At 36.4% G+C, this 144,179-nt stretch overlaps 1 pseudogene across 1 annotated transcript; it reads right to left on the bottom strand.

Moving 5' to 3' along the window:
• Window positions 1–71,268: 71,268 nt before the first annotated feature.
• Window positions 71,269–71,857, bottom strand: LOC308554528 (vesicle-associated membrane protein-associated protein A pseudogene; annotated as a pseudogene). The gene has a single exon. The product of its transcript is annotated as a vesicle-associated membrane protein-associated protein A pseudogene (transcript).
• Between the last annotated feature and the right edge of the window lie 72,322 nt (window positions 71,858–144,179).

The raw sequence follows: 144,179 nt of genomic DNA, 5'->3' as shown, positions 1-144,179 counted from the left end.
TGTTTCTACAAAATGAAAAATGGTAGCCAGGCTGGCGTGGCTCAGCTGTTGAGCATCGACCTAGGATCCAGGAGATTGCGGTTCGATTCCAGTCAGGGCACATGCCTGGATTGCGGGCCCGATCCCAGTAGGGGGCGAGCAGGAGGCAGCCGAGCAATGATGACTCTCTCATCATTGATGTTTCTCTCTCCCCCTCTCCCTCTCCCTCTCCATTCCTCTCTCTGAGATCAATAAAGATATATTTTTTAAAAAATGTAAAATGGTAATACTGTTTATGACAACATCCATTCTTAATGAAAGGCAGAACATATACTTTTTAAAATGTAGTATTCATTAATTAAATTGGAATGGGAAATATTTTGTCTTGTTAATTTAAACAAAGATTGTCCCACTTTTGTGATGAGAGATTGTTGTATTCCTCTTGATGAAAAGCAAAAAGAAAATAAAAATTGACCAAAGTTGTCCTTAATCTCCCAGTAGTTATAGCAGTTTAAAAAAGGAAATAAAACTGACATTTTTAGATCATGCTTAAGTTAAATATAAAATATCTGCTCAAAAATACAGACAAAAAGAAAAATTTCCCCTTTTTCTCATTTGATATTATTATATTCATACCTCCCCTCATTAGTTTAATAATATTCTAGAAAAAAATGGGCCTGCTATTAACTGAAGTGGTTTCATTAACATAAAAAACTTGTGTTTGAATTATGCCTGCATCTAATTATTTAATGGATAAAGGAATAAGGCACTGTATTACATGGCTTTGTGTGTGTTTTTGAGAGATCAGTAGTTGAATTGCTTTTAGCATAACCAAGAGCGGCAGCTACACACAGTCTGAAACTATGCAAGACCTTTTATCTACAGGCTCTAATTATAGCTCTTTTTGGATCCTCCGTGAAGAAAAGCCTGAGTAGCTCCACATGTAATTGCAGCAGGAATGGTGTAATCAAGTCATGAATCACTGCTTTGACCAGATTGTTTTCCAGGGGATATATGCAAAAAATGCAATGTCAAATCTTGTAATTGTCCTGTTTCAGTTTCTTTCACCTGACTCTGTTATTAGTACATCTTGCTATAATATGCTCTCAAATTTGTAGCAAAAGGTTGCATCATAATATACTTTAGTACATATTGCTGATTTCTAAGTGAGGGGGTGATTAATGAGCAACAAAATTCATATCACATAATTAGGTAACGTGCACAGGCTCTGACCATTAATAGGCACAATCAGAAAATCATGATGTTTTCTGGGTCAATTTGACACTGTATTTGAATTTTAGACTAAATATTTTGGAGTTTTAGAATCGTTCAAGTTAACATGATGCTGAAAGAATGACAGATGTGATGCCACCGCGAGGGCATACAGCAGTGTTGAACATAAAACCGCAGTTAGCCGTGTCTTGGTGGAACTGCAATTATGTAGGCTGTCATTTCGTTGGGAGCTCTTGGATTTATCATTCTGGTCTTTTGGGGAAAAGCTAGAATGGAACATAAAGAAGATTTGAAAGTAAACCTCGCTTTAAAATGTAGGCAAATCAACAAAGGGTATAGAATTGGTTGAAGGCCAAGGTAAAATAAGGAGGACATATTGCTTATAATTTATACCTTCTAGAGTGATCAAAGATAGGTAAGCTAATATTAACTGCTTTATAAAGCTTTACATACCTTAGAGATTCTCGAAGTCTCATATGAATATATAAAATAATTATTATCCTTATTTACAAGTGAAGAAATCTAGGAGCTCAGTTTCAGTATTTTACTAAAATCAACTCTTCAGTAAGTGACTTGGTTGGTATTTTAGTGGCAGCCTGACTTCCCATAATTTCCCCCCCACAACATCACCATTTAATTGTGTTCTTCCCAGCCCTGAACTTCACAAATTTTTCCTTTATTCTTAGCAGTTATTTTGACGCTTGAAAGGGGTTACCTAATGTTGTTTTGACATTCTTAATATGTTTGATCTTTGCAGAATATGAAAGTGATCTCAGGCAATTTAGCTACCGCCTAAAATGAATGAGCTGCTTAATGTAAGCCTCTTTTTTCTCGTGTATTGTATTGTCAGCGGCTTCACCTTTCAGTTTTTTCCCTCTAAGTTCAAAGGCTGTTGATTATTTTGGTTTCTTTCCCTAAGAAGTTCTGATTTCATAGTATTAATGCTATTTGACCCTGAATATGTCACTTCCATTACTGGTATTTCATTTTTGAATTTTATCTATTTAACATTGACCCCTAGAGCTAACAGAAAAGCAATAGATCCACTCTGTGGAACCACTAAAAAAACAGTGCATTAGAGCTGTCTCTAATAAAATAATTTCCATCCTTTTGTTATTAGACTATAGACATGATTTTCCATGATTTGATCACGTAGTTGTCAATTCTCCTAATCATCAAAGGGGATTTTGGCCCAGCTAAAAAAAAAAACACGTGTGCCCTTGAGTGGGCTAAGGTTGATGTTGACAAGACACGATATCTAACCCTTCTCAAGGGCTTATTTTATGCCAAACACTCTTCTACATATTTGCATGTATTATTTTTTTCTCATGACATTATTTCCCCTCATAAGAACCCAGTGTCTTAAACGGTATTATTACTTACATTTTGCAAATCAGGAAACTATGGCACCTGAGACCTGCTGCCCAAGGTCGTAGCGACAGGAAGTGGTCAAGCCAGAATAGGAAGGCAGGCAGGAAGCCTCCACCGCCCACGTTCCTCACAGCCTTTCAGAAGTGCCTCAAGCTCGGCCCCTGCATTGTGTACGGGTCATCTTGGAGCTGGAAGTCATTTCACTGAAACTTGCCTGAAGAAGTTGTTGGAAGATATAAGAGAAAAATAAGTGTATTTCTGCTTAAGTCAAGATAGACTAGTCCATGCTGAGGTAGCAAAGAGCCCCAGTAACTGACGTATCCAAGTTACACTTTGCTGCCTCAACGTTCGTGCTGAGTCCAGGAGACTCCAGGCCAGCAGTCTCTCAGGCAGTCATTCAGCAATACAGGCTGCATTGGTTGTGTGGAACCGCCATCTGGTCAAGAGTCCCCTTCCAGCACCACCAGAACAGAGGAAGGGACGACTAGAGATTCTTACCTGTGTTTTTGCCTCAGGCCCTATATGTGTCATTGGCCAAAACTAGTCATGTGGCCCTGCCTAGAGTTCCCATATGCCCAGAAAGTAAGAGATCCACAATTGGGTGAGCTCCAGTCACGCCACCACTGCTTCCAAAGGAGTAATTCTGTGGTGCGTGTATAACATGAATCTATTAAAGACATCATGTTCTTCCTTTTTGTGTTTCCTGATGCTCATTTGATCTCACCATAAATTAGGATGCCATTTTATTTTAAACAAAGATGGAGAGAAAAGAAGCAAATTTGACAGCAGCTCTGCTAATAATGTCCTAGAGGGAATTGACAGCATTTACTAAGAAGATGGATGAGTTTTATGACAGCCTTTACCTAACCTATTTTCATTCTGTCCAAAGATACTCACCAACTATATCAACATTTTAGAATTGCATGCTAAATTTTCATTAGTCAAATTTCTGAATACAGATGTTTTTCAGGAAATTATCACCATAATGATAGATCTAATTTGAAGACACACACTTATTTATCCAGGATAGTCAAATAAATATGAAAATTTACTATAGAAATTTAGGTCATTGATGGTGTAAATTATGTGTAGTTATAATATTAATTTAGAGGGAAGTATATTAAAATAAAAGCATAAATTTAAAACCAGAGGCCTGGATTTGTGTCTCAACTTTCCCAACTTCTAAGTCTCCCTGCTCAAATTGCTTAATGAGGTCTGAGGCTTGCTTTAAAATAAAGATAATGGTGCCACTCTTTCCTAGCTAAAGGACTCTTGAGTCATTAATTATTCTCCTCCCCTTGTATATTCTGAGCTCACCCAATCCTCCTTTACATGTAAGAGGCAAGGAGAGTAATATCAACAGAAGGATACCATAATAGCACAATTCCCAAATGTACGTCTAAGCCACCAGGACTATAAGCTTCAGCTCTTTTCTAGGCAGCAATGCTGAAAGGTAAGGTGGGTGAGGAACATGAATAGGCAACTCCGCAGTCTTCAGAGCTGTGAATAAGCAGAATCACCAAATTATACCACCTCATTCTTTGATGTGTCAGAAACACCTCCCAAACTCTTCTTTATAGCATCCTCTTGGTCGAAGTTAAGTAACTATGTATGGCAGCATAGCTAATTGCTACTTACTCTATGTTTTGTTTTAAATTCTATTATGTTATTTCTTTGGGATGAAAGTTCTTCTGCTGACACAGAGTGGATTGTGCACACTCAGTCATATCTTCTGCTTTGTTTAGTTGCTCAAACTTCAGCTCCTTTTCTGCACATGTCTCTCTGTAGTCACAAAAATAGGAATAATGTACATTTCCTTTGCTCTATTTTGTCTATTCCTTCACAAGTCTTGGCCTTGTACCTGGTCCCCAAATTGCCTGGTTTTACATATTTGTACTGTAGTTAAATTGATACACTTAACCACTCTCCACAACAACTCAATTCCCTAACACTGTGTTTGTCCTCTAGAGGGTACCACCTTCCAACATATTGCTATAAAGTTCTAATGATGTAATGAATGTGTAAATACTTTAAAAACTGTAAAACCTCAAACAAATGCAAATCATTGCTGTCAGTTTGTAATACTGCTTGCCAAATTACCCATACTCCTGTTAATCTGGTGGGTTGATTTTAATTTGCCAAGGTTAATGCTAATGATATTTTATTCATCTCATTTATAAAGTAATTAGTTTACTTAAATGTTTTTATGGTTACTATTATCAAGTATGCCTAATGATTTTTTTTACAGCTTTGCCAGTTGATATATAGAACTCTCATTATTGATTTATTAAATTTTGATTTATTTTAGCAAGTCAGAAAATAAACGTGATAAAAATCTGAGGTGACTACAACAGCAATTATAGTTTATTAAACTGTTTTGACAATGTAGCTTAGTTTTAATTATTTATGATAATATTTAATAGCATATGAGTGTATATGAGACTAAATTCTAATGCTAGTAGGCTTTTATAAATATTCTAAAAATTTCAAATAAGAGATGAAATCATCAAGATTTTGTTCAAAGAAAGAGAATATGTTTGTGGTGATAAACCTCATTAATTGATCAGATGAATTTGATTAACATCTCAAAGCATTTTACCCCAAAGCAACAGAATATACATTCTTTTCACATGCACATGGAACATTTTCTAGGGTAGACAACATGTTAGGACACAAAACAATTCTCAGTAAATTTAAGAAGACTGAAATCATATTAAGCTTCTTCTCTGACCATAATGATAGGAAACTACAAATCAATCACAAGAAAAAAACCCTGAAAAACACACAAAGACATGGAGACTAAATAAAATGTTACTAAACAATGAATGAGTTAACAATGAGATTAAGGAAGAAATTAAAAGATACTTTGAAACAAATGAAAATGAGAATTTAACAACCCAAAATCTATAGGATACAGCAAAAGCAGTGCTGAGAGGGAAATTCATACCATTACAGACCTACCTTAAGGAACAAGAAAAATCTCAAATAAAAATCTAACTTTACACTTAAAGATACTAGAAAAAGAACAACAAACAAAGCCCAAGGTGAGTAGAAGGAAGGAAGTAGAGTAGATAAACAAAATAAAGTCTTAAAAAAGCAACAACAAAAGATTAATGAAACCAAGAGCTGGTTCTTTGAATAGATAAATAAGATTGACACACTTTTAACCAGACTCATCAAGGAAAAAATAAAAAAAAGAGGACCCAAATAAATAAAATCAGAAATGAAAGAGAAGTAACAATGGACTCCACAGAAATACAAAGGATTGTAAGAAAATATAACAAACAATTATATATGCCAAAAAATTGGACAATCTGGATGGAATGAATAACTATTGAGAAACATACAGTCTTCATAAACTGAATCAGGAAGAATCAGAAAATCTGAATAGACAGATTACAAGTGAAATTAAAGCAGTGATTTAAAAACTCCCGATAAAAAAAGTCCTGGAACAGATGGCTTCACAGGAAAATTTTACCAAACATTCAAAGAAGAACTAACAACCTTCTCAAACTATTCCAAAAATTTCAGGAAAATGGAAGACTCCCAAGCTCATTTTTACAAGGCCAGCATTATCCTAATTCCAAAACCAGATAAAGACACTACAAAGAAGAAAATTACAGGCCAATATCCCTGATGAACATAGATGCTGAAATCCTCAACAAAATAGGAGCAAACTGGATCCAGCAAAAAGATAAAAAGATCACACAGCATGATCAAGTTGGCTTTACTCTGGGAATACAAGGTTGTTACAATATCTGCAAATCAGTAAATGTGATATACCATATAAAACAAAGGATAAAATACACATAATCATATCAATAGATGTAGAAAAAGCATTTGATAAAATCCAGCACCCATTTGTGATAACTCCAAGCAAAGTGGGAATAAAGGGAACATAGCTCAATGTAATAAAGGCCATACAAACCCACAGGCAACATAATACTTAATGCACAAAAACTAAATGTTTCCCTTACAATTGGTAACAAGACGGGTGCTTGTTTTCACCATTCTTATTAAATATAGCAGTGGAAATTCTAGCAACAGCAATCAGACAAGAAGGAATAAAAGGCATCATCTGAATTGGAAAGGAAGAAGAAAAATTGTTATTTGCAGGTGACATGACACTATATAGAGAGAATCCTAAAGATTCCACCAAAAAAACTACTAGGACAGATAAATGAATGCAGTAAAGTAGCAGGATACAAAAAAAAAAACACACAAAAAAAACCCCACACAGAAATCAGTTGCATTTTTATTCACCAATTATGAACTATCAGAAAAGGAAACTAAGAAAACAATCCTATTCACAATGGTTTCAAAAGAAATAAAAATCCTAGGAATAATTTAACCAAGGATATAAAGACCTGCACTAGGAAAATTATAAGACACTAAAGAAAGGAACTGAAGAAGATATAAAGAAGTAGAAAAATATACAGTGTTCATGGATAGGAAAAAACATCATTAAAATGTTCATACTACCCAAAGCAATCTACAGATTTAACACAATTCCTATCAAGATACTAATGGCGTATTTCATAGACTACAACAAATATTTCAGAAATGTGTATGCCACCTTAAGAGACCCCAAATAGCTACAGTAATCTTGATAAAGAGGAACAAATTTGGAGAAATCATGCTATCTGATATCAAACTGTACTGCAAGGCCAGATTAATCAAAAAAGCATGGTACTGGCATAAAAACACACATCTATATCGATGGAACAAAATAGCCCAGAAACACACCCACACCTTTATGGTCAATTAATATTTGACAAAGGAGGCAAAATCATAGAATAAGGTAAAGATAGTCTATTCAATAAATGGTGTGGGGGAAATTGGACAGATATGTGCAAAAAAATGAAACTGGACCAACTTCTTATATCACACACAAGAATAAACTAAAAATGGAATAAAGACTTAAATGTTAGATTCCAAACTATAAAACATCTAGAAGAAAATATTGATAATAAAATCCTGTACATTTCTCACAGCAATATTTTTTTTGATCTAGCTCCTCAGGCATGGGAGTCAAATGAAAAAAAAATAAACAAATGGGGCTGCATCAAACTAAAAAGGTTTTGCACAGCAAATGAAACCACCAACAAAATGAAAAGACAGCCCACTGAATGGGAGAACATATTTGCCAATGATACATCTGATAAAGGGTTAATATCCAAAATTTATAAAGAAATACAACTCAACAACAACAAAAAAACCAATTGAAAAATGGTCGAAGGACCTTAATAGACACTTTTCCAAAGAGGACATACAGATGGCCAATAGACATACAAAAAGATGCTTGACATCACTAATCAGAGAAATGTAAATTAAAACCACAGTGAGATATCATCTCACACCTGTCAGAATGTCTATCATCAATAAATCAACAAACAACAAGCATTGATGAGGGTGTGGAGAAAAGGGAACCACGTGCACTGTTAATGAGAATGCAGACTGGTGCAGCCACTGTGGAAAACAGTATAGAGTTACCTCAAAAAATTAAAAATGGAGCTGCCTTATGACCCAGTGATTCTAGTTCTGGGAATATGTCTGAAGAAACCCAAAATACTGATTCCAAAGAATATATGTACCTCTATTTGCAGCCTTATTTACAATAGCCAAGATTTGGAAGCAGCCCAAGAGTTCATCAGTAGATGAGTGGATAAAAAAGATGTGATACATTTACACTAGCTGGTCATAAAAAAGTAGGAAATCTGCCGGACTGGTGTGGCTCACTGGTTGAGCATCCACCCATGCACCAGGAGGAGGTTACAGTTCCATTCCAGGTCAGGGCACGGGTCAGGGCTGGGGGCTCAGTCCCCAGTAGGGGGCGTGCAGGAGGCGGCTGACTGACTACTCTCTCTCATCATTGATGTTTCTCTCTCCCCCTCTCTTTTCCTCTCTCTGAAATCAATAAAAAAGTGTAATTTTTTTAAATTGATGTGAATACAATAGAATAAAATGAAAGTTATGCACTTAATATATGAAGGCTTAGTTGTACTTTCTACCGCAGACTAAGATTATATAACATGCAACTCTTTTATTTTACATGTTTTTGTTATTTGTTTCAATTTAAAGATACACCCTATTTTATCAGTATGGGGAAACTCACTTTTTCCTTCTGTAGATAAGGACATAGCTGATAAGAGGGATTTCTGAGAGAGAGGCCTGCCTATAAATGTTCCCTTGAGGATGAGACTCTTAGTTAGGCTTATATTTTCTCTTTTGATTGCATGCATTTAAGATCCATCTCACCTAAGCTCTCTCCAAATCACTAGCATGATGTAGATGGGTCAAGAATGAGTACTTCCTAGCTGGCAAGGGCCTCATTGCCAAATTCAAAGATAAAATAAAAAGAGGTAAATATCATTTTCAACTGGAATCATAGAGGTCGCATTCTTCTGAAACCACCCTAAACCTGTACCCACTTACTGAAACAAATATTCAGATTTATGTGAGTTTTCTTCCCACTGAAAAATCTAATTATTTTTCCATAGTTATGTTCAGCATTTATATCAAATTTCTTTCCTATGCCTAGTGAACTGGAGTCTCATATTGTTTTATTTCCGGTAGAGTGCCTATCATGTGAACTATGTAGAGGACAATCTTTCTATTGTGTTTGATAAAATCGCTTTGGTAGAGATACAACAGCATCTCAATACGTATTTATCGACCGAATTCACAGAATGAACAACCAGGTGTACAATGTTTATTGATAACCATTTCCTATTTTCATAGCTTTTTCTGTTGCTCTCACTTAATGTAGTGTTCCTTGTATGTTTGGGGAGATTGGAGTGAGAATTGGAAAGACTATGTTTATATCTTTGGTTCAGTGTGTGAGCTTCCTCACTGATAGTTTAAAAGTGTGACATTTACAGCGGTCCCTCGGTTTTCGAACATCTCCGCTGACGAACATTTCGGTTTAGGAACGCCATAAACCCAGAAGGAAATGCTTGGAGCATTAAAATCCTGTTTGCGTTAATGCAGCATTAAAAAAAAGTAATTCCAGAGCTAGAGATCCATTTAAGCTAAGTTTAAAGTAGGGAATCTCTGTCTTCTATGTATGTACAGTTTCTGTGATTCACTGGGTCACAGAAGTTTCTATGATTCACTGGGCCACTGTCTATGTCAAAAGTAAAAAGTAAAATATGATATTAAATTGTGACAAAGACTAAATGATGAACTGTATGTATTTTAAGAATATTGTTTATCAGTAATGTACTTAGGTATCCATAATTCTAAACCAATTGTGAATATAGAATGTTATTCTAATTTTTGACAATAATTCATTATTAGTCAGCAGTTGTCTACATTTGCTGATGGTGCATTTCAGCTAAAGTATCAAATATAATACTCTGACATTGTCAGAAATCTTATGTTCTTCGTGGCCTCCCTCAAATTCTACTTTCTGCAAGTCATGTTAATTAATTATAATAAATTCATATATCCCTTGGTAGTTTCCACATATGCTTTAAACAAACTTTAAGTGTCTATCTTATTTTTATGAAAGGGAAATAGAAGTCAATTTTTATTGTTTAGAAAAATTATATTCTTCATAACCTCTCTAAGATTATAATTTCTATTAATTATGTTTATTTTTATAATTGGCCTATATATGCACACTAGCTTAAATAAACTTCAAATTTTTGTTTATTCTTTCATTTTTATGCTCTTTGCTAAGGAAATAAAAGTCATTTTTGACATTCAGGACATAAGCTAACAATAAGAACAAATACTCATTAAAAGTATTCAAATTCTATGTTAAATATTAAAGATAGCAATAAATGTAAATAATTTACAGTGCTCTTTTCTGATTTTTGGTTATTACACTTAGAAACAAATATTGCCAGTTACAAAGCTGATACTGGAGCCTGTCGTAAAATGATGTGGATAGAAGAAAGTTGTAAAATATCTCAATCTAAAAAAATTATCAAGTATTCCCATGGAGAAGATCTTTATATGCCATTGATTGCTTATTGCATAATAGGAAGGGCTTCTTTGAAAAAGCACTTTTATTATCACTTTTATTCAAAAATTCACATTGTGTCTTTTATCGTTCCCCTTTAGTAGTTTTGTAGCAAAGTTCAGAGAAATGTAATCTAATTAAAATGGATATAAAAACGGTTCCAAATAGTCTTAGGAGTAATCTCGCTGAAGAATAAAGAGAAAAGAGACCATTTTCATATTCATGAAAGTCAAGCTGAGAGTGACTTGTATTTTATTATTTTCTTATTCAGATAGTGACTTGGAAAAATAAATTTTTTGTTTTAACTCTGGAGCACATTTAGACTAAAATGGAATTTGAGATTTTACATTTGACGTTGCTTTGAACATATCATCTCTATGCCTCCTGATGTTTGACAGCTGATAATTCTCGCCTTTGATTTTTATCACTTCCCAAAGAGGAAACTTGCAGTTTGACTTCGGGAACATACTGTTTCCCTCTCCGCTGGGACTCTGGTGTGGATGCCACTGGGTTTGGGCTGGGACCTTCCGAGCCCCCGGCCGGGGCGCAGCTGTCAAAGCCCCGTCGCTGTTATTGGCCCTGATGTGCAGGCCATCCCGGCAGCTCAGCTGATGCTGAAAATAGAACTTGCTGCTACATTCCTTGAGTCTGTCCTAAAAAATAAAACACACAAACAACAAAAATACCCACGAAGGATTTTTTTGTTTAAAGTTGTTTAACTGCCATGTCATAACTACTATACCTAATCCTTAAAAAGAGGCATTTGGGATTTTCAGGGAACTCTATTCAGAGAATGGTGTGCTTTGAAAGAGGGAGATGGCGAGAAAGTTTTACTAAACAACTATTAACATTTAAAATACTATATGCAATGTTGGATATTTTACATATGCTATTTCATTTCATCCTTACAACAACCCTTGTCAAAGAAAAATAGCACCAGATGGGTTACACAGGTAAGTATGACTTTATTCAAGAATGTTACAATAGCGGTAAAGACTTGCAATAGGAGAAACAAACCGAACAAAAGGCAGCAGAGTCTTAGGGGTGGAAAGCACCTGCAGCTGGGGAGCTGGCGGCTTGGGTTTGCTGCTTGGTGCTTGTGGCAATGAGGCTCCTGCCCTCCCGCAGAGGTTGGGAGGAGGGGCAGAGGTGCCACCTTTCCTGATGATTACGATTATGTTTCAAAAGGATGGCTCCAGGTTGAGACAGGCACTCCTCAGTTATAAAAGTGGAGACAGCGGAGAGATTTATATCTCAAAGGTCAGAGAAAAATTTTATAATTGAGAATTTCTTGAAGTAAATTTCTTAGAAAAGGGAAATCAGAGGCCTGTAGTCAGGAAGAATTCCGTCTCAGGTTCAGTCCAGCTTGAGGGGAAGGTTAAGGCTCACTGGATCACCTTTAAGGTAAATGGTATGCCCTTGTTACAAGAGACCGAGGCTTGGAGAGGATAAGTTTACCTGCCCTGGGTCTCCCAGCTGTTAAGTGACAAAGTTGTGACTTGACTGTAAGTAACTCTGGACTGCTTCAAAACCTGTGACCTTCCCAGTAAGCTTCAGCCTTGTGAAACTCCCAGGCAAGAAGAGAACCTTGGCCACTTAGAAGAAGATTCAGAGTGAGCCTTCATTATTTTCCTAAAGCTTTTGTTACAGAACAGAAGGAGTTTGTCCACCGGGGGATAGCAGAGCCAAACACTAGACATGGAGAATTGAAGTGGAGAAATACTGGCTATTTAATTATAAATGGTGCCATCCAAGAGAATGGGAAACTAATGTTCAAAACACTAATTCCCTAGGGGCATGTAGGTTACAGGGCAAAATCACAAGACATCATGAGTTAGGGCTTAGGAGAAGCGCTGGGAACTGGTTGGTCGGAGGTGAGGTAAGGGCGATGAATCATTTCTTTAGATCTTGAGGACAGCTCTGAGGTCTCTTCCAGTTTCCCTCTGTCTGGTCTCCTGGGGAAGTAGCCAGGGGGTCCGTCCACCTTAGAGCTCAGGAACTGAAACATAACTTAGGTCAAGATGTGATCTGCAGCCTGCCAGAGGTCCAGACCCGTAACCATGAGTCAGGTCTGGGCTACCTTCTTCTGCAGCCTTGGGGTTGCTGATTATGGGGAGGGTGGAAGGCTACGTCTCTGAGCAGAGGGGAGGTGTGGAGAGGGAGAGAGAAAGGCTTCTAAAGCTAGAGCTGGGATTTAAAACTAAATTTAACCAAACTCATAAGGATTCCAGCTCCTTTAGGGAAAGGATTATCTCTAAAAAGGTTTTTTTCATATAAAACTATTGTATGCTACACATTCTATAGTTTTTGACAATCTTAATATTTCATAGCAGATGCAACTTTTGTGCACGAGCCACCTAATCTGCCTGCCTGTTAATGTTTCTTATTTCTAATAAAGGCTTCTTACAAGCTGGAAATGATTCTCTTAGGATTTGTGAAACAGCTTTAGGAACTTTTTATGTTTCCTTCTTAAATGAAAAGCATTTGTTTGTAGTACTTATGAGTTAAGGCACCACTGTTGATAAGGGGAAGAAGAAAAGAAAGTTAAAGAAAATAACTATTAATAAATAAAGGGTGTTTCATTAAAATCTTAAGAGAAACAAGGTATGGAAAAGCTGTCAGGGGCTCTGAAGGATAAGGGACCCTTCTGTTGCATACTGGAATTAAGCTCGGCAACTGAAAAAGTATCACAAGGCTCAGGTTCCTGTGGTAGGTTTAACTCATGGCCCAGGGTTATCACCAGTTGGTTACTGATCAGTGTTTAGTTTCTAAGAATGGAAGAAAATATGTTTCTCTGTACAGAATCAGCATTCATGAAAATACTTAACATTTTTCACTTTAATATTGGTCTTGATTTTTCATGTATCAAACGACAGCCATCTGTGTTTTCAGGGTTCCTTGATGACAGCACAAGACATCTCTTACCCCCCCAGTGAAATCTCTTTTTGAATTTTGTAACTGCCTTTCCCTCTTCCAGTCATGCTTTTACTATAAGAAAAATAGTCAATGTTGTTCATTATTTCTTGCTTTCAATCTTAAGATATATGAAGTCAAAAGACTCTTTAAAAAATTTTTTTTGGATAATGAATGCATCAGAAGCTCAGAAAATTCCAGCTGAGTGCACTAGTCATGTCTGTCACTTATTCATCTCAGCTTTTAATAGAATGGTGATCACTAGCTTTTCTTCTATCAAAAGGGTCATTCTCTTCCACAATAATGCTAATCAGCTCCTGGTTGGATTTTAATTCTCAGGAAATGTTTTTTTAGGATACCTTACATGAAATTATTTTAAACACCTTTACTTGAATATGCCATTGTTCTGGTAAACTTCAGACAGGAAAAGCTAGAGATGCTATTATTATTATTGGGAAAATAAAATGGAAAGTTTATTTCCATTTTATGAGGTACAAGAAGGCACTGCCAAGGGCTGTAAACACTAAGAGAAAGCTTATTTTGTGTTGTATTAAGCATATCTATTTCATAAGGCGACCAGAATTAAACTATACATACATACACAGTTTCAATTTTTAAGTGTGGTAAAATAGAAAGAGGAATTAAAGAAGGTTCATGAGTATTATCAAACATATTTAGTTTAAATTTTTTTAACATGTTTTTATTGATTTCAGAGAGAGGAAGGGAGAGGGAGAGAGAGAGAGAAACACCAATGATGAGAGTCATTGATCGGCTGCCTCCTGCACCGCCCCACTGGGGATCGAGCCCAAAACCCGGGTATGTGCCCTGACTGGGAATTGAACCGTGACCCCCTGGTTCATAGGTCAACACTCAACCACTGAGCGACACTGCCGGGCAAACACATTTAGTTTAAGTTAGCACTAAGTTATAATGGTGTCCTCAGACCATTCTTAAGTAATCATCTTCATATGATGTCAGCACTTGCAGTCAATTTTGGAGGAAAGAATTTTATCATTGTTCAAAATATATTTTGCATTTATTTTTAGTATTTGGTATTTCTTTTTAAAAGTTCTTATATATACATTTTTAAATTTATCTTTATTGTTGAAAATATTACAGGTGTCCCCTTTTCCCCCATTGACCCCTTATACTGTGCGCCCACTCCCCGCCCCAGGCCTTCTCTGCACTATTGTCTGTGTCCATGGGTTATGCGTATATGCATATAAACTCTTTGATTAATCTCTCCCCACTCACCCACCCCACCTTCCCTCTGAGATTCGTCAGTCTGTTCCATGCTTCTGTGTCACTGAATCTATTTTGTTCATCAGTTTATTATGTTCTTTAGATTCCACATATAAGTGAGACCATGTGATATTTGTCTTTCTCTTATAATAATATCCAATTTGTATATAATAATTTCTTTCGGGGAAAATTTATACTGAAAAGCAGCAGTTTTTATTATTTTGTTCATGGATCATACCTTAGCATTTTTCAGAGATTGGTCCTATCACTCATTATTACATCTTTCTCCCTAGAGATCCCATGAATCATGTGATACTTTTGTCCTTTCGCCTGGTTGACTCCTTGTCATTCCTCAGACCTTAGTTTAACCATCACAGTGTCCCTCCTTCAAGGGGCCTTTTCCAGACATCTCTCTTCCTCTGCCATCTCTTACGCTTATAATAGATGGGCTGTCCTGGTGTAACATCTGAGTGTATAATTAAATATCTGTGTAATTTATGCTAAATATATATCAAGAACCTACCACTCACCAGGCACTGCTCTAAGCCTTGAGGAAATAGCAACAGAGTAATAAATGCCTTCCAGCCCCAGTGGAACCTGCAATCTGATGTGGGGAGGAAGGAAAATCAACAAACATATAAGTATCAATAAATACTTTTAAAAAATTAAAAACTGACAGAGGAACAGAACACCTTTTTCCCTTGAAAAAGATTATTAGGGCAGACCACTGAGAAGATATTGGATCAGGGAACAGAATAAGAAAAGGGAACAAGGCTGGCGCTGCCTGGGGAAGAGTATTTCAGGCAGAAGGAGCAATGTTTAAAGCGCTGGAGCAGGAGCCTGCGTGGGCTGTTAGGTCAAAAATGAGGCCAGACGGTGAAGCGAGTGCGGACCAGGAGCGCAGGAGTTGCGGCCCAGATGAGATCACGGCTGCTTGATTGATCTCACCCTTGTCTTCAAGGCTGTGATCTCCTCGGGGGTTGCGCATTTGAGCAATGGGTTTTTATTTCCAAGACAGGGCAGAACCTGGCACATACCAGTTCTTCAGTAAATATTTGTTGAATTTTTTTAATTTATTTTTTTTAAAGAAAGCATGACTGAGATGCAGGGGTTAATTCCATTCAGATGGTTGGTCAATCAAAGCAGAATGAACAAAATGGACCAGAATGTTCAGGGACCGCCAGCAGTTTGATGTGGCTGAAAGGGAGGTTAGGGCAGGAGGTATGGCAAGAAACAAGAGAGAGAAGTGTGTTGGTGCCGGACGATGGAGAGCTCTTGGCACCAGCAGGAAGAGCTAGGATTTTATTCTGTAGACAAGTGCAAAGTTATTGGCAGGATGTAAGGGGATCAGGCTTTAGTTTGGGGGATTAGTCTGCTGGTAATGTGAAAGATGAGATAAAGGATACATGTGGAAGGAGGGGTCATATAGAAAAGATACATTAACATGGTAGAATTTACAGGATTTCAAATATGTTTGGGGTTAAGAAAAGTAGTCTTCATGGCACCCAGTTTTCTGCTTAGGGACCTGATGACAGTGAGACCATCAGAGCAGGGAGATCATTTTCTGTGAATGGGAGCAATATTATCATTTACTGTTTGAATTGTTACTTGTATGTCCGCTTGACCAGATTTAAACAAGTAGGGAAAGGACTGTGCATTATATCACTCTGTCATCGATTTCTTTTGGTGTGATGACTTGCACATAGAGTTTTTCATGAAGTATTTGTTTAGGATTTTACATATCAACACATTTTATTAGATGCACATTGGAGAAAGAAAAAGGACTGTGATCGAAGTGGTATATAATTTCCTCTCAGTTTCCCTTGGCAGTAAACAGATGATAATATTGAAGAGTGTAGGCACACAAAAATGAAAGGAGTTAACTGTTATCTTTGCCATTTAGTCTCTGAAACAAGATGATATAAATATTCCCCAAGTTCATTTAAGGCAGATCTTGGGGGGGAAAAAAAATTTAGCCATGTTGTATTATCATAAAAAATCGAAATCCTGATGTAGTGCTCTCAATTGTTGATGGTATGTACAAAGGACCAAATATTTTTATTTTCCTAAAGAGGGTGATTTTCATCAGCAGCCTCTATTAAGACATCACTTGATTCCCTAAGCTAGCCTAATATCATAATGAGCATTTAGTTGCAATTATTCTGTCTGTTTTTTTTTTAAATAAATCCCTTCTACTCGTGCCTAATATCTCCCTTCTGTGGAATTTGTCTTGATGTCTAGGTCATTTCTCCAAAATTATAATGTTACTGTGTTTTATTTCACATAGCTATGAAATGAAAACAAGGAGTTGTGAAATTTAAATCTCCAATATTATGCTTTCTTTAATATCATCATGTAACTAATGAGTGGATATAACATTTCCTGTACCTAAAAGCACTGTATTATTTTGTCTTTCATCTCACCATTAAGGGGACTATACAATACCCTGAAAATGCATTAAATATACACAATACTGGACATTTAGTTGCCTGAAGCTTCCACTGGTTCCAGCAACCTCACAGCTTTTCAACACACATTAATCCAATAAATTTAAAGCCTGACCTATAGGGTATCAGACATTGGAGAAACAAAACCAAATTATGACATGGTTTCTGCCCTTCAGAGGTTATGTATAAAATATCTTGTTTTAATATTTAACACTCATGTTCTTACATTTCAAAACTGTCTGTGTGTTTTTAAAATTAGGCATAAATACAGCCACTTAAGAATTTCTATCAGTTGAAAGCTAATCTTCTGTTAGAGGATTTAAAAAAAAGCCACACAACACCTTACATTTGTAACATTTTATTAATATTTTTATTATCAGTTTATTTTATATCATCATTGATTTTCTACATATAAATATAGGTTTCAGTACAGTATTTCTCCTCATCAGTTTGTACAGGATATTAATTAATGCCTTTTATAGCTTTGAGGGGAAATGTTCCTTTTTAAATCTTTCCCCTTTGACCAGACGCGTTTTGATGGCAGAAAGTTAAATATAATAACTTTATAACAAAAATATCTCCCGTCAAGCCTGCTGGGCGCCCCCTCCCTGCCCTGCGGCCCTCGCCGGGTAGCCAGCACCGCCCATCTGGCTGTGGAGTCCTCAGGCCCAGTGACCACCTCCTCCCACTGCACCGCCAGCTCCTTCCCTGCAGGAATGAGTTTGACTCTTTTGAGTGCTCAAGGTCCTAAGAAAAATATGAGCAAAATTGGTGTTCAATTATTTTTTTCTTGAATAAAGGAGTGAATGAACACTACAGCGAGAAGGCCGAGGAACACCCATCATCTACGGGAGGGAGGGAGCAAGCTCTGTTGGCAGCATGTCCTTCGCTCAGGCTCAGACTCAGACAGGAGAGCTGTGGGTGAGATCAAATAACACCAACATGCTGGGGTGTTTGGGCACAGAGAGGAGGGTTATTATGCTAAACCCATGTCTTTGTACTTGGCCCTAAATTGGTTCATTTTATGTAATTAAAAGCATGTTTAGCAGGTCAGTATTGAATATAGTGAATAAGAGAGTGCCTGTGATCTTGGTAGTTCTGATAATGCTTTGACTATAAAAATAAGGGAAGGTCAGCCGTGAACAGTTCTTTTTTTTTTTTTTGCTAAGCAAAAGAAAATCAGAACAAGAAGTTGCCTCCTTCAGATTCAAAGAGTCCTCATCTGTGGGTGTCAGGAAGTCACAATTGTGCTTTTCCTCTGTAAGCCCCTGTGGCAGCGCGGCTGGAGGTGAGGAGGGCTGAGCTGTCTAAAGGTCATCCGATAGGGTGGGGGGTCAGTAATGTCTGCACAACTTTCTTCAATATTCTACAATGTGTTGATTTTTTTAAAGTTATGTAAGAATGATATAAGTAAACAAATTTCAAGCTACTCAAAACCAGAATCCTGCCATTCTCTCCTGGGTCTTGGCAAACACAAATGCCATTCCAGTGGGCTAAGGCAGCTGTCTTTGTCATATCTTACTATTTTGATTCTTATATATCTTAATAGTTCCTGTTTTAATATTTTTAATAGTTAATAGTTTAATATGTTTTAATAGTTAATGGCTTGGGCAGGGTAGAAAATAAAGGAGTGCTTGCTCTTGGTTTTAGTCATTTAGGATGTGGGCTAATGGAGACATCATACCTGTTGCCCTTCCTGACTGACTTGTCCACTCTTTATGGGGAGGAAGCATCCTGTGCCAATTTCCTATACAACAGGGATGAATCCAGGGCTGTTCATCCTCAGTGGGCCCCTTTCAGAGTCTTCATGGCAACCTGCCTGGCCCTTCTACCCACCTGTGCGGGAGCTTTGTTACCATAGTTCGTAGGAGGGCAGCCAAATGCCTGTGCATTTTCCACGTTGGGCCCCTAAACGATCCCTCCTAGTAAGTAGGACAGCTGCTCATCCAACCACGAAAATCCTTCCTTAGCCCCAGAACATCAATCCCTGAAAGTTCTCAAACTAAATCACAAAGTGTCTTTATTGCTGAATAATCAATGTCCTGTCCTTGAAATTACTCACTTTGATTTCTAAGACTTCACCCATAATTCCTTCAGTTGTTTTTCTTCTTTCGTCCCTGAGTTTCCTTTTTTCTTGCCAAATGTATCAGCACTTGCAAGATTCAGTATCTGCTCCCTTTGCTCCCCATGCTGCACACTTTACCAGAATAATCCCTTTCAGGTCCATGGCTTCCAGTTCACTTACAAGCTCAGGACTCCCAAATTGTTGTCCTCAGAAGAATACTCTCTTAAAAGATCCAAATGTGTGCTCACTTTCCTATCATATAGTCACAATTGCAACATAAACCCACAATGTCCGTGATAGATTTCAGTCTCCTCTCCAAACACCTGTACTGTTATTTTTCTCTGAAACCTCTCACCCACACCACCCTGCAGACACCCCTTTTAATAAGCCATGAGAATACTGCTTAAACACTCTGAAAAAGTTCTGTTATCTGTAAGATGAGCAGAGTATATTTGCCTTGCGGAATTGCTGTGAAGATATATAGTAGATGTCACATACGATGCTTTTAAAAAATGATTGTTATATGTTTCATGTATTTAATCAAAATTAAGATTTCAGATGTCAATACGTGTTCAAATATGGAGACACAGAAAAAAATAAGTTGACTAGTAGAGGCTTTCTTAAGTTTATTTTCAATAATCATTAAGGAAACTTTTTAATATATAAAATAGAAGAAGTCTCTTAAAGATTAGGCAAACAAGTAGTAATAATATAGAAAAAACTGAAAATTATCTAAATGTCCAAAAACAAGTTTGATTAAGTAAACTACGGAACACCTATTCAATGTAATACTAGGCACCATTAAAAGTGGTGGGCCAGTGTTTATAATTTAACACATGAAGAAATTATGATATAGAATTGCATATATTGTTTGGTCAAATTATGGCATAAAAATAAATTTTGAAATATATATTGTAACTATATATGGAAGCTGAGCTAACTTTTAAAATACTATTTATTATAATTTTCTTTTATAATTTAAAAAATCAAATCAAACTGGTAAAGCAGCAGTCTCTGATCTAAAGGGAAAACCAGTGTAAATATTTAAATAAGCAACCTTATTTTTCCCCCAAAATGACTTTTTTACACAGGAGCCCGGAAGCATTCTGCATATAAAAAAAATGAGACACAAAAATAGCAAATGATTTTCCTTTCTTCATTGTTCAGCCAGGAGGCAATTTTTAAGTTAAATTTTAATGAAACAATTAGGAAGTGATCTTAAGGGGCTACTTTTCCATTGCTGGGAAATCTTACTTGTCCAGATTATACTAAATTCCCATAGGGTCTCCTTATGTAAGCAATAAATAAAAGGGTATTCTTTTATTTGAAATCAGCTATGACCTTGAGCTTTGCTGGTTTTGTTTTCTCTTGGGAATTCATGTTGACAGGTTTAAGATGAGCATTTATTCAGACTCTACAGGAAAACGCTTTATCTGTCTGTCAAACTAAATGGTGTGTTTTTCCACATCTGGGCAGCAGCAACCTGCAGTCCAGGTGCCCAAGTACCTTATTTTTAACATTGTTTACTCTATTTATTTTCACTATAGTCCTGTAGCAACCATATATTACCATTAAATCATTTGTTGGTGATTACGTTTGAAGCCCACATCTATTATTTGAGAATCTTATTGCAAAGCTATAACCATTTTCAGAATGAATAACTTTAATTTGGTGCTTATATAGCAAAGATGCCCTAAATACCATGTGTTCAGTACGCCATTTATGCTTTCATCTATGTCCTCTAAGCCATTTCACTCTACAGATGCTGCAGTAGCCTAGTCTCTCCTATTGCTGAAATCAGCGGGGCTCCAACAGCATATTTTGCAGATTCACTGCTCATGATTAAATCCTTTTGAATGCTAAAGTGCTACAATGTAAAACGTCCTCTAAGCTTCTTAGAATTTAGAGAAATCCATCTAAGACTGAGAAATCCCTGTAGGATGGAGAGATTTGAATTGGTGGAGCCTTTATGTTTTTTATAGCTCCAGAAAGCCAAGACAATTGTGAACATGGATGGTTTCTGAAATTGGGCATTTCTCGACTTGCATTCAGATTCTGATATTCTCCAGCTATGTGGCCATAGGTAAATTTGTAAATCTTTCTGAGCCCTTGTCTCCTCATCTACCAAAGTGGCAGAATAGCACTTATTTAACATATTTTTGAGAAGTAAAATGAGTGGACATATGAAAGTATCTAGCATTAAGCATAACAATCATAAGATGCTCAGTAATGGTTTTTTAGTGTCCGGTATGTGGCCAGCACAGCACTGATAACAGGTTATTCCAGCAGTTCTCCATTTACTGGGGTTTGCGTATCTACTTCTTGTCTGTCTCTCTCCCACAAAAGTCTAAGCTCCATGAGAGCAAGTATCTTTTTTGCTCACATATGGATGTTTGACTGAGTAAATTAATGAAATATCTGATGTGAATCCTAAGGCTGAATAGTAAATGGCACATGATGTGAGTGGAAAGGCCCAGAGGGCCTTCTTCAGGGAGGGGTAGCTAAGCCACGGCGGGGAGTGAGAAGGGGCGTGGGCTCCGGGGAGCTGCCGTCAGTCTGATTCTGCTGAGATCTGAAAGGTGAGATGGGGGGCCGGTATGTTGCGGAGGGCTTTGCACGCCATGCCAAGAAATGAACTTGATTCTCTAGTTCATTGGCTTCCAACCTCGGCTGTGTGGAGCTAGATGGGCTCCTCAGAGAACTTACGAACTGCCAAGGAAGTGAAGAGGAACCCATGTGGGTGGGCTTTGCCCTCCCACTCCCAGTTTTCCCCCATAACCCCAGCATCAGGTGCCAACCAGATATCTTTTTATTTCCATAACATATTTGGAATATATTTTTTAGCATTTTGGGTAATGGTTTCTTTTTAGAAATGATTTAACTACATTATAATAGATAGAAAAATGTTATTTTAATGGTGATGGTGGAGTGTTTGGTGCAGGATAATGGTATGGAAACCTTTGCATTTTTGTTAGGAGGATACATGTCTCTAGAGGATACATTTTCAGGTTTTTAAGGCAGGTAACAGAGTTAATCATGCTACAATCAAGATGAAAAACACAAGAGGCACAAATGGATTTTAGTGTGAAGATATACAACATTTAAGGTCATATAGACTTCAAGAGCTTCTGGAATATTCAGTAGTAAGTGTCCAACTAAAAGTTAAGTAGATGAATCAGAAGATTGGAGATGTTTCTGAGCTGAAGAATTAGATTTGAGAGTCATTTGGGCCATAAAGTCCAAATTATAACAGTAGATAAAAATCAACCAGTGAAGGTTCACAAAGAGAAGCTCAGTGGCCCAAGAATGGATCCTTGGGAATTGTTTTTTTTGTTGTTTTTTTAGAGAACAAGGTAAGATAAGGAGCCCAGCAAGGAGATGAAGAAGAAATTGTAACAAACATACAAAGAAAACTAGGACAATTTGAGGACAAGGGAAGCCATGAGCATGTTGAGTTTAAGAAGGAATGACAGTGTGAAATTTAATGTCTGATGGATTTATCAAATTCAGAGTAAAAATTATTATAATTCATACATATGAACAGTAAGGTTATCACTTGCCCTGAGATGCTTTTTCTAGAACTCGTGTATCATCTAAATTTGACTTGTCATAGGCCTTAGCAGAGAATCCTTTTCTCTCTCTCTCTCAATCTCTCTTTTTTTTTTTTTTACCTCTGGATTCACTTATCCATTTCTTCTTTAGACTAAAAACCGTTCATTTGGAGATTAGAGCTAATCCTTTTTTCTTCTATGAGGGTATGGAGATATCATGAAAGCATAAATTATACACTAGAATAGCTTGCCATTAAATATGGGCCCTTCAGCCAGTGTTTAAAGGATGGCATTTTGGTTTTACAATATTTGTGGGAGAGTTCATCTCAAAGACATGCCTTCTAATTCAACAGGTCTGGGAACCTAGCAAGGATTCCCATGTGGGCATCTGACAGAATAGTTCCCTTGAAAAGACAAGAGATCTATGCGGATGGTAGATATTTGCATTTAAAAATGTACAGTAAGGTAAAGTATGTTATAAATTATGAATATAGAGACCAAGAATGATGGAGCAATAATCTTCACAAATTTTTTCAAATGCTCTTAAGCCCTGAATGTAATGATTTGGACTGCTTTTCTTATTAAATCTGGGTGATGCCCTTCTCACAGTGATGTGCTGGATCTCAGATCAACTCATAAAAGCCAGCAGTGCACGCCTTTTCTCAACTCCACATTTAGCAATGCCATGTTGGTAGCTTGCAATCGGTCATGGTGGGAATATTTATTTATTCCCATGAAACTTGACAAAGAACACAAATCAGAATTTTTTTCCTTTCTTTTTAAAAATATTTTTTTCTGGACAACTAGTTGTTAAAAGTTACCAGGACATCACTAAAGTTGCATCAGTGACAGAAGAAACAGGTAAGTGCAATTGGCATTCATCTACTCCTTCAGTGAGGATGCCTTAGTACACTGGAACACAATTGCATAGGGCAAGTGTGTACATTCTTAATTTCTACAGCAAGGCAAGGATGGTAATGAAAGCACATTATGCTGTGAATAGTTAGACCCAATCCTGTTTGAATGGCCACACTCTCACAGTATTGCACCATATTAACATGTACAGGTTCACAAACACCTTTGATCCCACCATTCCACTCAACTGTTCTTTTTGTTACAGAACTTGTGCAAAATTTCTGCCTGTATTACTGAAAATTATTGAAGTTTCTCATGCAGTAGCTTAAGAAGGTCTACAGTCATGAACGATGTTAGATCTATGCTCAGCTCTCTCACAAATTATCTCCCCAGTAACTTTGTAATTATGCAACTGGGAAGAACCTATTGCTTTCAAACTGTTATTCCACAGAACCTTTCTGGAACATCCAGTCTTGTTACCCAGCCTCTTCACAATATTCCTGAACTATTTAAAAGTCCTTTTTGTCAATTTCCTTCTTTCTCCCTTCTTATTTTACAGTTTTCAAGGTGTCCTTTGGTCTGAAAAAAAATACGGAGTCCTTTACCAAGTAAAGTGTTTTTACTATTGTTTGAATACACTAAAATATACTTAAAAGCTACATTTATTTTATTTCAATTATGTCATTTTAAAATTTAAAGATATATGTGTGTAGGGGGGTAAATTCTACTCATTCACTAATAAGACAGATTGATTGCTTTTTATTTTTCAGTTTCTGCTTGATTTACTTAATTTTCAAATTGCAACTGATTGATATTTCTTTCTTTACTTAATCTCTCTCTGTCTCTCTCTCAAATCAATAAAAACCTTAAAAGTTTTTTTGTGAACCTCTGAGTATGTGTAGCTACTAAATAACTTTACTCTTACGTTTTTAATTATTCAAAAATGTTTTATTTTCCTCTTAAACCATCTGTGCCTCAGTTCCTCCATTTATAAATTTACTCTCCTTTTAAAAATGTTAAATGTTGAGTTTGGGATATTTCAAGCACATGTATACTGATCCTTAGAATGATAATTGAGCTCTTATTTGGGAAGTTAGTATTTTATTTATTTTTAAAAAGTTATCTTTATTGTTGAAAGTATTACAGATGTCCCCCTCCCCCCCACTGATCCCTTCCACCCCACATCCACCCCCACCCCCAGGCCTTCTCCACACAATTGTCTGTGTCCATGGGTTACACATCTATGCATATAAGTTCTTTGGAAATTAGTAATTTAAATATTAGTTATTTGAGGAAACTAGTAATTTTTCTCGAAGTAGCTATTTCTTGACCATTATTTTGTGACTAAATCATAGAAATCTCAAAGATTTTAATGTTAGATAATTTTATAAAAGTAATTATTTAGTAGCAAGGCTTGGGTTTATGATCCCTGCTTTCCTCTAATAATATTTCAAATGGATTAGTTCCTTAAGAATTATGTGTTTATTTAGATTCAGAGACACATGCAAGGAAAAAAATAAGGATAAAGGCTTCTCTACACATTGAAGATAAAATAATTAACATGCATCGAATTTGAATATTGACCTGTTTTTATGCTGTAAGAACCTCTTGCTACCCTTGCCTGCATCAGCCCGTTATATAGGGCATAATGCAGAGCTTCATGATTTGAAGTTGTTTAGAAAAAGAAGGGTAGACAGTATAGCAACAGATAGAAACATTAGTGATGTTTTATTTCCTTTGAAAGTTAAAATTTTTAACTGATTAAAATATGTACAACCAAATGTCTGAATCAAATTGGCGCAGCTTAAATAAGGAAGTGCAGAAAGGTCATGTTTTTGTTTGGCCTCTGATGGTTCCATGTTTCCATCTCTAAAGATAAATCTTACTTCAGAAAGTATTTTGTTTAACTAAACAGCTTTGAATACCTAGGATAAATCGTGTGTGTGTGTGTGTGTGTGTGTGTGTGTGTGTGTGTTGAAGTTTACTCCTCAGAACATCTAGGCAAATAATATTATTTTACATACTTATATTAACTCAATACTGATATTGGACCGTATAGTGTAAAAAAAAATGTAAAAGAATTATTGGAGCCCTGGTCAGTGTGGCTTAGTTGGTTGAGTGTCATCCTGTGCACCAAAAGGTCACCAGTTCGATTCCAGGTCAGGACACATAGCCAAGATGTGAGTTCCATTCCCAGTCAGGGCGTGTGCGGGAAGCAACTGATTGATATTTCTTTCTCTACTTAATCTCTCTCTGTCTCTCTCTCAAATCAATAAAAACCTTAAAAAATTTTTTTTAAGAACTATTGGAGATTAATTCAGAAATTAGAAAATACATGAAAGTCCAAAACCCTAAGAAAATGCCTTTGGGGACAAAAAGTGTAGGAATTGGGTATTGGGGAAGTATAGACAATCACAGAGAAGAGCCGGAAAGAAAGAAAAAAAACTTGTCTTTCTAGAAAATACAATCTTTCATAAGTATAATGAAGAATTATTGACATTCTTGTTGAAAGCATTGAGCTTATTAGTAATATTTCTATGAGAACTCCTGGGCTGATCTTTACTTTGATTTTATAGACTAAAATTAATTCTTCCATAAAGTCGGAGTGGTATAAAAATGAGGTTGAACTGGCCAGCCCAGTCTCGAGATTTTCCAACCTAGATATGATATTCACACAGTATTTAAAAAATATATTACATTTAAAAATTTATTTAATATTGATATTTCACAGATTTTCTCCTTTAGTCAGAAGTTTGCTTTTCACTTTTTAGTTCCTAATACTGCCATGAGTGCTTTTCAACTTTGTCCACCTAAAGAGTTTGACATCATCGTTATGACCGAAAGCCAGGGAATGATTTTGCATATGTTACAAAGGCCTTTCAAACTACTAGAGACCCAGAAGAACCTAAACCATATCATTTTAAAAATGCATGGGCTCACAGTTTATCTTAGATTTCACTTCTTAAACACAGAGCTCAGAATTTGGCCTCTACTAGCAGTAGCTGCGTCTGTACCAACTTGATTTGACCTCATCAGAGGGTGAATGACTGATCTGTGTTCAGTGTCAGTTAGTACAGCTATAAGGCACTTCTTTCCTGTAAGAGACTCTTTAGCAAATGGCAGTAAACAAGAGACAGGGCTACCTACTGAGTGAGATAAGCCAAGATCAAGTAAAAGGCACTGACTTGATCAAATACTAATTTTTGCAGAGATCTGGTTCCTTCAATATCAGTGTAATTTTCTTAATGTCTGCATATAAATATGTTACTCACATACTACAAAAGCTCTGGCAAAGAATAAAAAGACTAATCAGAATGGGTCATGTCCTCAGGAAGCATAAATATAAATCAAAATAAATTGAGGTAAGCTGTAGCAAGTAGTATAATTAGATATAATTTTGATAGGCTGCTTTCATAAATTAGCAAAAGACATTGGAAACTCAAATTTCTATGCTAAATGCTATGCCAAGGAAGAACAATACCTTAGTAGGGTGCTTATATAAAAACATGCTTTCTTTATTATGAGTCGTTAGATACCTTTATAAAATTTGTAATGTTGGAATATGATATTTAGCTGGTCTCCCAAAGTTACATGTATCTAAATTTGTATCATCAAGGCTTATATTGCTATCAAAAGGCAAGGCTGAAATTGCAGATCATGAGCCCTTACACAGTTATGGAAGAGAGTGGGTTCCATTTCTTTGTCCAACTCCACTCTGAGAGCAAGTTTAAAAAAATACATTTGTCATGTCTGAGTTGTATATATAAAAATCAACTTCTTAGAACAATAAATTGAAGCACAAAATTGGGACCAAAACCAAGTTAACAAGTAACTGAGAATCTATTGAGATTGTGTCACCAAATTGGTATATTTTATATTGTACAGATGACATCAACCCCAAAGTTCAAGCCCATCAATGGAATACTTTCTAAGAAATATTATCTGTACTTGGTTTTTTGCCATAGACGTTTCTTTGTCTCTCTTCTCATTAGGAAAAAAAATTATTTTGAGAAGGCAATTTAATAAAACAGTAGTGTCTTACATATGTATAAAGATACATGGATGTTTCATGTTTCCGACTTTCTAGAAATGTTGAAATTCCTTTCAGTTTTGAGGAAGCAGTATTCTGCAAGTGATTTTTCAGTAAGCCTCATATAAATTCCTACAAAAACTAAAAGATATTTTAAAATCTATGTAGTAAATGAATAAAATTGGAAATGGAAGACTCTTGATGGACTAAATTGTTTTATGGTAAAATATTCATATGCTCAAATGGCCATATTATAATTTATTTATAAGATTCTAGAATAATACTCAGTGTTTGAAGTTTTGGATTGTTGAATGAGTGCCTAGTGACTAGTGATTATTACTCTCAAAATAATGACAATGTCATTGAATACTTTGGGGGTATAGATCTTCTTTTTTATCTAATACACTGTGTCCATGTGAGCATGAGCAGAAACTGTGCCCTCATAGATTTTCTTTATCTTCTCTTAAGAGGAATAGTGGTCTATTGTGGGTATTTTACGTAGTCATATGATATGTCAAGTTTCTCCTCTGTAAGTTACAATTTTTCTCCTTGGAATTAATAACACTTCAAATTTACCTGATTTGTTGTTTATGGCTTTTGTAATTTTTTGTGCCCTGATTTAAAAGGCCACTTTCATTTGAAGATTATAAATAAGTTAACACAGACCTTCTTCTGGAACTTTTTCTGCTCATATTATTACATTAAACATTTTTATTGGAAAAGACCCAACTTGTTCTACTAATTCTACCTGTAAACAGCAATATACTGTCTCTTCTGCCAGCTGGGCGGGTCCTCTGCGGGTGGCCGGGTGGCCCCCGCGCTGTCCTCCAGAGGAAGGCTGCCCAGGCCCGTCTGCTCGCCCCAGGCGCCGTCCTCTCCGGGAAGGCCCCGGGTGAGTGCTGGGCGGGCAGACACTGCCGGAGCCAGGTGGTGCCGTGCGATTTTAAAGTTCGGGTGTGACTTCTGTCTTTGAGGAGTTTTAAGATTACCTGGGTTTTGTGTTTTCCGCGCCGACGTGAAGTCCACCCGCAGGGCCCTCCGCCCACCGAGGGAATGCGCTCCGAGCGCGGGTGAGAGGCAGTGTAGGGGCTCCTTCGGGCACCACGGAGTTGGCAGTAAAGTAGAAAAGCTCCCCGGCCCTGGGTTTGGGCACCCTGCCCTTGCCCTCACTGTCGCCGGCGCCTGCCCGCGCCCAGGGCGATGGCGATGCTCCCCCGTCTTCGTTCCTGAGCCGCCGCAGCTCCAGCCGCTCGTCCGGTGGCCTCGGGCGCCTGGTGCGCGGGGAGGCCGGCCTCCTGCGTGTGTCCCCGGCCCGTCGCAGGGGCGCCCTACGTGGTTCGCCTGGCCGTGCACAGTGGCCGGGGTTGGCACCACCTGAGGCCCGTTTCTTGTTACAGTTTTTATTGGCGGCTGGTGCTGACCTAGAGGTGCCTGTGGCACCAGGTTGGCCGTCTGGACAGGGGTGGTCTGTGCCACCTGAACGACCCGACTGGCAGAGCCCAGGGCCCCGGGTGGCCTGGCTCATCGCACGAGTAGGTTCCACTTTCCTTTCTCAGTCGTCTCCGTTCTCCTGGCTGTGCCTGAGGAGGGGCCACAGCCTGCCCGGTGACTGTACACGTTCCCGGGGCCGCCCAGCCACGCCGGGGACCGACCCTGCAGGGGTCTCGGGCCCGATGTCCACCCTCTGCGCCACGGGCTGCCCGGGGATGCGTCGGGGCTGCGGCAGTGTAGGTGACGGGCTCAAATGCCAGGGGCGACTATTAAAATGTGCGCTCTGAGCAAACCGCGGCCCTGGATGACAGCCAGCTTGGGCTGCGCGGTGCCGGGCTCGGGCTCCAGGGGACCAGGCGACCCTTCCCGCCGCCGCCGTCAGGGGCCTGGGCACCACAGCGGGGAGCAGGCGGCACCCGGCGCGATTGGGACAGGCTGGGGCTCCTCTGGAGGAGAGGGGCCCAGGGGGGCTGAAACAGGCGCCGCACCGAGGCCGGCTTCCCCCGAATGAGCCTTGCCTGGTTCTTCCTGGGAACGTGGTGCTTGGATGAAATAAAGATTGAGAGAGAGATGGTGGCGAATTGAATTCAGCCAGCCCTTGTCTGCAGTCCTGTAGCAGGAATAATTTTTAGCGGTGTGGGTATAAGTTCCATGTAGGGTGAGCTGTTTATCAGGAGCCACTGCAATTGCTTTTACTATTAAATGTGTACAGGAACAAGGTGGCTTTGAGTCATCCTTTGGGCTGTCTCCCCCTGAAGCTCCTTGTTCATTTTCTGGCTGTGAGTTGCCGGCCATTAAATGGAGGTCTGACGGTGTGGCACGGCCCGCTCTGTACCCTGAAGATCCCGCTCCGGGGGGGATGGGCGGGGGCAGGTATGGCGGCTGCGGTGTCTGGACGGCTGCGGGTCAGGGGCGAGAGGCGGGCCTGCGCGGGCTGCCCCCGGACCCGGGCGCCTGCTGCGTCTCCCTGCCCTGCTTGGGCCGCAGCGAGCTTTTCCGCTCTGTGCTCCGGAAGCACAACGCGCACATGCCCGGCAGCTGCAGCGGCGGTACCCCGCCCTCCCCCCTCCTCTGCGGCGCGCGGCCCGCGAACGCGCCAGCCGTCCACGGACGCGCGGGCTCGGGGCCGCCCAGCCTGGCGTCCGCCCGGGAGTGTGAACATCGCCGGGCGGCAGCGTCAGGGGAAGCTGGAGCGGCCGGTGCTCAGCGCGTCTTGCGAGGCCTCGAGGCCGATGGTCACCAGGCAGGCGCTTCTTCGTCAGGTACTGGATGTCGCACCCGGCCCTTCCTTGCCCCCTGCCCTGCCGGGGGCATGCCCTGCCCTGCGGCCTGCCCTGCGGCCTGCCCTGCCCTGCGGCCTGCCCTGCCGCCTACCCTGCGCTGGGCCCTGCCCTGCCCTGCGGCCTGCCCTGCGGCCTGCCCTGCGGCCTGCCCTGCGCTGGGCCCTGCCCTGCGGCCTGCCCTGCCCTGCGGCCTGCCCTGCGGCCTGCCCTGCTGCCTACCCTGCGCTGGGCCCTGTCCTGCCCTGCGGCCTGCTGTGCGCTGGGCCCTGTCCTGCCTCCGAGGCGCCGAGGCCCAGGCAGGCCCTGGCCGCAAGCAGCGAGCTGCGGCCAGAGTTTAAGATTTAACATCGTTCGATTACTTTTGGTAGTTTGTATTTAGATTTGCTCGTTTCTAAAAGTGGGTGTTGTTCTCTTCGGCTGTATTGCTTTTTTGTTCCTTTATGGTGAACACTGTGTTTACGTGTGGTGAGTGGTACACAGATACGTTGGTGAGCGTGCTTTCCCCGGGCGCCAGCCAGCCGCGACCGTGATTGCCTCTGGCGCAAAGGTAATGCTAGCCAGCGAACGAGGTCCGTTTCCAAGCCCTGGTCCTGTTCTAGTTAGGTATGATTTGAACCTGGGAAATAGCTCTCCTCTGAAGCTGTAATTGATTTTCTATAATGTACCCTCCAGGCCCTGAGGAAAATAAGAAATTTGGAGCCACGACAGGCATTCAGCAATTGTGTTTGGTGAAGCACATCACAGTAGGACTTCTTGAGTGCACTGTGAGCTAAATCTACAACCTCCCAATTTTGTGAACTACTTTTCCTTAACTCTTTCCTATTTACCTATGACTAATTTCTTTCAAATGAAACACTGGATTAATGGTTTGCAAACTTCATTGTGTCTTAGAGTCACCTGGGATTTTTAAAAAGCATTAGCTGTCCAGGTCCTAGCTCCCAGAAATTTGGTTTCAGTTTGTCTGGGGTGGGACTCTGATAGTGGTATTTTTTAAAAGCTCCTGGAGGTGCTTAATTTGCAGCAAGTTGAAAGCCATTGTAATAGAAGAATCAATCAGGAGGAATGCTCGTATTCAGGAATGATGGTAAGGGAATACTGGCTTAACACTACTGCAATTCAGGATAAATGAAAGAAAATTATTTCCATTTCACTTGGAGCCACAGGAAAAATTATTCTGAGTTAAACTGTTATCCAATGTAGTTATTGAATAAAGCATCTTTCTTCTGGGGAACAAAAGCAATTTTTCCTTTGAAATTTGGTTGGAAAATATTAAAATCCTACTCTTACAGTCAGCTCAGTTTGAAGTAATTTAACTCTATCAGGTGCCAAAAGATTAATTTCTTCATTGACTCTTGAAGAGAAAGCCTGCTTTGAGATTTACTTGAAATTTGCAAACATGAGAAAAAGAGTTAAAAGTTAAATATATATGGAAAATCCTAAATATTTTTTCAAAAAAGAAACCAAAACACATGTAGAGACTGCTCAGAGATTGGCCGTATATGTAGGACTAGGGAGATGTCTGTAGTTTTCATGTACCAGTTAACCCACTGTGTTGCTAGGAAAGCTATCTTAGGCATCCTCTATATGGTCAAGTTTTTTTTTTTTAAATTAATCTGATCAGTAAATTAAGCATCTCAACCTTTGCTCCATTGAGAATCACTGTCATTTACTAGACTAGAGCAAAATATGTAAGCTGAAAGTTTGGTGAGGTTCTATCTCACGTGGATAGCTTTTTTTCTTAGAAAATATTCCAGTCTTGGTAGACCTGATCAGATCAGTGATTCTCAAAATGTTGTAAGACTGCCAGAGGGAGATGAGCAGTTCCACATATTAACTAAGAAAGCTGCCCTCCTGGCCACCCATACCCACATCCGATGCCTGTGCATACGCAATTTGATATTAAATTCATAGGTATTTCTTAGCCAAGAAATAGAGCAACATGTACATATAGAATCAAGTGCTTCTTGGAACCCAGGAATTTATTCTGTTTTACAAAAAGGAAGGAAGGAATGAAGGAATCATTTAGTTTATCAAACATTCCTAAAATGATATTTGTAATTCATGTTCCATGAATAATTAGGATTTACAAAAATATAGATATTGTAGGTATAATTAGTTTCAAGAAGTGAAAAAAAATTACATTTTAAACAATCTATTCACATTCTAAGAAATACTTTTTCAGAAATATAAAAAAATTAAGTGATTTCTCATCAGTTGCCATCATGTTTTCAGTATTTTATCCAAAAATGTGAATGACTCCCACACAATCAAATTTCTATGTGGGATATCCTTGGTAAATATGCTATCGAATGAGTAAGCTTTTAGGATAGATGTAATCAACAAGTGCCAATCAATAACGTTTGCTTTTAGAAAGCAAAATGTTTAAATAGGAAAATACATTGTTTATATCACACATTTTTAATCAGTCATGTAAGTTTTATATGTTCAGACTAGAGTGAAGCTCATACTTCTAAAGCAGCCAAGATTTGAATAATGTTAACCTCCTTGGGCCAAATACTGGTGATTCTCTCCCGAGAAGATATTTGTTTTAGTTTTGAAAAGCGATTGCTGAAATATCAGATGTTTCTCTTACACCTTTTTTCCTTCCATGTAAAATGATTCTTTCATGCATTCAGTTTATTCTACTAACATTTTATGTGTGTCTAGATACACTAGAGACTGTCATAGTGAGCTAAACATTATCTGTCAGTGCGTTGAATACAGAAGAGTGAGAGAAATAAAGACACAAACATTTAATCTAAAACTTTAATAATGCTATAAGAGAAGATAAGTTACGAAAATTTGGAAGACATCTAAGGTGGCAATTGAGGAAAGCTTATATGAGGAAGTGATATTTGAGCTCAGATCTGAGAATTAAAGAGACATTTATTTAAAAGGTAGTGTGTCAGGTAAACGAGATGTGAAAAATGTTTGAGGTAGAAAGGAACATGCATGTGGCTGGTGGGCAGAGAGTAGGGAAGGAGGTACTAGAGAATGAAAGAATGTGCAGTAATCTGGAAATGTCAGAATGAAAACAGTTTCATTTAAGGGAAGCAGTAGAAAAAAGGAAAAGGTAGGAGAATGAGATTTTGTTGTCAGCATTGCTTAAATTTAATTTTATAATTTTACAGCTTAAGTAATTTTTATTTACCCCTATTTTTAAAAGTCTAATATTAATTTCTGCTCTGTGCGCCAAGTGGCAGTAGTATGCCAAAGTATTAGCTGCACAGGTGAAATAGTAAGATTTAACTCTAGATACATGTAACAACAGTTTTATCTTTAAAAACATTTAGAATACATTTATCTATGCATTATAGCTAAATCACTGTTAAACACATTTTCACAGAAAATATTAAAGATCTAAATTTGAAATTTCATATGATGTTCTTTATGTTCTTGTCATAAACATATTCTATTTTACCATTGAAACCATTTTTTACATATTACATGACTCATCTTGTTTCTAGCAATTGGAAAACAAATCTTCTAAGAGTTTGAATTAGCTTTCTGCTCAGTTGTCAAAATCTCTTCCTGCACTCTCTCATCATAACTCCAAAACTGAAAACATCTCCTATTGATACGTATCTTATGTAATTTATAGTTTCCAGGTAAACAATTATTTTTTCAACCGATTATTGAAATTGCTGAAGAAAAACCAATGTTTGGAATTAAAATATGCTAGCCTCAGTGTATGGCAGGATTTTGGAAGGCAAAATCCTGAGGTCTTTTGTTTTTATTTTTTAATTCTAATTATATTTTTCTATAAAGTTTATTGAATGGTGTACTGTCCTGCTAAGGTAATTTTGGGATTCAATTCTAGGTCTTGAAAATGTTCATGAGTAATTGATGAACGTATATTTACTGGACATTTTCTTTTAGTTTATCATGGTGTTAGGTGGTGGAAAAGAAATATCATGTATCATGATTTCTGCCCTCAGTTAATATGCAATCTAATTAGGAAAGTACACTTACAGAGTTTTAGGATTACAGAAAATTAAAGGCCAACCGAAATGGAGATATGAAAAACAGTGGGAAGATCTAAATGGAAGCAAGATGGGTTTATTAAGAAACATTCTTGGAATTTTTTTATACTTGAGATAGGACTAGAGAGTTGGGCAGGATTTGGCAGGCAAGAACACACTAGGAATGTGAGTGAAATCCTGGGGTACAGAGTTGAGAATCAGTAGGGAGTGTGTGAGGCTAGGGGAGTGAAGCATAAAAATCTACTGCCCCGACTAAAGGAAGATGCATATTGAAAAGCCATATGAAATACGATTGCTCTGAGAAGGGTCAAATTATAAGAAAATGACGATACTACTCTGGGACCTGCAGAGTGTGGTGTTAGGCACGTTAGAGATTTTTGGACAAGGCTGACTGACAGGAAAGTGGAGTAAGAAGGGTATCAGTTTGGGAAATGAAAGGCATAGTATATGCCAGGACTGACAAGTATGTATATGGCAGTGGTAGCCCATTATATACTATAGCAGCTGAATGATACGCTCACAGCTGAGCTTTGAAAGGAAGTTTTTTGTAGTATTTATGAATTTAGGATCTAAAACTGGACTACCTGAGTTAAATTCTGGCTCTGCCACTTATTAGCTGTGTGATATAGACAAGCAATATTTAAACCCTCTCTTTGTAAGTATTAATCAGTCACTATGTGTAAACAGTTACAACAATGCCTGGAACATAATAAAGACTGTATAAAACCTACTATTTGTTAAGCTAGCAGCAGTGTCTAAATAGATATGAATATATTTAAGGAAGAAAAAAGCAGATGGAATAGTACATATTTTACTTAAGGGGAGTGATAGAAATGGAATCAGAGAGTGAGAAAAAGAAAAAGTCTAAAGTAATAACCTTGAGTTTGAAATATTGTGAGTGATAGAAATAACATGATTTGACAACTAAATTTTGCTCAAATTTAGTAAGTAATGTGGACAAATGACTTCTATAGTCACTTCACCTATAAAAGATGTGGAACTAGTTTTTAAAGTGTCTTCTGGTTCTGATTTTTGAGGTTTGTAGATGATGGGAACTTCCATTCTCAGAGGACTGAGAAAACTTCTCAAAGACAGATTCTGGGGAATTGGTAAATGTTGGAAGCATTATAGTGGGCAGTGTTATTCTTGTAATCTAATGGAAGGTAGAATCCAGAAACTCTTCATCAGTGTGCTTGAGATCACTTGCATCGAAGGTCTAAGAAGTATTATTAAATGGGCGATTTATTGAAATAAAAAATAGAAAAGGAAGCAGGGATCACTAGAGCCTAGAAAGGATTCTCTAAAAAAAGCATGTCTATTTTGGCTCTTTTCTTTGGCACTCTCCAGGAAACACAGACTCGGGCATTTTTACAAAGTTTCTCCAAATTCTTTGTAGAAAAGGTATAGAAAGGTCATATGGACTATTTAGTGGATCAGTAACTAGTTGAAATTGTTTCAAGTTGCTTTCAAATATTTGATATGGAAAAGAGAGAATTATTGATTCAAAGAGCTCTGTGGGATGGATTTCAAAGTGGAAGATGAAAGCTATAAAGTAGGAAAGCTGCTGAATTTAAGAAAAATATGTTTAACAGAGCTGTCTGACAATGAAGTAGGCTACTCTAGGGCTCTTGGATTCCCAGTGCTGATTATGTTAAAAGAAAGTAGACAGCCCTGTATCAGGGAATCATAGAGAGTGTGGCATGGGTATTTGTTGGTTTTGTCTGTCCAGCATGCTTTTCCCCATACACTTGTACAGCAGTAAAGTTTTGCTATGAGGAAGTAGCCTATCTTCATTGGCGAAGGTCTAAGAGGGGCTATTAATAGAATGTTCTTTTCTCTCATGGCCAAAGTTGGCAATTTGATCTGAGAAACTCTCTAGAATCAGAGCTGTCAAGGTGGGAACTTATTCATCCTTTGGGACAAGCACAATAGAAACAACCCATTAGTTCCCACAGCTGGGTATTCAGAATTGTTCATTTCTGTCCTTTCCAGGAAGTCTCGCTTTTCTAAGCAATTCATATTGTTACAAATCTATGCAGATTTGCTTTCTGTTGTTTATAATCACAAAATCCTTGTTAATACAGATGTCAAGATTCACATTGGTGATTGAACTAAATTTCTGTTAAAATATCTTTACACTGCCTACAATTCTCTGGTTTAGAAAAAATACTTGTCTCTTTTAAATAGGAAAAATGATAGAGAAGTAGGGGAATTAGAAAAATTTTGTCAGGCTGAAAACTTCCAGTTATATTTTCTTATGCTTGTAAATTTTTATGGAATTAGTTATAATTATCTGTTTTTATTTATCTAAAGCTTTCTCTTTGGTCCCAATGTCCCACAATTGTTCTGGATTGAATCTGTGACATCCCGATCTGTAAATGATCAAAGGATCTGATAATAATTTCGTGAAATCTGACATTATCTCCATCAGTGTCAGATTCAGCAAATGAGCAGTCACATTTAAACTGCAGGCCATGTGGACCCTGTCACTCAGGAAAATAAATGGAATTTACTGTCTTGAAGAGATTGAATTGATTCCCTGGACCAAATAGTAAAGAATTCCCTGAATTGGATGCTCTCACTGTCAGATCCACAAGATGTTGTCTTCAGGTATTTAAATATGCCATCTGGATGATTATTGGACATACACAAATCCAGTAGACTACAGATAAGAAATCTGAAACAATCCCCTCTGGTTTGGCTCTTTTAAAGAAAATGTTCTTGCCTGGCCAGCATGGTTCAGCAGTTAAGCATAGACCTATGATCCAGGAGATTGCAGTTCTATTGCTGGTCAGGGCACATGCCCGGGTTTTGGGCTCGACTCCCAGTAGGGGACATGTAGGAGGCAGCCAGTCAATGACTCTGATAATTGATGTTTCTGTCTCTCTCTCTCTCTCTCCCTCTCCCTTCCTCTCTCTGAAATTTAAAAAGACATACTTTTTAAAAAAGAAAATGTTCTTACTGTGTTCTTTCTGTCCCCTGCTTGACTAAACCACACTCCATGACTGACGACAGAAGTTTTAGATCCTCAGTTACCCAACCTCACTCATCCGTCTCTTTCCCATTTTCTCAGAATCATCTTGGCTCCTCCCAATTCTGTCTTTGATCCCTTCTCTATTTTGGTGCTGTTTAGTGATAGATATTTAATCGTATTTCTGACTTTTTTCCTATGTTACTTGGACTAGTCAGGTTCCTTTATTTTGGGGGAAAAATATAAAATATATCTTATTTCCTCAGGGGATTTTTTTTCTGTTTCTTTGTTTTCTTTTTCTTTTTTTTAGCCACAGAACTGTATGTATGAGTCTTCTATAATTCATGTAATTTCTCCTAAAACTTTAGTTAATTTTCCTTTCTTATTCTAAGTATAAACTTTAATTGTCTTTTTTATAAATTTGGTTTATTTAGCTGCTTTTTTCCAATGCATATTTTGTTTCTGTGTTTTTTTCATTTTTATAAGTAAAGATTTTTGTGGCCAAAAATTTTTGTTGATATGGATTTTGCTGCGCTCTTTTTGTATTGTCATGAATTATTCTGATTTTTCTAAGTTTTTAGATAGTCTGTACATTTTAAGTTCAGCTTTGAGCGAAATAATTTTTATAAGCATGTTTCTTAATTTCTAAGTCAATTTTTGTCACTGATTATTTCTAAATTTTTATATTTCCCATATTTTAGAGAATATGGGATATATATATTTCTATTTCAATTTTTTAAAAATATATCTTTATTGATTTCAGAGAGAGGAAAGGAAAAGGAGAGAGAGAGAGACAGAAACATCAATGATGAGAGAGTCATTGAGCGAGCCCACAACCCGGGCATGTGCCCTAACCGGGAATCAAACCCTGATCGCCTGGATCCTAGGCCGATGCTCAACTGCTGAGCCATGCCTGGCCGGGCTATTTCAGATTTTTTAACTATATATATTGTGACAAATTACATAAAATATTTTGGTAAAGGCGTTTTGGACATAAGAGTAATATACTTTATTTGAGACAAAGTTTTCTCTCTCTCTACATGTAGGAAATATTAAATACCTTCTACATGCATTATACTTTTGCTACTATGTGTCTCCATTTCTGAAAGAGATGTGTGAAGTCTCCCAGACCTATTTTAATTCTCTCAGTAGTATCTTCAAGGAGCAGAAATTTTTTTATTTTTATTAAGCCCTATTTATCAATTCTTTTATGATTTAAGGTTTTGGTGTATATCTAAGAAATCTTTGCCTAACCCAAGACCATAAAAGTTTTATCTTTTGTTTTACAGTTTTATCTTTTACAATTAGATCCACAATCTAATGTGGATCCACAATCAAAATGTATTTTGAGTTATTTTTCTATATGGTGCATTGTATGGATCAAAGTTTATTTACTTTTTGTATTTGAATCCAAATGTTTTAGCACTGTTAGTTGAAAAGACTATACATTGGACCTTCCTTGAGAATCAGTTATCCATATGGGTCTGTTTCTGCATTTTTTTTTTTTCTTTTCCATTGATCGGTTTCTTTTTTTCCCCATTTTATTATATTTTTAATTTATCTTTATTGTTGAAAGTGTTACAGATGTCCCCTTTTTCCCCCATTAATGCCCTCCACCCAGCATCAGCCCTCCCTAGGCCTCCTGCACACTATTGTCTGTGTCCATGGGCTTTGATTCATCTCCCCCCTCCCCATTCCCCCACCTGAGCCTTCCCTCTGAGATTTGTCAGTCTGCTCCATGGTTCTGTGTCTCTAGGTCTGTTTTGTTCAGTTTATTTTGTTCATTAGATTCCACATATGAGTGAGATCATGTGATGCTTAGATCTATTTCTCTGTCTTTACACAGATACTACACTGTTTTGATTACTGTAGCTTTATCATGTCTTAAAATAAGGTAGAATTAGTTCTCCTACTTTGTACTTTATTTTCAAAGTTATTTTTGCTATTTTAGGTCTTTTGCATTTCTGAATAAATCTTAGAAAGAGCTTTTTAATTTCTTCAAAAATGCTTGCTTTGATTTTGATTGGAATTGCATTGAATTTGCTGATCTATTTGGGGGGAATTGGCATCTAAACAACGTTGAGTCTTCTAGCTCATGAAAATGGCATATTATTCTGTTTGTTTGTTTTTTAGGTCTTTTGAAATTTCAGGAATAGTTAGTAGTTTTCAGCTTATTAATCCTTCACAGTTATTGTAAGATTTGTATCTAAATTCTTCACTTTTTTTGGTGTCTTTTTAAATAGATTTTTCCTTTTTAAAAAGGCTATTTTTTTAAAGCTGTTTTAGGGAAAGTTAAGAGGAGATTTCCCATATATCCCCTGCCCCTTTCCTATACATAGCCTCCCCCATTATCAATATCCCCCACAGAGTGTTACATTTGTAGTAGTTCATAAATCTTCATTGACACATCAGAATCAACCAAAGTCCATAATTGACTTTAGATTTCAGTTTTGTGTTATACATGTGTTTGGACAAATGTATAATGACATGTATTGATTATTATGATATCATAGAGAGTATTTTTCCTGCCCTAAAAATTCTCTGTCTTCTGCCTATTTATCCCTCCCTTCAGTCCCTGGAAAACAGTAATCTTTTTACTGTCTCCATAGTTTTGCCTTTTCGGGAATGTAATAAACTGCAGTTGGAATCATACAATATGAACTCTTTTCAGATTGGCTTCTTTCACTTAGTAATATGCATTTAAGGTTCCTCTGTGTTTTTTCATGGCTTGACAGATTATTTCTGTTTACTTCTGGATAATATTTTGTTGTCTGGATGTTTCACAGTTTATATATTCATTCACCTGCTGAAGGTTGCTTCCAAGTTTGAGAAATTATGAATAAAGTGGCTATAAAGATCTGTGTGCAGGTTTTCGTGTGGTTATAAATTTTTATCTCATTTGTATAAATATCAAGGAGCAAAATTGCTGGATCATATGGTATGTTCATTTAGTTTTGTAAGAAACCACCAAACTCCCAAAGTGGCTGTACCATTTTACATCCCCATAAGCAATGAATGAGAGTTCCTGTTGTTTCACATCCTTGCTGGCATTAGGTGCTGACAGTGTTGTAGATTTTGGCCATTCTAATGGTGTATGATAGTATCTCTTCTTGTTTTGATTTGTATTTCCCTGAAGACATCTAATGTGGAACATCATTTCATCTGTTGATTTGCCACCTCTATATCTATTCTTTGGTGAGGTGTCTGTTAAGGTCTTCGGCCCATTATTTAATCAGATTGTTTTCTTATTGTTTAATTTTAAGAGTTTCATGTATATTTTAGATAGCAGTTTTTTATCCGATGTGTCTTTTGCAAATATTTTCTCCCAGTCTGTGGCTTGTTTGTTCATTCTCTTGACATTGTCTTTCTCAGAGTGCAAGATTTTAATTTTAATGAATTCCGTCATATTATTTATTTATTTCATGGACCTTGCCTTTGGTGTCATATCTAAGGGGCCATCACCAGAATTTTTTTATTTCAAATTCCAACCATTCAGTGCTGAAATATAAGGACGTGATTGAGTATTGTATATTGACTTTGTATCCTAAAAACATGCTAAACTCACAAATCAATCCTAACAGCTTTTGTGTAGATTCTCTTGGAATTTCTACAAAGACTTTTGTGTCACCTTTAGAGTCAGGTTTATGTCGTCTTTTCCAATATTTATGTTTTTTATTACTTTTTATTGCACTAAGACTTCCAGTACAATGTTGAGTAGGGCCATAAAACAAGACATTCTTACCTTTCTCCTAATTTTAGAGAGAATGTCAATTCTGACTTACATTCCTAAGATGAACTCCAGTTGGTCATGATTTATTAACATTTCTATATATTGCTGGATTTAATTTGATACTATTTTCTTGACAATTTCTTCTTCTGTTTATGGTAGGTCTAAAATCAAAGGCATTTATCTGGCTTTGGTATCAGGGTAAAAACTGGCTTCATTAAATAAGTTTGTAACTGTTCTTATTTCTTCTATTTTTTGGAGAAGATTGAAGAGAATTGGAATTATTTTGTCATTCTATGTTTGATCAAATTCACCAGTGAAGCCACCAGACCTGGAGTTTATTTTGTCAACTTAGGCAGTGGCTGCCGCTCCCCTCTAACAGCCAGTACCATACATAAACTTCCTTAGATTTTCCTGTTATCCCCTGGTTACAGCTTTTCTATAGGAAAAGCTGTTAGAGTGTTGGAATCCCACTGGATGTTCAGCCCAGGGACTTCAGACTCTCATGCTAGCCTGCAGTCTTCAGCAATTTGTTAGAAAATATTAGCTCAATCTTCCTATCAGTTGATGTGTCATTTGGCAACATCTGTTTCAGCAAGTTGACATCCTCCTGTTTCTTCCTATAGGTGTCTATCTCCCTCTAGATTTTGGGATAGTTGTTGTCCCTGTGATTTCAGTCCTCTCAGGATTTTAAGAAGCCTATTTAGTTTTCAGTATTTCAGTTTTTCTCTTGTTTCAGTGATGGGAGGAATGCCCTTTCCGGCCTGAACTGATTTTTTAACATTTCTGAGCTGAAACTGAAAACCCAATACTATGAATTGCTGATATTATTTAATTAGAAATTCACGCCCAGCCGGGCGTGGCTCAGCGGTTGAGCGTCAACCTAGGATCCAAGTGATCGGGGTTCGATTCCCGGTCAGGACACATGCCTGGGTTTCGGGCTCGATTCCTGGCTGGGGGCGTGTGGGAGGCAGCCGATCAATGACTCTCTCATCATTGATGTTTCTATCTCTCTCTCTCCCTCTCCCTCCTTCTTTCTGTAATCAATAAAGATATATTTAAAAATAAATAAATAAAATAGAAATTCATTAGGATCAATATATTTTTAAAATCACAGAAATAAAAAGCATTATTTTATTTGGCTCATGTATTTATTAGTACACACTGTTTTTTAGAGACATTATTGTTTTCTGCATTAAGGAATTCATTCATATTCATATTTCCTAATTTAAACTTCTCAGAATTGAGTAGTGGGTAACCCAAGGATACTTATATGTATACTTTGTGCCTAAACCCCCGAGAATTTGCAGGGTTAATTAGGGAAATAAAGTGAAAAAAAGCACAAAGTTTTAATTGATTAGAACAAACATTTTATGTTAGGAGGCTGAATAATCTAATTTTGTCACATAAATTATTTTCCAGCTGTGCATGGGGAAACTGCTGTTGTTACTTGAGCTTTATAATGTGTTGGGGAATAGTTCTGGAATATTATAAAAAAGCCAAGCACAAGTCATTTAATTTCTTGTTTTTGGATTGTTGTTATTCATAACAAGTTACTCTTACACATTTTTTGGTCTGACATTTGAAACAATGGAAACAGAAGGCATAATAGATATCTTACCCAAAGTAGAGTTATTCATGACGTACTTATTCTGAGTAGTCCAAAGAAATAACATATTGCTACTAACATTCAAATCACTCTGTAACCATAACTTTCTTTTATCTTAAAAAAGGAAAACAGTTTTCAATCAGTTTTGACCAAAGAGTTGAACATGAATTTGATTATTACAGTTGGGATGTTGGAAATTAAGAAAACAATGAAACAACTTCCAAATTTATAGTCATTTTAGTCAAAATGTTTATTTTGATTATCAAGCTATGTGTTAAAATTCTCATTAACTACTTCTTATCTTTGCACTGTAAGCTGATAAGAATACCACTGATTTTATCTATAATGCCAAATAATACCAAATAACATATTTATATTGTTAATTTATGACATTTTATTTTCAAACAGCAAGAGTAGTTAGAAGCTCTGTATGATATCGCCAAAGAATGTTTGCAGAAAAGAAGCTGCATATACAGTACTTCTCTTTTGAATTTCTTTTGTTATGGAAAATTAGTAGGTAAAAGTACCAGAGACTATTTCTATGTTGCAATTTTTAAAGGCCCAATTGCAAATCAAACTTTTTTCTATAGACATATGGACACTTTGTTGAGAGAAGTTCAATGAGAAATTTCTCTACCTGATCACTTTGCTCCAATCCTGTTATAATGAAGATTAGAACATCTTTGAAGCCAGAAAAAACACAGCTGAACCAACATGATTCATAGTTTGCATGTTTATTCATTTATTTTGTTGTGAAAAATTTGGTAGTTTTATATACCAAGTCATTCAGCAGTGTGGTTTTGTTTAGTTAAATATTTTTGTGGGAATTTGAAACAAATTAACTCTTAACTAAATAGTAAAAGAATTTCTTAAAAATTGTATTTAGCCTCCACCATTTCATTTTTTTCAAAATTCAGTATAAGAACATGATAAGGAAAATTACTAATTCAACCTGATATATTGTAAACCTGATTACAAACTCTGTAGGATTTAAGGCTACCCATGCTTTAAACCTCTCACCATATTTAATGGCACTTTACCTGATTTTATCAGTTTTAAATGCCTTTTCGTGTTGGTATATTTTCAGAAGATTTGCCTCAGAATCCATAAAAGCAAGAAAATAAAGTAAAAATTCTTGATTTGGATTACTCTAAATGTGAACATACACTCTTTCTCTCTAAACTTATAAATTTATGACAGCATTTAAGAAAAAGAATCACAATATCTGCAAATCAATTAACGTGATCCACCACATAAACAGAATGAAGGATGAAAATCATATCGCCATACCAATAGATACAGAAAAAGTATTTGACAAAATCCAACATCAATTTATGATAAAAACTCTCAGCAAAGTGGGAATAAAAGGAACACACTTCAACATAATAAAGATTATATTACAGACCCACAGCTAACATCATACTCACAGGGAAAACACTAAAAGTGTTTCCCTTAATATTAGGATCAAGACAGGGAAGTCTACTCTCACCACTCTTGTTCAGCATAATACTGGCACTCCTAGCCACAGCAGTCAGACAAGAAGAAGAAATAAAGGGCATCCTAACTGGAAAGGAAGAAATAAATTTGTCATTATTTGCAGATGACTTGATACTATATATAAAGAGCCCTAAAGATTCTACCAAAATACTACTAGAACTGATAAATGAATTCATTAATGTAGCAGAATACAAAATAAATACTCAGAAATCGGCTGCATTTTTATACATCAATATCGAGCTATTAGAAAAAATAAACTAAGAAAATAATTCCATTTACAGTTGCATAAAACAAAACAAAATATCCAGGAATAAATTTAACCAAGGAGGTAAAAGACCTGTACTCAGAAAATTATAAGACACTGAAGAAAGAAATTGAAGAAGATACTAATAAATAGAAGCATATACCATGCTCATGGATAGGAAGAACTAACATTATTAAAATGTCCATACTACCCAAAGCAATATATTAGATTCAATGCAATTCCTATCAAAATACCAATGGTGTTTATCACAGAACTAGGAAAATAACACCATAGGAAAGAACTGGGAAAAATTTATATGGAACCACAAAAGATCTAAGATAACCACAGCGATCTTGAGAAAGAACAAAGTTGGAGGAATCACCTAATGTCAAACTATACTACAAAAATATAGTAATCAAAACAGCACAGCCCTGGCACAAAAACAGACACATAGATCAATGGAAGAGAACAGAGAGCCCAGAAATAAACCCATGTCTATATGGTCAGTTAATATATGACAAAGGAGACAAGAACATACAATGGGGTAAAGACAATTTATTCAAAAAATGGTCTTGTGAAATTGAACAGATACATGCAAAAAAATTGACCTAGACCACCTTCTTACACCATATTCAAGAATAAACTAAAAATGAAAGACTTAAATGTAAGACTTGAAACCATAAAACTCCTAGAAGAAGACATAAGCAGTAAAATCTTGGATATTTCTCTTACCCTTTTTTTCCTAATATATGTCCTTGGGCAAGGGAAACAAAAGAAAAATAAACAAATGAAACTATATCACAAATAAACAAATGGAACTACATCAAAGATTTGCACAGCAAAAGAAACCATCAACAAAACGAAAAAAACCTACTGAATGGGAGAATATATTTGCCTGTGATCCATTCAATGAGGGGTTAATATCCAAAATTTAAGAGAGTATAAAAAAGTGGTGGTATATATATGATAGAATATTACTGGGCCATGAAAATGAATGAAACACTACCATTTGCTATGGCTCGGATGGGCCTAGATGGTATTATGCAAGGTGTAATAAGGTAGACAAAGACAAATACCAGATGATTTCACATATATATGGAATCTAAGGAACAAAATAAATGAACAAACATAATAGAAATAGACTCATAGATACAGAGACTGGTGGTTGCCAGAAAGAAGGGGTGTTTGGGGGCTAGATAAAAAAGGTGAAGAGATTAAGAAGTACAAATTGGTAGCTACAAAATAGTCGCAGCGGTATAAAGTACAACATAGAGAATATAATCAATAATATTGTAATAACTGTATGATGCCAGGTGGGTACTTGGAATATTGGGCGAATGACTTTGTAAAGTATGCGATTGTCTAACCATTACGCTATACATATGAAACTAAAAATAATACTGATTGTAAACTAATTGAAAAATAACATTTAAAAAGAAAAAGAAATAGATAGGATCAAGTGAATAATCACAAGGAATTACCTATTTCATTTGTCGTGGGTACATCCTCTTTTTAGGTAATGAGTGGAAATGCTTCAGTGTACTGTGTTATTATAAACTCATCTGGCTGGGCATTATTTTTTAGTTTACTTGTGGAATATCTAAGTTTGCTTCCTCAGAATTTTATGGTGTTTAACCTCAGTTACTTATTTATTTAGGTAAAGAATATCCCCTTTATCTTTAAAGTTGTTCCAAATCAGAAATAATTGAATTTTCCTAAAGAAGCATAGAATATTTTAATGTAATTCTTTTGATGGAGAGAGAGAAAATAATGCAAATTCTTTAAGATTGTTTGGTCATTACAGTCAAATGTCATTTATACTTTTGTCACTACAGGAAGATGTTAGAGGAACTCAATTCCATCCAGGGAGTGTATAATTTTTAAGAATTGCTCACTCCATGACAATGTTGGACAAGATAAGATCCATGTGAAATAAGTTATAAATATATTAACTTCAGATTAGACCTGGAAAGTCATGCTAGGACACGGGAATAAATTTCAGTGGAAGTAATGTAGGACTGGTTAAAGAATGGAAATAACAGAAAACCTTGCTTCATAATCCAAATTTTTTTATTGGAATATTAAGGACGACAGTAAAGTTCTATATACTGTGTACCAGAAATATTTTCCCATCTTTTTAGATCTATCTTTGCACTGACTATGCTTGTTTGTGCTTAGATGAAACTAACTTAGTAAGATCCAGAACAACAAAACTAATATTTCCTTTAAAAATTTCCAGTGGGAAATTGTACCAATTTATGAGACCTGCAAGTAGCAATTTCTACATTCCTAGACTGTGGTACATGTAGGATGAAACTGACTGAGCTACCCAAAGTCATGAATATGTGATTTCTCTTAGGTCTAGTTCAGAAGTTTAATGAATGGTACTTGGTTACAAAGTCTCTCCTTATTTGTGGCTTTTATAGATCAACTTAGCTTAAGTAGTGACAATACTCATTACACAACTACTTGGTTCAGCTTCGAGTAGTCAATGGAAAGCAACAGGTAGAAAACAAGAGAAAGGGGAAAAGAGGAAGTTCTAATAACTGCTAATTATATATTTTCTCAGAGAGAGAACTGGAAAAATGCTGCTAAAAATCAGATCACAAACTAAAACATTTTGTCTCTTTTGTTCAAAGAATGGTATAAAGATAAATGAAGATAAAATTGTGAAGAATGAAGAATGCAACACTAAGGACTTCTTTAGTTTCCAGAAATAAATAAGGAAAGTTTCATGGTTTTGAGCAGAGAAGAGATGTGATAAAAGAGCCTTTGTAATAGATATTTAAAAGGATAACCTGGGGTGCAGGGTGGATTCAGAGGTGGTTAAACTCAAGAGGTTCAAGAAAAACATGTCAGATGAATCAGATGCTCTGAACAAGTCCAGTAACATAGAGAATTAGAAAATGACGTTTGAGCCTGACAGTCACACATCTGTGAATGTGATTGGAAATAAAGCCATGGGACGTTAAAACTTCCAGTATATGCTGCAAGTAATATGCTAATATTAAAGTAGGGAAAAGAACAGGTACATAACCGAGCCAAGAGAAAGAAGATGTCCCCATCTGCTGAGGCTGGCCAGAAGGACATCAGCTTGGCTGGGATAAACTTAGACATTTTATTTAAATAATGGAGTCTTAGAAATTTGACAAGATAAAGAGTGGGGACTGAAATTCTGAGTCAGAATCCAGACTCACCTGATGATGGTGTAATGATGATGATGATGATAAAGATCTAGAAAACATTTACATGGTACTACTATGTGCTAATCACTGTGCCAGATACTTCCACATGCATTATCTCATTTAATTTTCGCAACTACTATATGAGGTATCTACTATTATTACTGCCATTTAAGTACAAAGTTACTTAATTATATGTACTCTGCTATACCTTGAGGTTTATGTTTATTAGCGAGAATATGTTTAGAAATGATCTTGTATTTTACTCTTCTTGGCATAAGTAAAATTCAAGCAAAAGGCAGAAAAGTTGTCTTCCTCAGCAGAAGAATACCATATTTTTCATCTTATTTATTACTAACTCTATACCACTGGTGATAAAAAGACTAAGGGCAGAATCACAACATAAGAGTCAAAACCTCTTGCTTCTGTAATCAAAATAAATGAGGTATAAGGGAGGTGTTTTAGATGGTAATGCTCTAGAAAATATGAGACTAGAAGAGAACAGGCAGTACATTCTGGAGGAAAACTGTTGAGTTAAAATCCTGGGTCTGCCATTTCTTAGCTGTATTGATTGGATACATTTCTGTACTTTTTGTTCGTTTGTTTCTGTACTTTAACTGTGTTTTCTCATTGGCAAAATGAAGTTGCTTGGCTTGCTCTAAGGCCTTAAGCAAGATATAAGACAGCACAGCCTTCAGTAAATATGAGTTATTGAATTTGTATTAGTATTGTCATTGTTTTTATTTAAAAACAGGTAGAAAAAAATAGAATTAAATCTTCATGAGAAGGGGCTATAAAGGGTTATCTCTGTGTTGAGCAAATTTCCTGATTTCTTATTTCCCTGCACAATTTACAATAAACCCCTCTCAACTAAAGCATTGTAAGCATGTGTCATTCTCACAACTAGAAGAGAGCTGAAGGCAAGTTGTTAATACTAGGAATTAATCACCCAGTTTTAGGTAAAATCAGTAGAATTTCAATTTGGTCTCAGTTCGTTACAATTAAAAAATGTCTTGGATAGGGAAACTTGGCCGTGGGTGAAACTTGGACACACTAGCTCTTTTCTTTTGCTGTATGGCACAAAAGAAATAATAATGTTTGGAATCAATAACTGAATCATTTTAACTTATGTTGTTGGTTTTATCATATGAATGATCATGAAAATGTCTTTGATAGGAATATTCTTAAAATATAAGGTTATAATATTTCTCATTTGAGATTAGGTAATAAAGTAATCATTGTAAAATAGCAGATAAATTGAGATTATAGGCTTGGGGAGTTGATAGTATCTAACTGATTGCAAATATAAGCCTCTTACAGTTTTGATTTTGAGAAATTTTAATAAATCTTATATATAACATGAAAATGATATTTCTAGCCTCTGGATTTCAATAGGAAAAAGAAAACTATAATTTTCATCATAATCATTCTGTGAAGCTTTGACAACTGCATTAGAGTATAAATTTATCATTAACCTAAAATTTGCTAGATAAATAGAGGGAGAGTAATTACATACAAACTTAGAATGTAAAACTATATTTTAATATTGCTACTTTGTTGATACTTTACTGTTAACTTCATTAATATTAATGTAATGTAATATAGTTAATGCATACTGTTTGTAGTTAATTATTGAGGTAAGTAACTTTTATTTGGAATCAAATTCGATGTAAAAATAGTGGAAATGGTTTATATTTATTATGAAATGTGCTAAGTAAAATTTATATATTCTCAAGTCGTGGTTAATGTGTTAAGTAAATTTTTCTATATTCTCAATTCATTTTATATGAATATTGGTTTTCATAATAAGCAAAAATAATAAGAGCAAATAATTATCAAGGCTTACTATTGTTAGGCTTTGTGCCACATGGCTCATGTACAATGCTCTGTTTTTATTATTTACCAGCTTTTTTCTACTATATTTTGTAGGAATTAGGAAGTTATTTTTATTGGGATGTAGAGCATGAGAAATGATATAGAAATGATAACTTTGTTGTTAATTAGTCTAAATAATATATTTGATGGTGATATAATTTTGTGGGGGCTAAAAAAATATTAATACTTTTCCTCCCACCTTCTAACTGGGCCAATAATCAAATTAACGAAGACATTAACAGGAGAAAATCAGTTTTAATGTATGTGCATTGGGAATTTGCATAGGCATAAAAATTCCAAACATGGTTAGACCACATTGGATATATAAGATATTTTTGGGCAAAGGAGAAAATGGGGGACAGGGATGAGAATGGGCAATTTACAGTAGTTGGAGAGCAGAACATAGAATATAGATATTATAAAAATATAAGTGTTTGCCAGGGGCTCAGGGGGAGAGATTGAGGGTTGACTAGATGAAACACTTTTTTTTTTAGGATAAAATATTTTGTATGACATTGTAATGGTTAACACATAATGTTATGAATTTGTCAAAACCCATAGAAATATAGCATAAAGAGTGAACCTTAATATATGCAAATTTTAAAATATTATTTGGGAGGTTTGGAAATCTCAGGGAGGAATGCAGAATATGACAAGAGACTCTATAATTGTATAACAAATAGTATGTGAAACAATCTCTCTTAAGGGGATCAGTATAGAAGGTGCTGAGCAAGTAACTTTGGATGTGAGTAGAGTCTCTTAAGACTAAAGTCAAAAGGAAATGCACATATATACTAGGACCTAGTTAATAAAGTTGTTTCCCCCTGAGGTACAAGTTAATTCTGATGCTACCATAGATGTATAATGGAATTAAATGGTTAAGTAAATGAATGTGGATCATAGGAACCAGGTTTCTCACTATTGGAATGAATTTACAGATTACCAAGTGGAGAAGGCTATAATCATCCATGTGGTAATGGATTGGAGTTAGAGACACCAATGAGAACTCATATTTAGCTTCATAAATAAATACAGGGGTGGGCGAAAGTAGGCCTGTAGTTTTAATACAAATAAATAATGCAATAATTAATAATACAAGAATAAACTGTGCTTTCTGTACTCATAACTGTAAACCTACTTTTGCCCACCCCGTGTGTATGTGTGCATGTATATATGTATGTATGTATATACACATGCAGATGGTTACATATAGAAATAATTACAGATGTATGTATGAATGGGTTAGACTATATGCACATATATTTCTTGGTACTGTCATCTGAGATAGCCTAAAAGCAATGATACCTCAGCAGTAATAGTACACATAGTGCCCTAATCTTGGTTTGTGATAAAAGGGACCAGGGATGCTTGGAAAATGGCTCATTCTAAGACTAGGACAGGGAATATACAGATGATCTAGGAGCATCTTGTGGTGCCAGAAAGTAAGGAAGTGTACACACACACACACACACACACACACACACTCACTGATAAGAATCTGTCAAAGGGACACAGGAGCAAGCTGAAAGAACTCCAGAGGTAGAACAGTGAACAGTTTGGGTCACAAAATAAAGTAGTATTGGGTTGTAACCTGAAGTATAAACTTCCATGAGTCTGTACTGATATAAGTACATGTTTGAATAAATAAGTAGGGGAGAAGAGGCAACTCTCCCATGCAGGATAATTTGAAATAATTTAGTTCCTACTGGGAGCAGAACCTAAATTACTTACAACTTCTGAAGCATGAGTGATGCATGGTGACTTTCTTCCAAAGAGTATAGTATGAAAGGGGGGTTAATAAGAGTGGTGTTACAGTGGAGACAACTGACAGATCTTCAGCCAGGTGATCAAGGTCAACATCAGCAGTGATAAATTGTGCTGATGAAAATGGCACTTTACCTTTGTGCTCTTCCTCCCCAAAACTCATAACCACGGTCTAGTCATGTGAAAAATACCAGACAGATGTCAATAGTGGAACATTCTACAAAATACCTGATCATTATTCCTCAAAACTGTTAAGGTCATCAAAAAATAAGGGAAGTCTATAGAACGGTCCCAGCCCAAAGCAGTCTAAAGAAACATGATGACTAAGTGTAATATGGGATCCTGGAACAGAAAAGGGGCATTATTTGAAACCATGGAATCCTGGACAAAATATGGTGTGCTTGTCTGCCAGGGCTCCAGTAAATGTACCACAAACTGGATGGCTTGAGAAACAAAAAAGTATTTTCTCACAGTTCTGGAGGCTTAGATCTCAGTCCAAGATCAAAGTGCTGGCAGGGTTATTTCCTGTTGAGGGCTGTGAGAGAGAATCTCTTCCATGACTCTCCTGGCCTCTGGTAATTTGCTGGCAATCTTTGGTGTTCCTTGGCTTAAAGAAGCATCAACCCAATCTTTGCCTTCATCTTCACATGACATTTTCCCTGTGAACATGCCTGTCTCGGAATTTTCCTTTTTCTGATTATAGAATATTAGTCATAGTCATATTGGATTGGGTCCACCCTAACAACCTCAACCTCATTTTAACTTGATTCCTCTGTAAGGACTCTATAGGATATATATGTTTGAAAGAAAGATTAAAAAAATACAACAATATCCAGGTTTTCAAGGACTTATCTAATATCCAATTTAATTTAGGGATATGATTATATGTTGAAATTTCAAGTGATGATTTTCTTCCGTATGTTCAATTTAATTGTTGCCTTTCCCTTATGGGATGACTTTGTAAACAGACTTTGCATATGGTGTTTAAAATTTCAACAATGTGGTAGATTGTATTTCACCTTCCTCTGATGGATAAATCCCCTTAGTATTTAGAAGTTCGGAGGCATCATGCCCATGACCAGTGGTTTAGTAATATAACAAATGGGAAATTTAAGCATAATGTCCCATGCTTTTTTAAAGATGAAAAATAAATATCCTCGTGTTTCTTTCCCAGAGCCAGAACCAATTTCTGACTAATTTTGAAACTGCTTTCTAAACAAAATATAATTATTACACCTGGGAATTACAGGTAATAAAGCCTTTAATGTTTCATGTCTATTTTCCAGAAAAATCTAAGTGGGATTTCATGTATAAAAATTCTTGCTAATTGAAAATACCTTTCTAGTTTGTATTAAAAATTTTTTCAAATTTTGTTACAAAGGAAATTTACTGCAGTGCCTCCTCAGTCAAAACACTTAAATGATCTAAGCCCTAATTTTGTTTTCTACACTTTCTGTTTTTAATTGTCACCCATTATGTATAAAGAAAAGAGAATATAGGAAGCAACAAAATTAAGTACCATTTAAAGGTACTTCCTACAGGAAGCTTTTGGGTCAACATATGCTAGAGGGTGTTTCTGTGTGCATGAGTTTACAATTTGTTCTGCTTTACCTCTTTGTACGTATGATTTTTCCTATCAGTTCCACAGAAAGAGAAAAGCTAGAATGGAAATTAAAAACAATAAGAAAATCATATGTGGTTTGCTTTGTCTGTTAGCAGACAAATTTACTTTGGCTTAAGAAATCATTTCAATATTGGTTTTGGAAAAGATAACTACAGAGAACTTTTATAGTGTACTTATTATTTGAAAAGTCTTCTGCACATAGCTCATTGTGTTTATTCTGATTTTGATCATCCTGGTTTAATAAAAGAAAACTATTAGGATTCTGGCTATGTATGTTAGTTCTTTAGCTACACTTAACATGTGGAAAGTGATCTACTTGCATATCTATTCACTTCAAAAATGTAGAATTTTAAAGATGTGACTCAATATTAATGTTTCTTAATTTGGGTGGGGAAGGCAGAACTGCATCTTCATAGATAATGCTGAAAGATTTGTGATTTTCCTATGTCATATTACACACTTTATTTTTGCTATTTCCCAGTTGTCTTTTTAAATGTTTCTTGATTTATGATATATGTTCTTATGTTATGAAACATATCCTGGGAGAAGGTATAGGCTTCTACCAAAACTTTATTCTAGGGACTTGATTTTTATAAATGAAATATTTTTTATTTCTGTTGTTTTTGCTCTTTGCTTGCTTGCTTTGTTTTATTTTTCCTTTGATGAGAAAGAACAGTAAATGATTTTATATGCAACAAAAGTAACTTCAGCAGTGATACTCTGTAATTAGTGTCCTGTATAGTTTGACTTTTTTTTAAATTTAAGAATAGCAGCAGAATAGCTATGATGGTGTGACTCAGGACTGTCACATATAACTGTAAGTCCAGACACAAACATATTCCAGATACCTCCTTTCAGGGAATTATACTTCTTCAAACTAGGAAGCTACATAGTAGTATGTTAAAGGAATGATACTACCCTTTAAGTGTAATAGATTTTAGCCCAGATAATGTCTCCGATGCCCATTTTAGGATGATTGCAAGCACAAGTTTCCTTGTCAGTGTAATAGGATATGAAAATAACTAACTTAATTTGTTGTTACTTGGTGGGATATAAAATTTTTTAAAACCACATGGCGCATATATGTGTGTGTGTGTGTGTGTGTATAATTTCCTTTCTTTTGTAGAGACAGTAAAAGTAACACCTTAAATCAGACACACCTGTTTTAAGTGTTTTACTTTTTGCTAAATCCAGTATTTTCTCAAATTGTTCACTTCACTGAACTTAAGTTTCCTACTTTGGCTATGAGGGAGTGGTAAACACTGTGAATACTCTTGCTGTAATATTTTTGTCTCTGGCGTGTTGACTTTTCTAGTCAAATATCAATTGTATTCAATAGGAGATAGGGTTTGTTAGGCCAGTTTTAAAACAGTGCTGAGAAGTGGCACATCTAACTATTTGTTTTAAATTTTATGTCTCAAAGAGTTTTAATTACAGCTACTACAGAAAACAGTATGGAGGTTACTCAAGTAATTAAAAATAGAACTATCATATGATCCAGCAATCCCACTTCTGGGTATGTATCCGAAGGAATAAAAAGCATTATCTTAAAGAGATGGCTGTACTCCCGTGTTCATAGCTGCATTATTTATAGTAACCAAGGTATGAAAACAATTTAAAGGATTGTTGACAAATGAATAAAGAAAAAAAAAATATATATATATATGTACACACACACAAGCGATTAATATTCTTCGTTCTTTAAGAAGAAAGAAACCCTGTCATTTGCGACAGCATGAATGAACTTGGGAGGGCATTATGCTAAGTGAAATAAGCCCAAGAGAGGCTAAAACTGCATAGTATCACTTATATGTGGAATCTAATTTAAAAAAAAGAATTTCAAATATGCGTGAAAATAGATTTATATAATGTATCTCATGTTCCCATTCTCTGTTAAATCATTTTGAATTACTGACTAAACTTATTTATACTTGCATCTATTTCTTCCACATATACAGGGGTCCCCCCAAAATTGTATACACGCTTTATAGCTGATAGCTCAATTGATGTTTCTATCTTTTCAGATTTAACCCATTGGAATTAATAATTATTCAAAGTGTGTATACATTTTGGGGGAAATATATATTTATTTATTCATTTTATTCTCATATATCCTCTCTCTCTCTCTCTCTCTCTCTCTCTCTCTCTCTCTCTCTCTCCCTATATATATATATATATTTTAATCCTCACTGGAGCACATGTTTTTACTGATTTTTTTAAGAGAGGAAGGGAGAGGGAGCAAGAGAGAGAAAAACACTGATGTGAGGGAGAAACATCGATTGGCTGCTTCAGTACTCACCCTGACCTGGAATCTAACCCGCATCCTGGGTATGTACTCTGCCAAGAATTGATCTGTAGACCCTTCAGTGCACAGGACAATGCTCCAACCAATTGAGCCACACCAGCCAGGGCTCCCCTCATTTTATTTTATTTTTAAATACGTTTTTATTGATTTCAGAGAAAGAGGAAGGGAGAGGGATAGAGAGAGAGAAACATCAATGTCAGAGAAACATTGATTGGCTGCCTCCTGCACACCGCCCCACCATCAGGAATTGATTTCACAACCCAGGCATGTGCCCTGATCAGGAATCGAACTGGCAACCTCTTGGTTCCTGGGTTGTCACTCAACCACTGAGCAACACCAGCCAGGCAGTCCCCTCATATTATTTTAAAACAGATCCCAGATTCCATATTTATCTGTATAATTTTATTTATTTAGTTAGTTTACTTAAATTTTGGGGGGTGATATCGGTTAATAAGATTATATAAAGATCTGAAGGATTATGTACTCAAAACTAGAAACCATTATTAAAAGAGATTTAAAAAGATACAATGAAATGGAATATTTCATGGATTGGAAGAATCAACATAGTTAAAATGTCCATATTATCTGAAGCAATATACAGATCTAATGCAATTCTCATCAGAATCCCAATGACATTTTTTAAAGAAATAGATCAAAAAATTATCTGTATAATTTTATTATGTATGTCTAAAACAAGAAAGTATCTGCTTTATTCATCATAATCACTTCCTCTGTAAGCCACTATGGGGTTGCTATAAGTGCTTCCTCCAGATTTCCTTAGCATTCCCCTCTAAAGCCAAAGCATTTTGCTTAAGCTCCTGAGACTTTGATTGATGATTTTTGTCTTTTGTTTTCTGACCACAGAATCACACCGTTCCTGTATATAGAACAAATCAGAAGTTTTGGAGAGTTAGTGTCCCTAAGAGCAGCTTTCAGCCAATATCAGATAGGACATTGATGAATAAATACAACAGCTCTCACATCCCTCATTTAAGATAGCTCTGAAGTGTGATGTACATTGTAGCAGGATTGAGCTCCAATTGTGTAATGAAAAGTTGATTGATACTGCGTCTTCTGTTGGATTTCTTCCTTTCTCTCTCACCTCCTCACTTTCCTACTGATCCCTAAACCACCTCCCAAATGAGCAACTTGCCCTAGAATCTTTGTTTCAGAATCTGCTTTGGAAAGAGACCAAACTAAGCAATGTTCTCAAAAGAAATTAGTGGTAATTCCTTAATGACATCAAATATCCAGCAAGTATTAACATTTCCAATTGTCTCATACATATATAAATGGTTTTACACGATTTTTAAAAATTAAGACTCAAAGCCCTCCATGCATATCGTTTGATATTAATTTTAAGTCTCTTTTAATATGTATGTATGGTTCTCTTCATGTCTTCTTATATTTCTTGCAGTTTAAATTTTTATGAGACTGCGTTTGTTCTTTAACCCATAGGGATTCCCGTAGCCTAGATTATGCTGATTACTTCCCCAAGGTGTAGTTTGACAAGATACTTTGTCCCAGATAACTGTATTTGGAACTAGAACCTTGATCAGATTCAGGCCTGACTTTTTTCCTGGCAAAACTAATTTATACTTTATTGTGTTCTATCAAGAGGCACATACTTCTAGTTCTCTTCCTTGTGCTGTTAGTAGCCATGAATAAATGCTTAGATCTATTTGTTCATTAGGGATTGCAAAATATTGATAATGTGATTCCATAATCCCTTTTCATTAATAAGTTGAAATATTTCTATACAGAGGAACTTTGTCTTCTATTTCATCCCCAGGTGTATAGTTCTTACAGGGGACGAATCAATGCTTGATTCTTTCTCTTTATTTTTTAACCACTTAACAAAATTAGCTTTTTTCCTTAGTATTCTCCAACAGTGACAATTAGGTGGGGGTTTTTTAGTGTCATTCTGAACTCATGGAGCTAAACGTATTTGATGTGTTTCAATACATTGCAGTCATTATCCTTATTGGTGCTTTATTGTCCCATCATTTTCCAATTGGAGATTCTTCAAGTTAATGATTCCTTTTTGATATAACCCTAATAGTGTTTAGTAGCTCCCTCACTATCTGCTAAAAGAAGATGTTACAGGCTCATTTGGTATATTTTTTGCCTCAGACCTAGAACGAACCATTTCCCATGGAGCTCAGGTTTCTTTTGATGAGAATTGGTATTTGGAGAGAACAGTCTCGCAGTGTGCTAATTGCTACTGGATTGACCATGAATGTTATACTTTTAGATGGAAAAATCTGGGTGGTGTGTCTTGTTTAGTTTTAAGAAAAACATATGAGTTTGTATTGACACTTCCAATTCAAATTCTGTTCTACAAGGTTTTTAAATAACCTCTGTTTTATATTTGTATCTCCTTTTTCATACATGGACAGTCTTAGTTCTCAAGGACCCTTAAAGATGATGGAATTAGAATATCATATATACTTTGTCTTTTGCTTTATCCCTTAGTACATATACAAGTCTCAGATAAACCATACTAATAATATGCCTCCAATATGGATGTTAAAAACTGTTTAAAACATATTTTTTTTAGTTCTTTTTGTATTTAGGAAGTATTACACTAGGGATAAACTGTCAAATAATTGTGTCAAAATGACAGGATAGTTAGGTCCATTTTTTTCATATTTAACTGTTGAGAATTGTTATATTCACATATTTTAATATACTTCATAATGCCTTAGAATTATTTAAAATTAAACATGGATTCAAAGGTATGAAACAATTTTAAAAGAATTGTTTTAAAACATTTTTCAAAGCTAGATTTGGAAATGGCCTGCACACTATATATAAAATATAATAATATTTTAAAAAACCCTTGAGTAATTAAGGAAAAAGTTAAATTTCATTTCAGTGTTGACAATTGAAAAATATAGACAAATATATATAATGCATTTTTAAACCCATAAGTAAACATTTCTATTAAGTGTAGGGGTCATAATCAATTACCTGTGAAAATTATGTCATTCCTGTAAAAGCAAGAAAATAAGATAATTTTTAATAATTTGTGTCATGCACTGGCATTTAAAGTTTTTCCTATGAAACTTTCTTCATCATGTGAGAAAATAAATCCTCAACCAGATTTGCATAATTTTGCAGGATGCTAGTCCCAGGTTATTTCTCTATTTTTGATAAACAACCCTAACTGCATAAAAGAGTGGACATGCACCACACACCCTGCACTCCCCACCCTTCATTTTTTTAGCAGAAGTTTGAATTATTTCCTCTATTTTATGGAATCTAACATATTTTGATTCACAATTCACCTTAAGTATTATATATGACTCTAAAGATGTTCAGAGAGTGAATATTAAAACCAATAGACTTAAGTGAAATTGAAGACATCTTTGTCTATATTTGATAATTCAAATGTCCCCTGGAGGGACCTTACATATATAAATAAGAGTTGTTAATTTTGGACTGTCACAGTGGTGAAAGGCTATTTAGAATAGATCAGTTTAAGCAGATGCATTATATAAACTGAAAGAGTCTAACTTTGTGGAAATTTTTTAGAGTATTTAAATTTCTGTCTTTTCATCTTTATTTTAATCTTAAAAAATGTTTTTTTCAGGAATTTGTCTCTGAAGAGTATTTTAATGGAGTAATTAATCCCTTTCACTTTTTAAAAACTTCTAATTTCTACTGCTTATTGAATTATAATATGCATACATTAATGTTCATCATCATCAGTTTACAGCTCAATGGCTTTTCTCAAGCTAAACATACTGTGTAACCATCACTGAGATCAGAAATAGATCATTACCAGCACTTCCAAGGCCCCCATATGCTCCTTTTTAGTCACTATCTCTCACACTCAAGGTAACTGCTTTCCTGATTTCCAATGTCACAGATTAGTTTTATCTATTTTGTAATTTATACACAAGGGAAGATAAGTGCATAGTCTTTTATAATGTTTTCCAATTGACGTTATTTCTGTGCAATTTGTTCAAATTGTTGCATGCAGCTTTTGATATTCTGATTGCTATATACTACCCTTATGGAAATATACCAACATTCATTTATCCTTTCCAGTGTTGATGGGCATCATTAATAGTTCAGTGTGCAGTCTGTGGCTGTGATACACAGTGGCTGTAAACATTCTAGTGCCTACACATTGGTAAACCTATTTCTATATAATAGGTACACATCTAAGAATGGAATTAGTGAGTTTTATATATCCATATGTTCAATTTTAGTAGATACTTCAAATAGATTTTTACAAATTGTTTATGGAAGTGTATATTTAAACTAGCAGAATATGATAGTTCTGGCTGTATCATATACTTTCAAAACTTGGCATTGCCTATCTTTATCTTTTTGTATTCTACTAACTATCATATTGTGATTTTTATTTGCATTTTCTGCTGCTTTGAGCAATTAAAAAAATATTTTTCGCCATTTGGATTTCCTCCTCTATGAAGTTTCTGTTCACCTCCTACCCTATCTTTCTGTTATCTTTTTTTTTCCATTGATATACAGAAGTTTTAATATATTCTGAATGATCTTTTGTATGACATGTGCATTGCAAATATTTTATCCCTATATGGGTTATATTTTCATTACCTAAGTGATGTCTGTCATTTCTAACTTTTTTATGGTTATTACTTTTTATTGAGTTTATTGGATGACATTGGTTAATAAAATTATATAGATTTCAGGTATACAGTTCTATAATACATTATTTGTATACTGTATTGTGTGTTCACCACCTCAAGTCCCGTTTCCTTCCAGCACCATTTATCTCCCCTTTACCCTCTCCTACCTTCCCCCATCCCCTTTCCCTCTGATAATGAGGTTTTTAGGGTTTTTTTTGCTTAATCCCTTCACCGTTCTCACCCTGCCCTCATTCCCCTTCCCTCTGACAGCTGTCAGTCTGTTCTCTGTATCTGTGAGTCTCTTTCTCTGATGATTAGTAATGTTGAGCATCTTTTCATATGAATATTGACCATCTGTATGTCCTATTTGGAGAAGTGTCTGTTCAGGTCCTTTGTCCATTTTTTTCTATCCCGGAACTTACAGTATTCAGTGATGTATGCCTAAAAAGCAAGAAGAAAAATAAAATTGGAAGAAGAAAAATAAAATTTAAGTAGAATATATTGTTTTACTTTGTTTCTAATTCCTTTTGAGTACAGTGCTTTTAAAAAGGAGATGGAGAATAGATATGATCTCTTGGCATAAGCAACTAGTTGTTTTTCCAAGTCTAGTAGCTTCAGAGACCTCAATAATACCAGAGAATCCCCGATTTCTTTTCAGGCAACATAACTTCATTCATCTTACTTTGAACGGCTCAGCTCCCTGTCCTCGATTTGTGCTTGGGAAAAGAAGACTAGTTAACCTAATTATATCAGGTTAATAAAATGGCAGCCCATGAAGTCCAGCTTGCTGATTGATGAAAAGCATCCTATAATTTATTTAAAAGCCAAAGGAAGAAAGAAACGTCATTTCGTGAGGATGAGAGCAGCATTTTATTGCTTATCTTTAGAGTTTAATTGTTGAATAACATCAGTGGATATTAGAGGGGGAAGTATTGTTATCACTTGTTTCATGTAATAAATTAAAAACCTAAAATGAATGTGGTTTGACAGAAATATTGAAACAAGGAGGAGGGAGCAGTGTTAGCATTTTAATTTTGTTTTGATTGAAGGTACTCTAATTCCACCATGGAAAAGATAATGCCATTCTCTAGCATGCCTCATTTGCAATGGCACTGAGTAGAATGTGTACGTGCTGACTAGATTCAGCAGGCTTTAATGCAGTTACACAAAGGAGCTTTGCCAAAAGGAGGGATAAATATCACAGCCATTCATTTCACAGTGCTCTCCAATTTGCCTGCAACTGTTTTTCTAAGCAGCACACCAGTGAATTAAAAAGAAATTAAAAGGAGGGACAGGAAAAAGGAGATTTAGAAGAAGGGTTTTTCAAAAACATTTTTGGCTTTAGAGAAAACAATTTGCAGTCATAAGTATGAGTAAAATTTCTGCTTGGCCTAAGCTAATGAAAACATTCTTAAAGCAGAGATTTTTCAGAAGTAAAAAAACAAACACAAAAATAAAACAGCCCTCTGAACACCATTAGTGAGTAACAAGGGGAGCCAGAGTAAGTAAACACCCACATTTTGTACAGCCAAATCCCTCCACTTCCTCAGAGTATGAAGTAATTATCCTCACTGAGTGTGCTTTTCTGGATAAAAAGACAAAGTAGCCTGGTGACTGTTTTTCTAAATTGGTTCCTTCAGCATTTACACTTTGGTACTTTCTACACTGTGCACTATATTGCCCTAAAGTAATAAAATATTAGAATATATTTATAAATGACCAATGCTGATATTGTTAATAACCACAGAAGGAAGAGGGCAAGACAGTTATTTTCATTCTGGTTTTATTTTTTGGCAAGCCCACCACTGTGGCCTCCTTCAGTTGGGAGAGATGGGACAGAGAATTATGGCAGTTCTGTCGAGGTGCACCAAGTAGCCTTGGGCTCTTTTTCTAAGAATCAGATTTTCAGGTAGCTTGTTCAGCACTCTTGTGGAATATCTACAAAAAAAAAAAAAAAAAGCCTGGCCAGCATGGTTCAGCAGTTGAGTACCTACCTAGGATCCAGGAGATCGTGGTTCAATTCCTGGTCAGGGCACATTCCCCAGGTTTCGGGCTCCATCCCCAGGAGGAAGTGTACAGGAGGCAGCTGATCAATGACTCTCTCATCATTGATGTTTCTCTCTCTCTCTCCCTCTCCCTTCCTCTCTCTGCAATCAATAAAGACATTTTTTTTTTTTAAAAAGTATTCAATGTTTCTGTCTGTAAAAAGAAAAAACATGAACATTGTAAAATTATTTTTACTGATGTTCTCATTTACTTTCTTCATCAGCCCTGCAAAGTAGGTATTAATGTTTATCATTTATCCCATTTTTTTTAATAGTTGGGGAAACTGAATTTCAAACACTATCTTGTCCAGCCCTGACCGGGTGGCTCAGTTGGTTGGAGTGTAATCTCATACACCAAAAAAGTTATGGGTTCAGTTCCTGGTCAGGGCACATACTTAGGTTATAGGTTCGATCCCTGTTGAGGGAAAGTACAGGAGAAAACCAATCAATGTATCTCTCTCTCCTCCAAAATTATTATATCATACCAGGGCACTATATTAGGAATTTTGCAAGTATTTGCTAATTGATCGATCCACATTATGAGTTTGGCATTAGCAAGTGATTGGAATTTATCCTTTATCATAAGATTGGTGTTAGTCTTGACTACTGGTTCATTTGTGTCATAATAAACAGTAGAAAAATTTCTAGAAAGTATTCTTTAAGGTAATATTTTCAACTTGGAATATCAAAGGATGACAAATATTACTTTTCCCCTCCGCATCATTTATTCCCTTTCTATGGAAGACTTTAATTATGATACTTAATTGTAACATTTATATAGCAATAATAAGATTTTTTTCAAAAGATTGACAAAATATCCCAAAACATGTTTGAGCTAGGCTTCTAAGATATGCTTTTTAATACTCTTTTGTGAAATACATGTTAAAGTAATTATAAATGTCATTGATATCTTATAAATTACCACATTATAGTAATTTCACCATTAAATCCTTCATAAAACATAATTTCTATCATTATTAAAAATTATGTCACCAAATCAATTTCAACTGAATTAAATTAATTGGCGAAATAATTGAAAAACACCCTTTTCCAAACTGACGTGATCCTACATGGACATATTCTCGTGGGGGGGAAAAGAACGATACAGTTTAAGATAATATGAGTTCTTTGCTTTGTGAATGGAGATGTTCTGTGAGCAAGATAACGTCTATGTTTTTATATATGTCTATAATTTTCTTAGAGAATTTCACCAAATTCATTCGTCAAGTTGTTTCCAGTGAAAATGGCTTCTTGCAGTGTTTCGAGAAAGGAATTTCAAAGGGCATGTGCATTGGAGAAGTTTAAGCGTAGTGGCAAGATTTATTGGGCTGAAGGGAAACACTGTGCCCCCAGACATGGAGACAGCAGGCAAGCTGTAGCAGCAGCTGCTCAGAGATGCTTGATAATCCTCCACATTTTTTCTTGGTTTTCGGGAAAAAGTAGGCTTGCTTTCAAACTATTCCACCTACTTCCTGGGTTTTTCCAGGGTTGTGCTGGGCCCTCCCCCTAACCAAGCCCCTTCCTGGGCCGTCCAGGGTTCTGCACCTTCATCCAATCTGATTTCTCCCAGATTTTCTCGGACTACACTCCTCCCCTTTATGTTGCCATTTTGGCTCCTCCTGTGCGTTCCCCAAAGCCCTGTGGGGTCAGCTGGTGTCTATTGCACATGTGCCTAGCAAAGGAATGTACCTCCCTGCCCCCCCAAAACTCCAGGCACCAGGCTGGTTATGCCCCAGGGAGATTGTTCCCACTCAGGGATTGCTGGGGGTTAGTTCTGAGGGCAGAGGGTGTGGTGGGCTCCTGGGGAGCCTGTGAGCCTGTGACTCCCTAGTGGAGCAGGCTTAATGTCTGATTCAGCACCCCAGCTTATTAGCCTAAATGTCTGATTCCATTTACTCCTTTCTTTTATTAATAGTAACTAGCTAGCTGTGCTACTAACTAACAAAATATTTAGTTGGACTTTACAAGTTATGTCCATATTTTGGAGGGTAGTATTTTCAGGGCCAGATTACACAGTAGATAAACATTTAATTTTCTATGTGTAAGTGTCAAAATCTTAAGTGGACATTTTAAATTTAGTTATAAAAATACTTGTTGTATATATACACACACACATACCACATTCTTTAAACCGATTTTACGTGCATTTTTGTAGTTACTGTTGGATGAAAACCAAACAGTATTAAGCAAAGCTGAATATTTGGCTGTTGTTATTTTGAATTTCAGAGGCTCGTAGTGGGACAGACTTGCAGGGTCAGCTTCATGGGCTACTGACAAATACAGATGCACAGAGCCCTATCTTCAGAAGCACCCCCACTGTCCCCATAGTCCCCCTACACTTGAGGTTTAATGATGTGCAGTCACTGTCTTGATATTTTTATCTTTGAATTTGTGTTTTGTAAGTGAAGTTTAGTGGATAATAGAAAACATGTTGGGGGCTTGAAGCTTCCTGTCAGGGGTGGTATCACATTCACCACCCACTTCCCCTCCCATACCCAGAGATCACTGCTGTCTTGTCTTAGTGGGGGCAAGTTCTGGCAGCCATGTGATGTGCTTTGAGTTGCAAGGCAGAGCCTTGGGGCTTTTAGGGGTCTACACTCAACCTGTGCCAAATGGAGCATGACATTCAATAGCAAATATAAAAAGAGAGAGAGTGAGTAGGAGAGGACAAAGCTCTTCCTGCTTTTTGACCAAGGGCCCTGCATTTCATTTTTCACTGAACTCTATAAATTTTGTAGCTGTCCTTGGTAATTTGGAACTAATGTTATTGAATGTCATTGATGCACTAGCTCAGATAAGAAGGGCAATTCTGAGGTGAGTGATATTTCAGGGTGTCAGGAACTTATTTTAGAAAATGACCATCTGGCTTGAAAGACTTAAATATCATCTCTCTAAACTGCTGCTTTGTCAAACACATGTACACGTACAAATTATCCTCAATACATCAAGCACCACCTACACTTTTGGTTAGTATGTCTTGCTGAACCTATACATCCTGGGCTCAGGAAAGCGGGGCAGCTATCAGCGAATCTCACTTATATTTTGCAGTATTTCATAGATAATTCATGAGAAGAAATTAGTTGTGTCAACTTGGGAAAAATGCTAGAGTTAGTAATTTTGTTTTTCTCATTAAAATAATCATTTTCAAGGTTATTTTTTCAATATTCATAGTTTGTGAAGCATGAAATAAAATGTCTTTCCAAAGTAGCTAGATATTTAATAGAATTTAAAGATTACAATGAAGTGCATGCGTAACTAGCTTTTCCTAATTTAATTATATGTATTAAATTCTGTATGTACCTATACAATAATTAAAACAAGTAAACTTCTTATAACTTGGAACCAATACATGGCCTGAATATAAAATATACTAAATGGGTGAGAGTAAATAGCACACAGTGTTTTTCAAAATGACCTAGGTGTTTTTATTTGTCTACTTAGAATGCTGCACATACATTCTTTTTCTAACTGGTTACACATTGCCTACCTATCTTTTAAGAACCAGATTAAATGTGATTTTTATCAGTGAAAGTTCTTTGAAACTTTTTTTGCATGTCTGGAAGAAACTCTGCCCAACTTCTTCCACTGAGTCATTTTGTTTAATTTATTTAATTCTTTCTAAAAGAGTGGGACTAAGTCTACTATTCAAAATCCTCTCTTACCAGACTTCCTTGTCGTAGGCATATCATGACCAAGACAGAAGTATCAGTGGCACCTGTCAGAGGGCACTCTGGTGTTCATTACATCTTCGAGCTCTGTAACTAGTCGCGGGGGTGTACAGTCTTCCCCTGTACCCCCTTCTGACTACACTTAGTCGTCTCTACATTACCGAATAGAAAGACAATGACATTCTGAGACATACGTAAATGAAAGAGGGTCTCCATGTGTATCATACCCACTCTTACTAGTCTTAGGCTCAACTTGACAACCCATCTCATAGGACCTCTCATAGGCCACATTTGACAGTGGTTCCATTAGAATGACACAAATAACAAAGCATACCCATAGGGCAGTATCAAGTGATTGTCCACCGTGAGTTTCCACAAGTGTGCAGGATAAAATCTTTCTCCAACCCTGCAAAGTGACAGCTCCAGTATGAGAGTTTGAGATCATGGGTGGGTAAGAGACCAACCTTGGTTAACACTTCCCATGTCCCAAATAAGAATCAGTATCTCTTACAGCAACCCATAAGTAAAGACATGACCAGTTACCACCCTCAGAAATCCCAGAAGATATTTATAGTTATTCACAGTCCTGCTAGACCAGATGCAGTTTACAAATCAGGATTTATTTTTATCACAAACAAAGTTGCATAGTAATACAGCTGATATCCAGCAATATGAGGTTTCCATAGAAACAGAGCTAGAAAGTTAACTCTGGTCATTTTGCTTTTCACAGAGAAGTGTTTTTGCTATCCTCTAGTCACATTAGAAAACACTAGTATTTGGGAATTTGTATACCAAACAGGCCTTATTCTCTGATTTATAACACAATAAAATTCAAAATGACAACTATATATCTAACTAAAAAAAAACTGAAAAAAGAATAATGATTCTGATATATGACTAATTGATATTGCATAGATACCAAGTCTGTCTCATTTAGTCTATAAATTCAATGCTAGTCCATGAAATTTTAAAATTTTGCTAAAAAAAACCCCCAAACCCCTGAATCTAAAATGTATACTAGAGAGAAAATGAATGACTACAATCCAGAAATATAATCATGTATGGATGTGAATTATTACATAAGAGTAGCATGTGAGAACATAGCAAAATACAGGTAATTCAATAAATGCTATTGAAATGATCCATAATCCATTTGGAAAAGTAGGTCCATAAGTATTGTTATAATAAGTTTGATAGATTCAAACAGGATTGGCAACCTTTTTCTGTAAATAGACAGAATAGTAAATATTTAAGTCTATGTGCACCATACTATTTGTCCTAAATATTCATTTCTGTAGTTATAGCACCCAAGGAATGGTGTGAGAGTAGCAAATTTGGCTTGCAGGTAGTAGTGCTGACCTGACTTAATCTAACCTGAGCCAGAATTTCCTTACCTGAAGAATGGTAAGAATATCTGCTGCATAGCTTTATATAACAAATAAAATGTGAGATATTTAGCTTCATATTTAGATGTAGTAGAAATATAACTTTTTTTTTATGTTTTCTGTGCTTGGCATAATACTTGGCGTATAGTAAGTATTCCGTACATTTTCATTTAACCTAATTAAGTGAAAACTTCTTGCTGCTATTAGTTTAACAAGGGAATAAGACATATATATTTTTGGTAATGGTTTTGGTCTCTTCATAGTTACTACTTCTTAAAATGCAGCAAACACAGGACACGTGATACACTGTCCTATAGTTAAAATATTTTAAATTATATGCACTTGTATATAACATATATTTATATATAAATATTTGTTTTATAAAATATATTTTTATAACTAATTCATATGTAAAACTTTGTATATTTATACTTAATAAATATAGATTAAAATGAAGAGAATTAGAAAAATTACACTAAGGTCCAAGTAAATATAGAATTATGAGATACTTTTGTTTGGACAAACTTTTTGCAATATTTTCAGCTTTTCCTTAGCTTTGCTTGCTGTCTGACATTTTAAGATCATGCTGCCCTTTCTGCATAGAAATGTTTTAGTCACTTAAGATGCTACAGTAAATCCTCGATTTTGTGGACATCAACTTAACGGACTTTGAATTTAATGGACAAAATTTCTGGTCCTTATGTCATATGTAAAAATTAATACCCTGTTAATTTTAAAATGCTTTTAACCAAAATTTGCTCATAATTAAATTAAGAGGCTCTTTCTCTGCTATTAATTCACTGTTATTTTTAACAAATTTTAGCAAATAGGCCATATGTAGTAATTTCGCCAACATAAATATTACATATCTACATATTTAAATCCAAGAGTTACCTCTTGTGAACAATGCTCAGTGAATGATTAGCATTTGACGACACCGCATTGTGCACGGTAATTGGTTCTGTTGTAGGTGGCCTGACTTTCTGCAGTTTTAACATGTGCAAGCCGACAGTCTGACTTGTGCTAAGCCACACCCCAGTTGTGTGCATTTGTTTACTGGAGGTGACTGATGAATGCACGCATTTACTAGATCTATTCAGTATAAATTTAAAATTACAGTAATGCTTTTATTAGAGAATTGCACGGGTGGAATTCCTCCATTGCTAGTGGGCATAGGGTTCTTATGATATCTTGAGAAAAAGAATTTTTTAAGACTCTCACGGGAGATTGAGTGATTTTTATTTGCTTGGAGTTATATCCCTTAGTTTCCAAAGTCCCATTTCCTTTAAACCAGTTCTGGAAAATGTGCAGCTGGGGATTCAGCAGAGCTAAAAGCAAAGCCAGTGTCCAGAGTTTCCATTCCATGGTGGAGCTGAGTCCGGCAGAGCAGCAGGCTGGTTGTAATACATTAGTCCATTGTGTGGGGTCCACATGGCCTTGAGCCATGTGGAAAATGAAGGGGAGCATGCCCCCCTGCAACAAGAGAGCCAGGAGCTCAGTGTGCAAGAGAGCCAAGAGAGGGAACTCTCTTTGTTCAGGAGCTTATGTAGCTCAGATTTCACATCCCTGCAGTGACCACACCCATTTTGGCCAATGTCCTATTCCCAGGTATGACTGACAGATAAGCACCCTCTCTGCATCATTTAGACTTTACTGGGCATGCCTCTATTTTTTCCTTGCCCAGTCCCTTCCTTCAGAATCTCTGGGGAACAGACCTGGAGAGAGTTAAACTGCAGTTTTATGGCAAAGCTGTGTAAATGGCATACCTGTATTACCTGGCCTTCCTTTGGCTCCTTTTCTGTTAATTAATAATTGGGTTAATTACAGTGGTGTCAATACATACAGACAGCTTTTCTGTGAAATTAAACTTTCCATACATACTTAATTACACAAACGTGTAAGTAAAAACAAGTCAACTAATTTGTCAGTTTTTTAACGTTTGCATTAGGAAAACCTACTTTATTATATAACAGACTTTCAGCTTTAAGGAACACCCCCTAGCCCAAATTAGTCCATTATATGCAGGTTTGCTGTACAGTACTTTGAGCCCTACCACGTTGGAAACCCCCCCTACAGCTACATTGGTTTCATGCCATGGCCATTGCTCTGGTGCAGGGGCATCTCACACTGGGCAGCATCTACAAGGTCATCACCACCTAGCATGTACCCTTCGTACCATGAGAACCCCCAAAAGCGGCAGAACAGCATCCGCCACAACCGTAGGGACAAGGGTAACTCCTGGGTGCTCCACCCCAACACCAAGGACGTGCTGGAGAGCTGCAGCTTCAAGCACTGGGACCTCTCCACTCACGGCGCCTACATGCAGCCGCCCCCCCCACCCCCTTCCTACCGGGGCGCCTTCCGTGCAGACTCTGCTGGCCGTTGCTCACCGCCAGGCCTTCCCAGGCCTGCTGCCCCGCTGCGTGGCCGGGCCCCTGCCACGTCTTCAGCCTGGTGCCTGAGCGGCCGCTCAGCCCAGAGCTGGACTGTTTACATGAACAAAGTACCCCCAAGACCCGAGGCCAGGACTGGAGCGAGGGCCAAATTGGGAACCACATAGAAGGGACCGCGGGCGAGAGAGGGGCAGCCTCCAGTGCCTCGTGTGCGCACGTGGTTCACTTTGCTAATGGGAGGAAGTGGGGAGAGGCAGCCTCAGCCCACGCACCGGGACAGAGGACGAGCCTTTCAGGGGTGCAGCTTCATGCCTACACTAGACTCCAGGATCTGACCTGTGGGGAGTCACATGACGTCACCTGTCCCTATGCTGCGGGAAACACGGGCTTTCTCATACCTGGGTCGGCCTTTGGTGCCTTTGACTATGCTCCTGCAATAAAAGTCTCCCATAGCGCCTTTTTGTTAAGGTGAGAGAGACAAGTTTGCCAAAAAAAAAAAAAAAAAGAAAAGATGCTAGTTACCTAAATAAGTAACTTGACATTTAATGACTCAAAGCCTATAAACATGATCTAGTATCATTCATATTTTTGCATATCATATTTGTGTCTGGAAAAATTTAGCAAAATTTTAAAAATGACCCTTGCCTTGCTTGCAAAGTTTGACTTGTTCTATTCAAAAAGTGGAGAAAATTTTAATTAGTTTTAAGCAAAGGCCTTTTGAATAGAATGAAGCAATTAACCACGGATCTGAAGTGAGTCAGAGAGCATTCCCACAAGCACTTCAGCTTGCTGTTGGCTACGCAGGACCTTGGCGCCTGTGATTCATCTTTCATTATTACAATGCTGAGTACATTTGCTTAACTTGTGTAGTCATGATAATATGTTTCATGTCTCCATATGTGAGGCAAAAATACAAAACGTGTAGAGGTTTAAAAATGTATTTTAAAACCTATAATAGTGGAAGTTCACGATTTTTTAAAAAATTAGCAAATTATACCTGAAGTTACTCGGATCTTCTGTTTAGTGGGAAAAATATTTGAGCCTGAGGTTAAGAGATTGAATATGATGTCTGTTACCTACAGGGAGAGGCTCAGATATCTGTAACAAATTTTCAAAACTCAGCAAGACTTAAATGCATTCCATCAACACCCAGTGTTAGAATTCAAACAGTAGAAACAGACATCTACTGGTTCGAAGATTTTATTCTCTGCTTTTAATGTATGGTCGCTGAGGGCTGTGAGGCGAATATCTGCTTCCAGGAGATACCTTAAAAAATTGGTGGAACAAGGATAGATTCATAAATAATGTTAGTTCTTATCTTAAATAGATATAAAATGAACAAAACTTTTTTTTTTATTGAGCAGAAACCTGTTAACAGTTTTATTTACTTTTTATGTTAAATACCATAGGACAGGATTAAAAACTTAGTCAATAACTGCCTCAGAAGGGATAAGAAAAACTCTGCCATGATATTAGCAAAGGTAAAGGAGAAATTTTACACTATAAGAAGCAACATTTCCCCACAGGATACCTCTTGGCAGTTCCTGAATGAGTGAAATTAGCAATCTAAATAAATCATATTTCAAGAGGTAACAGCAACATAAAATTTAAAGGGATTATTAAAATCACATTTATAAGACTGAACACTTCTTGAACACTTATTAAAGCCACAAAGAGAGACAATTCTTATTTATGAATTTCATAAAAGACTGAATGTGTAACAAACATTTTCTAGTGATGATCTGGTCATATACAGTCTGTCCAGTAGTGGAACAGTTTGTTTTTATTGTGTTTTCCAATGTAAGCGATCGTTAGAGGGCAAAGCCTATATGACGTACTCACACACAAAAATGGTCACTGTGGGCCATACTACCAATGAAATGGTAGGTAAACAAATCTTTTTCTGGCCAAGAGAAAATAAAGGAAATAGCACTCTGCGTGCTTCACTCTAGAAGATGAATTTCCCTAGAAAGCACACATTGAAAATGGCTGCAGTTACAAGAAGTGAAGGAAGAGTATTGGTGACATTATCTTTGAAGGATGCTGTGGAAATCCATGCAGGTTTACCTGTATGCTACCATTCTGAGCCTTAATTAAGACTTTGTCTCTCAGTGTCAGTGTTCTTCTGATAGCTTCATCATTTCTCCCTAAAGTCTTTTACACTCTTCCATGAGTTTCCTTGTTTCAATATCATTGAGTGAAGCAATATGTTGTTTTGGCGTAGTTCCATCTTGTTTAGATACATTCAGCAGAACAGCTTTGCTAGGGTCCATCATTCAATTTATCATTTTCTTCGGGCACTTCAAAAACACATCTCAATTTAGAATCCATTACAGTCACAGTCAACCCTGGGTCAGTAATTCTACTGTTGGGCCTCACACAGCACTGACAGGTACTGTAGTCTTAACTTTGAAACATACTTTTCTATCCGATGGATTTAGCAACTTAAGATTTGTAGTGACTACATCTGTGAAGGGGTCTGTGAATTTGAGGTCTGTGGGAGGGTCAATGGCCAGGATCTGATTGTGCTTGGCCATGGCCCAGAGGTGGAGGTGGTCAGAGAAACAGCACAGAGCGGGGCGTGCCTGCCCAGCCAGCGGTTTGCTGGCAGCGGATGGGGTTCGACAGCAGCAACGGTTCGGCCCATCTCCATGATGCTGCCAGTTCAGGGCTCCCACACCCCATGCCTGCTGCTGTGTCGTGGGGTTGGTGGGCTGCCCACTGGGTCAGCAACTCCGGGTCTCACAAATGACTCAACCCCGCATCAGCTGCTACAGCCACCCGCACCTGGATCCTCAGCGCCCCACGTGATGACTTCTGCACTCCTGTGTGTGCACCCGGAGGCTGGGAGCCCCTAGCACAAAAACCCTCTCTTATTTAAGTAAGAATGAATGGGTTATTTTTCTCTTTTCAATTTGCTACTAAGAGAGCATCTGCAACTTGAGTTATTAGTTTTTGCATTCAGCTTATGGCTTTGTTTTTTCTTTGCTGTAAATGTCTGCCATATGTAGTGTCTCTCCCCCTCCATCGTACTTTCCACACTTTCTCCAGACACTCTAGAAACAGCTTTATTTTCTCCCTTCAGTTTCATACTACACAGTATTGATGGTACCATGCTCCCCCCTGTTTCTGTGCCTTTGCCCAGGCAGTTCCCTCTGTTCGAAATACTCTTATTTTTTAACTAATAGAAATGTATTACTTTTGCAAACTCCAACCCATTACTCAAATCTCAGTTCAAATGCCATCATCTGTAGGCCTCTACTCCTATGCTCACTTTCTATTTCATACTGATATGTATTATGGCACAAATCCTTTACTATGAATACTAGTGTTTCTTCTTACCTCTGGGTATTAAGACCTTGGAGATCAAGAAATTACATTTTTGTATCCATGATTCTGATATACCATAGAACAGTTGGTAGTGAATACATATTTTTGAGTAAATGATAGATTGTTTCACCAACTTAATAAGCTGTAATAATAATGTAGACTGTTAAAGACTCCTATATCACAGAACTATGAAAACACAATTGGCATGTTTAATTATCTTTGCCCCAATTGCATGAATTATGTTCCTATATATTAGCAGAAAGCCACCTTTGTATGTTTTTTCATATTTAATAGTAAAACCAAAATATGAATGATTGTAAGATTGCTGATGGTACATTAGTAACAGCTTGAGTGCCCATTTCCTTTCCGTATATGGAAGCATATATTTATAAATCATAAAAAGTATGGCACAAATAGACAAATGCAAGTGGTGCTGTTGAACTATGTACAGCTTAGGGGAGTTTAGTCCAGTCTTCTTCACTCCTCTGTGCTGATATGCTCTTGCATTTTCATAAGCAAGTCCATGATAAGAGATTGTCTTCTACTGTTTCTGTATCTTTCATAGACCATCTTTCACGATAAGCCAGAGTGTGTTTTCAACACACATTGACTAATTGTGTTTGGTGATTTTTCTGGTTTTAATCTTGGAGTTAGGAGGGAGGATTTTATTTTCATTTTGATTATTTTAATTATTTAGTACTAGAACTTTGTCTTGCTAGTTGGGAGTAACAATTAAAAACAATTCTTATTCATCTAATAGAATGGAAATGGTTTGCCACAGAAAGACCAAGTGATTTACTCTGTGGTCTGTGTGTATGTTTGTGTCTCTCTGTCGAAGAAAGTACCATGCATTTGGAATTCACCTACCCCCAAATGAAAGTGTTAAAACAGGGGTTCTCAGATGGACTTTAAGGGGTTAAAAATGCATATAAAGCCATTACTCTCTGTCTATGACTTTTCTAATAATTTACTAGTGAATAAATTATGGTACCAGGTTTATGTTTAATAACTTTCTGTACCTACTTTAGTAAGTCATTGTATAAATATTCTCTGTTACATCATAACTTAAAGAGAAGACCATAGACACACTGCACTTAAAGGGGTGCTAAACATATTTAATGTTGGGTGGGCAGGGTGAGAATTATGGCTAGGTTTTATTTCTTCTTGTTTTCCAAAAAACATATTCATTAGTTACAAATATGGATATAAATTATTTGAAGGTGCTAATTTAAAACTATTGCAGGTATTCATTAAGGCAGATTAATTCTTTGAGCTCTTCTACATCAAGGAAAAGAGTAGTATCCTTTTGGTGATTTGATAATACATTTAGACTATATAGAATGCAATGATAGATTACATTATGCAACCTGTTTTTAAATGCTTTTTGTTGTTTTAAATGAAGTTTCTACCTTAAAAATGATTTTTTATTATTTTAAATAGTGATATATATACACACACACACACACACACAGACACACACATGTATATATATCAAGGTATATATCAAGATATAAATATCTCAAGATATTTCTTATATTTTCAGATTACATATAGTTTTTGAGAACTTGGTGAATTTAAAGTGGACAAGTTTATCTGAAGTTTTAAAAACTGTCAAAGATAGATCTTTAATTGAAATATAAGCATGCTACTACTAAATTTTGATGACTGACTTGTCACATTATTTTATATATGAAACTTAAGAGGAATATATGTTTAAAATATGTTTAGACATTTAAAATACAATTATTGATAATAATTTTAAATTAGGCATTAACAAATGATTGCCTCATTCTTAATAAATTTTATGTGTTTTTGTTGAACTGTACTTACTATTTAAACTGACCTTTTGTCTTTTGTTTTCATTCTTCTGACAGCTCCTTCAGATTGGGAGGAAAATCTTTATTTGGAGGCATGTCAGCTCATTTTTCTCACTTCAGATTCATCATTGTGACTTCTTGAGGCCAGATCTAATTTTGAAATAACCAGGAACTTGTCCATCTCAGAGCAGCAAATCCCTTCAACTTTGGAGCACAAGTGATCACTGATATGGTCTGCATAAAATCATCTGCCTCTAGTCTGACAGCCATGAGCAGAGCCCTAGGGGCGAAAAAAGCCACAGCCTTAAATCTCTTCACTCAGAAATTACCAAGAAGATTTTTTAAAAAATAGATGAAAAGGAACAAACAATCAAGCCAACAAAAAAAACAAACCAAACGAAATCCATCTTACTGCACCATGAAAATAAATATTCCCAGATGTGAACCCATGAAAATGTATATTCAGCTAGTTAAGCTAGTAAATTATCCATTGATTTATCATTTGGGAAGGTAAAAGTATAGAGATAGGAGTTATCTCAAGCCAGAATAAATCAGCATTTCAAACAAACATGTAGGCAAAAAGAAACTGAACAGAGGAGCATCGCAGCAATGAACAGTGTTAGGACAGAACGTTGCTGTTTGCAGAGAGGATGTTTGCCACCTTGTGCATACCCTTAAAGCCATAATGGAATAACAGCATTTTTGTCAATTGCTTGAAAAGTTTCTGCATTCAATCCTTCACTCCATATTGGTTGCGAGAGGGGGGGTTCAGTTCTTACTGATTGTTTCTCAATGCACTTCTGATATTTGCACTGTCACTTCCATTCAGGGTAAAGATGTGTGCTGTTATTTGCACAGATGGTCCCATGAGTTTTGAGACCACAACAGGCAGTTTCTTGCAGGAGTCCAAAAAGGAAACACTTATGAATTCTGATTTCTTTATTTCATAAAAATCAGTTATCTAAAAAACCAATGGTCTCGTTTCATTAAAATGACAACTACAGAATTATGATGAAAAAGCGTCAGTGTGGTCAAATGAATGAAAAAGGGATCAATTTTTTTTAATGAAGATCATTTTATATCATTAACAGCCAAGAAGTCAAATACAGTGAACTGTACATTAAACATTTGTGTTGAACATCTGTTTGTTCTCTGAATTAAAAAAAAAATCATTTGTAATTTGTATTTGACATAATAACAGTTTTTTATAGCCATTTATCTATGCTTCATGGGAAAATGTACCAGACAAACAAACAGCATTTTCAGTTTATTTTTCTAAATAAATGTGTTGTTTGTATTATTTGCAGTTGCTTATTTTATTTGGTTTTCATTACCTGGAAGATGAATTTCCTATGGTTCATTGGCAAGCTTTTGTCATGTTAATTTAGAACTAATGGAAGAATGAAATTTTGAATATTTCTGTTGTATAAAATTGTGCTTTATATTTCCTAAACTCTGAGGAAGAAATGATATATTTTCACCACGACTTTCTTGTCAGGGATTATTTTAATATTGTAGTTATACGAATTATCCATTTAGTTTTACTATCTGCCGGAAAACAGAAAGTTTGGATATTGTGTCAGTAAGGATTTTCTCTCCATTCTCTTGATGAAAATCTGCTTCAGAAGATGAAAATTAGATAATTTTTTAGGCCATCGTTCTTTACCACAGTCCTCAGTAGAGGTCTGCAGAGAGCTTCCATCAGTATATATCCAAGACTAGGCAGTCATACCAGAGCAAAAATGAAAATCCACAAGGGCTCATTGAAAACCTGCGAAGTGTTCATCCTCACTTGAGGCTCACCAACTGGAGTAAGTATTTATGATAGTTGCTACCCCCAGTAAATAGTGTACAGCTCAAAATACTTTTTTTCTTTTAATTGAGGCATAATTGACATAACATATTTCAGTTTCAATGTACAATGTAATGATTCAGTATTCGTATATATTGCAAAATGATCGGCACAATAAGTCCAGTTAATATCCATCACCATATATAGTTACAATTTCTTTTCTTGTGATGGGAACTTTCAAGATCTACTCTTTTAGCTACTTTCAAATATGTAATACAGCATTTTAAAATTTTTAAAATTTTTCAAATACAGTTGACATACAATATATGTTTCATGCAATGCATTATTCACTACAGTTACAGTAACAGTTGTGGCATTCTGAGGTGGTTGGGGGAGAGTGCGAAGATAGTGCCAGCCCTTCAAACTCCCTGGAAGGGATTATAGTCAGCCCTGAAATGTGTATTTAATCAGAAGCCAGTTCTTCAGGTGCAGCTAGGATAAGCTAATAGGCCGGTCTTTCCCTGGGTCTGTTGCCTCTTGCTGTGCCCTGGGAGTGGCATTCATTTCAGAACTCTCTCCCTTGGTGGCAGTACTGCGAGACCAGGGAGCATAAGCCCCACTGGCCACCAGAGCCTGGCAGTGTAGAGGTGTGCCCTGGCAGCAGCTGCAGAATTGGGGCACCAGACAGGGTATAAGCTCCGGCCTGGGACATACAGGTGAGAAGCAGTGAGGCGGAGGGCTAGCTCAGAGATTGCGTTCCAGTCTTACGCCTGAGAGCTCTAGCTCCAGGACAACAAAATAGGTCTTTCTCAGCAAGACTAGGACATTGTCAATCAGAGGGTTATGGTGAGATTGTGTCCCATTCTCTCCTTCCCACTTTAATGAGGTGGGCCTGAGGCATAAGAGTTGCTCAGGTTTCAGGTGTTTTTTTTTTCAGAGGAAATTGGACCATATATATGTATGTAGCTGCAGATTTAGTGTGTTCGCAGGGGAAAGTGAACCTAGGATTTTCTTATGTCACTATCTTGAACCAGAACCCCCAAACAACCTCAAACACATCTTTTTTAACAATTATAAGAATAGATTATTAGGTTTATTCCCAAACTATGATATGAAACCAAATTCACATTATATTATTCTGCACACTTAAATTGATTTACTCTCTACAATCTCTTTGTGGTACTTAGTGTATCCTCTAACATAATGAAGGAAATTAGTTTGTCATGCATGATTTCAACCCCTGAAAATTAAGACATTGCACATGAAAATAATCCAACTAGGAATTAAATTGCCAGTTCCTGCGGGATGTTAGGCATTGAAGTATGCCTGGACTCATTAAATTATTTTAAAATCTGTGCTTATTGCTTCAAGCTGAGAATTACTTGAAATCATGAATGGGAAAGTCAACTTTTCCCCAAATATCTAACAATAAAATCCATAAAGAATAAATGATAAAAATTATAGTTCATTATTTTATGAATATACTCAACAATAAGCAGTGCTTTATCTGTTGTGGTCCATAGAGAGCCCTTAAAAGATTGTGCAAAGATGTGACATTAGCAGACCTGTTCCTCATTTTTTTTTTTTAATTTTTTTTTTTTAATCCTCACTGGAGGAATGAGGTTATTTTTTCCATTGATTTCTAGAAGGATGAAGGGAGAGGGCTAAATAGGGGGAGAGAGAGGAGAGAGAAACATCAATTGGTTGCCTCCCCCACATGCCCAGACCAGGGGCAGTGATCGAACTTGCAACCCAGGTACGTGCCCATGACCCTTTGGTATGCAGGCCAACACTCTAACCACTGAGCCATGCGGACCAGGGCAGCAGGTCTGTTCTTTAGCAGGATATCTCTAGTAGTAATTTATAACGTGAATTCTAGTGGGTGAGATGGTGGTGACATGCAGACCTAAAATTTTCTTGAATTTGATTTATTTATTCTCCTTAATTTTAATTTCATTTGCTTTCTAAGTTATTTCACTTGTACATCATTTTATCTTCTTTTGTCCTCAGATTTTAAACTTACCCTTTGCTATTCACAATTCAATATTTTACAAAATCTATTAAACAACCTTCAGTTCCCATTGAGAAGTACTACTTACAGATTTATCAAATTGAGAGTGCCAGTGTAGGTATAGACATACCTTGCTTTACTGCCTTTAGCTTTATTATACTTCACAGATGTTGCATGTTTACAAATTGTAGGCAAGACCCTCCACCAGCACAGAGATTATGACTTGCTTTTTTGAGACACTGGCTTTATTGTAGTGGTCTGGAACCAAACCTGCCAAATTTCTGAGGTATGCTATAATCTGCACTTCCTGGCATTTGCTTTTAGAGCGCAGGTATGTTACATTTACATGCAACTCCAACTACCTGTCTGCGGCCCAAGTTCACTGAATTATCAGGTTTGTCGACATGGGTAAGATGATTCTGTTTACTGAGTGCTCACTCTGCAATATGCACTGTGTTGAGTACTAGGAAGGTGAGGAACAAAGACACAGATCCCATTTTCATGGAGTTTTAAACCTAGTTGGAGAGAAACACATTAAACATGTGATTTCACTAGTTAATAAAAAATTACAACTGTGCTAATTTCTATGAAGAAAGGTGTATGGTATGCCATGACCATGTGTCCAGCATATCCAATTCAGTGGGAGAAGTAAACTTTGAGCTGAGATCTGAAGGGTGAGAAGTAGGTAAATGGGGCAAATCATGTGCAAAGCATTGCAAAAGAGAAAGAAAGCAGGATGTCAGAAGACCTGAAAACAAGTCTAGGTTTCAGCAAAAGGAGTAAAAAGGATAACACTGAAGAAAACTGATGAGGTAGAAGCCCAGCTTGCTTAATCTATACCTCAGGTAAAGCAGAAAACAGCACAAACAGCTATGAGGGCTAAAAACAGCAAGTAGACAGAAATAGCAGAAGTAATAGCAAATCTATCTGATATAACAAATGTAGGTGGGTTTAATTCCTGAAAATACTTAAGATCAGGCTTCCCCAACTCTTCCCTCGGCCCACAAAGCACTTACCTCTCCACCCACAGAAATGCAGACAGTTACACAGCAAATCGGGGGTGGGGTTAAAGCATATCTGACTGAATGCAAACCAGAAGAAGAAGGAGGTCAAATGGACATAAAATATTGCAGAATAAAATAAAAATCAAGAAAGGCATTGGGAGCATTTTCTATTTATGTAGGTATACTTTCCAAAGAAGATACTAAAAATGCATTTGTAGGCATCTGTGTATTCATAAAGATGTGAGCAGCTACAGTTAGACTGACAGACATTTGAAAATATGTTGAAACCAATTTCTGTAAAATTAGGTTTGCCTATATATAACAGAAAAACCCAAATAACAAAGGCTGTTCAGACCTGGCATAGCAACTCCTTAAAGTCATCAGGGATCTAAGCAGCTTCCACTTCTCTGGTCTGACATCCTTAGAATATGGCCTCTGTCCTTATGGTGCAAAACAGTGACTAGAACTCCGGACATCACATATATCCCAGGCAGCAGGATAAGGGGATATCTCACCTCCTTTTCCAGGAAACTTACTGAAAAATGTTCACACAATATTTTGGTGTATTTGTCATTATTCAAACCGGCCACATTAGCATAAGGAGGACTTCCTTTGTAATGTAATTCCTTTGGCTGGGCACATTGCCACATTGAATAAATTTGATATTCTAGCACTACAGAGGCTGATGGGAATGAATAATGGTGTACACAACTATCTAATTCTGCCCCAAGACTTTAAAAATGTAGCACCAGTTTATCATGCCCTGGGTCGAGTACTGGGGATTTTAGACACTAAATTATATGCAAATCTAATGGAATAAAATTTTCAACTCATACTTTCAAGAGCAAAATAATGCAGTAGAATCATAGCATGTGAACATTTAATCTTTTATAGATTCTACTATACTTATTCCTTTTTATGAATATATAACCAAGACTGGTAATGATATGGAGAACATCTCTGTGCCTGTTTTGAACCTCTCATCACACTGACTGTAATTCTGGTACAGAAGGCACTGTGTATTTCATTTATTTATTTATTAATTGAGTCATTCATTCATTCATTTAAGTTTATTGGGATGACGTTGGTTAATAAAATTAGGTTTTGAGGCAGGTTAGTAAGAAGCTAGAAAAATTCCTTGGCAAGTGGAATGCGGAAACTGAGACAGCTAAACAGATGGCTGAGCAATTTACAGCCAGCTAATAAATTGAGAGATCTGATCTTCCCTCTCCAAGGACATTTTGGAACAAATGGTTTACACATTCCAGACCATGCTGGGGCAAATCTGCCTTGGTCTCAGTCCCTTTCCAGTAACATTCTTTTAAAAAAAAAATTTTTTTATTGACTTTAGAAGAGGAAGGGAGAGAGACAGAGAGAGAAACATCGATGTGAGAGAGATACATGGATTCGTTGCCTCTCTTGAAGGTGAAACTGACCAGAGAATGACCTGATCTCTCTGTATGCTCATATCAAAGGGCACACCTGGAAAGCTGATGAATATTCCGATTGAGACCTCCTCTAAAATTCTCGCCTTTAGAAAACAGAGAAAAACCCTTAAGACAAAGGACTCAGGCATGTATCTTTGCTTTCTCCTAAGCTTTAAGATTTCCCATAAGACTTGCAATCCCGGGAGCAGCGGGCAGTGGCAGCTCATCCGGGACTGTCCCCTTAAACCTGTCTCCAAGGACCCTCCTTTTACCTCTGTAACTTGTTTCCTGAGTCCACACATTCCAGAGTGGCTCTCTTCTTCTTCCTCTGTGACTTCCTTTCCTACATCTAGGCAGCCCAGCCGAGGCTCCCTTCTGTTACTGTGACTTCCTTTACTGTGTCCAGGCAGCTCAGCCAAGGCTCACTCCTGTTGCAGTGATCTTGCCTCTTGTATCTTAAGCCCTTCCTTTGTTTCACTATCCCTAGCTTTAATAAACATACTTTCAAAATCACCTGGACTTGTTTCGTGAAATTTTTTCTGCACAAAGTCAACTCACACATTCCATACTGTGCTGAGGCAGACCCACCGAGGCCTTGGTCCCTTTCTGGCCACAAGTTTCATGTGTACAAGTCTATGATATATCATTTGTATATTGCATTGTGTGCCCACCACCCAAAGGCAAATCTTCCATCACCGTACACTAGACCCCGCCTCTCCCCTTCACTACCCCCCAACTCCCTTTTTCCTCTAGTAACCACCATACTGTTCTCTGTTTCCATGAGTTTTTGTTTGTTTGTTCATGTGTTGCTTTCACATATAAGTGAAATCATATGGTTCTTGACTTTTTCTGTCTGACTTCGTTTGCTTAGCATGATATACTCAGGATCTATCCATCGTGTCGCAAATGGCAATGTTTCATCTTTTGTTATGGCTAAATAGCATTCCATTGTATATATGTACCACTTCTTTGTCCAATCATTTCTCGAGGGACACTTCAGTTGTTTCCATGTCTTGGCCAATGTGAATAATGTTGTGGTAAACGTAGGGGTGCACTGTGCATTTTATAGATGATACAAGGCATTTTCACAGGACATTTTTACTGTATGGGCTTTCACACCTTATCATTATGATATTCTAACGTATTTGTAAATACAATTTATCAGTAATTCACTTGCACACCTTTTAGTAGGGTGTTTCATCAGTTCTTTTTTTGGAGGGGGAAAAAGGAATATTGGAATTGCCTAACATCTTTTTACTCAACAGATTAAGTTTGGGGGAACACTGTATGCTGATTCTGTGAAAGCATCCCTTACATTTTGTTTCTTTGTTTTGACATAGCTGAAGAGAGGATTGTTCTTTGGGCATGGTGCAAAATCCAGGTATTCCAGAGGCTTTGATAAAGGAAAATCAATGCACACATAAAATTAAAAAGTAAAGATGTAAGAAAGATTTATGGATTTTCATAGAAAATGCAGGTCCCCACAATTATGTGCACTTGCCAGACCTTATTTAATCCTGTGCCAATTACAAATGCATACACTCACAGCTAAAAGTATTTGAGATTATTTGAGATTAAGAGATGAAAAATAGTACACATTACAGTATGCAGTGTGATCTCCTAGGTAGAGGGTAGATCACACTTTTTAAGACATTTCAGTCTCTATAATCACAAATAAAGCAAACCCATGAATGACTAATTTAACCAAGCACCAAGATCAAATGAGCTTCCAACAGCATGGGAACATATGCTCTGTAAGCTCCCTTTAATTTCTCTGGAGAGTATCTAAGTATTTCAAAAGTGTTTATTCTACAGTCGCAGATTAATCCAAAATGTGCTGATCTGATGTATTTTTTTCAATAATTTTTGTTTCTATATTGGATACAAATAAAATATAGAGTGCATTTTTTTATTTAAAATTTTTAACGTTGACACAATTGCAGATGTACCCCATTTCCTCCCCCTTTGTCCCCCTCTACCTACCCCCGCCTCCCCCTCCCTTGGCCTTCGCCACACTCTTGTCCATCATGGGGTATACATATAAGTTCTTTAGCTAATCCCTTCACCTTCTTTATCCAGTCCCCCCACCCCTCCCCTCTGGCACGCACCAGTCCGTTCCATGTAGCCATGCTTCTGGTTCCATTTTGTTCTTCAGCTTATTTTGTTCGTTAGATTCCACATATTAGTGAGATCATATGGTAAATGTCTTTTTCTAACTGGTTTATTTTGCTTAGCATAGTACTCTTCAGGTCCATCTGTTCTGTTGCAAAGCATAAGAGTTCCTTCTTTTTACAGCTGTGTAGTATTCCGCTGTGCAAATGTCCCACAGCTTTTTTATCCACTCATCTGATGATGGGCACTTGGGCTGTTTCCAGATCTTAGCTATTGTAAACTGTGCTGCTATGAACATAGGGGTGTGTATATTCTTTCTGATTAGTGTTTCAGGATTCTTAGGATATATTCCTAGAAGTGGGATCACTGGGTCAAAAGGCAGCTCTATTTTTAATCTCTTGAGGAACCTCCATACTGCTTTCCACAGTGGCTGCCCCAGTCTGCATTCCCACCAGCAGTGTACTAGGGTTCCCCTTTCTCCACACCCTCGCCAGCACATGTCATCTGTTGATTTGTTGATGGAGCCATTCTGACAGGTCTAAGGTGATATCTCATTGTAGTTTTAATTTACATCTCTTTGATGATTAGTGACTGTATGTCCTCTTTGGAGAAGCGTCTGTTTGGGTCCTTTGCCCATTTTCTAATTTTATTGCTTGTCTTCCCGGCATTGAGTTGTATATGTTCTTTATATAGAATACATTTTTAAATGAAACATGAAAATGAGACTGCAAAAGTGAATAACATTTAGTGCATTAACAGTAATGTTTTGGAAAATTAGCAAGAAGAAAATGTTTTGCCATAATCCAAAGAAATATTCTTTATATTTTGACATAAAATACTTAGAAATTGAGGGAAAGGAGCTTGAGCATGAACTGAGGAAGATATATAGCATATATTACTTTAAACTTAAGTTTCCACTTATTTTAAAGTATATGTTTAATTCATTATTATGTTATAAAAATAATAAATATAAGGCAAAAGTCCCTGTTCACCACCATTTACCCACTCCACCACTTCTTCAAAGGGAACCACGGTAACCTTTGACATAGATACAGATACCAATAGAAAAATATAATGTTGGTGTGTATATGGATATGAACGTGTGTGCTTTATATTAATGGCATAATACTTTATATAAGGTATTCTACAACCTAAATTTGTTCTACACAAGAATAAATCTTGGAGAGTGTTCCACATTATTACCTGTATCTCCTGGTAATTCTCTCTAGAGTTTAATTATTCATTTCTCAGTTATTGGATATTTAGGTTATTTATTTTTGCTCATACAATCAGTATCATGTCCAACACCAATGTAGGTGATTTCCTGTAATATGTACACTCTCTAATGTGGAAATTGAGAGCAGGTCTTTCTTAAGAATCACATAGAAAATGTAATAGCATTTAGAAATGCTACAGATTTTTAAATTTTATTATTATTTATATTAGTAGAAGTAGTGTGTAAAGTTTCTTTTTCATAACAGTAAATTCTATTCAATTAATAGGAAATGAAGCTAAGAAGAGAGTAAAAGCTAGATTTGGGAGGTAATAGGAAATTTCACTGGAAAAGTGCCATTTGGTGCAGTAGTTACTCTTTTCCGAAAGTACAAATGTAGGCATTAGTTTAGGAAACATGAGGATAGAAGATAAATATATTTCAAAAAATAAAACATGCTCCTCAATTATGCTTACAAACCACGGGAAACAACTGTTTGTTAAATGATACTTACTGTGTGGTTACAGTAAATGTTGAGGCTTCCTTTTAAAGATACTATTAAAATTCTTTTCTGATATGAAATCATTGCCTTGAGATAAAACAGTTGTTTGATTATAAGGTAAAATGTAATATATGTTCTTTATGTGACAATTTATGATCACCATCTTTTGTAGCCACAAACTTACTTACCTTAGAAACAATCATTTCAAGAGGAGAATGTACATACTAATTAATGAAAAACAGGCAAGCCTGTTCACTTAAGTAGCCTAATACTTCTTTTATTTATTTTTTTAACTTCTTTTAAATGAAAATATATAGCAATTTAAATTGAAATACCAGAAGATTTTATTTATACTTTTAAAATATTAATGTTCTCCCAAATAATGACTACATATGTAGATATTAAAATTACAATACTATGAACAATTAACAGTTGTTAACAGAAAACCTTCTAATTTTCTCAGACAAAAATGCACCCTATCCCCTCCCCCCAAAAGGAAAAAGATAGCTCTAAACTGCTCCTTTAAAGCAGAATTTTACTTGAGACGACTTTGAAGCCTGCTGAAGTAGAAATGACCTTTGCCAACAGATTTTCCTTTGCATATCTATTTTCTCCAACATTTGTGATATACACTGGACACTCATGCTTTACTGAGTAGTACAATGCAGTTTTAATGAGAAAATTACAATACTTGAAGAAGAGCAATAAAGCAAAAGAAAGAAGGGACATAAAGGTTGCTCTTAGTCAAGATTTGAGAAGCCGCCTCCCTTTTTGTGAGGAGCCCTTTTAGATTTAAATCTTTCAAAGGAAAAAACATCTTTCAACGTTACCTGCTAGGAATACTGGTGGTGATAACCTAGATATTAAATTACCAAGGATGCCCTAAGGTATTTCCTCCAGCTTCTGCAGGCAGATTATCTTAACCTGATGGAAATGTCAACTTCCCTAAGAGTATATAAGACAAAACTTTCAGTCCATCAATAGTTTTTCCTGCAAACCTGTAACCTTTGAATTTAGAATAGGTCCAATTTAATGTCTTGCTATTAACTACTGTCCATTACTCATACAGCAAATATCACGTGGATATTATGTTCCAAATTTTATTGCTTAAGCATAAAATTTAACTTGAAGTTTTCTGAAAATTAGAACAAAGCTAAAAAATATAGAGCTCTGTAATTTGTTAGAAAGAGAAGACAGTGTCAAGAAATTAAAGCCAAAAGCTTAACAATGAAGTAGTGTGCATTTCTGTGAAAGAACTTTTGTGAGTTAGTAAGCTAATGTAGTCTATTTGTTTTTTTTTAGTTTTCCAAGACAACATTTTTGAGTTACTAGAAGACTGAGTGTGAAAGCTATCTTCTGCATAAGCTATTATTTGTGTAGCTTGGGAGTTCCCAAATCCTCTATATTTCTGTATACTTTTTTCACCCTAAATAACCTCACTCTTGCCCCTGCACACTGTGAGATAAGCCAGCTCCTTCCCAGAGTCTCTGAGGAGTGTCTGTTTCCCTGGTTCCCAGCTGCTCCACTTGTCCGTTCCCAGCGATCTCTTGGTTCTGCCTTTCGCCCATTGAACCAGATGCTCTCCCCACACTGTTTCTCCTCAAGTGAACACCACCCCTATTCTCTTCTGGCCAAAGGACAAACAACACAAGACTTTAAAGTCTAGCATATTGTACTGAAATTAAGGAGTACGAGTGGAAAGTTATAGTCTAGTTCAAGTGCCAGCGCTCACTTTAATTTGTACATTAGATAATATTAACCTAAAATTTTACACTTTGTATTGCAGTGGGGGATTTCTCCTTGGTTACATCTCACTCCTCCCTTCCTTATCCAAATTACAGCTGTCTCCTCAGCTGCTCCTGCTTGAAAGCAATTACTCTCCCTTCCTACCTGTTCTCTACCTCCAGTTACTTTCATTTTCTTACACAGAGCAGTTTACTATTAAGACCTCCTTTTGCAAAGGCAGGAATACTCTTTGCAATATTTTCTTCAATAAAACTCATCTACACTAAGCTTTTCACTAAAATTTAGAAATTAAGAGAGACCTTTTAACTCAATGAAATTCTTAGACTCTTGGTAGAATGGCAGTAGAAATATTTATGTTTTATATGTTCACAAAATCTCCTCAGGAATTATGAAACTGGAAGTGATGACTTTGTTGGTGGTGCTTTGTTTTGTTTGTGTGTTTTATTTTCCTCCAATTACATCAGCACTCTCCTAAATAGATTTTTATGAACAAGTTTAAGCCTTCTCATGGTAAGATGATTAACCTTGAGGCAAGAGAGTACGAAGCTAGGGAAATTCCTTGACAAGTGGAATAAGGGAAACTGAGACAAAATAATTCAATAAGGCCAAACAATTTGAGCAATTTACTGCCAGCTAATTAATTAATCACAAGGTGTTTTTCTTCCCTAACCAAGGACACTTAGGAGCAAATGGTTTACACATTTCAGACTGTCCAGGGACAGACCAGCCTCAGTCCCGGTCCTTCAGGTACTGTTCCTTAAAATATAAAACTAACCAGAGAGCCTGGGCAGCTTGGCTCAGCAGTTGAGCATCGACCTAGGATCCAGGAGATGGCAGTTAGATTCCCGGGTTGTGGGCTCGATCCCCAGCAGGGGGTGTGCAGGAGACAGCTGATCAATGATTCTGTCTCATCACTGATGTTTCTCTCTCTCTCTCCCTCTCCCTTCCTCTCTCTGAAATCAATAAAGATATGTTAAACAAACAAACAAAACAGAGAAAATCCTGACCCCTCTATACACACATTTTGATGAATCAACATATCGAAGGACACACCTGGAAAGTCAATGAATATTCTGTTAAGACCCTCTCCTGAGACCTCCCCTAGGATTCCCCGGGGCCAAAGAAAGATAAAAAAGCCTCAAGACAAAAAACCCACAGGGCAGTCTTGCAAGAGCGGGCCCATGCCTGTATCTCTGTTCTTTTTCTCCTAAACTCAAAGGTCCCCACAACCAGGGGAGCAGTGGACAACAGCAGCTCATCCTGGCCTTACCCTCTGAACCTGTCTCCAAGGCCCTGTTTTTCTCTCCCTTGTTGCTCCTTCTACCTTACGCCCTTCCTTTGTTTCACTGTCCCCAGCTTTAGTAAACATCCTCTCAAAATCACTAGGACTCGAATTTTGAAATCTTTTCCTGTTTGAAGTCAGGAACCCACACATGCCCTGGCCAGTGTGACTTAGTAGTAAGTGTGTGGGCCCGCACACTGAAAGGGCCAGGGTTTGATTCCTGGGCAAGGGCGCTTACCTGGGTTGCAGATTCAATCCTGGCTGGTTGGGGCCTGTGTGGCAGGCAACCAATCCATGTGTGTCTCTCACATCTATGGATGTTTCTCTCTTTCTCTCCCTCCCTCCCTTCCCTTCCACTCTCTCTAAAATATATCCTTGGGTGAGGATTGACAACAACAACAAAAGAACCCACACACTACTGGCTGGCCTAAGGCAGACCCACCACAACCCCTCCAGTAACAACCTGACCATTAACCTTGTGGGTTTTTTGTTTGCTTGTTTTCCCCCCACCCCGTGTTTTATTTGAAGAAAAAAAATAATGTATTTGGAGATGTGTTCTATTCTGTTCATATTAATGGCTTAAAATATTGTGTTTACTGGGAGTAACAAAGACACAATAACCAAATGTTTATAGAATTCTATTAGTGGGGCAGAAATTATTTGAGAAAATACATTATGTTCAAGTACTTTAGAAGTATATTAATTGTACAAAAAACAAATCTGTTAGAATTCCAGGAATCCATGCTACCATTTTTATAAAATTAATGAATTCAACAAGTATTTAATCAGTTTCTACTAGGCTAAGGCACCATTCTAAGAACTGGGATAAAATAATGCACAGAAAACAACAGTGTTGGCATTCTAATGGAAGTAGGAAGACAAGTAAATACAAATGCAGCAACAAATACAGAATATGTCTGATGTTAGTAAGAAATTTGGGAAAAAATACAAGGGTGTAAGGGAAATAGGAATGATAGAGGTTGGGAAAGTCAGGGTTATAAAAATGCTATTTTATATACAGAAATTAAGCAAGGCTTCTTTGAGAAGGTATCATTTGAACAGAGACCCAAAGTAACTTTGGGGTCTGCCTTGTGTAATCTGTGAGAAGAGCATTTCAGGAAAGGAAAGAACATGAGTGAAAGTCCTGTCTCAGGAACATGCTTAGAGTATCTGAGGAAATGTCATTTAGCTTCAAGTAGAGTGAGTGAGAGAAGAGGAGTGGAAGATGAGGTAAAGATATGATAGGGGTTTGTCAGATTTTGTAGAATCTTATAGTGATTTTAGGATTTTGGATTTTACTCTGAGTAAAATGAGAAGGTATTATAGGTGGTATATCTCAGAAGTGTCAAAATCTAAGGAGCAAGGTGATTTATCTTTTTAAAAGATCACTCCGATATATAGATGAGATTTAGGACAGAGTTCAAAGCCAAGAGACAGTTTTGTAGAATATTGGAATAATCCTGAAGAGAGAAGATACTGTCTTGGACCAAGGTGGATCACATGAAGGTGGTGAGAGGTACTCAGTGTAGAGAGAGAGTTTGAAAGTTTAGCCAACAACATTTGCTTATAGATTGATAGGTTATTTGTTATGAGAAAAATAGAAATGCGAAAATTAACTCCAAGTATTTTGGTTTTGGGGGTTCTGAGCAAATAGAATAATGACATTACTATTTATTGAGGTGGGTAAATGAGGTCATCTAGGGAGGGAGAATAAATGAAGAAGTTCAAGGATGGAGTCCTAGGCACTGTAGTGTTTAGAAGTGAAGGAGATGAGGCAACACCAAAGAAATCTGTACAGGCTGGTTTAGTAAAATACAAGAAAACTCAGAGAAATGAGAAAAATGTCAAAAAATATGTACTTTAAGAGATCAAATCCAAAATGACATGAAAATGATTCTTGTTTGTTTTAGCAAAAACCACAGTGGTCAATCAAAAGACTAACTGTTTATATCCTTTATGCTCACTTAACGTGTTAGGGGGAAGCTAGATAGCTTCTCTCTTCAAAAAAAATATATTTTTGCATTGAATTTATTGGGATGACATTTATTTGCAAAACCATACAGGTTTTAAGTGTACAACTCAATAAAACATCATCTGCACACTGTATCATGCACCCACTCCCCCAAGCAGGGTCTCTTCACATTCCCCCCACTTTGCCCGCGTCCACCTGCCTCCTCACCCCCATTTCCTCTGGCTATCACCACACTGTTGTCTGTGTCTACGTGTTAAATATTTCAAAGGCAAGTCCACAAGAGGAGACTACATGTGGTGATTGTGATGGCCCATATTCCATCCATGGCTATGGAATAGTGATACTTGTCTGGGACTATGAGCTAGTAAATAATCACTTTCAAATTCCCCAGCCTCTCCAAACCCCAGCCAATTCATGTCAAGTAATATTTATGAGCTACTCTCATGAATCATTAACACACTTGGAAGAATAAAGAGGGATCTAGGTTGCATATATTACTATTAGACCTGAAGCTGAGACTATATGATTCAATTTAAATGAAGCAACCAAACATGACTTATTACAAAAGGCAAAGTCGGGAGGAATAAAAAGTGCCCAGTAATTGATAGTTGTGGGTGATGTTACCCAGGGACTGAGATCCTCCTTGAAGGGCTGATGTTTGTGGTGCTCATCTGCGAAATGGTAAGGGATGAGGGCAATCGGCAAAATAAAAGGAGTAAAGATGAGGTGTTAGGCTTGGGGCTTAGGGTCCCAAATGAAGGGTTGTCTGATTGATGTATGTAAAAACTTGGGGATAGCATATGCATGAGTGGGCTGTAAGGATCCTTCTACCAAGATGGGATTGATAATGGAAAATCAACAAAGCTGCTTTGTTGGAAAACCTTGAAGCACTCAACCATGCTTCTTTGGTGCTCATTTTCCCTCCAGGGCCCATAAATAGTGCCACCTTTTCTGAGTCTACTTTCTATCCCAGTTAGTCTGTTTTTTCCCCCCTATGCAAAACTTCTAGGTGTCAGGCTGGTTAGGGCAGTGCTCAGCTAGTTCAGCCATACTCAGAGCTTCCTCCAGCTTCTCTGCACTTGGTGGGCTTGGAAGTATTGGGTGGGATTGCTGTTCTGGGTACAGCATAGGGCCTTGTCTAGGGTATGAGCTGCAAAATGCCTTGAGGTTACTGAGAAATAAAAAGACACTTCAAAATTCAAGTGCCTGTGGTCCCAGGATTACTTCCATTTCTCTCAGCAATGCATATACTGATCTCAAGGGAGACTCCAAGAGAAGTTCATTTGGATTAACCTTACTATCACTACCGGTAAGCAGCAAGGGAATGTTCTGAGTCCTGAGTACCAGGAACAATATTTTCATATGGGAAGTGCATTGGGTATTGATTATATTTTAAAAATTGGGAGATGGTCCTGAGACCATTGGCAGGATGATAAATAATGGAAGTGGTTAATGTAGTTCCCACTTTCTATTTAATATCTGAATTCTTGCAGTCCTCATGAAGAATATGACAGATCTTGTTACTTATATAACAAAGACATATAGGGTGATGGAAGAAAATTTGACTTTGGGTGGTGGGCACACAATACAATATACAGATCATGTATCATAGAAATATACACTTGAAACAAATATGACCTTGTTAACCAAGGTCACTCCAATAAATTTAATAAAAATTTAAACCTACCATTCTAGTGGTGTGTAGCGGTATGTCTTCTGGTTTTAATTTGCATTTTCATGATGACTAATAATATTTATCATTCTTTCATGGGCTTATTTGCTATTCATATACCTTCCCTTGTGAATTGTCTACTTTGGATTGGATAATTTGTTTTAAATTATTTGTAGAATTATTTTGTATATAAATATATATCCTTTGTGAGATACATTTTTATCCCATTTTTTCACTCTGTGATTACCTATTCTTTCTTTATAGTTTCCTTTGATTAATAGATTCTTGAAAATTTTGATGATTTAATTTGTAATTTTCTTTCTTTAAGAATTATTTTCTTCTGTGTCCTGTAAAAGATATAGATACACTTATGTTCCCTTATGTCACAAAGTTATTCTGTGATTTCATCTACAGCACTATAGTTTTAGCTTTTATGTTTAGGACTGTAGACCCTCTCCAATTTATGTTTTTGAATTTGGTGTGAGTTAAGAGCCAGTTATCTTCATCTCCTTCCCCAATATTGATATGTATTTGTTTCAGCATCATTTTTTGGTATATTTTATTTTCACCCACTTCGATTCAACTGACTTTATAAATATAGGTTTATTTCTGCACTCTTTTTTTGTCTCATTAATCTATTTGCCTCTCTTTAGGCCAATGCCTCATTGTCTTGATTATTATAGATGTATACTAAGCTTTAAATTTGGGGAGTTAAGTCATCCAACTTTGTTTTCCCCCCCAAAATTTTAGGTCACTATAAGCCCTTTGAATTTCTATTTATATTTTAGAATGAATTTGTCAATTTTTACAACAGCCAACTGGAATATTGATTGGGTTTGTATGCATTTTAGGTCAGCTTTTGGAACAATTTACATTTTTAACAATATTGAGTATCTTAATAAATGAAAAAGATATACCCCCCCCTTTTTTTGGTCTTAGCAGTGTTTTCAGTGCAGAGATCTAAATTTTTGAATAAATTTTATCTAAATACATTATAATAACACTATTGCAAATATAACTTTTAAAATTTCACTCTCCAATTTTTATCTGCAGTTATGTAGAATTGATTTTTGTGTATTGACTTTGCATCCTGAAACTCTTCTAAGTTACTTATTAGTTGAGGTAGTTTCTTTGGGAAATAGAACAATTATCTACATAGGCACTCATGTAATTTACAAATACAGACATGGTGTTCTTTTCTGATTTTCATGCCTTTTATTTATTTTTGTCACCTTATTTCATTGCCTAGAACCTACAGAATACATTTATGACATGCTGTGTTAATTACTGATTTTTAGCATGGAAAGTTCAATATTTCACCATTAAATAGTCAATAGTATTTATTGTACAAATGTACTTAAGGTGTCATGGCAAAAAAAAAAAAAAGGCTTTCTTGTAATATGTTTACCATTCAAGATTTGCAAAGTAATGAATAATTATTGACCACTTTTAGAATTTATGAGCTTAAACAGTTGTCTTATGGTGTTAATACTTATTAATAATTAACATGATATTTCTACATTTTAATTTAACAACAAAAACTTGAGCTCAAATTATATTTTCATACTGATGCATTTCTGCTAATGTAAAATCATTTCTGAAACTGACACACAGATTTTGTAGTTAAAGCTTAAATATAAGCCAATCTATTGATAAATTAATTATTCTTTTCTACTAAAAATATTTATTTCCAATTTTATTTTATTTATAGTTTCTGTGTTTTAAGGCAGTAAAGGAGAGAATCCCATTTAGATTTCAGGTATAGAGCCATTTGTATGCTCATTATTAAAAAGAAGTTATTTTTAAAAATAATTCCAACTCTTTGTTTTAATACTAAAAATATTTGTTGTTAATTGATATGGAACATCTAATGCAAAAAGAAATTTCATGAAAAACTAAACTATAATTTAGAAGTTTGGAGATGAGGCAAAATATATATTTTCTTTAGTGTTTTTGAAAGACAAGTTGCTGGCACACTTAAAACTACATGTCTGAAAATTACTTTGAGGCTGCATAGGAAAAATGCCTACAAGAAATTAATGATTAATTGTGAAGATTTATATGTGCTATTCCATTTAATCATAAACTAAGAAAGAAATTAGAACAAGGAGGTTATAAGTCCAAAACTGAAGAAAGCTCTGTGGGCTTAAAGCCATTACTCCAGAAAATAAATCCTGCCACACATCACAGGGAATGAACACAGTAAATTTCAAGGTTTGGAAAATGTTTCTTGTGGGAGAAAATCCCATTAAAGTCTATCTGAATTACTTCAAAGGAAGGTCCATGGCAGTGTCAACTGCCATTAACATGAAGGATACTTCCCAGCTTCTCATTTCATTATGTTTGTGTCAAATTCTATGACTTTTGTTTATAATCAATAACCAATTTCTTCTAAGAACACTAAAATGTTACAACCTGGCTTGCTCACAGTAATGAAGATTTACTGAAATGTGAGTCATCCCTATTTAAATCAGCCTATTGAGTCATCAATTTTCACAGTCCCTGATGGGCTTGTTGTATTTATCACTGTCCTTTGGCTAATGGAGATTTGCCTTCATATCGTAATTTAAGCCAAACATCGATTTTAGTTTACAAGCCCCAGTTTCTTCCATGAAATGTGTTTTTAGCAGGAACCAGAATTACAGCTTCACTAATAGTCAACTGAATGAGAGACTAAACCTAGAGATGAAACAGAAATGGGATGAACAAATTTGAGCTCAGTTAACTTTCATCATTAACAACAAAAACTTTAGACTTTGAAATTAATTAATTTTTATATTTTCTTTTGTACTTTTGAAAATACATATATAAAAAATAACCCTTACCACTTTCTTACCCACTGGTAGTTTAGTAATTCTAATCATTGTTAGTGTCAGTTAGTAAGCATGTCTTATTTTCATTTCACCAAAAAGTGTCCCCTAATAATCCTTCACAGAACTTTGCCTTTTTTCTTCAGTGCACACAAAGTTGGTATTTCTTTCAGAAAATACTATTCTTATCCCCATCACATTTATTTCCCCAGAACCTATGTCTTTTCTAGACATGTGCTTGTATGTCACTAAATTGTGACTTAGAGCATTGAGGGCTTTCAATATTGGAAATGTTTAGAACTTTTATTAACTTTAACTAAACTGCAGTTAGTTCTCATAAAGACTGTTGTTTCTACTCAGGATTTTGGCTGCAAAATCAACATGCTTTTTCTCAGAGAAAGCTGGCTATTTTTTTCTAAGTGTTACTTCTATGTGAATCACTGCTTGTTTTGTTTTTGTTTTTGCTTTCCTGGCAGTCAACACTCAAGCTAATCTGTCTAAAATTCTACTTCAGTGAATATTTGAAAAGTTCCATTTTTCCATAGCCGTGTTTTCCAGAACTGCAAGCTCAACATATTCATGTCTATAATTTGATTAAAAAATTATGGAGTGGCTTCTTAGTGCAAGGCATTGTACTAGGCATAACATATGTAGTGGTAAATAAAATATGCTAAGGAACTCAGTATACCAGGGTAGGAAAATAATAGGCTTACAATTGTTCATATGGGAAAAGACATGCAGGCTATGATTATTGCAATAGCTTTATTAACTCAAAAGAATGTCACAGTGGCATAGTGCACTTAGGTACAATCTCGTGAGCACTCAAATTGCCGGCTTTCATTATTTACACATTTTTGTAATCTACTTACTTTACTCAAGCACACTCTCGCCCAGAGTTCTTACCTACTTTTACCACCCCTGTACGTGTAATTCACTATATTTGTGGAAACTACTATAAAATGCAAGTACACGTATAGTATTCTATAGGTGAAAAATAGGCCTGCCATCTAAGCATAACTAATTCGTCCCTACCAGAATTTTGATATTGGCAAGTTACCAGAAAAAAAAAAAACACACACACAAAAAAAACAAAAACCAGATGTAGAATTAGAAACCCAGACTTGCCATTTTATATTAAAAATGGCAAATGTATACTACAGATATAGTCACAATTCAGCAAATAAGCCTTAAACATAATGCAATAGTTGTCTTTGTGTAGGAATGAGACCACTGTTAGAGAACTGGGCATCCTGATAGCAGTTAGTATGATTGTATCTCAAAATAACAAAGATGAGAGGGTGGTGCTTAGCAATCAAAAGCAAGATAAGTGCACTCATCACTATGAGTGGCAAGGTTTGAATGGTAGACAGAGAGAGGAGGCGTGACTCACAGTGAGATATGGAATGAGAAATACTGTTAATTAAAATATAGTTTAAGTAAAAATAATATATTTGTGGGGTTTATGACATATAGATGTAGAATGTTTGACAACAATAATATAAAGAAAAGGAGCATATAATAGAAGTATACTATAATTTCTTACATTATATTTGAAGTGGTATAATATTACTTGAAGATAGACTGTGGTAAGTTAATATGCATATTGCAAACTGTAGAGCTTCTATATTAACTTAAAAGTTATAGCTAATAAGAGCATAGTAAAGAAAAATTGAATAATGAAAATATTTAGTCAAAAATAATTCAAGGAAAAAGAACAAAAAATATTTGAAACAAATGGAAAACAAATAGCCAGATGGCACACTTAAAAACAGCCATATAATAATTAGATTTATTATGAATGCTCTGAACTTTCCAAATAAAAGCCAAAGAAGATTACACTAGATTAAAAAGCTAAATCCAGTTGTATGCCACCTAGAGAAAATGCATTTTAGCTATAAAGTTATAGATGGTTTAATAGTAAGAAGATGGAAAAATATACTTTACTACCAAAGAAGTCCTCAGGACTAGGAATATTAACAAAGATGAGAAGGGGCATTTCATAAAGATAAAAGTGTCACTTCATCCTGAAAATATAGCAATTCTAAATCTCTATGTATATAACTCATAAGGATATGAATCAAAAACTGAAAAAAGTCTTTAAATAACAGTAGACAAATCCACAATGTTAGTTGAAATTTCTACAGAAAATTACTAATGATAAAAACTGAATAAAATATCAATCAGTAGGACATAATTGAAATTTACAGACTAAGTCATCCAACAGTGGAATATAAGTCTTTTCAAATAGTACATTCAACATAAATTAATTAATGCATAACTTAAAAAAATAACTGAACAAGTTTTGGAGGGTACCTTTCATAAGATTTCACATTAAATGGAGGCATGTTGCGGAAATGACCCCTTAATGGTTACCCAAACTTTAAAAGTATACACATCACTTATTAAAGCTGGCAGGACTTCCTGACAACATTAGTACTGACTGACTGCATTACCTGGAAATACTCTAGGTCAGTTTTCCATTCCTCATCTTGAGAAAAAGAAAATTGTCTCTAGTGCAGATGCCTTAGATACCTAGTAATTTTATGTAAGGAATTTCTAGTGACTTTTTGCCATTTTAAGCTTAAGTCACCTATGTATGATTAACCCAGAAAGCATAATTTCATTTCACATAAAATCTCTGTCCACTAATTATGCTTAAACTATTTACTGCACCCAGTACTTCCCCATTGAAGAGTGGGCATATAAGTATACATCCTCTTGATTATATGATTTTTAGAACAGATGGTTTATTTGGTAAATTTTCTAACATCATCTGTCGGGCTCTAAGGTCTATTAATTTGGGGGAGTTCATTGTGATGGTTTTTATTTTTATTATGGTCTATTTAGTGGTTTTTATCTTCTAAAGTCACAAAAATTTTTTTTGATATTTTCTTAAGCAAATTGTGATACATTCAAACAATAAAATGAAATGAACTACTTAGATGCACAACATTGATAAATCTCAAAACATTATGCTGACCTACCTAGGACACAAAAGAGCACATACTATATGAACAATTGTACATATAATTTAAGAACAGGTAAAATTAATATATAATAACAGCACATATAATTTGTTCCCTGGGCTAGAGGTGAGGAAGGGTAAAATGCATATAGCTACAAGGAAAATTTGGCGGGTGGTGGAACTATTACATATCTTGATTGGGGTGATGATTATAAGGGGTGTACATTTGACAAACTCATCAAATTGTAACCTTCAGATAGCTGCTTTTTACTGCATGTAAATAATACATCAATGAAGTTAAGTAAAAACAAAATAAAACTATCTTGGTTGGAGAAGAATGGAAGCTGGGAGGCTAGCTGAGGTGCTGTGAGTAATCTGGGTGATCATTGATGGTTTTCATAGTAGAAATGAGGAACAAGAAGATAGATTTAGAGTATGTTCATTTCTTCACAAATCCACATTCAGCATCTAGGCCTCTTCAGGTGTAACTCTTAGTTAAGATAATCACATTAAAGATGTATGTGTGTAATGGGAATTATGACATATGTGTATTCACATTTTGGCTCTCTTCTCTGGCTCAAAATACTACCCCCATTGCACATTTATTTGCCTATTAAGTAGATAAGGGGTGAAAAATTCTGAGCAAAATTTTTTATGGGGCATGAAGAAGGTAGGTGTGGGAAGAGATGGGGGTGGTTCTAATATCTATTGGAATGAACAAAAGTACACAGAATTAAACATGGAACAGGGCCAATATTCAATTAGAAGGCACTAATAATAAAACACTGAAATTGCTAGATATTTACTAATCTTTTCTATCAGGGATTCTCCAAGTCTCCATGACCCATCCAGGAACTAAAGGGTTGGAGCCTGGTATAGCAGGGCACCTCCAGGAACTGAATTAATACTGTCACTTAGTATCATTCCAGGTGGTGCCGTGCTGCTCGTCACCTCTGATGTCCATGAATGTTTAAATAGAGTTTCTCCCTGTAAGCAGTAAAAACCTCAGAAATTTTAATAAATTAAATTTTAATATAATAAATTCATTTAAGCATTCTTTCATTGCATTCGGGATTCCTGAAATGGGAGTTGATTAAATTTGTTAAATTCTGTTGCTTACTGGCTGCTTCTACCAGGCCTCATTCCCTTAAAGCACAGGACTGTGTGGCCTTATCTTCACAGCAGCTCATTCGGTAGGTCTGGGATGTATTTCTCTGGTTTGTTTTGGAAACTTCGCGCTGTAAAATGACTTTAGTTCATCATCTTCTCTTATCCGGCAGATGCACATTCTGTCAAGGGATTTACTTTTCCTGAGGTACTTAGCACCCACTGACAATAATCATTTTTCTTCTGAACAGATAGAGATAAAAAAGGGAAAAAACATGAAAAAGACTTCTTACAGATTTTAAACTAAAGAAAAAGTTACATTTTCTACCTTAATCGAAATCAGCTTTTGCTTCTGAAAACACATTTCTCTCACTTGATGAGCAACTGAGCCTGATGATTACAATTGTAGTAGAGCTTGTGTTTTTTTAACTAAGGCTCTTGGAAAATTTAACCGAGAGTATTATTTGTACAGAATATTGGTAAGGCCTTATTTTCTTGCATAATAAAAGTATTCATAACATAAATGCTTTTCTCTGGTCAAGGAAGCCTTATTAATGGAGAAATATATAACTTTCAATAATGACTAAGTTTTTGAAAAGTGTGACAATTAAAAATCCATTAACAACCTTAGATGTTAAGAGTTGTTTAAGAGTACTTCAGAGAGAATTATTGTTTGGATAACAAATAAAAATTATGCAAAAGGGAAAAAATAAACCACGCCACCAAAGAACTGTTGGGAGAGTATAATATTCTTCATGGAACAGGACATTATTAAAAACCAGAACAATCCTTTATTAATGGTTGCATCCAGCAAGCTGCCTTTAATCTATGACAGTTATGCCAATGAGAGTATCATCTTCCAGTGGAGAGTTCATTTACTTAATTGAATGAAAAGGGTCATTTTCTAGTGCTTTTATTTCACTCCTTACTGTTACGTGCTTTGAATAAAACAGTCCCTTGTATTTTTCATAGGAAAAAATATACAATGTCTATGCAATCTAAAAAACAAATATGTCATTGATTTTATTTTAATTATTAAATGTAAAAATATAGAGATGACATTAGAGCCCATTTTGTTCTGCACAATAATAAAACTGTCCTACAAATGAGTGTGACTGGGATAATTTGATCTTCTAGAAAGGTAAGTAAGGCAAATGTTAAAAATAAAACTCACTTAATTTCAGGGGGCCTGTAGAAGCCAAGCACTTAAGTAAATGTTAAAATAAAGCCACATTTTCCAGCTGTGACAACTTTTTCATTCCTTTTTCAGATACTGTTTATATTTTTAATGGTGTAGCCCTCCAGGCGCTCCTTGTTTCCTCCTGAACTTTCTCTTCCCCTTTTGTCCATCTGTCTTTCCAGTCTTTCCATCCATCCTTCCACCCATCCTTTTTCCAGTGTTTTTTTCCTTTCTTCTAACTAGCATCCAGCACCCGCTATGAGTCCAGCCACATGCTGAGCCTGAGGAAGACAAAGATGAATAAGTCGGCTGATTATTCTTTCAAGGGGCCTTTATTTTTGCCTCTCTTCCCATTTTACTCTTACATTTAGTCTTACCTAGCACAACAGGGCTTCAAACTATTGACATTTTCTGTACCTTTCTCTTTCCAAATTAAAAAATCACTCCTTTGTTGTCCCATTGAATCATGTCAGAACATCTCCTGCTAATGTGCAAAGGATGCTAATGGAGTAATGATGTTCCTCACAGACAAATTTTCATATTATTTTCAACATCCTGCATTAAGTGCTTACCCTTGATGGAGGTATCAAACTGTGAGAACTGTGGAATCTTAGGTAAGGACATTTTTGAGGATGTGGGTCTTGAGAAGAGATTTGTAATTGTCCTTCATAGTTGAGTTCATGGGGAGAGAAGATTTGGAAAGCAATGGTCTGTTCACAACTTGGCCACTTACTAGTTGTGTGAAGCTGATACCCTTGGTTTCTTCATCTGAATTCAGTAATGGGAATTTAGTCAGCTGCAGTTTGTAAGGTTTATAAGTCAATAAATCTATGTTATAAATTTTTAAAATTGTTATTTTTAACCCTCACCTGAGGACACTTCTCCATGATTTTTAGAGTGATGGAAGGGGGAAGTTGGGGAGGAGAGAGAGAGACATAGATGTGAGAGAGACACATCATATGTGTCCTTGACCGGAAATCAAACCCGTGACCCTTCGGTACAAAGGCTGACACTCTAATCACCAAGCCAAACCGGCCAGGGCTATGTTATAATTTTTAAACTATTCATAAACTAAACTTATCTTTATGCACCAGTCTAAAGTCTCATTTTTTAGAAGTTGGATCTCTATTAGTATTATTTCTAGAGGTTTGTGCTTATTTTTGGCCAGTCTATGTGGCTAAAAGGCAATGTGGTGTGCTTGAGTTGACTGGTTCTACCTCCCAAAGACCTGATTGTGAGCATTTCTTCCCAAATTCACTTTTCAGTGTCATCAAATTCATACTTTAAGATCAGCCATCCTAAAAGAATTTATAGCATGGAAATTAACAAACACAACAAAATAAGGCTTTGTTATTTCCTGCATGAAGATAATTGTTAAACCTTTACCAGCATACCACTGCTAAAAAGAATCTAGGCAGAGGTAGACACAAAAGCCTCCTTTCCCAAATAACACTACAGGATACTACAAGTCCTGAGTTTCCATTTCCCCATGGCTGTACCCTTCTGCTAGGTAGGGAACATACTTTCGAATCTTCTCCAAACTCAGCTCTACCTTCTGACCAATGTGCTCATACTATTAATGTTCTCTCCTGCCTTGTATTTTACCAAAGTAGAGTTTGCTTTCTTTCCATGACTACAGTAGTCTTAACCCCTATTGCAATAGTTTTTTTTTTTAAAAAAAAATATATTTTTATTGATTTCAGAGAGTGGAAGGGAAAGGAAGAGAGAGAGATAGAAACATTACTGATGAGAGAGTCGTCATTAATCGGCAACCTCCTGCACACCCCCGACTGGGGATTGAACCCTGATTGCCTGGATCCTAGGTCGATGATCAACTGCTGAGCCACACCTGCCGGGCCCTATTGCAATAGTCTTGAATACAGTGTTTCTTCCCAGTTTAACCCCACCAGTGCAGCTTTTCTTTGACACTTCCCTGCTACCATTTTTTGGCAGCATTCGTTACCTGTATTCGCAACTCTCACAAAGCATGTATTTCAAATACCACTCCTAACATGAGGTGGCTCTGAGCTATCAAACTCTTTGACCATGTATTACATATTCTGCCATATTTCGAAGAAAAAAAGGTAGGTTGTCTAATATGTACAGAGAATTCCAGCGTCATTTTATTGGCATCATTTAAAATGTACTTAGTGGATTCTTTTTAAAATATAAAATTGCACTATATTTTAGTGCAGATTGAAAAATATGAAGTTGTAACCTTTTAGTTTCCCAAATTTGTAGCTGGTTTTACAGATTATTTCACACAGCTGCACTTTGTGAGAGGCAACCAAACATATTTATTCAGAAGCTTCTGTAGGACAGTGAGCTCTGAGCTCTGGCTCAGCATTAGCATAGGTAAACAGCGCATTCCTGGTTTTCAGGCACATTTGCACTCGCACATCACCCTCAAGGGAGGTACTAACACAGCTCTGCCTAGTGCCTATTGTCCTACCAACATTTTAAAATGCAAATTTCTCCTTTAAATGTTTGAGAATTCTTGCCTGCTTCTCCCTTTCTCATTAAATTATTCCTCCACTCCCACACCAAAGTTAGGCTCTGTCAATTGCAGACCATTTGCCAAGAACCTTAATAAGCACTTCAAAGCTTTCACTTTCTCCCTCCTCTTTATTTGCTGTGGCCTCCATGGTTGACAGCAGTTCCTGGAGGGACTCAGGCTGACAGCTGAACCTTTCTGTCTTCCTACTTTAGTGTTTTGCATAAGTAGATCTCAATTGTGTGTTGGTATTGGGAATAGCAACTTCTTAGAGTAAGTGTTCCTTCCCACCCACCTTTAAAAGGTAACTATATTTTGGAAACTAAACCTTTGTCAGAGCTACTGTTTGCAAATATCGTCTCCCATCTGGTTGGCTGCCTGTTTGTCTTGCTGTCAGTTTCTTTTGCTGTGCAGAAGCTTTTTAGTTTTATATAGTCCCATTCATTTATTTTTGCCTTTACTTTCCTTGCCTTTGGGGTCAAGTTCATAAAATGTTCTCTACGACCAAGGTCCATAAGTTTGGTACCTGTGTTTTCGTCTATGTAACTTACTGTTTTGGGTCTTTGATCCATTTTGAGTTAATTTTTGTATGTGGGGACAAACTGTAATCCAGTTTCATTCTTTTGCATATGGCTTTCCAGTTTTCCTAGTACCATTTTATTTTATTTTATTTTATTATTTTATTTTATGTATGTATGTATGTATTTATTTTAAAATTTATCTTTATTGTTGAAAGTATTACAGGTGCCCCATTTTTCCCCCCCAATTGATTCCCTCCACCTCGCTCCCACCCCCTCCCCAGGCCTTCACTCCATCGTTGTCTGTGTCTGTGGGTTATGCATATCTGCATATAACTTCTTTAGTTAATCTCTTCCCACTCTCCACCCCCCTTCCCTCTTCCCTCTGAAATATGATCATCTATTACAAGTGTCAATGTCTATGGATCTATTTAGTTTGTCAGATTCTTTTGTTCATTAGCTTCGTGTTAAAGAAGACCCTTCAACATTTCCTGTAGTGCTGGTTTGGTGGTGATGAGCTGCTTTAGCTTTTCCTTGTCTGTGAAGCTCTTCATCTGACCTTCCATTCTAAATGATAGCTTTGCTGGGTAGAGTAATCTTGGTTGTAGTTCCATGTTTTTTATCACTTTGAATATTTCTTGCCACTCCCTTCTGGCCTGCAAGGTTTCTGTTGAGAAATCAGCTGACAGTCATATGGGTGCTCCCTTGTAGGTAACTAACTGCTTTTCTCTTGCTGCTTTTAAGCTTCTCTCTTTGTCTTTAACTTTTGGCATTTTAATTATGATGTGTCTTGCTGTGGGCCTCTTTGGGTTTCTCCTGTTTGGGATCCTCCCCAGTCACCTGAGCTGGGCCTTCTAGGCGCTCCCTTGTGTGGGCTGTGTGCACTGTCCTGTTGTAGTTGAGCCTTGGTTGCTGTTGGCATCACTGAGGGGAACTGACCCCCAGACCAATCGGCTGTGAGGACCAGCTGCAACTATAGCCAAGAGCTGCTGTGCTGGAGACACCCCTATGGAGCAGGATTTACTTCAGTGAAGCTTCAGTGCGCCCCTCGAGTGTGTCACTCGTGGCTATGGTAGGGTTGTAATCCAGTGTGGTTGAGTCTGACCACCAGGTGCACTGTCTCTGGGGTCTCCTGGGAGGTGCAAAGTCAGCCTGTGCCAGTGCCTTGCCCAGGGCCACCCAGCATGAGCTACACAGCAGACGTGGTTGGCTGCTACTTGTGCTGGGCTTGGAGGTGCCCAGGAGAGGCCAAGCTATGAGCCAGTGCAGCTGCCACTAGTGCCAGGCCTGGGGCCGCTTATCAAGCCGTATGGGGCCCGCTGCTGCTTGTTTGAGAGATTTTAGGAAAGCCCTAAGCATAAAGCTCGAGGGGCCACTTGCACAGAAAAGCCCCTGGAAATGCCTGGATGAGCTGCAGGTGGGGAGGGGCGGGGCCTCCGGGAATCACGGGGCGGGGCCAAGGGTGTGAGTCAGGTGCTGGCGATTCAAACATGGCGCCTGCCTGCCGGCTGTGTGCGGGGAGGACTCGCCACAGGAGCCATGGCCTCTGCCAGCCCTTCTGCCTGGGAGGAAGCCGCCCTCCGCCTCTCGCCCGGATCTCAGGCAGGTCAGTTCCTCCCCGAGTGTCCCGGGTCCTTTCAGGCTGCTGCCCGGCGCTGGGCTCAGAGGGAGCGCGTCGGGTGAGTCTGTGCCGGGCCCTTTAGAGGAGCTGCTGGGGCTCCCGCAGCCTCCGCGGCCCTCAGGGACAGTCCCCACTGGTTTCACAGCCCGGAGTTGTGGGTGCGTCTCTTCCGGGCCCTGGAGCCCTGGGCTGGGGGCCTGCTGTGGGGCTGGGACCCTTCACTCCTTCAGGAAACCCCCGCCGCCAAGATTCCCTCCCGGGCTTCAACCTCTGCGCCAGGTGTGGGCCCGCGGCCGGGTCTCCAGTTCAGCCCCGCCCCGCCCGCGTCTCCGCCCCTCCTCCCGGTCTCGGTGCTGCTTCAGCTCCCTGGCTCTGGGGCTTCTGTGCAGCCGGATCTCAGGAGGCTCCGAGTGACGGTGGCTCTGTGTTTTAGTTGTGATTTTGACGTGGTTGTGGGAGGCGGCGGGTGCAGCTGCCACCTACGCCGCCACCTTGTTTCCTCCCAGTCCCCAGCACCATTTATTGAAGAGACTGTCTTTACTCCTTTGTGTGTTTCTGACTCCTTTGTTGAAAATTATCTGGCTCTCTACTCTGTTTCTGTGTCAATGCTGTTTAGATTATCATAGCTCTGTAGTACAATTTGAGGGTAACGTGAACTTCCGACAGCTTTGTTTTTTTTTCTCAGGATTGCTTTGGCTTTTTGGGGTCATTTTTGGTTTCATACAAATCTGATGATTTATCCTTCTATTTCTTTAAAAAATGACATTGGTAATTTGATGGGGATTGCATTTAATCTGTATATTGCTTTGGGTAATACAGCCATTTTAACTATGTTGATTTTTCCAATGCATAAACATGGGATATTTTTCCACTTTGTTGTGCCTTTTTCAATCACTGTAGCACTATTCACAGTAGCAAAGACATAGAAACAACCAAACTATCCTTCAGTAGAGGACTGGATAAAGAAAATGTGATACATGTACACAATGGAATACTACTCAGCCACAAGAAAAGATGAAATACTGCCATTTGTAACAACACGGATGGACCTTGGGAATATTATGCTAAGTGAAATAATTCAGTCACAAAAACCTAAGAACCATATGATTTCACTCATATGTGGGATATAAAACTGAAACTTTTGGACACACACAGCAGTGTGGTGGTTGCCAGAGGGAAGGGGGTTTGGAGGTGGGGGTGGGGGTGAAGAGGTTCTTAATATATGGTAACGGGAGAAGATAAGACTTTGGTGGGCACACAGAGCAATATACAGATCTTGTAACATAGAAACCACTCCTGAAACCTATGACTTCATATTAACCATTGTAACCCCAATAAATTTAATAAAGTATTATTAAAAAAAAATAAAAGGTAACTAGATAGAAATTTAGTGATCTCCAGATGTGTCTATAACATCCATAGACAATCTGGAATTTCAGTTATCCGGCCTACTCTGGGCAGGGACTGGGACCCACCTTTCTCAGGGAATGTAAATTCTACTTATTCCTATTCCCTCTTCGCTTTGGCTCTACTTCCCTGCCCCCTCCCTTGTCCCCCACCATCAAATCAGAAGACTCTTTCGCTATCTTAGGGGGCAGAGACTTAGGAAGCTTTGCTCTATTTCTGTTTTCCAAATTTATTCATACTTGGGATTTTGCCTTTAGAATTACAAGTGGCTTTTCTTTGCTGTAACAGTATTTTCCTAAAGCAATAAATGTCCCACAGATTAGGTGTGTGAATGGGGGAAAGGTCAAGCAAGGACTTACAAAAAAAAGAGAGAAAAAAAAAGATTAAGAGAAGGGAACCTCTACTGATATTTCAAAATATCCTGCCACCATAGACATATTGACATAAATTCCTTGTGTAGTGGAAATAGTGTTTTGGGGTAGGTGCTATCTTTTATTTAAGGAGAAGCTCACTTAAAAGATACAAACATTATTTTCCTTAATACCCAATGAAAGGGAAATTGATTGGGATGGAAATGAAAGTGACTTGATTTCATTGGTTGTAATCAGCCTGTTCAGATTATCTGTTTCTTCCTGACTGAGCCTTGGAAAATTGTATGTTTCTAAGAATTTGCCCATTTTGCCCAGGTTGTTCAATTTGTTGGCATATATTTGTTCACAGTGTTTTCTTACAATCCTTTGTATTACTGTGATGTCAGTTGTTATTTCACCTCTTTCATTTCTGATTTTATTTATTTGGGTCCTCTCTCTTTGTTTCTTGGTGAGACTAGCTAAAAATTCATCAATCTTGTTTATCTTTTCAAAGAACCAGCTCTTGGTTTCATTGATTTTTTTTTGTATTGCTCTTTTAGACTCCATGTCATTTATTTCCGCTCTGATATTTATTATTTCCTTCTACTTACTCTGGGCTTTGTTTGTTGCTCTTTTTCTAGTTCTTTTAGGTGTAGGGTCAGATTGTTTATTTGAGATTTTTCTTGTATTTAGAGATAGGGACTTAAAAAGGAGATTAAGTTAAAACGAGGCTGTTAGAGTGAGACCTAATCTAATCTGACTCATGTCCTTATAAGAAGAGGAAATTTGGAGAGACAAAGGAACGTCAGGGTTGCGTACTGCCAGAAAAGACTGTGTGAAGACACAGTGAAAATGCGATTATCTATAAACCAAGAAGAGAGGCCTCAGAAGAAACCAAAACTGTCGACACCTTGATCTTGGATTTCCAATCTCTACAACTGTGAGAAAATAAATTTTTGCTTTTTAAGCCACGAGTCTCTTGTATTTTGTTATGGCAGTCCTAGTAATCTAATAATGAGGCTTTTAAGTGGAACTAATACTTTGACTTCCAAACATTTTTAAATCACAGCACACAAATAAAATAATAGTATTTCTGCAATGTTTTAATAGAAGTGAATGAGAATCTTAAGGGCTAGATGTCAACCTATAGATTCTGGTCATTCTGGTCTCCATGTGCTCCGCTGAAGGCTAAGGATGTCAATATCTCGTGCACATGTGGGAGACTTTCATAACACCCCATCTGGGAAGCTCTTTTCTAAAGGGTAAACTTAAGAAAGAAGTAAAATAATCTCATAAGGACTGTCTGAAATGCAAGGGAGGAAGACTCTTTCTACATATAAACTGAAGCCCCAGGCAGAATTTCAGGATGGCTATATTTCTAAAAACTTGTTAAGCAGGACACTAATCTAACTGCTGACTTTTCTCATTAAACCAAGCCCCAATTATCCTTATCACCTTTACCTTCCAGCTACCCTTTTTTTCCTTCTGCATCTGAATTCCATTGTTTGTAAGAATAGGTCTGTGACTACAGCTCTATTTCTGCTTTAGGATTCTCTTTAGAAACAACAAAGATATTTTTCTTATGCTTGATTCTAAATTTATATTTCTCATTTTATATTTTATTTATCATGTATTGGGAGTGTGAATAGATGGCGACATCTTAATCAGAAATCAAACATAGCTATTATTCACTTTTTAAGTCCCTTTTTGCTTAAAATGTTAGTTTATAGGGCACTACATGAAAATTCACATATTCAATTTAGTTATTTTAAGATGCATGAAAATATCCAAAATGAAATCCCATACTTGAAAATTGGACACTGATGAAACAATTTAGTGACTATTTAGAAAAATGTTGTTTTCACCTTGGAAAATAAACACTAAAGTTTAATTTTTTAAGTAAAATTAAGTTTCCAAAAATGTTAGTTTAGTCCTGAGGTTTAGTTTATCTTAGGAATAGTTTAAGATTTCTCCAATAAGTTCACTCTAGAAGCATTGTGTTATGTAGGTGTTATTGAAGATTTCATAGAGGAACTGAGGGAGAAATATATATATCTCATGCTAAAAATTGTATGGGACCTTTTATTTTCTTTAAGTCCTGTTTTGCATTCCTTTAGCTCTGTTTCTGCACAATGCCCAGCAAGCTGGCCTTTCTCCACTTCTTTCCAGAGTGCCTTTCTCATCGCCTTCTCTATTATGTAGCTATGACCTAGTTCCTACCTTCCAAATTATATAATCACACAGAATTTCATTTCTCTTTCTTCCTTGAGTTTGACTTTGGTAATTCATTGATTTAAGCCTTTTTTGCGCATATACTTTAATTGCATGCATTTAATTATTTTTATTTTTCATTTACAGTTGACATACAATATTGTATTAGTTTCAGTTTTACAATGTAGATATTAGACATTTACATAGCTTGCAAAGCGTTCACCTCAATAAATCTAGTACCCATTTGACACCATATAAAGTTACTACAATATTATTGACTCTGTTCCCTGTTCTGTACTTTACATCTCCACAACTGTTTTTATAACTGGCAATTTGAACTTCTTAATTCCTTCACGTTTTTTACCCGTCCACCCAACACCCCTCCCACCTGGCAACTATCAATTTGTTCTCTGTATCTTTGAGTTTGTTTGTTTTGTTTGTTCATTTTGTTTTTTAGATTTCAAATATAAGTGGGATCATATGGTGTTTGTCTTTCTCTGTCTCACTTGTTTCATTTAACATAATATGCTCTAGGTGCGTCCATGTTATCACAAATGGCAAGATTTCATTCTTTTTATGGCCCAGTAATATTGCCTGTGTGTGTGTGTGTGTGTGTGCGCGCGCGTGCGTGTGCATGCGCATGTGCCACATCTTCTTTATTCATCAGTCTTTTGATGGGCACTTAGATTGCTTCCATATCTTGGCTAATATAAATAATGCTGCAGTGAACATAGGGTTGCACATACCTTTTCAAATTAGTGTTTTGGATTTCTTTGAATAAATACCTAAAAGTAGAATTGCTGAGTCATATGGAAGTTCTCTTTTTAATTTTTTGAGAAACCTCTGTATTGTTTTTCATTGTAGCTGTACCAATTTACAATCTCACCAACAGTGCCTGAGGGTACCCTTTCCTCCACATTCTCATCAACATTTGTTGTTTGTTGCTTTATTGATGGTAGCCATTCTGACAGGTGAGGTGATAGCTCATAGTGGTTTTAATTTACATTTCCCCGATGATTAGTGATGTAGAGCACCTATTTATATGTCTTTTGGCCTTCTGTATGTCCTCTTTGGAGAAATGTCTACTCAGGTCCTCTGCCCATTTTAAATTGGATTGGTTGTTGTGTGTGTGTGTTGTATGAATTCTTTATATATTTTGGATATTAACCCCTTATTGGATGTATCATTGTTGAATATCTTCCTGCATTCAGTAGGTTGTCTTTTGGTTTTGCTTATTTTTTTTTTTTCCACTAAGCAAAACTGTTTAGTCTGATGTAATCCCACTGGTTTATTTTTTTCTTTTGTTTCCCTTGACCAAGGAGATATCACCAAAAAAAATATTATTAAGATTGATATTAAAGAGTTTACTGCCTATGTTTTCTTCTAGGAGTTTTATGGTATATGTCTTACATTTAAGTCTTTAATTCATTTTGCATTTATTCTTGTATACAGTAAAAGAAAGTGATCCAATTCATACTTTTGCATGAATCTGTCCAGTTTTCTCAATTACATTTATTGAAGAGTCTCTCTTTACCCCCCTGCATATTCTTGCCTCCTTTGTCATACATTAATTGACTGTATAGCTTTTGGTTTATTTCTGGGTTCTCTATCCTGTTCATTGATATATGTGTCTGTTTTTTTATGCTAATACCATGCTATGATGATTACTGTAGGCTTGTAGTGTAGTTTGATATCAAATAGTGTTATACCTCCAACTTTGTTCTTCGTTCTCAAGATTGCTTTGGCTATTCAGGGTCTTTTGTGGTTCCCTATAAATTTTAGGATAATTTGTTCTAGTTCTGTGAAAAATGCCATTTGTATTTTGATAAGGATTGCATTGAATCTATAGATTGCTTTCGGTAATATGGACATTTTAGCGATATTAATTCTTCCTATCCTTTTATTTTTTTCTTCTTTAAATTTTTTCTTTAATATAATATATTTTTCCTTGGTTAAATTTATTCCTAGGTATTATTTTGATGCGATTGCAAATGGGATTTTTTCTTAATTTCTCTTTCTGATAGTTCACAATTGGTGTATAAAAATGCAACTGATTTCTAAGTATTAATTTGGATCTTGCTACTTTACTGAATTCATTTATTAGTTTGAATAGTTTTTTGGTGGAATCTTTAGGGTTCTCTCTATATAGTATCTTGTCATCTGCAAATAATGATCATTTTACTTCTCCACAAAGAATAACTGCAAAGATACATACTTAAACATTAAGACTAATTTGGTATTACCAAAAGCAGCATAGCCACTATTTTTAATATATGTTTGATGCTAGGATGGATGATTCACAGAAAACACACTGACAACATACAGACTCACATACCATACCCATGAACATACACACACAGACACACACAGACATAGACACAAACACTTTCTTTAAGCTGTACTACATTTTCTCCACTCATTGTTTTTTTCCCTACCATCACCACTTATTTTTTAGCAACTTCTATCATTCTTTGCAATATTTTCCTCTTACAGATGGCTCACAGGATTGACTATGGTGTCCAGTGCCTGGCTTCACTCTATTCCTGGGTCTGGTAGGTTATCTGTGGCAACACTATGAATCTAACAGCCACAGAGCCATTTCACTGTGTAGATCCATCTTTCAAGTCAGAGGCACAGGCTCCCTTCAGGCAGAATCATGAGGGTGGCCTGAGCCATTATTTGTCTGTGATATTTTTTTATTTTATTTCTGTTATATCAGATACTAGATGTAAGTTAAGGTTGTTTTTTTGTTTTGTGTTTAAACATTGGTTTACTTCTATCCAAATATAAAAGTATATCTCCTATTGCTCTTTGTATTTTAAGGAAACAATGTTATAGCAACAACAGTGGTATACATAAAACTCTAGCCATGTGTTATTCCTTGAACTAAAATATACCAAGATAAAAGACACTACCAGAAATTATGGGAATAGAAGAATGAGCCTACTACTGAAAGTAAATGTGTGCACTCACACAAGCGTAGCACTTGTTTTTCTGCAGCCTCTAGGAAACTAGTGGGGGAAGAGAGCAAACACTTTCCAGATATTAAAAATTAAATCAAATTGAATCAGCTTCTCCAGAAGTATGGGGTGTTTACATTGGACTTCATGCTGCTTTTCACTATTTCAAATATGAGATATGTCCCTGTATGTGGTTTTACTCATTTCATTCTTTCCATTTGTTATATGTAATTATAAATGTCACATTCATTTTACAGAATTTCCTGTAAAGGTACTGCTGAAAAGCCATCTCTCCCAAGGCAAGCATCCATTGTTTATCTTCCAAACTGTTTTTAAGCAAGGAGCTACTGCAAAGACTTTCTCTCTATAAATACACAAACAGAAAGTTGTTGTTTAGGTCCACCAGGCATGCTGTGTTCTCTGACTTTACACTATTTTGGGGGTACTACAGTTAGACAGTGGAACAGTGCCAACTTCTAGTTCCACCAAAACATTTTAAAGAAAAAAAGTGTTATTTATGAAGTAGCTATTAAAAACTTTTCATCCATTATAGCCAAACACATAAAGTAAGATTTGTGTTCCACAGAAGAATCATGATTAGACAATTCCTGAACTGACATTTAATATTCATCCTTCATCTTGTCATTTCATTTTGAGACAAATTATTACCTCTCAAATGAGTGATGATGAAAAGGAAACAGATGTCTTTTTTTATTATAGCCATTAATAGTTGAACACTACCAAGCTCATTGAATTTGTTTCCTCCCCAAATTATGAGTTTAGTTGAAATTTCTAGGATCAATATTGTTGAAATGTATATTATTTGCTTGAATACTACATGTTTTGACATTTTCTCTAGTGGAGATGGGTGCTGCTGTACTGGAATCCTTACCATAGGCAATTTCTGATGCCTTAAGAAATGTTACCAAACAATTTGTAGGGCAGACCTTATTTCCATATGTGGCTCAGAAAGGCTGTAATCTCTATGACTGAGGCCCTGCATGTCTGGCATATGGGCCTGTTCTGATTTTACAGGAGAGGAATTTTTTATGACTTTATTTTTATAGGCACATTTAATTATACCTGCATGGCTTCCTATAACACACTTTTTCATAGAGAGCATTATGTAGTTTTTAGTGTACCTTCAGCTTCCTAAAAAATTACCAGTATTACAATCACAGTAAAATTGCACTGTAGTGATAACAACTGCTTCCTTAAGCACTATTTGTAGAATTCATATTGTTTTTATGTGCAATGCATAACATTAATATTTCATTTTAGAAATCTATATTGAATAGAGCCCATTTACCAATATTAGGTTTCATTCATATAAATTTTCTTTGGAAGAAATAAATTTTTAAATTAAAAATAGTACCTGGCTGGTATGACTCAGCTATTGGGAGCATCGACCTATGATCCAGGAGATCCCGGTTAGATTCCCGGTCAGGACACATGCCCGGGTTGCTGGCTCGATCCCCAGCAGAGGGTGTTCAGGAGGCAGCCGATCAATGATTCTCATCATTGATGTTTCTGTCTGTCTCTCCCTTTCCATTCCTCTCTCTGAAATCAATAAAAATATATTTAAATTAAAAAAAAAGTCCTCCTGCACCCTTATTTATAGGATAAAGCCAATCATTATGAACAAACTCTAAAAATAGACATTTAAATAAAAATAAAGACCAAGTAGTGATTTCTGCCTTCTCATTTTATCTGTTACTGGCTTTATATTCTGAGTTATGTTCTGGTAATAGTTGCAGTAGGTAAGAAAAGCTTTTACTTCAGTTAAAATATTATGTGTGGACCATACAAAACACATATTTTTGCTTCTCTGAATAGATTTTGAATGAAAGAGAGCATACGAAAAACAGGCCTGCCACTCCAATTGCAAGACCTTCTACAAGAGTACAAATGTAGGCCCACATTTTAAATGTCTAAATATATAAAGGTTATAGATGTAGCTAAAACAATGCTAAATAAAAAATATTATACCCTTCTCCCTTAACAAAAATACCTTTATATTGATAAAATGAAAAATATGTGTAAAGTCTGAGATTTTATATGACTAAAAGTCAGAAAAATGCCAAAGATGATGGTATTTAAATATATTTCACATGTTGATGTTCCTGCCATATTAATAGTAAAATCTGAACTTGTAAGTTCATATAGTATATATGTATTACAGCATATATTATTTATATATATTTTTTTCTGTATAAAATTGATATTTCTTTTCTTGATTGAAGTCCACTATTCAGTGCAGAGACCTAATCTGCTTCCATAATTCATCCCACCTTCATCAGCTTTGCCTGGAACCCCCAAGTTCAAAACTCTTTGATTAGGTTTCTCTAGAGAGAGTAAACTTTGTTCCAGTGGAGGCGAAGTGGGGTTAGGACTATAAAAATCCTCACTTTTGAACTCTGTTTTAGATGCTCAGCTTCACAGGTCTCCATTGCCTCAAATTGTTGAGTAATTTCAAAGTTCTTAATAAATATAGAGCAAAATGTTCTTATGCTTTGATAGGAGATAGATTTGTGTTAATTCCAAGTAATCTGCATTTTGTTTTGTTTTCCCTTTGGATCCATGAGTTATTTAGAAGAGTCTTGATTTCTAACTGGCTAATTTTCAAATAGTCACACATAGAAGCAAAGGTTAGGGTTGGTGTGGGTGTGAAAGTAGTGGAGAGACACAGAGATTTGTTATTCAGGTCTCCAGGTGAAAATAAGAGAACTTACTCTCTCCCAGCTACATGATCTGGCAGAAATTCTGCTCCCTGATGCCAAGTAGAATCTGGTTTCCTAAAAGCCTCCGAAAGGACTAAGTACAGGACATAGATAAGTGCTTTCTGTACACATAGGTATACTCTGGCATGCATAGGCTGGGTGGCTTTGCCCTAGGATCTGATTTATATTTCGTATTCCTCCAGCTAAACGGACTAGAAAATCTTGCGCCTGAACCCTGAAGAATTCATGTCTTAAGATCTGCAAGTATTGTCTCCAGAATTCACCAGAAAGGTTATTTTAGTTGTATGGGAAGGTAACGAAGAATTGGGGTAGAAGGTCAACAGTAACAGTGCTAAAGTGTCAATGGAAATGATTGGATGCCTAATTGAAGAACACAATATAGTCGAGTTGCACTTTAGTACACCTTTTCTTCTAAAATAAGTCCAATAGACAAAAACAAATATGGCATGTTAACAAGTTTACCACTGGAAAAAAATTAAGATATAAAGACTTTTAATAACTCCAACAAAGCCAGTTATTTCTCCACTGTGGGAACAAATTGATGTGTTGATTTGTTTTCATGGAAAATATGTTGAAGTCATTTAGCTACTGTAATGGGACATGTACAGTATATACCTTTATACACTCAGATTACATTACACCCTTGCATTAAACCCAGTGAGATGCTCATACTGAGATGTACACTGAGATAAAGACTCATTTGAGAAATAGCAAATTTCTGTCTCATTTCATGCCTAAGCTAATGTTAGAGAGAAATTGTTCCAACTTTTAAATGGGTATTTTTATTTTGCTCATTTCTTTCAAAAACACAAAGAGTTGAATTAGCGAAAGTGTATTTTCAATTTTATGCCACTTTGCTTACCATGTTTCAAAAAGGGAGATTTTAAAAAATTCTATCAACTTAGATGTATAAAAGAAGAAATACCAGCACTATGGTATAGCATAATGAGACCCATTGGATATTCATGTTTTGGAAAAAATCAAATTTCATTATTCCTGATATTTTGGAAAAACCTGAACCAGATTTATGTTTTTCTGTTTGTTTAATTCTTAAAAAATCATTACATATGAAATATCTTACTTTTATTATTATTGACTGTATGCCATAAGATTTGCTTTAATCTGAGTAACTCATTTACACATTAGTTAATTTATCTAAGTAAGTTTGATATTTGTTTTTGGAAGAGATCCATAGAGCTTATCTTAACATTTTAAGAAAACAGTTACTGCCAAACTCAAGCAAGTGTAAGTTGTGACTCAGATTACTACCAGATGTGGAGTAGCAAAAATATCTTCTTTATATATGTGCGTATATGCGTGTCTGTGATTTTAAAATTAAAAACCATAATTTAAAGTATTTTTCCAACTTCACCATGCACTGTTATAATCTTCTGGAAGGCAGTGAACCTTAATTGTAGAGTGCCAGTATAATCCATGCTAAATATGTCCTTTCTAAATGTGTTTATGCATTAAATGGATTTACTGTTATAATATCACGAGCTTTAGCGAAAACTCATGATTGACTATTAATGCTGGGAATATAGCTGCAAAGCTCTTCTACATAATGAAATCTAGAATAAAATACAACAGGTAAAATGAGCAGGGAAAATAATGTTCTTCAAAAACAAATAAATATTTATCAGCAACTACAAAGCTGAGTAATTAAAAGTTGAGGTTGCAAACAGCAAACATCCTTAACTCTCTGACTGTAAAGAGAAACAAGATATCCTTATTGCGCTAATACCCAAACCAGAATAAATGCAAATTACAAATCCTTGCAGTTCTGAAACGTAAATATCATTTAATCATATCATTTCATTGTTAAAGGAATCTTACTCCAGTGTCATTTTACATAAGGGAAAATTGTGAGCCAGCAAGATTTATTGACTTGCCCAAGGTCACAGAACCAGTTAGTGACAGACCAAAGTTTAGAACCCACATTATATTAACTCCTGTCATGTGGTCTTTCAAGTGTAACAAGCACAGAATCCTGCAGAAGACTGACAAAATATTGTTTTAAGACAGTGAAGAAAATTAGAGTTTTTATCAACAGACTTTTTTTTCTCTCTTCAGTTTTGTCACTTAGTATCTTTAGATGATCATGGCAGATTTCATGATCCTTCTTAGCTTCCATTTTGTATTCTATAATATGGAGATGAATGTATAGTTTATCCAGAAAGGATTTTTTTTGAGGAATAAATGAAATGGTTTCTTTGAATACTTAGCATGATGATTGGTAAGTGCTCCCTAAGTAATATTTGTGCTCCATTAATAATATTTGTTAGTGTTTGTTATTGTTTTATGTCAGAACATGGCAAAAATGACAGGGTGGGCCTTTAAAAATAGCTTATATCAATGAAAGGATTAGAATTGAGACCTTTAGAGTCTCCCTGCTTTCCTACCCTCCTTGAGATTTCCTGTTGATCTATGTAACTTAAAATGTCCATCCATAAAGAGACAGAATTATATGAATAACTATAGCCTTTTCAACCAAATGTTTTTGATGTCATTAGAATTAAAAACTACCTTTATGTATTATTAATTATATTCATACCATTGCAATCAAATGAAGGATAGTATTAGGCATGTTTAGTACATTTGGCTGTGATCCCTGTCTTTCCTTTCACCTGCTGTACAGTTTGTCTTAAAGTTTCAACGAATCTATTTTCTTAATTCATATTAATAGTATTCTAGACCACATGCCTGAGTCAACTCAACAGATGTTCTCGCTGGCTCAACCATTTTGGGTTCCTTTCATCTCTGCTGAGTCTATTTAATACTTTGCTGCCAGACTAATCCAAATGAGTCCACAGTGAGTCCACAGTGCTTGTGTTCTGGCATTCAGTGTTTGCTACCCCCTGCACCTTAGTGCTTTCTTTATACTTTACAACTTATTTCCTAAACATATAACTTCCATTTCCAACAGGCTTTACATCACTATCTCCCAAATACAACAGATACTTCTTTATTTCCTGGTCTTCCGGTATGTTCTTTATCTGCCTAAAATTCACCTTAACCAAGATTTCCTTAGTGTTTATTGTCTGGTATTTGGTTCTGTCTTGATTATGCTGCTATGCAATGCTTTAATGCCCTTACTGTTTTATAATTTCCACAAATTTGTGAGCTTTTTGAATGACACAGCGACTAGAAGGCAGTGTAGAATTGGCCCTTAACCAGTGTTGTTTAATTGATTTATTGGAACTAAGATATAAATTTAGGTATAAAACATAAAAACTATTACAGAGTGTAAGTGTAGGATGTGAGAGCATATGCTTTTCTTACTGTAATAGATCTCTTTCTAAGTGGATACCCAGGTTTCCTTAAATACCCATTTCCAGATTCACTTCAGGAATGATTTGACAAGAGTTTCAGGTAAATTTCACACAGGTTTTCAGGTTGCAGGGCAGCACATTTCCTCTTCTACAGATCCACAGTGCTTTTTTCACTCTATAAAGAGATGCAGTATATAATTTTGGGGATTTGTTATCAGATGTAGCCACACTTTAACACTCAGCAAGGTTTAAAAGCTGACCTTGAGCTTTGGAGAGGGTGTTAAGAGACGGAACACCTACACTTTCTCCTTACTAACTGTGGGACAAGTGACTTAATGTTTCCCTGGGGTGTTTTAGATTTAACATCTGCTGTGAAAGATGGTCCGCTGACTAGAAGGGCAGCCTTGCTTCTTTAAACTCATCGTAAGAGATCCTGAAGGTTGCCGTCAAAGAGTCATTCAGGTGGTAGTTTAAATTTAAATGTGCACCAGACCCAAAAGTCTGAGGTGAAGTCTGGCCGACAGTCCACGGAGAATGCTGTGGCTTCTTCGCGTACATGCGGCCTCTTCACCATATGGTTTTTATTTTATTTCTTCTCAAATATCATTAGCAGGAAGACATGATAGATTTGTTCCAATAAATTTTATTTAAAATATAGAAAATAAGCTTCAAGTTTTATAATTTTTATACATCTTCAAAAGTAATTTTGTAATTCAAGAACAACTCATAAAATTTGCTGACTTCTTTGGCTATAGTTTTCTAGACTGGCATGATATGTCATCCTTGGAGGAGATACTTGATAGATACTAAACTAGACTGAAACAAAAAATTAACCTGGAAGCATATTTTCTGCTTATGTCCATTTCACATAAACTAGAGTGTTATGCCATTTACGTTTTTGTATTCATTGATTTCCTAAAGTTTCACGCAGAAGAAATAGTGAATACTTGCTAAAGGAATAGGTGAAAAGAAAGTTATTTACACATTCATTTTGCTACAAAATATCCGTACTGGAAAACTAGAGACTTAAGTAATTTTTTATTATTTTGATGACGAGCAAGAAAATATTTTAAGAATAAGAAAGCTCCTATAGTGGCTAAAAGTTTAAAATTCATTTTATTTAACTTCTAAAATCTCTCATATTAAAATTCACAGTACATTGAAAGTCCATTACCTATTTACATTAAAAATGAATTTATTTATTCAAGTACAACATCATTCAGAAGAAAACACAAATTATGCATACATGACTCAGTGGATTTCATGAAGGGATTCCACATGACCACCACCAGGATCAAGAACTGAACCTTCTCAGCACACCAGGCGCTCCGTGGTGCCTCTCCCATTACTACCTCCCATTCTCCCCAGATCAACCATTATCCTGATTTCAAACACCGTAGATTAGTTTTGCCTCTTCTTGAACTAAATACAAGTATGCATTATGTCTTTTCACCTAGCATGTGGTTGTAAGATTCAGTTGTATGATTCTTCTAGCCGTGGTTTGTTCATTTTGTCTGCTGCAGAGCAATGCATTGAAATTATTCCATAATTTATCCATTTCACTATTGATGGATATTTGGATTGTTTCCAGTTTTAGGCTATTGCAAATAATGCTGTCATAAAGCTTCATGTCTTTTGACGTGGGTACATACGCATTTCTGTGGGCTATGTGACTATTAGTATAATTAGTAGTTCATAAAATATTTTTATGTTCAGCTTTAGAAGGAACTTCCAAATAATTGGAAGTCTTTGGGCCTTTCATGAATAAAGTGCTCTTATATTTAGGTTTAACTCTATCATCTTAAATTGCCTTGCTATATTCCTTAATGCTCTGTATTTTTTTTCCCTTTCCTTTCCTACCTTTGGATCAATACAGGGTTAGAGTTGTCAATCATTCCATTTGTGCCTTTCATTTTCTTTTTTCGTAAAATATAATTTTTTACTCATCTTTAATGAATTCCCAAGAGATTACAACATGAATTCTTGGTTTAATAAAATCTAAGATAATTTGTTTACAATATATCATTTTGTCTCCTTTTAACACACTATCCTTTTATGGTATTATTGACATGAGTTATTATAATTCTGCATTTTAAACTCCCAAAGCAGATATCATCATCATCCATCATCATCATTTTAGACAATGATGTGCTTTCTATTCCTGTTCATTACTTCCTGTAATTTTTTGTTTGTTTATTTTTATCTGGAATTATTTTTCTTCTGCCTAAAAGTCCATTAAGTATTTCTTTTAGCATTAATCTAGTAATGACAATTTTTAAATCTAAAAAATCTTTTTTTTCTCTCACTAATTTTGCTAAATACAGAATTCTGGAATGAAAGTTATTTTCTTTTAGCGCTTTGAACATGTCATTTAATTGTCTTCTGGCTCCCATGGTTTCTGCAGAAAAAAGAACTAGCAGTATTATTGTTGCTCATATGACAGTAAGATGTAGGTTTTTTCTGGTTGTTTTTAAGATTCTCTATTGGTATTTGATTTTCAAAATTTTTACTGTCTTGTGATTTTCTTTACATTAATCCTGCTTTTTTTTCTAGAGTGTTTTACATCTGGAACTTTTTCCAAAACCCAATCACATGTAAAAAATCTAATGATAAAAGTATCTTTAGTTTTGAAAGAAACTGACAAACTATCTTCCAAAGGGGCCCTATAGGTTTGCATTCCCACAAGCAGTAATGAGGGTTTGTTCCTCCACATCCTTGCCAGGTTTTAGAGTTGTCAGTGTTCTGGATTTTGGACACACCTTTTAAAAAATTAAATATAACATAATTTTGCTCTGCTTTATTGCGATATAATTGACATATGGTATTGTGTAAGTTCAACATATGCAATGTGATGACTTATTACAAGAATGTATTGTGAAATGTTTATTTTAATAGGGTTAGTTAACACCTTCATTGTCTCATATAATTAGCTTTTGTGTTTGTGGAGAAAATATTTAAGATCTACTCTCTTAGCAACTTTAGTTAACAGTATTTTATTATATACTTTATAGTCACTGTACTGTATATGAGAGCTTCAGAACTTACTAATTTTTAAAAAATATATCTTTATTAATTTCAGAGAGAGGAAGGGAGAGGGAGAGAGAGACAGAGCATCAATGATGAGAGAATCACTGATCGGCTGCCTCCAGCAAGCTCCCCATTGGGGATCGAGCCTGCACCCAGGGCATGTGCCCTCACTGGGAATCGAACCACCATCTCCTGGATCATAGGTTGATGCTTAACAACTGAGCCAAGCCGGCTGGGCAGGACTTATTAATTTTTTAACTGGAAGTCTGTACCCTTGACCTAAATCTCCTTATTTCCCCCATTTCCCAGGCTCTGGTAACATCAGTCTACTGTCTGTTTCTATGAGTTCAGCATTTTTAGATTCCACATTTGAGATCATACAGCATTCATTTTTGTGTGACTGACTTCACCTAGCATAATATTCTAAAGGTTCATGTTTTCACAAATGGCAGGAGTTCCTTCCTTTTTACGACTCAATAATACTTGGTTGTATATTACATATATACCTCCTTCTTTATCCATTCATTCATTGATGGACACTTAGGTTGTTTTCATATCTTGGCTATTATGAATAATGCTACAATAAACATGAGAGTGCATAGGAGTGAACTATCTCTTTGAGATGGGGATTTTATTTTCTTTGACCATGTACCTAGAATTGAGATTCCTGGATCATATATTAATTCTATTTTTAATTTTTTAAAAAACCTCCATGCTGTTTTCCACAGTGGCTATAACAATTTTCATTCCCATCAACAGTTTTTTCATAAGGGTTTTCTTTTCTCCACATGCTTGCCAGGATTTATCTCTTGTATTTTTGATAATAGCAACTTTCATTGTTGTTTTGATGTGTATTTCCATGGTTAGTGATGTTAAGCATCTTTCAATGTACCTGTTGGCCATTTAGATGTCTGTAAAAATGTCTATTCAGGTCCTCTGCCCATTTTTAATCAGATTATTTGTTTTTGTTTTTTGCTATTGAGTTGCATGAGTTCTTTATATATTCTGAATGGTATCTTCTTAAGAGGTATATGGCTTGAAAATGTATTTTTCCATTCCATAGTTTGCCTTTTCATTTTGTTGATTGTTTCTTTTGCTGTGCAGAAACTTTTTGGTTTTACATAGCCCCACTTGTTTATTTCTGCATTTGTTACTTGTGCTTCTGGTATCAGATTCAAAAAATCATCATCAAGAGCAGTGCCAAGGAGCTTTCCCTCTATGTTTTCTTGTAAGAGTTGCACAGATTTAGGTCTTATTTAAGTCTGTAATTCATCTTGAGTTATTTATTTTAAATGAGTTAGGTAAAAGACAGGGATCCAATTTCAGTCTTTTGCATGTGATTATCTAGTTTTCCCCACACTGCTTATGGTCAAAAATAAGTTGAGCACATATGCATGTGAAGGTTTATTTCTGGGCTCTCATTTCTGTTTCATTGATCAGTATGTCTGTGTTTATGCCAGTACCATACTGTCTTGGTTACTATAGCTATTTAATATCATTTGAAATTAGGAAGTGTGATGCCTCTAGCTTTGTACTTAATTATCAAGATTACTTTGGCCACATGTGGGTCTTTTGTGATTCCATACAAATTTTAGGATATTTTTGTCTACTTCTGTGAAAAATGCCATTAGACTTTGAATATGGATTGCACTGAATCTGTAAAAGGCTTGGCAATATAGACATATTAACAGTATTAACTTTTCTGATGCATAAACATGCAATACCTTTCTATTTGTGTCCTCTTTAGTTTCTTTCTTCAATGTCTTATAGTTCTGGATGTATAGATTTTTAATTTTCTTTGTTAAATTTATTTCTAAGTATTTTATTATTTTTGATGTTATTGTAATTAGGATTAAAAAAATTCTTTTTTAGATAGTTTATTATCAGTATATGGAAATGTGAGCCATAGTTGCTTTGGCTCAGTGGCTAGAGCACAGCCTGCGGACTGAAGGGTCCCGGGTTCAATTCCAACCAAGGGCATGTACCTGGGTTGCAGGCTGGATCTCCAGGCCCTGTTAAGGAGCGTGCAGGAGGCAAGCAGTCGATGTGTCTCTCTCACATTGATGTCTCTCTCTCTCTCTCTCTTTTTCTCTCTCTCCCCAACCCCCTTCCAGTGTCTCTGAAAATGAAATGGAAAAAATATCCTCAGACAAGGATTAAAAAAAAGAAAGAAATGTGAGTGATTTTTGAATTCACTTGTTAGTTCTAATAGTTTATTGGTACATTCATTAGGAATATATATATATATATATATATATGATTGTATTTTCTGACAACATAATGTACAGCATGGTGACTGTAGTTAGTATTGTATACTTGAAAGTTGCAAAGGGAGTAGATCTTAAAATTTCTTATAAGAAAAATAATTTGTAACTGTGTAGTGATGGATATTAATTAGACTTACTGTGATGATCATTTCACAACATATACATATACTAAGTCATTAGGTTTTGCACTTGAAACTAATATATTGCTATATGTTAATTATATCTAAATAAAAACTTTCACTGTTCAGTGTGATGTTTGATGTAAGCTTGTTATATATATCGCCTTTATTTTGTTGACGTATATTCCTTCTATATGTTGAGATTTTTTATCATGTAAGGATGTTTAATTTTATCAAATGCTTTTTCTGCATCTAGCTGATTATATAATTTTTATCTTTCATTCTATATATGTTGTGTATCATGTTATTGATGTGGAGGCAAAAACAGCTTGAAGAGATGTAACAAGCATGAGAACCAGGGTCAGATATGGCAGGAATGTTAGAATTATCAAATCAGAAAATTAAAAAAACACACAAAACTATGATTCATATACTTTCAGTTTGGGAAATTCATATTCTTATTTCCAGAAGTTCAAAGAGTCTCTCCTTCATGATGTCCAGTCTACTAATGAGCCCATCAAAGGTATTTTTCATGGCTCCACTGTATTTTCAAGCTTCGACATTTCTTTTTGGTTCTAATTGTTATAATTTCCATCTCTCTGTTTACATAATTTGTTCTTGCACATTATTTTTCCATTAAAACCCTTAGCATATTAATAACAGATTTTTTCAAAATTCCTGGTTTGATAATTCCAACATACCTGCCATTTCTGACTGTGGTTCTGATGCTTGTTCAGTCTCTTTAAACTGAGTTATTTTTTCCCCTTAAGTATGCCTGTAATTTTTTCTTAAAAGGTGGGCATAATGTACTGGGTAAATGGTCATTAGGCCTCTAGTAATGGAGTGGTAAATTGTCTGGGAAAGGAAGTATTCTATGGTCCTATGATTAGACCTCAGGCTTTTGATGATGTGATGCTCCTGGATTTCACCAGTGCTTCTCAGCTTCCTCCGCACTCACCCCTTTAGGTGAGACAGGATGGCTAGAAAGAGCTGGGAATTAGATTATTTCCTTTCACCCATGTGGAAGTCTAAAGCTGGCAAGAGTTGGGTATTTCTCTCCTCCCAAGTAGATTTAGCTCTAATAAAACCTTAGTAGGTAAGGATCTGGTAGAATAATTTCTCCTGAGGGCCTACCTTGTAAGAACAGAATACTCCGGTATATTTAAAAATGGTTCCTTTCCCCCTTCTCCTGATGGAAGCATGAGGAGCTTTTTTCTCAGATATTCACTGAGAAACTGGTTGGGCTCCTGATGGTAAAACTTACTAACATGTAGGGGTTTCTTCATGACTGGGTCCCTCTGGAATTTTTAACTCTTAAACTTGTCCACACTGAGCCTTTAACATTTCATCATTTACAGTTTAGATTTTCCTACCTGGTACTGGTTCCTGCAAAGTTTTTTCTCTCTGGGGTTTCTGTTCAAGTAAGCTGTGATTCTCAGTATCTGCTTGTTTGTCTCTCCAAGTTTGGGGGCAGTGGTTTGTTCTGTGACCTCAATTCTATGATAAGTCTAAGAAGAGCTGTTGATTTTATGTTTTTTTAAGATTTGTACTTATTGTTAGGACACAGTGGTGACTTCTAAATTCCTCACATGCCAAACTGGAAACTAGAAATGGTAAAATTAATCTTGATAATTTATTTTATTTAATCAAATATATCTGAAACATCATTTCAACATGTGACACTAGCCTCATTTCAAGAGCTCAATAACCACACGTGACTGGTGGCTCCTGCATTGAACTTCCCTTCCGTGGTGCTCAGCTAAAGAGTAGTAGCCTTTCCCAATGAAAGAAGTCTTCCTAAAGATGGCCTCTTATTCTTTAAAGTGGTGCCCTCCTGAAGTATTTTAAATGTGATTTTAATTATGAGTACTTTGACATATTTGCTAAATTTAGAACCAAATCCTGTGAAAGTTGTGAAACATTTGTACTCCAGCTGGAGGTGCATACCCCATGAAGGTGACATTTGAGATGCTTTTTGTAGAATGGATGACTTAACCTGAAATCACAGAAGTGATATTAGTAGACCTAATAGCATGAGCAAAATTAGCAGAACAGAAGAAAATCAAGAGTATACAGTTAAAGAAGATGCTCCCATTTGTCTGGATCTAATCTATCTCTACAACCCCAGTGTAGGTGGACATGAGCACTTTGCTGCCAGATGACACTTTCACTTGGCTTGTTTCACTGGGAGATCAAAACCCATTATTGTCAATTTGGATGTATATATAGCACCTGTTTCCTGAAGGTCCAGAGTTAGATTACATGATTTTACTTAGAGTGAAAAGCACATTAGTGGATAAAGAGGAGAAATCATTTAATCTAAGGAAACTTTAATAATTTAGCCTGTTGGCTTGCCTATTGGGAATTAAGAAGTCTTTTAATTTTATTAAATTTCAAACTAATGTGTGAATTATAAGTTAAGCCCTTCATTTGAAAGGATATTGATAACTCCTTTGTTGCTCTGTTTAGAATATAGAATGACTGGAAACAGTGGTGAAATATTATTAATAGCCCTTTAAAACTTTTGGCTTCCTTGGTGTGTGCTGCTATAATATATTTCTGTTCCTGAGTATTTTCCTTTTGGTAAAGGATTAGGCTCTAATTTATAGATGCCACAGATGAAAAACATTCTCAAACTGGAGTCTAGTGATGTTAAAATCGCTAACTGATTGTGTTAATATTTGTTTCTCACACTAACAGTGTATACATTTTAGGGAGGCAGTGTTTGTAGATGCTAAAAAAAATTGTTCAAATACTGTAATGCATCAGTTCAAGGCTCTGCATTTATAGGATTGAGTTAGCTGTGTGAAGTTCAGTGTTAGCTTCTTATGTGACCTGGTTGCTCTGTATGCAAAAGAAGGTTCGGGAAGCAGTGAGTGGACCAGGTGCCATGTCTTGTGGGGAGGAGAGACGTTTTGCAGTTCATCCCTCAGTAGGACCCTGTTTGGGGCAGCTTCTTTCATGCGAGATGTGGGGGGGATCATTGCATACACTAATGCAATAACATTTTTTATAATGACAGAAGTTCTGAAATCATCCCTTCATTGTCCTTTATAAAACAAATATTATGTGTTCCTCTACTGTGAAGTAGACACATCAGTTTTGCGTCTGTGTATAAGGAAAACCTGCAGAAGTGTGAGTGGAAGGGAATAATTTCTGAGATTTGAGACAGAATCTAGATTTTTTTTTTCCCCCAGGAAAATACAAGTGGTTTTGGATAATTTAAACATAAAGTACAGGCTGAGGAGGAGTAGATGAAGTTGAAAACTTGGGAAGGCTAAAATCATAAAGGACCATATATGTCATGCTGAATAATTGGGGTCTTTGTGGTGGGTAATGGAAAGTTTATAGGCAGATCTTTCTTTTTAGAAAACCACTCTAGTTTGAAAGAGGGTAAGACTGGAAGCACTTGGACCGGTCGGGTATCTACCTTGATAGCTCTAGGGGAAACTGATGAGACTAAAACTCTGGTAGGAGGTTTGCAAGAGTTGAGTGGATTTAGGAAATACTATTATGTTCTACCCCACCCCCCAACCCCCAGAAAAAAAAGAGCTAAGAAACTAAAAGGTTAGGGATGTGTTTGTATGTTAAACATGTTCATTGCTAAGGAAATGATTTCATTTTGTTGTACAGTGTGAAAGACATTAGACTCATTAAAATATAATAGTATTATATATTTCAAAGTTGCTAAGAGAGATCTTAAAGGTTCTCATCACACACAAAAAATTTGTAGCTATGTATGGTGATAGATATTAACTAGACTTATTTGAATTTCAAAAGACATGTATTTATTTTATTCTAAAGGACCAAGGACCAACCACAGAAATTCTCAAAGAAATCATCAAATCAGAGGACACAACTCCTGGATAATGAAGTTAAAATTTAATAAAATTTTAACTTTTAGTGGAGAGAGCTTAATTCTGGATCTTCACTATCCAGTCCTTACCTTTATTTTGATAGACTCAGAGTTATTGCTATTTGGAAGGGCTATGCCACAGAAATATGGGGTGGGTGCTGCTTTTGTAAGGCAGGGTGGCCAGCCACATTAAAAATAAGTTGAAGCAAACTGCTTCCTTTCTGTATTAACACTGTCATGCAGTGTTCACCTTTCCTCTTATGTTTGTGTGACATGGACACCACTTTTTCTGTGGAGCATCGTGATGACAAATGAAGTATGACCTAGTTGTTCTGTATCCAAAAGAAGGGAGGTGAAGCGGTAAGTGGACCTTTGGAGAACCAGGTGCCAGGTCTTGTGGGGAGGAGTTTTGCAGGCCATCTCTCTTAGAAACTGCAGCTGTGTGAATGTGTGGAGTGCAGCCACAGTACCAGCAGGGCTGAGGGAGTTTTAAATAATCCCAAGTGTGCACTTGCCCTAGAATAGTGGGGTGTTCAGTAATCTCATTTAAGTGATACTTAGTTAGGTGGGTGGCAATTTTGTTAAAGTGTGTTGAGAACCATAGTGCAGGGTTCAAAGTGAAGTGACCCAGTTTTCCAGATCAACAAACAGCCGGGACAAGTGACTTTAACTCTTTCTATTCAATCTATGCATAAGGCTGCCGTGTTAAATGTAAGGCAAAAAGAGGAGTGTTAACGCAGCACCTCAAAACACAATTGGGTTCAAAATCACAAAGATATACATTTAAATCCCAATTTATTATTTGCTTACAGTATGACACTGAGGAATTTTCCTTATGGAAGTAATGATATGAGCCTCATGGGATTGCCATGGGATCTTACGAAGTAGATACAAAGTTTCTGGTACAATGTCGGACACTAAGCACATGCTCAATACATGTTAGTCCCTCCTTTTCTGAGCCTTGGAATATAAAACCATATGCCGTTGTTGGTTTCTCATTTCATCTTGATTCTAATCATACTATTATTCTGCGTTCAGTTTATAATTAATGTTGCAGATTAGTTATAAAGATAGATAAATAAAAGTAATAACGGGGAAAGTTATCCATTATTATTCCACTAGGCGATAACCATAGTTAATATATTTTATGCCTTCCCATATACTAATCACACACATTTGTTTAAAAAATAATTCATTTATATTGTACATAAAATATATGTGTGTGTGTATATGTTTATAATTGTTTCAAATACACACAAAAATAGAGAGGCAGTATAATGAGTCCCCATATATCCATCACTATTCTGTAGGTTTTGCCACATTTGGTTTATCTATTTGCTCCTCATTTTGGGGAGGATTAGGGTTCATTGGTGATATATTTTGAAGCCAGTGTAGACATCATATAATGCCCTATATACTTCAGTATTTATATCATGTATAGAGTATATAACTCCGAAATATAGGGACATTTTCTCATGTGACCACATTGCAGTCATCACGTCTAACAAAATTATCTTTTAAAATTTGAATTAGTATTTAAAAGAACCATACAAATTATTTTGTTATGTCTCTTAAATATACTTACTTAATGATCTCTACTCTCTTTTCTAATGCCATTGATTTGCTAAAGAAAATGCATCAGTTGTTGAGGCAGAGAGATGAGTGGCCCTCAAAGATGTTCTTGTCCTAATCCTCAGAGCGTTGAATCTGTTGCCTTAAGGGGAAGGGGGGTATTGCTGATGTGATTAAGTTAAGGACCTTGAGAAGGGAGATTGTCCTGTCTTATCCAGGTGTGCTCAATGTAATCACAAGTGGGAGACTGAGCTAGAAGAGGAGATTTAAAGAGAAATGTGATTGCAGGAGAGTGATCAGAGAGATATAATATTTCTAGCTTTGAAGATGGAGAAAGGGGGCCACAAACCAGAAATGTGGTGACTTCTATAAGCTGAAAAAGACAAGGAAATGGATTCTGCAATAGGGCCTCCAGGAAGGAATGCAGCCCTGCCAATTCTTTGATTTTAGCCCAGTGAGATGCATGTTGAATTTCTTACCTGCAGAACTGTAAGACAAAAAATGTGTGTTGATTTAAGCCACTACTTCTTTTGTAATTTTTTACACCAGGCATAGAAATTTAACAGTTACCTTGCGTAGTGTTTCCATTCTGGTTTATCAGTTTGATTGTTTTGGGTATTAAGTAACTTTTCCTATCTTCTTTTGGTATTTATTGTAATACAATTCATCTCTAGAGCCTTGAGTCCTTTAGGTTAAATAGACATTTCTTTGTCCTGGCAAAATATTTCATAAGTGGTGTTTTAAGCTTCATATTGCATGTAGTCATCTAAAATGTAATGTTTGTTATATACTTAGTCTAAGATTGATCATTGGGTTCAGGTGATGTTGTGTCTTAGCAGGTAGATATCTGGGTCTTAAATCTCCCATCTTTAAAATAAAGACTGTCAGATTACACAGTTCATAAAATTTAATCTCTGAAATTCAACTACTTGGCATTTAAGTAAGAATCATCAGAATACATGTGTCTGTGTGTTTATGGAGCCCATAGCAGAGTACTGATATGGGAAGCATAAATCCCATTACGTTCTAACCACTGCACTGCCCCACAACCTTAAGTGAGTCCCTTAACCTTTTACTTATGTCAATTTCATTTTTATTATCTGTAAAATGAGAGTTTGACCAAATCATTCCAATGTTTCTTTCTTGTCTGAGTGTTGTTTAATTCTTTATCTTATTTGTAACTTCTCAAAATATTAATCATACTGTTTATTGTATATAGATATATTAATTTGCTTAGTTGTTACTAAGATAATAAAAGAATGGGACTTTTGTGATACATAGTGTAGATGAAAAAATTGAAGTTCAGAAAGATGAAGTATTTTTCATGCTTCATAATTGGAGAATCTACATTTATTATATATAGTTCAGTCTCACTGGAATTTATCATCTTGTCCATTGGACACAATTTATGCTGAACAGTATTATCTAAATTTTTTTTATATCATTTCAAAATATAGTTGTGTCTTACTTACACAACTATGGCAGTTTGGGATGCTATAACAACAATGCCATAGGTTGGGTAGCCTTAAATTTTTATTTCTTATATACTCCTGGAGCCTGAAAGTCCAAGATGAAGATGCCACCAGATCTGGTGTCTGGTGAGGTTCCACTTCCCGGCTTTTAGTTGTCTTCCCACATGGCCAAGAGAGAAGCCTTTTTCTCTTCTTACAAAGCACTAATCCCATCATGGGGGTCCACCCTTATGACCTCTTTTAAACATGATTACCTCTGAAAGTCCCCACCTCCTAATACCCTCCCATTGGGGTTTCAACATAAGAATTTGTGCGGCAACAAAAGGATGCAATCTGAAACAAGCTGCAAGTAACTGGTACTCTTTTTCAAAGTTGTTTAGGCTGGACTTCTCTCAGACTTCAGGCCAGAATTACTCAGAGACCATCTGCAAGGTTTGACAATTACCAGTCTCACCAGAGGCAAGGCTAGCCAGTCCCCATGTCTAAGCCCTCTTATACATTCTGGTTCTAGTCTTATTTACTGAAGTCCTGTCTATCTTTACTCTATTTTAGTCATCTCAGGTTGCCACAGACCATGTAGCTTAAACAACAGAAATTTTGGGTTTCTCTCTCCTTGGCTTGCAGTCACCTTCCCTCTGTGTTTTCATGTGGTTTTTCCTGTGTGCGGGCACATGCCCCTGATGTCTCATCATTTTCTATAAGGACACCCGTCCTATAGGATTAGGGACCCACACTTATGACCTCATTTAACCTTAGTTACCTTTTTAAAAAAATTTATCTTTATTGTTTAAAGTATTACAGATGTCCCCTATTTTCCCCCACTGATACCCCCCCTTCTGCCCCCTCCCTCAGGCCTTCACTGCACTATTGTCTGTCCATGGGTTATGCATATATGCAGGTAAATTCTTTGGTTAATCTCTTCCTGCCCCTGACTCTGAAATTCCTCAGTCTTTTGCTTGCTTTGATGTCTACCTTAGTTACCTTCTTAAAGGCCCTTATCTCCATCTAAAGACAGTCACATTTGGAGTTAGCACTTTAGCTTCTGAGTGTAGGGGAGCACAATTCAAATCTATGACTCTTTAACTATCTGATGCCTCATGGAACTTGTTCTGTCTTTAACTTATATTTTTAGTTTAATTTATAATTATTCTTTTCCTGAACAACTCCCTGTTTACTTCTGCCATGTATGAGGAAGGTACTAAGCCTATTTGTTTCTATCTCTGCCTATTTCTCTCTGATCTATATTTTTATCTATCTACTTATTGTATTTCTACTTCACTGGACTGTGAGCTCCTAAGAGCTGGGGATGCATCATTTTCAAGTCTAGAACTCCAGGACAGTGATTACATGTAAATATATTAAACTATCCATACGAGCTTTTCTAATTGGTTAATTAATATAATGGTTTTATTTCCTGTAGGATTTTTTTGAAGGCTGGAAAATTGCCCTGCATGTCTTTATCCTAGATATTAGCAGTTTAGATTGTGCCTTCTCAAGATCCCTTCTGCTTTGAAGAACATCTATGAACAGGTAAAAGTACAATATGTACTTCAGAATATTTGTGGAACTGAAGTGAGAGAAGTCTCTAAAATAGCAGTTTAGAAAAATTACTGCATCAAAGGGAACTGTAATAAATTGAAGTAAATTTGGCTGAAGCAGAGGCATGGAGGTGATGATGTGTCTCTGACATGGTGTAACCACTGAGTGTTCCTGATGGCAGGTGCCTTCAAGCTGTGAGGCCACCAGGGTGATGAGTGAGATAATGTTAGGAATGGAAAGTAAAGGAGTCCTCTTTAGGAAGAAAACAGAGATGGAATAATTACACTGGGGTTTTATGTCCTCAGCAGTTTCCTTATCTCTGGAACATTTTTCTGAATGGCTTGCTCGCCTCAACCTTTTTTGTTTTTGGACCTGTCTTTTTCCTCTACAGATTGTAAATCAGCCTGCTGGCCCATTCCATAACTTTCAGTTTAACAGCACAAAGAATAATTCCCAAGGCTTGGAAAAGGAAATTGAGGTTACAAATAATTTTCTTTCTTTCTATGATTTCATGTGACAGTGATCTTTTAAAAGTTCTTAATTGAGATACTGTTACATATTTCTTTAACAGCCCAGTGACTGTCTCATGTCGTTCAGATTAAAAGTCAGTCATCAAGATGGCTTACGAAGCCCACCTTGAGGTAAGCTCCCTCACGTCACCCACATCAGGTCCTCTAGCACATAAACCTGCTTTCTTTCTCTCCAAAGCACTTGTTACTTTCAAGAATATTATTTAATATGTCATTTCATTTGATGTGTTGTCTAATCTTTTTCATTAGAATACACAAATTCCACCATGACCGTCTCGTCTCTCTTGATAAATGCTGTATCCTTAGACACTAGAGGAGGGTCTGGGACATAGAAGACACAACACTCAATAAATTACTGTTGAATGAATACATATGATGCAAATTAAAAGATAGAATTGTCGATGTGTTTCTCTCACATCAATGTTTCTCTCTCTGTCTCTCCCCCGCCCTTCCACTCTCTCTCAAAAAAAATCAATGGAAAAAATATCCTCAAGTGGGGATTAAAAAAAAAAAAAGATGGAATTATTTTTGGAAGCAAAATGAGATTCTAAATTTATCACAGAATATAAAATCAGTAACATTATATTAGCATTAGCTTTTTACTTTTGAAGAAAGTTCATTTTCTTTTTTTTCCTCCTTAGGCTACTGTTCATTTAAATAGGATAGTCTTTGTTGATGGAAGCAATCCATGATCACATTTATTTGGTAATAGTCTTTTTGTCTTCCACAATAATACCTTCATTTTTTATTAAATACTCCAGGTTGCAAGTAGAATGGAGAGAAGGAATACAGGAGAAAATATAAGGGGGAAAGGAGGAAGATCAGACGCATGCTCTTTGTTGCTCTCTATATTTGTAGCCATGCCAGTACTTTCCTCTCTGCCTTTATAAGGGGTATTTTCCTATTTCCCTGCTGAGGAAGGTGGGCTGAACTCTACTCTCCCTAATGCTAAGAGACTTATATATATGAGATATTAGGTGAAAAATGAGAAAAGAGAAGGTGATTTGTAGAGGACATAGAGTCTTTCTTTATTTTCCAAATTACAGTTTATTTCTTTTTCTCTAGGAAAATAAATCATTTCTTTTTCTTAGACAATTATTTTCAAGGTATGCTTTCCACAGGTGATGGCAATCTTTTTCTACATGTAACATACATTTTCATAGAAACTGGCTTTTGACAGAACAGTGGGAAGGAGAAGACCTGATGCTGTCTCCGCAGGCTTGCTTCTGGTTACGGTAACAAGGGGAGGAAGCACCAGACGACACAGCAAGGGGCAGGGCATGCTTGGCAGCAGCAACAGCTCAAAGACAAAATATAAAACATCAATTATGTATTAGAGAAGGGTGTTCAGTTAATGATTACAGCAGATGCAGCTTTGTTTACACACAAGAAAATTTGGTCTCCCCACACTGTGCTCAACCTTGAAAACACAGGCTCATTAGTCAGGAAGAATCTGTTCTAATTATTCTTCAAATTAGAAATGCCTTTGGGAATGTGGTCCATTCCAACTATGTGATAACACACTCCTCAAGAGGAATTTATTGACACTGACTTTGGGAAAGCCTCATTGCAGATTTTGTGCTACCTTGTTAAGCAGGATATTACTCTGAAAATTCTTTCCCTTGTCACTGGGACATCAGCCAGACACAAATCTCAGATGATCTTTTCTTCATTATGTAGCTAAAGAGGGAGTCAGACGTGAGTGAAATAAACCAGTTGAGCAAGTTGGCAATGGCTTTAATCCATAAATGCATAATCACAGTAATAGCTAATACCTTTATTAATTTAAAAAGATATCATATATATTATTTTGGTCAGTCTTCTAAAAAGCACTCTGAGTTAGCTCAACAAATGTGTATTTATTTGTTCTTGGTACTAGCAAAAGTGAGATTTGGCTAGATTGGCTATCATGAAACCAGCTGGAAGGGTTAATATTTTCTCTGATGTATTACATACTACTTATCATGGCTCATAGCAAAACTCCAGATTAAATCTTCCCTGGAAGATTGGTGAGGTAATGACTCTACTTAGAAGACATCAGAATTAAACAGGTAGAGCCCATAGATCACTCCAATGACAGAATTTTTTCAGTCCAGGTAGTCTACCAGTATGTAAAATAACAAAATATTTAAAGTTAAATTTATAGTAAATAAGAGTAACAATAGATGGCAACTTTAACAAAAGATAGAAGTCCTATTAACCTAGTATCCTGGCATCAGAAACACACATATATGTAATGCCAAATTTCAGTATTTTAGGATAATCTTTAACATCACAAGACTACTCTCAAACTCAATGATTCACTAGACAGACTCAACAGGATTTACAAGCTCTTATGCTAATAGTTATAGTTTATGACAATGAAAAGATAAAGATGAAAATCAGCAAAGGGCAAGAGGTGCATTGGGGGGAGGTCTGGGAAAAAACAGGTTTAAGCTTCTAGGTGTTCCCTTTAAGTGGAATCCCACAGGATGCATTTAATTCTCCCATTAATGATGTGTGCTAACATGTACAAAGTGTTAGCAACCAGGGAAGCTCACCTGAACCTTGGTGCCCAAAGCTTTTTATTGGTGGTCATTCAGACAGGCATTACATATGTCATATATATGCCTCTACTCTGCTACTCAGACTCCAGAACACCAAAGAAAAACAGGTGCTTACCATAAACCACACTGTTAGCATAAACTCTTTGGTCAAACTGGTACAGCACAGCCCAAGGCTGCAAGCATACAAAAGCACTGTGGCCAGGCAAAACCTTCCAAAACCTTCCAAACTTTAGAGCTCAGCAATCATGAGCCAGCTAAGAGCCAGTCCTGGAAAAAAGAGCCTTTGCTGGCAGTGTGCAGGATCTCGGAAACTCAGGCCTGCTGGGTTTATCACTTCTTACACATTATGTTATCTCAATACACTAAAATCATTAAGTGAAGATATATTCTTTGAGACTAGGTTCCTCTCAATCACAGTCAAGTCATTCAAATCCTCTATATTTATCATTGGACTCTTTCATAAACTTAATGTAGTGTTACCGTACGTAGAGTAATGTGTATTTTCTTTGAAGATTAACTGAACTTATATTATTCTATAAATATACCTTTACCCTGGCTGATGTGGCTCAGTTGGTTGAGCATTACCCCATGTACCAAGAGGTTGCTAGTTCAATTCCCTGTCAGGGCACATTCCTAGGCTGTAAGCTCGATCCACTGGAGGGGTTGTGCAGGAGGCAGCCGATCCATGTTTCTCTCTCTCTTCAGTGTTTCTCTCTCTCTCCCTTCTTTCTCCTTCCCTTCCTTTCTAAAATCAATAAAAACATATTTTTAAAAAGTAAATAAAAATCTTTCTTTACACAATCTATCATCTGTCTATCATCTATCCTTATACTAACTAAATTGGTTCACTTTTTATCTGGCTCCTTTAGCATCAAGGACACAAAACTCAAAACTTTTCTTCTGCCTTTCCTTGCATTATCCTCAGCCATATTTTATAAACCTTCATGTTTGTCTGAAAATGAGTAGCTAGGTATTTTCAGTTTTTTTCTAATTATATCATGGTTTACTCTTCACCTATCTTCCTTTGAAAAATGGATCTGTATTGTTATCAATTGATTGCATGTATGTGGTTTTAAGAACAAAAGTTTCAAACAAACAGGCAAAAATTCTCTACGAATAAATTTTGTTAACTTAGAAAAATGAAAGATTTTAAAAACCTACTGTTGCCCGGCTGACGTGGCTCAGGGATTGAGCATAGACCTATGATCCAGGCGATTGAGGGTCAGTTCCCAGTCAGGGTACATGCCTTTTCAGGTTCCAACCCCAGTATGGGGCATGCAGGAGGCAGCCGATCAATTACTCTCATCATTGCTGTCTCTATCTCTCTCTCCCTCTCACTCTCTCTGAAATAAAGACATATTTTTAAAAAATAAAAAAAATAAAAACCTAATGCCATAGCAAAACCTTACCTATTGTTACATGAAGCTATTTATAACCCTTTTATTTTATAATCCATGAATTGTGAACATTCAAATGGTTCACTTCAAAAGTTTGAATATACTTGAATATAGGGTGCTACCCAAAACTCTATTGGATATGCTGTATAATATGTATTATTTTTGTACCATATTGCCTCTCTAAACTGAAATTGTCTAACTTCTAGATTCTGAATCACCAAAGAAATTTGGATCTTTACAAAGACCCAGGTTATAAAATCTCTCTAGCATATCTCTGGGTCTCATTTCCCAGAGGCAGTACCTTCCAACTCTTTTACTTACTATTTATGGTTTGTACTTTTCATATTTCTAAATAATGTACTTTGTACTATTTATTGAAATTTTAATTGTGGACAATATATATTGACTTACTGATAAGAAGATGGAATATATATATTTATTTCTTCCATATCAAACAAACGTCTACTCTTCCATATTTCCAAAATATCGATTTTCCTTTCTTGAAGAAACACACAAAAGCTATGGACATAATTGGATCAATTCCATGGGTTGGTGATCTAGATAAAATGTATGTCTATTATATGCAGGCTGTCCTCAAAAAGTATGTATATACACTTTAACAACCGATAGCGCAATTGATGTTTCCTTCTTTTCAGATTTAACCCATTGGAATTAATAATTAATTATTAATGTAAAGTGTGTATACATTTTTGGGACACACCCTGTATAGTAATTTTCACTATAGCTAAAATAATTATTGTTTTTGAAACAAGTATTCTGTAAATCATCTTATCATCTTTTTGAACATTCTGAGTAAAAGGGCCATGTATGTTATATATGTAATTGGTCTATTAGAAATAAATATAAAATACAAGGTGGGGCAAAAATAGGTTTACAGTTGTTTGTATGGGAAATAATACAATAATTAGCAATACAAGGATACACTCTGTGTTTCATGTAAACCTGCTTTTATGCTACCCTATATTTTAATTTTTCTTTTTCCAGGCAAACATGCAAAGTATGTCCTTTCACATCTCTTAACAGCTGGTAAAGTTCTACAATTTTTGTTTCTTCTTTAATTAGTAAAAATCTAGGTCATTTTGAAAGTTCAGTGTCAAAATTAATTTAAATTTATCTTCCTTCTGCCCCCTGACTATAGGCTTGAGTTGTATGGCTTCTTGGAGTAAGGGGAAGGCATAGTCAACCATGATAAACACATCTCTAATATGTTTAGCTATTAGCAGAGTTGGAGTCATACAGACATGAGAGAAAATTATTTTTATTACAATAATGTTTTTATTGGTCATGGGAAAATGTAAGTCTGTCTGAGTTCATATTCTGTTAATGCGCCCTCATTGCACCAGTGTGATTGTCTTTGGATGGGAAGTATGCACGTTTCTTGGGAAAGAATGTTCAGTTTAATCTCATTCCTTTTCCTTTCTGAGCAACCCTTCAGAGACGATTGGTTGGTTTTCCTTCAGACTCGCCAGTGGTGCCTGTCTCTAAGACACTCTTGGTTAAATTGTCTACTTAATAGAATTGATGGCCCTGGCTGTTTTTCTTGTGCTTTCTATCTCTTCTAATGTTTGTGCCCCTTCACAAGAAATGTCAAGTTCCTCCTCTGCAGGTTTTGAGGGAAGGCTTCCAAGAACAAGGATTGTGATGGGGAGGACGATTGTAATTTTTCACTAGAATATCGTATCTGGTTCCTTGCTCTGTCTTTTGATTCAGGCTTTAACAACAAGTTTCATATCTTAGAAATTCATAGATTAGAAATGGATACTGAGCTCAGTTTTTACATACTGCCTCAAAATGCAAGGTTTATACACCAAGTGCTCCTAAGAATGACCTTTGTATAATCACCCTCATTCTAATTGTGGCACAAGGATGGAACTCAGGATTCTGTGGCTCAGGAGTCATCCAGTGCGGGATGAAGTGATCGTCTTCCTTTCCTCTCAGTACCTCAAATATTTGTGAGTAGTTGAGCTAGAGTTTTCTACCATGGTACATAATGTGAGGGCAGGGGAAATGCTTCCTCACTTTACCCAGAGAGACATTTTTTTTCAACACTAACATTTACTCCCTATGAAGCAGATGGCTTTTATGTTTGTACTGAAGTATCCTCTCTCCACCTTCCCTTTTTTCCCTTCCTTAAGTTCATCAGGGAGTAGTGTAGAGCGGCGGTGGGAGTTGTAAGAAAGGAAGACGTGAACTATTGAAGTAGATCTGATTTTATTGGCCCTTGTTATGCCTTCAGGGATGTGCCTGGCCCAGTTATGTTTGGCATTCTTTAAATGTGGATTTATTGGTATTTTTTATTTGAACCTTTAAGCCCTAGTCAAAATTATCTTATAAATTTAATTACAGTTAAGCTGCATTGTTCTTGCAGATTGTGGGGAGAGCGAGAGAGAGATCAATGTGACAGAGACACATCAATTGATTTCCTCCTGCACGTGCCCCGACAGGGGTTGGGATGGAGCCTGCAACTGAGGTACATGCCCTTGGCAGGAATGGAACCCAGGACCCTTCAGTCCTCAGGCTGACTCTCTAATCATTGAGCCAAACCGGCTAGGGCGATACCATGAGTACTATGTTTTTACAGTGAGGTTAGTGGAAAGTTATGCAACACAACACAGAGAACCATGGGTCTATCCTCTTGGATCCAAGACTCTGTAACTGATACATCTAAGAGTGTGGAACTAAGTGAAGGGATCATTACTGAAATTCCAATTAGTTCAAGATCTAGAATCTGGTGTTCATGTGGTTACAAGTGCTCATTTTACTGTCCCCAATTCTTGCCTATATTGTGCTGAACATCCTACCATTAGGTTAAAACTTGTTTTCCATTCTTGATTCTTTAGATCTCCCCTCCCTTTTAGAAATTTTATTTTACCGTGATCTCAAGACTCAGTGGCTGATCCCTGCTACTGATGACCAGATATCTGAAACAACAAATTATTTTATGTACATAATAATTATCCTTATGGCTTATGAATAGCTGGTAATCCTAGTTTCTTGCTGCTATCTACTGCAGAAATTGCTCAAGTGACCACCATTAAAATAATACAAACCATTTTCTTCAATGTGAATGAGGCTGCTACGTGTTGAGTGGTGTACCTAGGAGCTTGCTTCTAAGGACCTACCTACCCGTCCTATCCCGTTCTATCCCGTCCTATCCTATCCTGTCCTGTCCCGTCCCGTCCCATCCCATCCCATCCCATCCCATCCCATCCCATCCCATCCCATCCCATCCCATCCCATCCCATCCCATCCCATCCCATCCCATCCTATCCTATCCTACAGTATGAGAGCTCATTCAAACTTCAGGTTTTTTTTCCTTTTTTCTTTTCTTTTGTGTTCCCATGGGACCCACCTTGCCCTGAGGCTTGTGCCTGAAATACAACATATTATACCTGACATAGTATTAAATATTTTATAAGGTGAGTCTAAATATGAGATTTATGTTGCATAGTGTAGTGAAAGAAAACAGCGGGAATCATACAGACTTGTGTGCTGGTCCTGGCTGTGTGACTATCAGAAAGTTACATAATTTCTGTGAGCCTTGTTTTCTTCATCTGTAAAATAAAAATTTAGACAACATTAGTTTTTGGAGTTAGGATGGTAAAGTCAGGGGGCATAATGTACATAAAGCATTTATCTCAGTGTATAACCCATAGCGCATACTTAGTAAAGATTAGCTCCCTTTGTTCTCTTGGACGAGCTATCTGTGTTCAGTAAGGGCACTTGCATTGTAGAGACAGTTTGTATTTTCAGAGTTCAAATAAGAAATAAGCTTAAGGGATTGATGTATTTAGAAGTTTTAGTAGGAGATGGGAAACTAATACTTGAAAAGTAAAATATCTAATGTACATTGAACTTTAGTTAAAGGTTGCTCTTGAATTTAATATTATAAGGAGCAAAGCCAGAGGTTAATGAAGACCACTGGAACTGGTGGGGGTGGGGTAGTTATACCCAACTCTCCCAGGAAAATGTTTGGAGAATTTGTTTGAGTTCTTTGCTGTACTGAACAGAATCCACTGTAGTTTAAGTAGCAAATGAATTAATTAAAAGATACTGCAAAAGTTACAGCATTTCAGGAGAGTTAAAGAGCCAGGCTTAGAGGCTGATGATATTGGTTCACCAAAGAAGAGCCTACTAACACCAGAGCTTAGAATTTATGAAATTCTCTAAACAGTAAGTGGATCTTGTAAATACCCTAGCTGACTAAAACATGGCAAATATCCACTTGAAGAGTAATTTGTAGTGGAAGATCATATGGAGCTATGACTGAGTTGTAAATAAAAGATACTTTACTGAGCCTATAGACTTGGGAGGTTCTAGGATACTCTGAACCAGTCATCAGCTCACTGATGAGTTCATAGTCACAGTAAATTAAGTGTTTTTCATGAATCTACAGTACATCATGTTGGCATTTTGGAGAGAGCAATAACTAACTCTTATCTTCATACTCTACTCTGATGCCCAGAGTTTAGAACATATCAATAAATAAAACAGAAGAAAAGGAGGGGGGAAGAAGGGGGAGAGAGAGAGGTATAGCCATTATTCATTTTATACATAGAAGGCCAACTAGAGAACATGGTTTTTGATGTGCACTAACAGCAGGCTTCCCAGTGCTTTATCTTCTTTCTAAACATATTCAAATGATCACATGACTAGGTTATTTCAAGTCTGCTCTTCTGGAGCAGGCTGCTTGTACCAACTGCACCAAGGAGAGAAAACTGGAAAGCACCTCAGTGGAGAAGCAGAGATTGCATGGGGTTCTTAGTTGCATCCAGGGCATATTCCCTTCCCTCCTTCAAATTTACCAACCTGGGGCAGAGTCTAGGAGTAGGGCAGAGAGATGCGAGTACTGCTATTCTAGAAGAAATCTGAAAGCATGATTCCAGGGAAATGGTGATCACTCTGTAAAATGACCCACATCACCCTCATTCTATTTAGTGTTCATTGCTTGGAGATGAATTGAAACCATATTTTATAAACACTTGAATGTCAGAGTGGGCATCTGAACATCATAGCTCAGTCATGCATTAATAATATTTACAAGTAGATGTTGTCCAGAGAGAATGTTCTCATGTTATTTAGGCTGCAGTATTCCTGGAAGTAGCAGGCTGAGTAAATTTAGCTTCAAAAAGGAATAAATATAGTGGGAAAAGCAGCTCACCAAGCTTGAGCCCAGTTTTGTCACCCCAACATATCAGTAAGTTCTTTAAGGCAGAAATTGTAAGTTTTGACTCTCCTCAGCCCCTTGTGAGATCTATTGGTTTTCCAGCTAATGCCTTGTAGTTGTCATGTATGTCAAGATTTTTATACTTGTACTGAGTTCATGTGACTTTCCATATATATATTATATATATAATTAATAATTAATATATAATTAATATATATAATTATAGATACTAAGGTTGAGATCATTTTCTTTGCAAGAATTATTCCTGCAGTAGACACTATTTATTTGAGGTTGATTTCTTGATAAGCTCATTTAAGATAGGATATGACTCATTTTGAGCCTGAGTGTCAGATAATATCAGCATTTATGGGAAAGGTCATGAATCTACCCTCTAAGTGATAAGAATTTTTGTTTTGTATCCTGGGTCAAAGAAGGGTATAGGAAAGAGAGAGATCAGAGAGGAATATGTGTATTTTGAGGGCAGGTGGCTGTGGGCCTACTTTCTCCATACTTTTTCATTGCCAGTAAACTTGACTAAAATTCATTATATGATTTTTGAGAACTTTGTGGACACCTATATTTGGAATGAATAAAAAACATGATATGAAAGACAAACATATGTATACTATAGAAATTGGAGAGGAGGCTTAAGTTTTTTTACACAAGGTTTCACAGTAATCTTACCTTGCTTTCAAGGGCTGGAAAAGCCCTAGCTAACATTTAAGTTGTATGTGTGTGTAGGCAGACCTGCTGCAGCAGAGTTTTGCTTATCTTATGGTATTCTCCCCAAGAGACAAGATAGATTTAACTTCTGTGGAATTACTGAACTGAAGCCAGCAACTTACACACAGTTATTGGCCAGAGCATTTGTCTCTGCATCTCTATAAGATGCACACGGATGAGACTCAGCAGTGATTTAATGACCACCCATCTGCTCTGAGAAGAACTTGTCCAAGTCTAAGTAATGTCACTTGCTGCTACACAGACATTGGCATTGGAGCCGTTGAGTGGGGGAATTGCTCTGTGGGCCTGCAGGGGAAGGAAAAAGAAATGAATTCGATTTCAGAGAGCATTCCAAGTTGGGGTTTTGTTTTTCATTGCTTTGTTTTCTGATAAGAAATAAGGTTTTTGTTTCTATAGTTCGGTTTCAAAGACATATATTTCTAATATACAAAGCTGCATGGATAGTGTGGATATTATGTTACGCATACACAACTATATTTTTAGCAATGAATTTCTTCAATTCTATACTCAAACATGCTCAATCTAATCCTACTTAATTTATGATTTAACTCACTGCCTAGGCTTTCAATTTTCTAATGTGGGTTTTTTCTTTCAGATTTTTTTATATATATCAATGCCTAATGAACCTACATAATATCTAGGTTTACTGCATTAATAAAAATTCTATGACTTAAAAAATCTATATAATTTATAAATATCATAAAGCAAAGATAAGATGTATTTTTAAAATTATAAAATAGAACTTCTTTCCTTTTGGTTTGCTTCCTTTCCTCCTTTGCTCTTCTCTATCTCTCACTTTGCTGACCAGTTACAAGTATACGGTTGTTTCTGTGTCTGAACATTACCGACAGGTCACTAGTTAACTGGTGCCTGCACTTACATTAATTTAAATAGTTTTAGACACCTTGCTGACTGGTCATGAGTATTCAAGTGCAGAAAAGTAGCCGGCTGCATGGGTGAGTTCTGACTCGAAATAGCTGGTCAGCAAGGTGTTCTTATATCAAAAACACTTCTTTAGGAAAGAGATTTTTATGTTACTTGGCGTACAGTATTGGATTGGCACAAAATAATTATTTGTTGAATTGACTGGTGATGGGGTAAAATTCTTATTCTTAATAATTTTCTTCCTGGTGTATTTTTAAAAGGGTTTCTTCATGAATTTTTAGTCTACACTTTGATTTGTGACAGAATCCATACATACAAACACATATTTATGGAATATAGTTAAACATATATATTAAACTTATGTGAATCTACATTTCCAGACTTTCCCTATAAAAAGAAAAGTGATTACAATTTAAGTAGTACAGATTATTCTTTTCCTATCCCTCTTAATGGATGAGGGAGGGGTGGATGCTGTGAATCTGCTAGCCTTGGTTCTGAAAATCATGTCTTAGTATAAACCCACCATGCTAAGTGTAATTCTCCTATTTAAAGATGCAAGGATGTCAGCCAACTTTATATGGTCCTCAATCTAAGAAATTATGATTTATTCCTATTTTAGGAAACATTTTGTAAATAATGAAAGTCTATGTTTTATAATGTGGTACTTCCCTAAGGTATTTCCAAGAGCCTTTACTCCTCATTGCAGAACCTAATTCATCATAAAATGACACTATGACACTCTATTGTATGTGTTCCCTCTAAGTATAAATGTATCTCATATGGGTATGAATATCCATGTGTAAAAATACATAAGTATATATTTGTGATAGTATATGTGTATGTTAAATGTAAGATATATTGATATTACTCAGTTATGTTCAATAATTTCATTACACAAAATGCATGTGAGCAAAATTTCAAAAATTCTTCACTCACTGTTAGAAAAACAGAAAATCTGAATAAGCAAACTTTACTCTTAGCTTCTCCTGCCCTCACATGCCACTGAATATGTATTTATATGATAACCTGATTAGTATATAGACCACTTTTTATGCAGCCCAAAAAGCCTGGAGGCTTTTGTGACCCTTGGAGATTTAGGGAGATGAGTCCTGTAACTATAATTTCTCAACCTGTGCAGGTCTGCTACCTTCCTACAACCTCTGCCCCAAGTGCAGACTGATACCATTCTTTGTCTCTTGTCAGCTTCCCCAAGAACTCAAACAACATCAGTAATAACATGATTCCTCTGACTGATTTATTGAAGGTTCATGGGTAATCACAGAGGCAGCTCTTCACCCCACACACAACATTTCATCCACAGCTCCAGGGTCTCCATCTATGTACTACTTTGAACTGAGCAGCTCTCGCTCGCTCAGATTCCTGCTGCACGGACTGCCTGGGAAGGATAGTCATTCTCATATTCTTCATGTTTTCAATGGCAAGCAACCCCTTTTATCTGCCAAAAAAAAATTATGTTCCAATCATTTCTTTCTCAGAAAAGAGACAATAGTCATAAAGGACCTATATTTGCTGTGGCTGAGCCTCCTTTGGCTCACAGTGTGATCCTGATCCTGTCCTATTTCCTTGGGATGCTGGCTGGGAATCTTCTCTTTATCTCATAGATACCTGTGCCTGGTTCATATTGGCAGTCTTTTCAGAATTATGGGGACTTAGCAGCTAAGTAGTAGACTAGGGCCAAAGTAGCAGGATTTAACAGTATTTGCATGACCTGATAGAAACTTTGTGTGGAATAAGGAACAAATATGATATATAGAAAAAACAAAGCAAAATGATAGATTTAAACCAGTCATATTAATAAATAATATTAATGTAAATGGTATAACTCTCCAATTAAAAGGCATCAAGCATAAGAGTGGATAAAAGCTAGACATAACTGCATACTTTCAACAAAAATTATCTAAAAACAGAGATGAATTAAAAGGATGAAGAAAGATATATCATGTAAACACTAATCTTAAGAAAGAAGGAGTTGCTGTGTTAATATTAGAGTAGATTTCATGACAAGGGACACAGAGATATTTCATGATAAAAGTTTCAATTTATCAATACATGAAAGTCTTACATACGTGTGCATATGTATACCTAATTAATACATGTACAAAATACACAAAGTGACTATTGACAGAAATGAAAGGAGAAATAGACAAATGAACAATTACAGCTGAAGATTCAACATTCTT

Source organism: Miniopterus schreibersii (assembly GCF_964146895.1).
Source record: "Miniopterus schreibersii genome assembly, chromosome: 3".
Classification (NCBI taxonomy): domain Eukaryota; kingdom Metazoa; phylum Chordata; class Mammalia; order Chiroptera; family Miniopteridae; genus Miniopterus; species Miniopterus schreibersii.
The sequence above is the reverse complement of the archived record's forward strand: the minus strand, read 5'-3'. Positions and strand labels throughout refer to the sequence as shown.